General features: G+C 40.3%; 1 protein-coding gene across 1 annotated transcript; it reads left to right on the top strand.

The window, feature by feature from the left end:
* The first annotated feature begins 39688 nt into the window (after positions 1 to 39688).
* Positions 39689 to 108227, top strand: TMX4 (thioredoxin related transmembrane protein 4). The gene is made up of 8 exons (XM_043883467.1): positions 39689 to 40018; positions 53940 to 54055; positions 73360 to 73405; positions 75177 to 75305; positions 82726 to 82771; positions 89422 to 89523; positions 102156 to 102219; positions 103855 to 108227. The coding sequence occupies exons 1-8, from the start codon at positions 39840 to 39842 to the stop codon at positions 104217 to 104219; spliced, it is 1047 nt and encodes a 348-aa protein (XP_043739402.1). The 5' UTR covers positions 39689 to 39839; the 3' UTR covers positions 104220 to 108227.
* The last annotated feature ends 35952 nt before the right edge of the window (positions 108228 to 144179 follow it).

The following is a 144179-nucleotide window of genomic DNA, read 5'->3' as shown; positions in this document are numbered from 1 at the left end:
TATCATTTTTCCAATGGTCATGTATGGATGTGAGAGTTGGACTATAAAGAGAGCTGAGCGCCAAGGAATTGATGCTTTTGAACTGTGGTGTTGCAGAAGACTCTTGAAAGTTCCTCGGACTGCAAGGAGATCCAACCAGTCCGTGCTAAAGGAGATCAGTCCTGGGTGTTCATTGGAAGGACTGATGTTCAAGCTGAAACTCCAATACTTTGGCCACTTGATGCGAAGAGCTGACTCATTTGAAAAGACCTTGATGCTGGGAACGATTGAGGGCAGGAAAAGAAGGGAACGACAGAGGATGAGATGGTTGGATGGCATCACTGACTCAATGGACATGGATTTGGGTGGACTCCGGGAGTTGGAGATGGACAGGGAGGCCTGACGTGCTGTGGTTCATGGGGTAGCAAAGAGTTGGACATGACTGAGTGACTGAACAGACTGTACATTCTTTTGCATTCCCCCCCACGCCATTTATTCCCCCTCTGTTGTAGTTGTTGATTTTATTGGCACTATGAAATCCAATTAAGCTTTTAAGCTTTTTTTTTTTTTCCCATCAGTCACATTTTTTACATATTGTTGTTGTAAACCTCTGCCTCTACGTTGGGCTTTTGCAGTTCTGTGAAGTTTTCCTTTTCTTTTTTTTTTTCTTTTAACTTTAATTTTTTTAACCTATTATTATTTTTTCTACATTTATTCCTTTGCTTTTCCTACTCTTCTTTTCCCCTTGCAGTTAATTTTTAAAGGATATAAATCTTCTTTATCTACCTCTATTTAACTTTGCATATCTATTCTTTCTTTCATTTGTTTCCTTTCCTCTCAACATATTTGTTACTTTTATTTTCATTGCTTTATTACCCACTTGGCACCTTGCTTTAGTTTTCTTTTCCAGTTTGTACTTTATTTATTCTTGTTCTGGTTGGTATAATTTTTGCTCTCCTTTTTTTGCTGGGTCAATCTACTGTACTTTATTTTTGTTGGGCTGTTTTGATTTTGCTTATGGGTGTACATGTGTATGTGTATATTCGGTCACAATTTCTATTCTTGTTATAAACCTCTGCCTCTACATTGGGCTTTTGCAGATCTGTGGCATTTTCCTTTTTTTTTTTTTTCTCCATTTTTTCTTTTCTCCCTTTTATAATTTTAATTTTTAAAATTCTATTATTTTTCTACATTTATTCCTTTGCTTTTCCTACTGTTCTTTTCCCCTTACAGTTAATTTTTAGTGTATGTAAATCTTTTTTATCTAACTCTATTTAACTTTGCATATCTACTCTTTCTTTCTTTTCTTTTTTTCCTTTCCTCTCAACATATTTGTTAGTTTTGTTTTCAGTGCTTTATACCCCACTTGGTATTTTGCTTCATTTTTGCTTTCCCATTTGTGCTTTTAGTTAGTTTTGCTCTTAACTGGTAAATATAATTTTTTACTTCCTTTGTTTGCTGAGTCAATCTACTGTACTTTGTTTTTGTTGGGCTGTTTTTACCTTGCTCATTGGTGTATGTGCATTTGTGTATATTCCGTTATTTTAATTATTATTTGCCTGATTTTGTAACTGCTGTTTGTCTGGGGTTCATCTTTGATTATTTGCTTTAATCTCACTTAATGCCATAACAAACCACTTGTAGCATCTTTGTTCTTGACCAGAGATCAGGCTCTGAGCCTTTGGAGTGGAAGCACTGACTCCAAGACCCTAGACGACCAGAGAACTAACCCTAGAGTGTATCAAATAGTGAGAACTCACACAGAGGAAACCACTTGAATACAAAACCCAGCATCACCCAACCACCAGTAGTACCCTGTGCAGGATGCCTCACCTAAACAACAAACAAAACAAAAATACCAGTCCAGTCATCAGCAGACAGGATTACCACCTCACTCAGCCTTGCCCATCTGAGGAAAAGCAAACAAACAAAAACTCAGCACAAATCTTATCCTATACAAAGTTTACCGCAAACCACTGCACCAACCTTAGGAAGGCAGAAACCAAAAGGAAGAAAGAATTCAACCTTCTTCAAGGAGAGAATTCAACTTTCCTTGAAGCCTGGGAAAAGGAGACCTCAAACACAATAAGTTAAACAAAAAAATTAAAAGGCAGAGGAGGAGCCAAGATGGCAGAGGAGTAGGATGGGGAGACCACTTTCTCTCCTACAAATTCATCAAAAGAATAACTGAACACAGAGCAAACTTCGCAAAACAACTTCTGATCGCTAGCTGAGGTCATCAGGTGCCCAGAAAAGCAGCCCATTGTCTTCGAAAGGAGGTAGGACAAAATATAAAAGATAAAAAGTGAGACAAAAGAGCTAAGGACGGAGATCCGTCCCGGGAACTCTTAGGCGGCATTGCTTGGGGTAGGGTCCGGGCCCGAGTGCCCTGAGGACAATCGGAGGGAGCTTCTGTGAGTTGCCAACTTGAACTGTGGGAGACCAAAAGAGAGAGAGTAAATTAACCGCCCGAACACACTGCCGGCCGTTCGCAGAACAAAGAGACCGAGAAAGTCCAGAGAAGAGCTCGCAGGCTGCGGACCGGCCCAGCCCCGCCGGAGGCAGGAGGCAGGGGGGAGGGGAAGGTCGCGGAGAGACACAGGGAGCAGGCACCCGACCGGCGCAGGCGGGGACTGGGGCTGGGGACGCGGAGGGTGGAAGGCGCGCGCACCCGACTGGCGCCAGCAGAAACTGAGACTGGGTCCGCGGAAGGGAGTGAGTGCGCCACACCTGGGTAGAGTGCGCCCACCAAGCCCCTCGCTGCCTGGACCGCTCTGACGGGGAAGGCGCGGAGAGCAGGCGCAGCTTTTCGTTCCGCGCTTTTGTGGAACCCCCGAGGGCTGGAACCGCGCACAGCGCGGGGCGCGCTCCATATAGGAACAGCCGGGAGCCTGAGCAGCACAGACGGAGAAAGCGGCGTCGGCCCCTCCCGGCAGCCCCAGCCCACCCCCGCGGCGCAAGCCCGTCCTCACAGCGCCAGCCCCTCCCTGCAGCGCCAGCCCATCCCCGCAGAGCGACAGAACTAGCTACCTGAATAAGAGTCCACTTCCGCCCGCCTGTGTCAGGGCGGAAATGAGGCTCTGAAGAGACCGGCAAACAGAAGCCAAATAAACAAAGGGAACCGCTTCAGAAAGGACTGGTGCAACAGATTAAAATCCCTCTAGGAAACACTGACTACACCGGAGGGGCCTGTAGATATCGAGAAGCGTAAGCTGGAACGAGGAGCTATCTGAGACTGAGCCAAACCCACACTGACTGCAACAGCTCCAGAGAAACTCCTAGATATATTTTTACTTTTTTCTCTTTTTTTTTTCTTTTTTTTCTTTTTTATTTTTTCTCTTTTATTTTCCTTTAAAATCCCCTATTACTCCCCCATTACTCCTTAACTTTCATTTCCATAGACTGTTACGATTTTTTAATTAGGGGGAAAAAAAAAATTTTTTTTCTTTTTTTTTTTTTTCTTTTTCTTTTTTTTTTCTTTTTTTTCTTTCCTTTTTCTCTTCTATTTTCTATTTTTCTTTTTCTCTTATTTATTTTAAAGTCCTCTAGTACTCCTCTACTACTCCTTAATTTTCATTTTCAATACACTATAACCTTACAAAAAAAAAAAAAAGAAGAAGCCCTATTTTTAAACCGAAGATTATTCTCTCCCAATCTTGACTCTCTGTTTTCTACCTCAGAACACCTCTATTTCCTCCTTTCCCCTTCTCTTCCCAATCCAATTCTGTGAATCTTTGTAGGTGACTGGGCTACGGAGAACACTCTGGGAACAGACAGCTGCATAGATCTGTCTCTCTCCTCTTGAGTCCCCCTTTTTCTCCTCCTGCTCATCTCTATCTCCCTCCTCCCTCTCCTCTTCTTCATGTAACTCTGTGAACCTCTCTGGGTGTCCCTAACGGGGGAGAATCTTTTCGCCATTAACCTAGAAGTTTTCTTATCAGGGCTGTATAGTTGGAGAAGTCCTGAGACTACAGGAAGAATAAAACTGAAATCCAGAGGCAGGAGACTTAAGCCCAAAACCTGAGAACACCAGAAAACTCCTGACTACATGGAACTTTAAGTAATAAGTGACTGTCCAAAAGCCTTCATACCTACACTGAAACCAACCACCACCCAAGAGCCAATAAGTTTTAGAGCAAGACATACCACGCAAATTCTCCAGCAACGCAGGAACATAGCCCTGAACATCAACATACAGGCTGCCCAAGGTCACACCTAACACATAGACCCATCTCAAAACTCATTACTGGGCACTCCATTGCTCTCCAAAAAGAAGAAATCAAGTTCCATGCACCAGAACACTGACGCACGCTTCCCTAACCAGGAAATCTTGACAAGCCAATCGTCTAACCCCACCCACTGGGTTAATCCTCCACAACAAAAAGGAACCACAGACCTCCAGAATACAGAAAGCCCACTCCAGATACAGCAATCTAAACAAGATGAAAAGGCAAAGAAATACCCAACAGGTAAAGGAACATGAAAAATGCCCACCAAGTCAAACAAAAGAGGAGGAGATAGGGAATCTACCTGAAAAAGAATTTAGAATAATGATAATAAAAATGATCCAAAATCTTGAAAAATTAAAAGGCAGAGAAATACTACACAAATGAAGAAACAAACTAAAAACATAGAAGTCCAAATAAATGAAGAGGAAACAGGCAAACTACCTGGAAAAGGACTCAGAATAAGGACAGTAAAGACGATCAAAAACCTTGAAAACAAAATGGAGAAAATGCAAGAATCAAATAACAAAGACCTAGAATAATTAAGGAATAAACATACAAGCAACACAATTACTAAAATTAAAAATAATCTAGGAGGAATCAATAGCAGAATATCTGAAGCAGAAGAATGAATCAGTGAGATGGAAGATAAAATGGTGGAAATGACTTCTGAAGACCAGAATAAAGTAAAAAGAATGAAAAGAACTGAGGATAGTCTCAGTGACCTCTGGGAAAATATCAAGCACACCAACATTCAAATTATAGGGCTTCTCTTGTGGCTCAGATGGTAAAAAGAAATCTACCTGTAATGCAGGAAACCTGGGTTCGATCCCTGGGTTGGGAAGTTCCCCTGGATAAGGGAAAGGCTACCCACTCTGGTATTCTGGCCTAGAGAATTACATGGACTGTATAGTCCATGGGGTCGCAAAGAGGCAGACACTACTGAGCGACTTTCACTTCCGTTTCATTTTCAGAAGAAGAAAAGAAAAATAAAGGGTATGAGAAAATTTTTGAAGAGATTATAGCTGAAAATTTTCCCAGCATGGAACAGGAAATAGTCAATCAAGTCCAAGAGGCACAGAGTCCCATACAGGATAAACCCAAGGAGAAACACACCAAGACAGATACTAGTCAAACTAACAAGGACTAGACACAAAGAAAGAATATTAAAAGCAACAAGGGAGAAACAACATGTAGCATTCAAGGGAAACCCCATATGTTTAACAGCTGATCTTTCAGGCAGAAACTCTGCAGGCCAGAAGGGAATGGTAGGATATAATTAAAATACTGAAAGGGAAAAACCTGCAACCAATATTACTGTACCTGGAAAGGACCTCATTCAAAATTGATGGAGAAATAGAAAGCTATTCAGACAAGCAAAAATTAAGAGAATTCAGTACCACCAAAATGGCTTTACAACAAATGTTAAAGGGACTTATATAGTCAAGAAATACAACAGAAGAAAAACGATCTTCAAAATCAACCCCAAACAATTAAGAAACTGGCAATAGGAACATGTATATCAATCATTACTTTAAATGTAAATGGATTAAATGGTCCAACCAAAAGACACAGACTGGCTGAATTGATGCAAAAACAAGACCCTTATGTATGCTATCTACAAGAAACCCACTTCAGACCTAAAGACACATAGACTGAAACTGAAAGGATGGAAAGATATATTCCATGCAAACAGGAAGCAAAAGAAAGCTGGTGTATCAATCTTCATATCAGACAAAATAGACCTTAAAATAAAGAATATTACAAGAGATAAGGAAGGACACTACATGAAGATCAAGGGATCAATCAAAGAGGAAGACACAACAATTGTCAATATCTATGCACCCAACATAGGATCACCTCACTACATAAGACAAACACTAACAGACATAAAAGGAGAAACTGACAGTAACACAATAATAGTAGGAGACTTTAACACCCACTCACACCAATGGACAGATCATCAAAACAGAAAATTAAAAAGGAAACACAAGTCTTAAATGATACATTAGATGAGATGGATCTCATTTATATCTTCAGAACCTTCCATCCAAATGCAGAAGAATACACCTTCTTCTCAAGTGAATTCTCCAGGACAGACAATATCTTGGGTCACAAATCAAACCTCAGTAACTTTAAGAAAATTGAAATCATATCAAGCATCTTCTCTGACAACAGTGATCTGAGACTGGATAGCAATTACTTGAAAAAACCTGTAAGAATCACAAACACATGGAGATTAAACAATGCATTTCTAAGTAACCAACAGGTTACTGAAGAAGTCAAAAGGAAAATCAAAAATTTATAGAAACAAATGACAACAAAAACACTACAACTCAAAACCTATGGGATGCAGCAAAAGCAGTTCCAGGAGGGAAGTTTATAGCAATACAATCCTACCTCAAGAAACAAGAAAAACATCAGATAGACAACCTAACTTTACACCTAAAACAATTGTAAAAAGAACAAAAACCCCCAAAAGTAGTAGAAGGAAAGAAATCATAAAGATCCACGCAAAAATAATGAAAAAGAAATGAAAGAAACAATAGTAAAGATTAATAAAACTAAAAGCTGGTTCTTTGAGAAGATAAACAAAACTGACAAACCTATAGCCAGACTTATCAAGAAAAAAATAAGAGAAGAATCAAATCAACAAAATTAGAAATGAAAAGGGAGAGGTTACAACAGGCAATGCAGAAATACAAAGAATTATAAGAGACTATTATGAACAACTATATGGCAATTAAATAGATAACCTGAAAGAAATGGACAGATTCTTAGAAAAGTTCAATCTTCTAAGACTGAACCAAGATCAAATAGAAATTATGAACCCTCCCCCCCAAAAAAAAATCAGAAAGAGAGAGAAATTAAGGAATCAATCCCATTCACCATTGTAACAAAAAGAATTAAATATTTAGCAATAAACTTACCTGAAGAGACAAAAGAACTGTACAAAGAAAATTATAAGACACTAACGAAAGAAATAAAAAATGACATAAACAGATGGAGAGATATTCCATATTCCTGGGTAGGAAGAATCAATATTGTGAAAATGATTATACTACCAAATGCAATCTACAGATTCAATGTGATCCCTATCAAATTGCCAATGGCATTTTTCACAGAATTAGAACAAAAAATTTCACAATTCTTTTGGAAACACAAAGACCCTGAATAGCCAAAGCAGTCTTGAGAAAGATGAATGAAGCTGGAGCAATGAACCTTCCTGACTTCAGACTATATTACAAAGCTACAGTCATCAAAACAGTATAGTACTGGAACAAAAACAGAAATATAGAACAATGGAACAAAATAGAAAGTCCAGAAATAAACCAATGCACCTATGGGTACCTTATTTATTACAAAGGAGGCAAGAATATGCAATGGGGCAAAAAAGGCCTCTTCAGTAAATTGTGATGGGAAAACTGGACAGGTACAAGTAAAAGAATGAAGTTAGAACACTTCCTAACACCATACAAAAGATAAACTCAAAATGGATTAAAGACATAAATGTAAGACCAGAAACTGTAAAGCTCTTAAAGGAAAACATAGGCAGAACATTCAATGACATAAATCAAAGCAAGATACTCTATGAACCACCTCCCAGAGTAACGGAAATAAAAACAAAAGTAAACAAGTGGGAGCTGGTTAAACATAAAGCTTTTGTACAGCAAAGGAAACTGCAAGCAAGGTGAAAAGACAACCCACAGAAGGGGAGAAAATAATGCCAAATAAAACAACTGACAAAGAATTAATTTCCAAAATATACAAGCACCTCATACAACTCAATACCAGAAAAACAAACAACCCAGACAAAAAATGGAAAAAACAGCTAACCGACATTTTTTCAAAGACATACAGATGGCCAACAAACACAGGAAAATATGTTCAACATCACTCATTATTCACTCCAGTTCAGTTCAGTCGCTCAGTCGTGTCCGACTCTTTGCGATCCCATGAATTGCAGCACGCCAGGCCTACCTGTCCATCACAAACTCCCGGAGTTTACTCAAACTCATGTCCATCGAGTCGGTGATGCCATCCAGCCATCTCATCCTCTGTCGTCCCCCTCTCCTCCTGCCCCCAATCCCTCCCAGCATCAGGGTCTTTTCCAATGAGTCAACACTTCCCATGCGGTGGCCAAAGTTTTGGAGTTTCAGCTTCAACAGCAGTCCTTCCAATGAACACCCAGGGCTGATCTCCTTTAGGATGGACTGGTTGGATGTCCTTGCAGTCCAAGGGACTCTCAAGAGTCTTCTCCAACACCATAGTTCAAAAGCATCAATTTTTCGGTGCTCAGCTTTCTTCACAGTCCAACTCTCACATCCATACATGACCACTGGAAAAACCATAGCCTTGACCAGACAGACCGTTGTTGGCAAAGTAATGTCTCTGCTTTTTAATATGCTATCAAGTTGGTCATAGCTTTCCTTAGAGAAATGCAAATCAAAACTACAATGAGACATTACTTCACACCAGTCAGAAGGTCATCATCAAAAAGTCTACAAACAATAAATGCTGGAGAGGTTGTGGAGAAAAAGGAATACTCTTGCATTGCTGGTGGGAATGTAAATTGATACAGCCGCTATGGAAGACTGTATGGAGATTCCTTGAAAAACTAGGAATAAAACCACCATATGACCCAGCAATCCCACTCCTAGGCGTATACCCTGAGGAAATCAAAATTGAAAATGACACATGTATCCCATTGTTCATTGCAGCACTCTTTGCAATAGCTAGAACATGGAAGCAACCTAGATGTCCATTGACAGATGAATGGATAAAGAAGTTGTGGTACATATACATGATGGAACATTACTCAGCCATGAAAAGGAATGCATTTGAGTCAGTTCTAATGAGGTGGGTGAGCTTAGAACCTATTATACAAGGTGAAGTAAGTCAGAAAGGGAAAGATAAATATCATATTCTAATGCATATATTTGGAATCTAGAAAAATGGTACTGAAAAATTTATTTACATGGAAGTAATGGAGAAACTAAACAAAGTCTCCTGGTGAAAGTGAAAGAGGAGAGTGAAAAAGTTGGCTTAAAGCTCAACATTCAGAAAACTAAGATCATGGCATCTGGTCCCATCACTTCATGGCAGATAGATGGGGAAACAGTGGAAACAGTGTCAGAGTTTATTTTCTTGGTCTCTAAAATCACTGCAGATGGTGATTGCAGCCATGAAATTAAAAGACGCTTACTCCTTGGAAGGAAAATTATGACCAACCTACACAGCATATTAAAAAGCAGAGACATTACTTTGCCAACAAAGGTCCGTCTGGTTAAGGCTATGGTTTTTCCAGTGGTCATGTATGGATGTGAGAGTTGAACTGTGAAGAAAGTTGAGCACCAAAAATTTGATGCTTTTGAACTGTGGTGTTGGAGAAGACTCTTGAGAGTCCCTTGGCCTGCAAGGACATCCAACCAGTCCATCCTAAAGGAAATCAGTCCTGGGTGTTCATTGGAAGGACTGCTGTTGAAGCTAAAACTCCAAAACTTTGGCCACCTCATGGGAAGAGTTGACTCATTGGAAACGACCCTGATGCTGGGAGGGATTGGGGGCAGGAGGAGAAGGGGACGACAGAGGATGAGATGACTGGATGGCATCACCAACTCGATGGACATGAGTTTGAGTAAACTCCGGGAGTTGGTGGTGGACAGAGAGGTCTGGCATGCTGCAAATTCATGGGATCGCAAAGAGTCAGACACGACTGAGCAACTGAAGTGAACTGAACTGACTGAATGGAGAAACAGATATAGAGAATAGACTATGGACATGGGGAGAGGGTGAGATGTATGGAAAGAGTAATATGGAAACTTTTGGAAACATAGAAATCTATTTTACATTATGTAAAATAGATAGCCAACAGAAATTTGCCATATGGCTCAGGAAACTCAAACAGGGGTGGTACGGTATCAACCTAGGGGGTGGGATGGGGAAGGAGATGGGAGGGAGGTTCAAAAGGGAGGGGATATATGTATAAATATGGCTGATTCATGTTGAGGATTGACAGAAAACAACAAAATTCTGTAAAGCAATTATCCTTCAATAAAAAATTAATTAATTAAAATTTAAAAAAAACTCAACATTCAAAGCCTAAGATCATGGCATGCAGTCCGATTACTTCATGGCATATAGATGGGGAAACAGTGAAAGACATTAGTTTCTTGGGCTCCAAAATCCCTGAGGATGGTAACTGCAGCTATGAAATTAAAAAATGCTTGCTCCTTGGAAGAAAAGCTATAACAAACCTAGGAATGAAAGTGACTAAGTCATGTCCGACTATTTGCAACCTCATGGACTATACAGTCCATGGAATTCTCCAGGCCAAAATACTGGAGTGGGTAGCCTTTCCTTTCTCCAGGGGATCTTCCAAACCCAGGGATTGAACCCAGGTCTCCCACATTGCAGGTGGATTCATTACCAGCTGAGCCACCAGGGAAGCCTGATGACAAACTTAAACAGTTTATTAAAAAGCAGAGACATTACTTTGCCAACAAAGGTCCATCTAGTCAAAGCTATGGTTTTTCCAGTTTTTCCAGGAGTCATGTATGGATGTGAGAACTGAACCTCAGAAAGATAAGCACTGAAGAATTAATGCTTTTGAACTGTGGTGTTGGAGAAAAGTCTTGAGAGTCCCTTGAACTGCAAGATGAAACCCAGTCAATCCTAAAGGAAATCAACCCTGAATATTATAGTAAGGACTGTTGCTGAAGCTGAAGCTCCAATACTTTGGCCACCTTATGTGAAGAGTCGACTCATTGGAAAAGACCCTGATGCTGGGAAAGATAGAAGGAAGGAGATGGGGACAACAGATTACAAGATGGTTGGATGGCAACATTGACTCAATAGACATGAGTTTGAGCTATCTTTGGGAGATGGCGAAGGACAGTGAAGCCTGGCATTCTTCAATCCATGGGGTTGCAAAGAGTCAGTCATGCCTGAGTGACTGAAAAATAACGACAACCCATTAAACAATAACTCCCTTCCTTCCTCCTCTGTTTCTGGTAACTTCTAATCATTTTTGTCCTTATGAATTTTCCCATGTAGATATTTCATAAAAGTGAAATTTTTCAATATTTGTCTTTTTATGTCTGAGATATTTCACTTGTGTATCCATGCTCAGTTGTTCAATCACACCTGACTCTTTGCAACACCATTTACTGTACCTTGCCAGGCTCTACTGTCCCTGGGATTTTCCAGCCAAGAATACTGGAATGGGTTGCCATTTCCTTCTCCTGGATATCTTCCCGACACAGGGATCCAACCTCTGTCTCTTGCATCTCTTGCATTGGCAGACAGATTTTTTTTTTTTTTTTACCACTGAGCCACTCGGGACGTTTATTGCTTTTCAAGTTCACAGAACTGCATTCCTTTTGGGCTGGAGAATATCCTATTGTATGTAAATGCCATCTTTTGATTATCTATTCATCTGTTGATGGACAATTGGGTTGCTTCTATCTGTTGATTATTTGAATAATGTTTTTGTGATAATTTGCATAAATACCTATTTTATCCCTGTTTTAAAATCGTTTGAGTATATACCTATGACTGTAATTGAGTCATCTGATAACTTTGTATTTAACTTACTGAGAAACCACCCAACTGTTTCTCAAAGCAACTGCATTATTTTACATTCTCAACCACAATGTACATGTGTTCCAATTTCTTGGAGATTGCATTTGTATTTATTTCATGTAATTATTTAAATTGAGATAAAATACATAGAACATAAAAGTCATCATTTAAAAATTTTAAGTATGCAGTCCTGTGCATTAACTAGAGAATTTTCATCTTGCAAAACTGAAACTATGCAGCCTTAAACAATAACCTCTTTTTTCATTCTTCCCCTAGCATGGACAATTGCCATGCTATTTTCTTACTATGAATTTTTCTGCTCTAGGTACCTCATATAACTAGAATCATACCAATTTGCCATTTTGTGACTAGATTATTATCACTCACACTCACCTAGAGCCAGCCATGCTGGAATGTTAAGTCAAGTGGGCCTTAGGAAGCATCACTATGAACAAAGCTAGTAGAGGTGATGGAATTCCAGTTGAGTTATTTCAAAACCTAAAAGATGATGCTGTGAAAGTGCTGCACTCAATATATCAGCAAATTTGGAAAACTCAGCAGTGGCCACAGGACTGGAAAAGGTCAGTTTTCATTCCAGTCCCAAAGAAAGGCAATGCCAAGGAATGCTCAAACTACAGCACAATTGCACTCATCTCACACGCTAGTAAAGTAATGCTTAAAATTCTCCAAGCCAGGCTTCAGCAATATGTGAACCGTGAACTTCCAGATATTCAAGCTGGTTTTAGAAAAGGCAGAGGAACCAGAGATCAAATTGCCAGTATCTGCTGGATCATCAAAAAAACAACAGAGTTCCAGAAAAACATCTATTTCTGCTTTATTGACTACGCCAAAGCCTTTGACTGTGGACCACAAAAAACTGTGGAAAATTTTGAAAGAGATGGGAACACCAGACCACCTGACCTGCCTCCTGAGAAATCTGTATGCAGGTCAGGAAGCAACAGTTAGAACTGGACATGGAACAACAGACTGGTTCCAAATAGAAAAAGGAGTACATCAAGGCGGTATATTGTCACCCTGTTTCTTTAACTTATATGCAGAGTACATCATGAGAAACGCTGGGCTGGAGGAAGCACAAGCTGGAATCAAGATTGCAGGGAGAAATATCAATAATCTCAGATATGCAGATGACACCACCCTTATGGCAGAAAGTGAAGAAGCCTCTTGATGAAAGTGAGAGAGGAGAGTGAAAAAGTTGGCTTAAAGCTTAACATTCAGAAAACTAAGATCATGGCCTCCGGTCCTATCACTTCATGGCAAATAGATGGGGAAGCAGTGGAAACAGTGGCTGACATTTTTCTGGGCTCCAAATTCACTGCAGATGGTGATTGCAGCCATGAAATTAAAAGATGCTTACTCCTTGGAAGGAAAGTTATGACCAACCTAGATAGCATATTAAAAAGCAGAGACATTACTTTGCCAACAAAGGCCCATCTAGTCAAGGCTATGGTTTTTCCAGTAGTCATGTATGGATGTGAGAGTTGGACTATAAAGAAAACTGCGTGCCGAAGAATTGATGCTTTTGAACTGTGGTGTTGGAGAAGACTCTTGAGAGTCCCTTGGCCTGCAAGGAGATCCAACCAGTCCATCCTAAAGGAGATCAGTCCTGGGTGTTCATTGGAAGGACTGATGTTCAAGCTGAAACTCCAATACTTTGGTCACCTGATACGAACAGCTGACTCATTGGAAAAGACCTTGATGCTGGTAAAGATTGAAGGCAGGAAGAGAAGGGGATGATAGAGGAGGAGATAGTTGGATGGCATCACCGACTCAATGGACATGGGTTTGGGTGGACTCTGGCAGTTGGTGATGGACAGGGAGGCCTGGTGTGCTGCGGTTCATGGGGTTGCAAAGAGTCTGAGATGACTGAGTGACTGAACTGAACTATTTCACTTAGCATAATATCCTCAAGCTTCACCCATGCTGCATCTTGTGTCAGAATTTCCTTATCATTTAAGGCTGAATAATGTTTCATTATACTTACACAACATACTTATGTTTATCCATTTATCCAGTTGAGGGACATTTGGGTTGTTGCCACCTCTTGGCTATTGTGAATAGTGATGCTATGAACATGAGTGTACAAATATTTTTTTTAAGACCTTGCTTTCAGTTATTTGGATATAGAGCTGGAAGTGAAATTACTGGATCATATGGTAATTCTATTTTTAGTACTTTGTTGTTGTTCAGTTGCTAAGTCTTGTCTGACTCTTTGTGACCCCATGGACTGCAGCTTGCAAGGTTCCTCTATCCTCCATTATCTCCCAGAATTTGCTCATATTCATGTCCACTGAGTTGGTGATGCTATCTAGTCATCTCACCTTCAGTCGATCCCTTCTCCTGCCTTCAATCTTTCCCAGCATCAGAGTCCTTTCCAAAGAGCTGGCTCTTCACATCAGACGGCCAAAATATTGGAGCTTTAGCTTCAGGATCAGTCTTTTCAATGAATATTCTGGGTTGATTTCCTTTAGGATTGACTAGTTTGATCTCCTTGAGGTCCAAGGGACTCTCAAGAGTCTCCTCCAGCAGCACCATTTGAAAGCATCAATTCCTTGGCGCTCAGCCTCCTTTATGGTGCAACGCTCACATTCGTACATGACTACTTGAAAAACCCTAGCTTTGACTATATGGACCTCTGTCAGCCAAGTCTCTGCTTTTTAATATGCTGTCTAGGTTTGTCATAGCTTTTCTCCCAAGGAGCAAGTGTCTTTTAATTTCATGACTTCAGTCACTGCAGTGATTTTGGAGCCCAAGAAAATAAAATCTGTCACTATTTCCACTTTCCCCCCATCTATTTGCCATGAAATAATGGGACCAGATGTCATGATCTTCGGTTTTGAATGTTGAGTTTTAAGCTAGCCTTTTCACTCTCCTCTTTCCCCCTCATCAAGATGCTCTTAGGTTCCTCTTTAGTTTTTTGAGGGGCTACCATACTTTTCTTCCACAGCATCTTCATCTTTCACATTCCCACAAATAGTGCATAAAGGTTCCCATTTTCCCACATCTTTTCACCACTAGTTATTTTGTTTTCTTTGACAGTAGCCCATCCTAAAGGAATGAGATGCTATCTCCTTATAGTTTTGATTTGCATTCCCCTAATGATTAATGATCACTTCATGACAAATAGATGGGGAAACAATGGAAACAGTGACAGACTTTATTTTGGGGCCTCCAAAATTACTGCAGATGGTGATTGCAGCCATGAAATTAAAAGACGCTTGCTCCTTGGAGGAAAAGCTATGACCAACTTAGACAGCATATTAAAAAGCAGAGACATTACTTTGCCAACAAAGGTCCATCTAGCCAAAGCTCTGGTTTTTCCAGTAGTTATGTATGGATGTGAGAGTTGGGCTATAAAGAAAGCTGAGCACCAAAGAATTGATGCTTTTGAACTGTGGTGTCCAAGAATATCTTGGGATTCCTTTGGACTGCAAAGAGATTCAACCAGTCCATCCTAAAGGAAACCAGTCCTGAATATTCACTGGAAGGACTGATGCTGAAGCTGAAACTCCAATACTTTGGTCACCTGATGCAAAGAACTGACTCCCTGGAAAAGACCCTGATGCTGGGAAAGATTGAAGGCAAGAAGAGAAGGGGATGACAAAGGACGAGATGGTTGGATGGCATCACTGACTCGATGGACATGAGTTTGATCAAGCTCTAGGAGTTGATGATGGACAGGGAGGCCTGGCATGCTGCAGTCCATGGGGTCGCAAAGAGTCAGACAGACTGAGTGGCTTAACTAAACTGAACTGAACGATTAATGATGTCAAGCATCTTTTCTGTGCTTATTGTTCGCTTGTATATCTTCATTGCACAGATGTCTATTAAAGTTCATTTTTCAGTCGGGTTGTTTTTTTTGTCATTAAGTTGTAAGCATTGTTTATATATGTTTGATATTAACCCCTTACCAAATATATGACTTGTAAATATTTTCTCCCATCCTATTGGTTATCTTTTCTCTCTATTGATTGTGTCCTTTGTGGACAAATTTTAAATTTTGATGTAGTCCAATTTATCTGTTTTTTCTGTTGTTGACTACGCTTTTGGTATCATATTCAAGATATTATTGCCAAATCCACTATCATGAAGCTGCCTCTGTATTCTTTTAAGGCTTTAATAGTTTCATCCCTATGTTTAGTTCTTTTTAATTTGTTTTGAATTAAAAAACAGTGTAAGGTAAGAGTCCAAGTTCATTCCCCTGCATATTATGTATCCAGTTTTCCCAATGTCATTTGTTGAAAAGATTTTCTTTTTCCTATTGAACGGGCTTTGTCTTACTGTTGCATTTAAATCTTTTAAAAATATCATTTCCTCTTCATCTTTTCTCACTGTTCTTCTGCTAAATTAGTCTTGAAACATAGCTATATGACTTGGGCTACCTCAAATGTTTAGAAAGAAATGCTATGTGTATATATAAATGGTATTTTAGAGACAGAGAGATTGAACTTCTCAGCATTCTCAGTCGGTTCAATTCAGTCGCTCAGTCGTGTCCAACTCTTTGCGATCCCATGAATCGCAGCACGCCAGGCCTCCCTGTCCGTCGCCAACTCCCAGAGTCCACACAAACCCACGTCCATAGAGTCGATGATGCCATCCAGCCATCCCATCCTCCTTCCTCCCCTTCTTCTCCTGCCCTCAATCTTTCCCAGCCTCAGGTTCTTTTCCAATGAGTCAGCTCTTTGCGTCAGGTGGCCAAAGTATTGGAGCTTCAGCTTCAGCATCATTCCTTCCAATGAACACCCAGGACTGATCTCCTTTAGGATGGACTGGTTGGATCTCCTTGCAGTCCAAGGGACTCTCAAGAGTCTTCTCCAACAACACAGTTCAAAATCCTCAATTCTTCAGTGCTCGGCTTTCTTTATAGTCCAACTCTCACATCCATACATGACTACTGGAAAAAGCATAGCCTTGACTAGATGGATCTTTGTTGACAAAGTCATGTCTCTGCTTTTTAATATGCTGTGTAGGTTGGTCATAACTTTCCTCCCAAGGAGCAAGCGTCTTTTAATTTCATGGCTGCAGTCACCGTCTGCAGTGATTTTCAAGCCCAGAAAAATAACGTCAGCCACTATTTCTACTGTTTCCCCTCTAATGGGATGAAATCTATTTTAGAGAAACAAGAAGAATGTGTATTCAGTCAGCTATTTCAAAATAGCTTGAAAATATAGCAAAGTATTTATGAACTGTTAAGAATTCTTATTTTTAAATGATTTTACTATTTTAAAATAAATCATAGCAGACATTTCTCCTTCTTCCAAGAAAACTAAGTTAATGGATAGACAAATCATTGAAAGAATTAGATCAAAGGCCTACAGAAAAATTCGAAAGAGATATTCATTTTCATTATTCATAGATTATTTTTTATAGAACACAGCTAGGCTCTGACAATGTATAGATTTTGGGCATAATTATGATGGTAAAGCTGTAGGGTTTTTTGATATAATTAAATAATATTTCTCTCACAAAACATTGAATTTCATATCTTATCTGACTTGATATAGGAGAATTGAGAATAGATATCTCCAAAAAATATAACCTGTGATGAAATATATAATTTGTAGCCAGGCAGGCCATCTAAAGTTCTGATTCCTCCAGACACTTGAGGATTTTGATAAAATATTACACCACAGGACTTGGGCTACAGCATCCCAAGAGGCAGCTGAAAGAGCCAAATGATGCTACCTGGCAGTGAAGGGGATTGAAGTCCATTTGATGAGAAATTTTTCCAGTGCAAAAGAGGAGATATGTGACACCTAGACAAAACATTCCCTGTTTTTCCTGCTTGTGAAGAACTGATCTGGTGCAATGATACTCTTTTCTGTTATTCAGGATATCTGTGCCAGGTGGATACATCTGATGATGACCATGACTCCATACCTCCTGACTCTGTACTGCCTCAGACTTTCATGCACCCTGCACATTAAGCATCATTACTTTCATTCCAGCCTCAGGCTCTGTTTTCTAGGGATCTGGGCTGAAACAGTTGTCATTGACTTCCCCATTTTACAGATGGGAAGAATATTAGTGAAACCTGTAGAAGCTGAGTAACTTTGAAGTCACATAAATAAGAAGTGGCCCAAATTCTAGGTCTGTAACATATTACATCTGCATCTAAGATAAAAAAGTTTTGCCTTGCTAAGGCAATAAAGTGACAAGGACAGGGCTAGTACAACATCCTGAAACCTCACCATTACTTAAGAAAGCACAATAAAATACAATGGTCACCCCTAAAAATCGAAATGTCATTAATTCACCAGAGCACCCGTAAAATCCACTAATATAGTTTAAGATGAAAAAATAGGCTATTATTAGGCAAAGCTTCAAATCCAAACACAAGGATCTGTACTGTTCTTAGCCAAAAGAGTTTAATCTTGTTACACTTTCTTTCTCATTCTCAAATTTTCCTGTGCCAAATATTCCATTACCAGAATTAAATTAGTGATGTTTAAATATAACATAGAAATATTTTCCATAAGTACAGACAAAATAAAGATCCAGAAATATCATATTCTCATGGTTATAAACTGGATGTTTCTAATTTACTATTTTTGCTATTTGTATTCATATGATCATTTAATAGGTAATACATTTATATGGACAAAAAAGATATTCAGTTTAAAACCTCCATCTCACCCCATTCCCAGCTATTCAACTTTTTAAAGACACAGTACTGTATCCTTTAGGAAGAAAGAGTTAAATCAGTTGCCTGAGATCTGCTCATGCCTTTACAGAGGATTTACCCCCATTGGAAATGCAGGTAAGGGACCTCCTTTCCTGGACCTTCAGGTAAGCAGAGTTACTGATTCCTATTGGAAGGTAGAGGCACTGTTTCTTAAAGGCCCTAGGGGGATGGTCCTGGCTAAGGAAAGTCTATAGTAGGTGTAACCCAGCTTCATAGAGGTGGGCATTTAGGGAGGTTGTCAGGTAGGCTATATCTCGGTATAAAATGGAGATGCTTTCTAATTAAATGCTCCCACTGTGGGAGAGGATCCCACAGTGAGAATGAAGCGCCAGCTGATGCGGGGTAAAAGGAGAGGCTCCGTAACTTCATAGACCTCTATCTGCTTCATCTCAGCATTTTGGTTGTATAGGCCCTTGACGTACTTAACAAAGCTCAGGACTGGGAAATAACTCTTTGATTCATGGGAATATATGAACTATTTCAACTTCTAGAGAACTTCTCTGAACATAGATAAATACATACTAATATCATTTTTCTAATATTTTTATACACATGGTAGTATGTTATGCATACTCTTCTGTAGCTTGACTTTTTTCTTATTAACTTGAAAATCTAAGAAAAAAGCAAAGCAAAAAAATGGGGGGTAGGTGATCATTTTTAATACCATCCAAAGTATTTATTTGTTGTGTAGCTTTAATATTTTATGTGTTAATCTAATTTCGGGGAGTGGGGAACAGAATACAAACAAATGGCATTAACAGCAAAGTACTTTCATACATAGTGTGATGTAGAAACAGGTACTTTCGTGTATTGCTTATGGGAGCATAAAATTGAAACTATCTCTTTGAAAGACCATTGGGCCATGGCTGTTAAAAATACAAATGCATATATCCTTAAGTCAGCAATTCTGTTTCTAGGAAACTCTTCTATAGATAGACTTGCACTCAGGCAATACATTGGATGTAAAAGATTATTCATTGCAACAATGTTAGGAGGGTAAAGTCTAGAAATAAACTAAATGTCATCAACAGAAAACTGAAACTATACATAAATACTGAAGTGGTAAAAAATCAAGGAACTCTTGATTGTTCCTATATACTAATATATCACTATCTATAACTAGGCAAATTGTAACTACACACTATTCATTAACAGCTAGAAAATCATTGGTGAAAATATATTCAGTTTTTTATGAGTGCATGAACATGCTTGTGTATTTTTCCAACATGGAATACTACTGTGGTATTTTATAACCTACCTAATGTATTGATTTTCCAACATGATCAACATTGTCATATGTTAAACATACTCAAGAATATGAAAACTTCCAATACTTCAGGTACAGTAATATATGCATATATAAAAGTATACAGGGACTTCCCTGGAGGTCCAGGGGTTAAGATTCTGCATTTCCAATGCAGGAGAACGAGTTTGATTCCTGGTCAGGGAATTAAGATCCTGCATGCCACATGGCATGGCCTAAAAATAAACAAACAAATAAATAAAACAAAAACAACAACAACAACAAAAATGCCAAGAAAAAATAAAGGGGGCAGAAAATGCAAGTAGATACTTAAATAAACATTAAACATTACATATATATATATATATATACATATATATATATAAAAGCACACAAAACAGAAGTGTATAGCCCAATGAATTACCACAAAATGAACAAACTCACTTTACAAACCCTGTGGCAATCTCTACATCCTCTCTCCTGACTTGCTTATGAATTCACAGTTAGTCATTTTGGTATAAAATCCCATCTTAACAAATAGAAGTGTTTGTACATATTACAAATTTTGTATTTTAAGTGTTGCAAAATATTTCCCATCTGCAATATAGGGTCAGGAATAACTTTCTGATAACAAACTAACTGAAAATTACTTCACTGTGTCCTTACTAAAACATCAGCTGCTCACTTACAAATCTGAGCTTGTGAAGGGTTTATAATGTAATATGTGTGAGGTTGAAACTATTCTATAAATGCACATGGCTCAATGTGACAATGGCCTCTAATAAATTAAAGCCACAAACTGTTTCTAAGTGTCTTTCAGATGGTTGACAACAGGCTATATGCTACACCTACTGATTTTAGTATTTAGTACAGTTTAAACAAGAACATGTTGTTGATGGACAGGGAGGCCTGGTGTGCTCCGATTCATGGGATTACAAAGAGTCAGACATGACTGAGTGACTGAACTGAACTGAACTGACTGAAACAAGAACATGCCCTTCATGGAACACAGTCTTGTCATGGCAGAGGGGCTTGCATAACTCAATGAAACTATGAGCCATGCCTTGCAGAGTCACCCAGACAGATAGGTCATAGTTAAGAATTCTGACAAAATTTGGTCTACTGGGGGAGGGAATGGAAAATCTCTCCAGCATTCTTGCCTTGAGAACCCCATGAAAGTATGACAAGGCAAAAATATATGGCACCAGAAGATCTGCCTTCCAGGTCCAAAAGTGTCTAATATGCTACTGAGGAAGAGCTGAGGGCAACTACTAATAGCTCCAGAAAAATGAAGCAGCTGGGTCAAAGTTGAAACAATGCTGAGTTGTGGATGTCTCTGGTGGTGAAAATAAAGTCTGATGCTATAAAGAACAGTATTTTGCAGGAACCTGGAATGTTAGCTCCATGAATCAAGGTAAGTTGAACATGGTCAAGCAGGAGATGACAAGAATGAACATCAACATCATAGGAATAAGTGAACTAAAATGGACAGGAATGGGATAATTTAATTCAGAGGACCATTATATCTACTATTGTGGGCAAGAATCCTTAGGAAGAAATGGAGAAGCTCTTATAGTCAACAAAAGAGTTTGAAATGCACTACTTAAGTGCAATTTCAAAAATGACAGAATGATTGCAGTTTGTTTCCAAGGCAAGCCATTCAACATCACAATAATCCAGGTCTGTACCCCAACCACTGATGCTGAAGAAGCTGAAGTTGAATGGTTCTATGAAGACCTACAAGATCTTCTAGAACTAACAACAAAAACAGATGTCCTTTTCATCATAGGAAACTGGAATGGAAAAGCAGGAAGTCAAGGAATACCTAGAGTGACAGGCAGGTTTGGCCTTAGAGTACAAAACGACTCAGGGCAAAGAGTTTTGTCATGAGAATATATGGGTCACAGCAAACACCCTTTTTCAACAGCACCAGAGACTACTGTACACATGAACACCACCAAATGGTCAGTATTAAAATCAGATTGATTATATTCTTTGTAGCTGAAGATGAAGAAGCTCATACAGTCAGCAAAATCAAGACATGGCGCTGACTGTGGCTCAGAGCATGAACTCCTTATTGCAAAATTCAGGCTTAAGTTGAAGAAAGTAGGCAAAATCACTAGGCCATTCAGGTATGACCTAGATAAAATCCCTTATGATTATAGGGTAGAGGTGACAAATAGATTTAAAATATTTGACCTGATAGAGTACTTGAAGAAATATGAACAGAGGTTCATAACATTATACAGAAGTCAGTGATGAAAACCATGCCAATGAAAAACAAATGCAAGTGGTGGTCTGAGGAGGCTTTACACATAGCTGAGGAAAGAAGAGAAGCAAAAAGCAAGGGAGAAAGGGAAAGATATACCCAAATGAATGCAGAGTTCCAGAGATAGCAGGGAGAGATAAGAAGGTCTTCTTAAACAAACAGTGCAAAGAAATAGAGGAAAATAATAGAATGGGAAAAGCTAGAGATTGCTTCAAGAAAATTGGAGATACCAAGGGAACATTTCATGCAAAGATGAGCATGATAGAGGACAGAAACTGTAAGGACCTAACAGAAGCAGAGAGATTAAAAAGAGGTGTCAAGAATACACACACACACACAAAGCAATACGAAAAAGATCTTACTGACCCAGATAATCATGATGGTGTGATCACTCACTTAAAGCCTGGCATCCTGGAGTCTGAAGTCAAGAGGGCCTTAGGAAGCAGTAATAGCTCCAAGCCTAATGGAGATGATGTAATTCCAGCTGAGCTCTTTCACATCCTAAAAGATGATGCTGTTAAGGTTTTGCACTCAATATTCCAGTAAATTTGGAGAACTCAGAAGTGGCCACAGGACTGGAAATGTTCAGTTTTCATTCCAGTACCAAAGACAGGCAATGCCAAAGAATGTTCAAACTACCTGTATAGTTGCTCTCATTTTGCATGCTAGTAAGGTTATGCTCAAAATCCTTCAAGCTAGGCTTCAGCACTACATGAGCTGAAACTTCCAGATGTTCAAGTTGGACTTTAGAAAAGGCAGAGGAACCAGAAATCAAATTGCCAACATTTGTTGGATAATAGAGAAAGCAAGGGAATTCCAGAAACACATCAACTTCTGCTTCATTGACTACACTAAAGCCTTTGATTGTGTGGATCACAATAAACTGTGGAAAATTATTAAAGACATGGGAATGACAGACCAACTTACCTGTCTCCTGAGAAATCTGTATGTGGGACAAGAAACAATAGTGATAACCTTACATGAAACAATGGACTGGTTCAAAATTGGGAAAGAAATATGACAAGGCTATATATTGTCACCCTGTTTATTAAGCTTATATTCAGTGTCCATTATGACAAATGATGGCCTGGCTGAATCATCAACTGAAATCAACACTGCCAGGAGAAAGATCAATAACCTCAGATATGCAGATGATACCACTCTAATAGCAGAAAGTGAAGATGAACTAAAGAACCTTTTGATGAGAGTGAAAGAGGAGAGTGAAAAAGCTGGCTTAAAACAACATTCAAAAAACAAAGATCATGGCATCCAGTCCCATCATTTCATGGCAAATAGATGAGGAAAATGTGGAAGCAGTAGAGATTATTTTCTTGGGCTCCAAAATCACTGTGGACAGTGACTGCAACCATGAAATTAAAAGACGCTTGCTCTTTGGAAGAAAAACTATGACAAACCTAGATAGAATATTAAAAAGCAGAGATATCACTTTCCTTACAAAGTTACAAAGTCAAAGCTATGGTTTTTCCAGTTGGAGAAGGCAATGGCACCCCACTCCAGTACTCTTGCCTGGGAAATCCCATGGACGGAGGAGCCTGGTGGGCTGCAGTCCATGGGGTCGCAAAGAGTCGGACACGACTGAGCGACTTCACTTTCACTGTTCACTTTCGTGCGTTGGAGAAGGAAATGGCAGCCCACTCCAGTGTTCTTGCCTGGAGAATCCCAGGGATGGGGGAGCCTGGTGGGCTGCCATTTGTGGGGTCGCACAGAGTTGGACACGACTGAAGCGACTTAGCAGCAGCATGGTTTTTCCAGTAGTCATGTATGGATGTGAGAGTTGGACCATAAAGGAGGCTGAGTGCCAAAGAATTGATGCCTTCGAATTATAGTGCTGGAGAAAACTCTTGAGAGTCCCTTGGACTACAGGGAGATCAAACCAGTCAATCCTAAAGGAAACCAACCCTGAATATTCATTGAAAAGACTGATGCTGAAGCTGCAGCTCCAATATTTTGGCCACCTTATGCAAAGAACTGACTCATTGGAAAAGACCCTGATACTGGAAAAGATTGAGGGCAAGAGGAGAAGTGGATGACAGAAGATGAGATGATTGGATGGCATCACGGACTCAGTGGACAAGAGTTTGAGCAAACTCTGGGAGATGGTGAAGGACAGGGAAGACTAGGGCGCTGCAGTCCATGGAGTCAGTCACAAGGAGTCAGACAGGACCTGGCCTCTGATCAACAACAACAACAGACAGGACATATGTAAGTCACTCAAAGGTGGTGATTAAAAAAAAATATTAGAAAGGTATTTAAATACTAAATGATACTTTAAAAACCAGTATATTTTGTAAAAAATTTATTTCTTGGAAACAGTATTCCATAGAAAACTGATAGGTGTACCACTGAAAGAAAACAAATCAAACATTGGAAATTTTTTCTTAGAAAATTTCAAAAATGTAAATGAAAATTATTACATATGTACATATAGTTGCTCTTGTTAGCAGATTGCCATTGACTTATTTATAAATGGCAGGTCTCTCAATACATATCAGGAAGCCCACAGTTTATCACTGACTATTTTTCTCCCCCTTTTTTGCTGCTGTGAAGTCAGCCATGTCTCCTCCAGTCTCACTTTCTTTCTCATCTTTGACTGAATCTGTAACTGTAGGGGCCCTTGTTGAAGGAAGAGAGGAATAGGAGGCATAAATAAAAGATAGCTCTCCTGAAGGATGAAAGGTTGCTTTCACATTCACATGTCAGTTAATACAATGCAGCATGATAATTTTTGAGGAAAAATATTCTGTGATATTTTTAAAAGGTGAAGAACACATATTTGATAAAATTCAGCTTCTATTTCTTTTAGTTTTCTTTTAAATTTATTTTTTAATTGAAAGATAATTGCTTTACAGAACTTTGTGGTTTTCTGTCATACATCAAAAAGAATCAGCCATAGGTACACCCACGTCCCCTCCCTCTGGAACATACCTCCAATCTCCCTCCCCATTCCACCCTTTTAGATTGCCACAGAAACCCTGTTTGAGACCCCTAAGTCATACAGTAAATTCCCATATTTTACATATGGTATTGTGTATTTCCATGTTACTCCCTCAATACATCTCACCCTCGCTTTCCTCCCCTCCCCCTGTGTCCATTAGTCTGTTCTCTATGTCTGTTTCTCCATTGCTGCCCTGAAATAAATTCATCAGTACCATCTTTTTAGATTTTATATATATGCATAAATATACAATATTTATATTTCTCTTTCTGACTTACTTCACTCTGTATAATAGGCTCTAGATTCATCCACTTCATTAGAACTGACTCAACTGTGTCCCTTTCTATGGCTGACTAGTATTCCATTGTGTATATGTACCACAGCTTCATTATCCATTCATCTGTTGATGGACATCTAGGTTGCTTCCATGTTCTAGCTATTGTGAATATTGCTGCAATGAACATCGTGGTACATGTATCTTTTTTCAGTTTTGGTTTCCTGAGGGTATATGCCAAGGAATGGGATTGCTGGGTCAGTGAAGTGAAAGTGAAATTTGCTCAGTCGTGACTATTTGCGACCCCATGGATTATACAGTCCATGGAATTTTCCAGCCCAGATTACTGGAGTGGGTTGCCTTTCCCTTCTCCAGGGGATCTTTGCAACCCAGGGGTCGAATCCAGCTCTCGCACATTGCAGGTGGATTCTTTACCATCTGAGCCATAAGGGAAGCCCAAGAATACTGGAGTGGGTAGGCTATCCCTTCACCAACTGATCTTACTGACCCAGGAATCAAACTGGGGTCTCCTGCATTGCAGGCAGATTCTTTACCAACTGAGCTATCAGGAAAGCTGCTGGGTCAGATGGTGGTTTTATTCCTAGATTTTTAAGGAATCTCCATACCATCTTCTATAGTGACTGTATCAGTTTACATTCCCACCAGCAATGCAAGAAGATTCTCTTTTCTCCACACCCTCTCCAGCATATATTGTGTGTAGACTTTTTGATGATGGCCATTCTAACTGGTGTGAGGTGGTATCTCATTGAAGTTTTGATTTGTATTCCTCTAATAATGAGGGATGTTGAGCATCTTTCCATGTGTTTCTTAGCCATCTGTATGTCTTCTTTGGAGAAATGTCTTTTTAGGTCTTCACCCCACTGTTTGATTGGGCTATTTGTTTCTCTGGTATTGAGTTGTATGAGCTGCTTGTATATTTTGGAAATTAATTCTTTGTCAGTTGTTTCATTTGCAATTATTTTCTCCCGTTCTGAGAGTTGTCTTTTCACCTTGTTTGTAGTTTCCTTTGCTGTGCAAAGCTTTTAAGTTTAATTAGTTCCTTTTTTTTTTTTTTTAATTTCCATTTCTCTAGGAGGTGGGTCATAGAAGATTTTGCTATGATTTATGACATTGAGTATTCTGCTTATGTTTTCCTCTAAGAGTTTAATAGTTTCTGGTCTTAAACTTAGATCTTTAATCCATTTTGAGTTTATCTTTGTGTGTCATTAGGAAGTGTCCTAATTTTATTATTTTTCATGTAGTTGTCCAGTTTTCCCAGTACAACTTATTGCTGAAGCTATCTTTGCCCCATTGTATATTCTTGCGTCCTTTGTCAAAAATAAGGTACCCATAGGCTTATGGGTTTATTTCTGGGTTTTCTATCTTGTTCCATTGGTCTATATTTCTGTTTTTGTGCCAGTACCACACTGTCTTGATGACTGTAGCTTTGTAGTATAGTCTGAAGTCAGGAAGGTTGATTCCTCCAGCTCCATTCTTCTTTCTCAAGACTGCTTTGGCTATTTGGGGACTTTTGTGTTTCCATATGAATAGCGATATTTTTTACTAATTCTGTGAAAAATGTCATTCATAGTTTGATAGGGATTGCATTGAATTTGGAGATTGCTTTTGATAGTATAATCATTTTCACAGTATTGATTCTTCCTATCCAGGAACATGGAATATCTCTCCGTTTATGTCATTTTTATTTTTTTCATCAGTGTCTTACAATTTTCTGTTTGCAGGGCTTTTCTGTCCTTAGGTAGGTTTATTCCTAGATATTTTACTCTTTTTGTTGCAATGGTAAATGGGATTGATTAGTTAATTTCTCTTTCTGATTTTTCATTGTTAGTATATAGGAATGCAACTGATTTCTGTGTATTGGTCTTGTATCCTGTGAACTTTGTTGAATTCACTGACTAGCTCTAGTAATTTTCTGATAATTTCTTTTGGGTTTTCTATGTATAGTATCATGCCATGTGTAAACATTGAGCATTTTACTGCTTCTTTCTCAATCTGGATTCCTTTTATTTCTTTTTCTTCTCTAATTGCCATAAGTAGGACTTCCAAAACTATGTTGAATAATAGTGGTGAAAATGGACACTCTTGTCTTATTCCTGATCTTAGAGGAAGTGCTTTCAGTTTTTCACCATTGAGAATAATGTTTGCTGTAGGCTTATCATATATGGTCTTTACTATGTTGAGGTAGGTTCCTTCTATGCCTATTTTTTGAAGTGTTTTTATCATAAATTGGTGCTGAATTTTGTCAAAGGCATTTTCTGCATCTATTGAGATGATCACTTGGTTTTTATCTTTCAATTTGTTAGTATGGTGTATCATATTGATCTATTTGCATATATTGAAGAATTCTTGCATCCCTGGAATAAACCCAACTTGATCATGGTGTATGAGCTTTTGAATGTGTCGTTGAATTCTGTTTGCTAGAATTTTGTTGAAGATTTTTGCATCTATGTTCATCAATGATATTGGTCTGTAATTTCTTCTGTGTTTGTTGTTTTTGTCTAGTTTTGGTATCAGGGTGATTGTGGCCTCAGAATGATATTGGAAGTGTTCCTTCCTCTGAAATTTTTTGGAAGAATTAAATAAAAATAGGCATTAGCTCTTCTCTAAAAGTTTGATCTAATATCCCTGTGAAGCCATCTGGCCCTGGGCTTCTATTTTTTGGGAGATATTTGATCACAGCTTTGATTTCACTGTTTGTAATTGGGTTGTTCATAATTTCTATTTCTTCCTGGTTCAGTCTTGGGAGTTTGAACTTTTCTAAGAGTCTGTCTGTTTCCTCTAGGTTGTCCATTTTATTAGCATATAATATTCTTTTATGGACCTTTGTAATTCTGTGTTGTGTGACTTCTTTTTCATTTCTAATTTTGTTGATCTTATCCCCTCCCCCTTATTTATGATGAGTCTGCTAGTGGTTTTTCAATTTTGTTCATCTTCTCAAAGAAACTGCTTTTAGTTTTATTAATATTTGCTACTGTTTACTTCATTTCTTTTTCAATTATTTCTGCTCTGATCATTATGATTTCTTTCCTTCTGCTGACTTTGGGTTTTTTTTTTTTTTTTTTTTGTCCTTTTTCCAGCTATGTAGACTTAGGTTGTCTATTCCATGTTTTTCTTATTTCTTGAGGTATGATTGTATCACTATAAACTTCCCTCTTAGAACTGCTTTTGCTGAATGCCATAGGTTTTGGGTCATCGTGTTTTTGTTGTCATTTGTTTCTAGGAATCTTTTGATTTCCCTTTTATTTCTTCAGTAATATCTTTGTTATTTAGTAATGTATTGTTTAATTTTCATGAGTTTGAGTTTTTTGCATTTTTTTTTTTCCTGTAGTTGATATCTAGTCTCATATTATTGTGGTCGGAGAAGATACTTGATACAATTTCAATTTTCTTAAACTTACTGAGGCTTGATTTATGACTCAAGATGTGGTCTATCCTGGACAATGTTCCATGTGCACTTGAGAATAAAGCGTATTCTTCTGCATTTGGATGGAAAGTCCTGAAGATATTGACTAGGTCCATTTTGTTTAATGTTTCATTTAATGTTTGTGCTTCCTTATTGATTCTCTGTGTTGATGATCTGTCCATTAGTGTAAGTGGGATATTAAAGTCTTCTACTATTATTGTGTCACTGTCAATTTTCCCTCTTATGCCTGTTAGTGTTTGCCTTGTGTATTGAGGTGCTCCTACGTTGGGTCCATAAATATTTTCAATTGTTATATCCCTTCTTGGACTGATCCTTTGATCGTTATGTAGTGTCTTTCTTTGCCTCTTTTAATATTCATTGTTTTAAAGTCTATTTTATCTGAAATAAGGATTGCCACACCAGCTTTCTTTTAGTTTCCACTCTCATGGAATAACTTTTTCCATCCTCTTACTTTCAGTCTGTATTTGTCTCTAGGTCTGAAGTGGGTCTCTTGTAAGCAGCCTATATATGGGTCTTGTTTCTGTATCCACTCAGTCAGTCTGTATCTTTTGGTTGATGCATTTAATTCATTTACATTTAAGGTACTTATTGATACATATGTTCTTATTGGCATTATCTTGATTGTTTTGGTTTGTTTTTGTAGGTCTTTCCTTTGTCTTGTGTTTACTGGCTATATAATTCCCTTTAATATATGTTGCAAGGCTGGTTTGGAGTGCTAAATTCTCTTAATTTCTGCTTATCTATAAAACTTTTGATTTCTCCATCAATTTTGAATGAGATCTTTACTGGGTATAGTAATCTTGGTTTTAGATTTTTTAATTTCAGTTCTTTAAATATATCCTGCCATTCCTTTCTGGCCTGCAGAGTTTCTGCTGAAAGATTCACTGTTAATCATATGGGTTTTCCCTTGTATATTACTTGTTGCTTTTCCCTTGCTGCTTTTAATATTCTTTCTTTGTGTTTAATCCTTGTTAGTTTGATTAATATGTATCTTGGCATGTTTCTCCTTGGGTTTATCCTGTAAGGGACTCTCTGCATTTCCTGGACTTGATTGACTATTTCATTTCCCACTTTGGGGAAGTTTTCAACTATAATTTCTTCAAAAATTTTCTCAGTGCCTTTTAAAAAATTCATCCTCTGGGACCCCTATAACTCTAATGTTGGTGTGTTCAATATGGTCCCAAAGGTCTCTGAGACTATCCTCAACTCTTTTCATTCGTTTCTCTTTATTCTGTTCTTCAGCAGTTACTTCCACCATTCTATCTTCCAGCTCAAGTATCTGTTCCTCTGCCTCAGTTAATCTGCTATTGGTTCCTTCTAGAGTATTTTTAATTTCAGTAATTGTGCTATTATTCACTATTTCCTTATTCTTTATTTTTTCTATGTCCTTGGTGATTGCATTAGCTGTGTTCAATGTTTCTTGTATTCTCTCTATTCTATTTTTAAGTCTTTGGAATATCTTTACTATCATTATTCTGAGTTCTCTTTCAGGTAGATTGCTTATTTCCTCTTTGTTTATTTGGTCTTGTGAGTTTCCACCTTGCTTTTTCATTTGTGCTATGTTTCTCTGTCTTTTCATCATTTCTTTTCTAACCTGTTCCACTTGAGGTCTCCTTTTCCCAGGCTTTAAGATTGTACTCCTTCTACCTTTTGGCTTTTGTCCTTGGAGGGAAAGGTTGGTTGAGTTCTGTTCAGTTCATTGCTTATTGGTGTCTGACTCTTTGTGACCCCATGGACTGCAGCGCATCAGGCTTCCCTGTCCATCACCAACTCCCAGAGTTTGCTCAAACTCATGTCCATCAAGTCAGTGATGCCATCCAACCATCTCATCCTCTGTCGTCCCCTTCTTTTCCAGCCTTTGACCTTTCCCAGCATCAGGGTCTTTTCTAATGAGTCACTTCTTCACATGTGGTGGTGAAAATATTGGAGCTTCAGCATCAGCATTAGCCCTTCCAATGAATATTCAGGATTGATTTCCTTTAGGATTGACTGGTTGGATCTTCTTGCAGTCCAAGAGACTCTCAAGAGCCTTCTCCAACACCACAGTTCAAAAGCATCAGTTCTCTGGCACTCAGCTTTCTTTATAATCTAACTCTCACATCTATACATGGCCACTGGAAAAACCACAGCTTTGACTAGACTGGACCTTTGCTGGCAAAGTAATGTCTCTGCTTTTTAATATGCTATCTAGGTTAGTCATAGCTTTTCTTTCAAGGAGCAAGTGTCTTTTAATTTCATGACTGCAGTTACTGTCTGCAGTGATTTTGGAGCCCCCCCCCCCCAAATAAAGTCTGTCACTGTTTCCATTATTTCCCCATCTACTTGCCATGAAGTGATGGGACCAGATGCCAAGATATTAGCTTTCTGATGTTGAGTTTGAAGCCAAATTTTTCACTCACCTCTTTCACTTTCATCAAGAGGCTCTTTAGTTTTTCTTTGCTTTCTGCCATAAGGGTGGTGCCATCTGCATATCTGAGGATATATTTCTCCTGGCAATCTTGATTCCAGCTTGTGCTTCTTCCAACCCAGCGTTTCTCATGATGTACTCTGCATATAAGTTAAATAAGCAGGGTGACAATATACAGCCTTGACATACTCCTTTTCCTATCTGGAACCAGTCTATTGTTCCATGTCCAATTCTAACTGTTGCTTCTTGACCTGCATACAGGTTTCTCAAGAGGCAGGTCACGTGGTCTGGTATTCCCATCTCTTTCAGAATTTTCCACAGTTTATTGTAATCCACACAGTCGAAGGCTTTGGCATAGTCAATAAAGCAGAAATAGATGTTTTTCTGGAACTCTCTTGCTTTTTTGATGATCCAACAGATGTTGGCAATTTGATCTCTGGTTCCTCTGCCTTTTCTAAAACCAGCTTGAACATCTGGAAGTTCACGGTTCACGTATTGCTATTAGAGACTATCTAACATCTAAGAGTCGGACACGAGTGAGCGACTTCCCTTTCCCTTTAATATGACACATAATATCTAAACTTGATTCATGACAGTTTTGCTTTTCCTTTTCATGTACAATTTGCCAGGTTTGTAGCACACAATTGCTTTGAATAAAATTTATGCCCCTCTCTTTTCCAGTTTCCACTTAACCCTACTTTAAAACTGACGTGCTTGCCAGGTTCCCAAATATCATGTAATCAGAGAATATAGTCAAACAGTGAGGGGACAAGTAGCTATAGAAAGGAAGTTATTGTATTTAGAGCTCACAGAAGACTTTTTATAATTTTAGGGTGGCTGGTCTTAATCATAGCAGTTTGGACTCCAAAGGAAATCACAGGGAATCATCAAATAAATTGCATTTGCAGCTATAAAATGTCCTTTTTCTGACCTGCAGTATGTATCTACAGTTTTTCATATTCTTCTGGCATTTGGATTTCTTCTCTGTATTTATATTCTTTTCTATTTTCCTTATTGGGCTATATATCTTTTTCTTAATTATTAGTAGAATTTCTTGAATTTCAGGGATACCAAAACTTTGTGTGTTGTAAATATTTCAGGTCATTTTACAGTTTGGCTTTACTTAAAGTTGTCTAACTGGGTAGTAATTTACCAGAATTCCTTTATGGGTTCAGTGTTTCTTTTGTTACTCAGGAAGGCTTTCCCCATCAGATGATCATAAAAGTATCACCCCAAAACTTTTCCAAGAGCATTTATTATATTATGCTTTTTTACTAGAGGATCTGAAAATTATTTTGGTATATAGATTGAGTCAGAGGTATTTATTTTTTTCTCGAAGGAGAGGAAATTGCCCTAACCCTATTGTGGATTCATCCAATTGCTCCCACAGATTTGAAATGCCATTTCTGGACATTATTAGTGTGCATCAATATTCAAGCTCTCACGCAAGACCACCTTGTATAAGTGCATGCTGACATGCTTCAGTCGTGTCTGACTCTATGTGACCCTAGGGACTGTAGCCCGCAAGGCTCCTCTGTCCATGGGATTCCCCAGGCAAGAATACTGGAGTGGGTTACCATGCCCTCCTCCAGGGCATCTTCCTGACCCAGGGATCGAACTTGTAATCTCTTACATGTCTTGCATTGGCAGGTAGGTTCTTAACCACTAGCACCACCTGGGAAGCCCATCCTACAAGTGAGGCAGTTGTAATTAATTCTGGCCAGTGACTCATGAGCTGAACCAGGATGTGCTACTTCTGGACTAAGGAAGCCAGAAGCTCCTTGCAGCCTTTTTCTTTCCCTTTTCCCTGCTGTAGTAACAGAGAAGGCCTTGCATTGAGATGGCAGAGCTGTAAGAATGAAGCAGCCTGGCTTGTCTAGAGCCTGCGTCATGTTCAGTTTCCCCAGAGTCTCTTAGACAGAAGTGGACTTTACATGACATAGAAAGGAGCTTTCTAAATCAAACCTCTGAAATTTGAGAGGCTTGCTATGTGTAAATGCAACCTAAGTCTACCTTATCCTGTCAACTATACAACTTTTAACATATATAAATATCAATATACATATAGTTTTGTTTCTTGAGTCTTTACTCTGATCCATTTATCTGTTTGCTTCTTCTTATACCAATACCTCCCTGCTTTACTGTAACTTTATAGCAGATTTAATACTCAGGCAAGACCTACATCACTGTTTTTCAAAAAATTCTGTTAGCTTGACTTAAGCATTAGTTTTTTAAGATAAATTTCTAGAACGCTTTGTAAAAGAACTTGGTTGCATTTTGAATCCTATTGTGTTGGATTTATAGATTAATTTGGGAAAATTGACACCATCATACAAAATCCCCTAGCTTTCTTCACATGTCTTGCATGTTTCTCTCCTTCTTTCTTTAGGTAGTTTTATAGATTTTCTTGATGAGATGTTTGTCCATATTACATTTTAAAACTAGCTCTTACTGGCATAGAAGAAGAGAACTGATCTGTGTCTATTTCTGTTGTATGCAGCTTTCTCTGAACTCACTTACTAGTTCTGAAAAAAAATTAACTGATTTCCCCAAGAGGTCATCCAGGAGTTGCTGTTTCTTAGAGGCCTATCAAGGCTCCTTAGGGATTCATTTCTAGTCACTAGCTTGGGACAACTCAGTTTATTTGAATCACATATGGCTTCTTCTACCATCTGTTCTAGTAAGTGTCCTATTTAATAATTCTCCCTCTTGTTCCTATAAGGCATTTAGCAAATCTGTTTGTGTAATTAAATTCCTGTGATATTATACTTTATGGACTAATTTTTACAGCACTATGTAGCTTATTTAATATTTCCATACCAGTTCCCCCATCCTCTTAGGAAAACCATTGTGCATTACTTCTATGCCCTATTATTACAGAGTTTACAATCTGAATACAATCTCCTCAACCCTTTTTGATTATCTTCATAATATTAAGCCCTATATTATCAATTTTACCTTTTACCAAGGTCTTTGTTCATTACCATGTATTTAAACTTTCTACCATTGGACTATTTGTTAACTCACTTTCTTTTCCTATTAGGAACCATGTGTTTTTGTATAACCATAACTGCCTCATAGTGTCATAATTGAAAACTACCCTAGGGACAAAAACTCTTTTTCCCATTACCATGTACCAATCTTCTATAAACTGTGATCCCATACTTTAAATGCAAAGAAAGATTGAACACTGGCATTTTATTTATCTCATTTAATCTTAAAGCCACCATCTGCAGTAGGCTCTATTATTAGTGAAGTGAAGTCGCTCAGTCGTGTCCAACTCTTTGCGACCCGATGGACTGCAGCCTCCCAGGCTCCTCCGTCCATGGGATTTTCCAGGCAAGAGTACTGGAGTGGGTTGCCATTTCCTTCTGCAAGGCTCTATTATTACCTGCATTTAAACAGAAAATTGGTGTTAAATGATTTTAGCCCTAAGTCACAAAGGTAAGAAGTGTCAGGTCAGTGCCATCCCTCATCTATGCCACCCCACCACATTCACTTGCCCACACATTCTTGCTAGACACTTTCCTAATTACTCTAGCCTGAAGGCCATTTGTGTTAGAAATAAAGAAGAGCTTCAGCCATGATACTCTCTTTCACTTTGCAAATTTTCCAGCCTACACAAAGGTAGAGAGAATAGCAAAAATGAACTTAGATTCAGCTTTGATTGATGTGGTGCCACTTTTGTTTGACGCATCTTCCTTCCAACCCCCCAAATTTTATTTCTGGAGTATTTTAAAGTGAATTCTAGACATCATATCATTTCACTGATAAATAATTTACTATCTGTAACTAATAAAGACTTTATAAAATATAGTCATATTATTAATAATATGATAATAGTCACACTATTATCACACCCAACAAAATTAATAGTAATTTCCTAATATCAGATCCTATTTTTAAGAAAAAAAAAATTTGCCAATCATATACATATACAAAAGAAAGAAAGTGAAGTCACTCACTCATGTCTGACTCTTTATGACACCATGGACTATAGCCTGCCAGGCTCCACCTATGGACTTCCCAGCAAGAATACTGGAGTGGGTTCCATTTCGTTATCCAGAGGATCTTCCCAACCCAGGGACTGAACTGGGTCTCCTGCGCTGCAGGCAGACTCTTTACCGTCTGAGACACCAGTGAATCCCCTTATATATATAAAGTACACTGAAAAGAATGATAGAATTTCTGTGTATGCTATTTCTTTATAAAAACAAAATATTTTCCACTGAGTTTATAGGATTCATCTGCATAAAATAGCTGATTTTTGGTAACATTTATTTCAAGGATTTCACCCAAATTTACAATGGTTTGTAAATTTGGGTCCTATATTTTGAGGATAAGTACTGATTCCACATAGAATTGAGCAACTACAATTAACACCTAATTCAGGTATGATCTCTTGACTTCCTACTTTTGCATTCCAGTTCCCTATAATGAAAAAGACATCATTTCTTTGGTATTAGTTGTAGAAGGTCTTGTAGGTCTTCACAGAACCATCCAATTTCAGCTTCAGCATTACTTGTCAAGGCGTAGACTTGGATTACTGTGATATTGAATTGTTTGCCTTGGAAATGAACAGAGATCATTCTGTCATTTTTAAGATTGCATCCAAGTACTGCATTTTCGATGCTTTTGTTGACTATGAGAGCTACTCCATTTCTTCTAAGGGATTCTTGCCCACTGTAGTAGATATAATGGTCATCTAAATTAAATTCACCCATTCCAGTCCATTTTAGTTCACTGATTCCTAAAATGTTGATGTTCACTCTTGCCATCTCCTGTTTGACCACTTTTAATTTACCTTGATCCATGAACCTAACATTCCAGGTTCCTATGCAATATTGCTCTTTACAGCATCGGACTTTACTTCCATCACCAGTCACATCCACAACTGTGTGTTCTTTCCACTTCGGCTCTGTCTCTTCATTCTTTCTGGAGTTATTCCTCCACCCTTCTCCAGTAGCATATTGGCACTTGCTGACTTGGGGAGTTCATCTTTCAGTGTCCTATCTTTTTGCCTTTTCATACAGTTCATGGGGTTCTCAAGGCAAGAATACTGAAGTGGTTTTCATACAGTTCATGGGGTTCTCAAGGCAAGAATACTGAAGTGGTTTGCCATTCCCTTCTCCAGTGGACCACATTTTGTCAGAACTCTCCACCATAACCCATCTGTCTTGGGTGGCCCTAGGCAGAATGACTCATCGTTTCACTGAGTTAGAGAAGGTTGTGATCCATATGATCAGTTTGGTTAGTTTTCTATGATTGTGGTTTTCAGTCTGTCTGCCCTCTAATGAATAAGGCTAAGAGGCTTATGGAAGCTTCCTAATGAGAGAGACTGACTATGGAGAAAACTGGGTCTTGTTCTGATGGGCAGGGCAATGTTCAGTAAATCTTTGATCCAAATTTCTTTGATGGGTGGGGCTGTTTCCTCCCTGTTCGTTGGCCTGAGGCCAAATAACCCAGATAACCACAATGGTGTGATCACTTACCTAAACCCAGACATCCTGGAGTCTGAAGTCAAGTGGGCCTTAGGAAGCATCACTAGGAACAAAGCTAGTGAAGGTGATGGAATTCCAGCTGAGCTCTTTGAAATCCTAAAAGATGATGCTCTGAAAGTGGTGCACTCAATATGTCAGCAAGTTTGGAAAACTCAGCAGTGGCTACAGGACTGGAAAGTGTCAGTTTTTATTCCAATCCCAAAGAAGGGCAATGCCAAAGAATGTTCAAAGTACTACACAATTGCACTCTCCTTGAAGAAGAAAAGTTAAAATTTTACATAACGTCCTGCTGCTTCTGCCTCTATAACTCAGACTGCTCCTTGCAAAGTCTGGATCATGTAGGTGTCAGAAAATGGGGATTCACAATACTAGGAACTAGAGCTTATTTCACTCACCCTTGTCATGCTCTTTGCAATCACCCAGCCCCTGCAGACCCACAAGCCCGCTTAATTATGCCTATCCGTGTGTAAAAACTCTCTAACTCCTTTGTTTGGGGCTCAGAGCTTGGAGTGGTAACTCCTCTGGGCCCGCCAGCATAATAAATCTGAGTTCTCCAACTCTCTGAGTGTGGTGCTTGGTTTCTCAAGTACTAGTTTCTGCAACAATCTCACATGATAGCAAAGTAATGCTCAAAATTCTCCAAGTGAGGCTTCAAAAGTCTGAATCAAAAATTTCCAGATGTTCAAGCTGGATTTAGAGAAAGCAGAGGAACGAGAGATCAAATTGCCAACATCCATTGGATCATTGAAAACACAAGAGAGTTCCAGGAAAACATCTACTTCTGCTTTATTGACTACGCCAAAGCTTTTTACCATGTGGATCACAACAAACTATGGAAAATTCTTCAAAAGATGGGAATACTAGACAGCCTGCCTCCTGAAAAATCTGTATGCAGGTTAAGAAGCAACAGTTAGAACCAGACGTAGAACACTGGACTGGTTCCAAATTGAGAAAGAAGTACATCAAAGCTGTATTGTTGCTATAAGGTGAGTGCAGAGATAAAAAGAGAGAGCCGGGCAGTCAGGCAAGAAAGGGAAATTTATTAGAGGGAAATAGAGGGTGACTGGCTCTTAAGGAGAACCAGTGTTCTCCCTTTCTGATGGAGTCCTTATACCCCACCAATGAAAAATTCTCTGAAGGGATGGTCACATAGCCCGAGGTCTGGAATCTGGTGCTCTCGCAGCTTTGAGAACTTAGGCACCAGTGAGATAACATGATACCATTTGGGCAATTTGGTCAGTCTCACAGAACACTGTGATTTATTGTTTGTTTGCGAGGTTGACATAAAGAGCCATATTATCAATGAGACCCCACGTGGGCCCTTTCAGCCACCCTGCTTATTTAACTTATATGCAGAGTACATCATGAAAAATGCTGGGCTGGATGCAGCACAAGCTGGAATCAAGATTGCCGGGAGAAATATCAATAATCTCAAATATGCAGATGACACCACCCTTATGGCAGAAAGTGAAGAGGAACTGAAGAGCATCTTGATGAAAAGTGAAAGAGGAGAGTGAAAAATCTGGCTTAAAACTCAACATTCAAAAAATGAAGAGTGTGGCATCTGCTCCCATCACTTCATGGAAAATAGATGGGGAAACAACAGAAACAGTGACAGACTTTATTTCTTGGGCTCCAAAATCACTGTAGATGGTGACTGCAGCCATGAAATTAAAAGATGCTTGCTCCTTGGAAGAAAAGCTATGACCAACATAGACAGCATAATAAAAAAAAAAAAAAAAAAAGAGAGACATTACTTTACCAACAAAGGTCCATCTAGTGAAAGCTTTGGTTTTTCTACTAGTCATGTATGGATGTGAGAGCCGGACTATAAATAAAGCTAAGCACTGAAGAATGGATGCTTTTGAATTAAGTTTTTGGAGAAGACTGTTGATAGTCCCTGTAAGGAGATCAAGCCAGTCCATCCTGAAGGAAATCAGTCCTGAATATTCATTGGAAGGACTGATGCTGAAGCTGAAGCTCCAGTACTTTGGCCACCTAATGTGAAGAATTCAGTCATCGGAAAAGATTCTGATGCTGGGAAAGACTGAAGGCAGGAGAAGGGGATGACAGGGAATGAGATGGTTGTATGGCATCACTGACTCGATAGACATGAGTTTGAGCAAGTTCCAGGAATTGGTGATGGACAGGGAAGCCTGATGTGCTGCAGTCCATTGGGTTGCAAAGAGTCAGACACAACTGAACAAGTCAGCGGAACTGAACTAAGGTATGATTGTCTCTGCAGGCAAAATTCACCTTTCTCTTTCTCACCTGTAAGTACAGATTGGATATTGATCTCATGTTCCTTGCAATACTCTTAGTTGTATAGTTGTCCTTAAGCCCAGGACAGAAATTACTGTTTTTTTCATGATAAGTGGACCACACTATGCTTTACATATGTAATAAATTCTTTTAAACCACACCTTTTAAAAGCACCTCTAATGGTAATTGTCATACATTCTTGGGTGTGGTAATCTCAAGGTACAGATGCATCAAACGTGTATCTGGAAAGAGATTTGGAAATAATTTAAGGTTACTTTCATTTTCAATCTGACAAATGTGTAGCCAAGAGGAACTCGAGGTCCATTTTATTGCAACCGGCACTATTCCTATAAACTGATTCATTTTATCTGTTAGTATCCATGCTTTAAACAATTTATTTTTTGTGAAATTAAATTCATTTTTGTAAAAATTAAAACTGCACGGTCTGGTTTCATTATTTACTATTAGTCAGTGCTACTTCATTATACACATGCAAACAGGGCTTAAAGTTTCCTCTCCTTTTCAGTAAGGGAAGCCCAACGCATCCCTTCTTTTTTCTTTACAGTAAAACAGTTTACTTGCAGTCCACTGTTGCTATTTTGCTATCATTGAATAGAGGATGCATAGTTTAATTACTGGCCACTTTTCTCTTTAGAAAGAAACCACATGTGCCAACCCGTTACTTGGCACTAGCCAGTCAGGCTCTAATTATGCAACATTAGGTCACTGCTTATCTTTAACACTGCCGCCCGGAAGGAAGGACGGCCGTTGCCAAGGCAGCCAACGCCCCGGGCAACGGCGAGTCTAGGCGGAAGGGGGCGTGGCCTCGGTGGCCCAGACCTGTAAGAGGCGGGCCGCCGCCGGCGCAGCGGGCGGGGCAGGTCTGCGGGCCAGGCGGGCCTCTCCGCGCACCACCTGGGAAGGCCAGGTCGGCCGGCCCGCCGCGTCCTTCTCCTTAGCCCCGGGAGGAGCCCGGCTCCGCGTCCCGGTATGGCGGGCGGGCGCCGCGGCCCGCTGTTCGCGGCGCTCCTGGCCGCCTGGGTCGTGGCGGTGGCGGAGGCGGAGGCCGACCAGGAGCAGGCCGCGCGGCCGCCGGAGCGGAGCCTGGTGCGGCCCATGACCGCTTCAAACTGGACGCTGGTGATGGAGGGCGAGTGGATGCTGAAATTGTGAGTGTGCCTGCCCGCCCCACGCCGCACGGTCCTTGCAGGCGCCGCTCCGCGCCAGCGCCGCCCTAGTCTCAGGCCCGCGCAGCTAGGGACTTGCGTGGCCTGGCTGAGCCCAACCTCCCCGCCATGCAGGCGTGTTTGGCCTGCCCCAAGTCACCCTGCCTGGCTTCTCCGCTGCTTTGGGAAGAAGTGTTTTAGGAATGGGGTGGGTAAGCCGTTTACCCATGGGGTGAAGGGGAACAGTAATCCTAAGGGATTAGATTTAGGTCCTACCTGAATTGTCTAGTGGTTTTCCTACTTTTTGCAATTTAAATCTGAATTTGGCAATAAGGAGTTCATGGTCTGAACCACAGTCAGCTCCCAGTCTTGTTTTGGCTGACTGTATAGAGCTTCTCTATCTTTGGCTGCAAAGAATATAAGCAATCTGATTTCTGTGTTGACCATCTGGTGATGTCCATGTGTAGCGTCTTCTCTTGTGTTGTTGGAAGAAGGTGTTTGCTATGACCAGTGTGTTCTCTTGGCAAAACTCTATTAGCCTTTGCCCTGCTCCATTCTGTACTCCAAGGCTAAATTTGCCTGTTACTCCATGTATTTCTTGACTTCATACTTTTGCATTCCAGTCCCCTGTAATGAAAAGGACATCTTTTTTGGGTGTTAGTTTTAGAAGGTCTGGTAGGTCTTCATAGAACCATTAAACTTCAGCTTCAGCATTACTTGTTGGGGCATAGACTTGGATTACTGTGATATTGAATGGTTTGCCTTGGAAACAAACAGATCATTCTGTCATTTTTGAGATTGCATCCAAGTACTGCATTTTGGACTCTTTTGTTGAATATGAGGGCTACTCCAGTTCTTCTAAGGGATTCTTGCCCACAGTACCTGAAGAACTATGGATGGAGGTTTGTGACATTATACAGGAGGCAGTGATCAAGACCATCCCCAAGAAAAAGAAAAGTAAAATGGGTGTCTGAGGAGGCCTTACAAATAGCTGTGAAAAGAAGAGAAGTGAAAGACAAAGGAGAAAAGAAAAGACACACCCCTTTGAATGCAGAGTTCCAAAGAATAGCAAGGAGAGATAAGAAAGCATTCCTCAGTGATCAGTGCAAAGAAAGAGGAAAACAATAGGATGGGAATGACTAAAGATCTCTTCAAGAAAATTAGAGATACCAAGGAAATTTTTCATGCACAAATGGGCACAATAAAGGACAGAAACGGTATGGACCTAACAGAAAATATTAAAAAGAGGTGGGAAAAATACACAGAAGAGCTATACAAAAAAGATCTTCATGGCCCGGATAACCACAATGGTGTGATCATGCATTTAAAACCAGACATCCTGGAATGCGAAGTCAAGAGGGTCTTCATCACTATGAACAAAGCTAGTGGAGGTGATGGAATTCCAGTTGAGCTGTTTCAAATCCTAAAAGATGATGCTGTGAAAGTGCTGCACTCATTATGCCAGCAAACTTGGAAAACTAAGCAGTGGCCACTGGACTGGAAAAGGTCAGTTTTCATTCCAATACTAAAGAAAGGCAATGCCAAAGAATGCTCAAACTACTGCATAATTGCACTCTTCTCACAGGCTAGTAAAGTAATGCTGCAAATTCTCCAAGCCAGGCTTCAACAGTACATGAATTGTGAACTTCCAGATGGTCAAGCTGGATTTAGAAAAGACAGAGGAACCAAAGATCAAGTTGCCAACATCTGTTGGTTCATCAAAGCAAGAGAGTTCCAGAAATATATCTAATTCTGCTTTATTGACTATGCCAAAGCCTTTGACTATGTGGATTACAGCAAACTGTGGAAAATTCTTAAAGAGATGGGAATACCAGACCACTTTACCTGCCTCCTGAGAAATCTGTATGCAGGTCAAGAAGCAACAGATAGAACTGACATGGAGAATGTTTGGGCTCTGATTCAAGATGACACTTGTAAGCAGAAGTAAGCTATATAGATACTTGAGATCTTTTTAGAAGTTCTCTTCCCATCAAGTTCACTTCAGAATAGGTCAATACAAAGTGAGGCTTTTCCTTTAAAATCCTTTAAAGGAAAGAGGATTTAAACCATTATGTATATCCAAATTCAAGAATCTATGTGCTCATCCTGAAAAAAATTTGGCTCTTTGTGATACTCCTTTGACAAAATTCAATACTTTAAAAAATAAAATTTATCTTCAGTACTATTATAGACCTACTATAAATTTCTAGGAATTTTTTCAAATATCCAATAAGTTATCACTTTGTTTAGATGAACTGGTCATAATAAATGGAGATTGTTAAGTATCCACCGGTGATATTTTTAATTTCTCTAAATAAGCAAATTAGGAAGCTTTCTGATAATGTTGGGTTGGTGAAAAAGCTTGTTCAGAATGGTCCAACCCAGTATTAAAATTTTAACATTACTTTAAATGACAGTTCTTCATTTGTTCATTTGTTTATATGCCACCTCTCCTCTGGGAATTTTTTCTTTTCTGTCCCAATTCATACTAAGCTCCTATAACACAATTCCTGGTTAGATCAGTGTCAATAATTTATTTTTAAGGACTTAGCAGTGTTTGTTTTCTCCAAGACCCAAAAAACCCCTATTGTAAAATTTATTTTGTTGTGTTTTGTCTTTCAAACACTCAATTTTTTGTATCCTTGCTGTTGAATTTTCAATTTTTAAAAAAGCACTTCTCTGTTAAAGAAAAATATCAACTAAAACTATATTTGTAGTAATTTACCATTTCTGTTCTGTAACCTTTTTTAAAACCTGAAAAATTCTCCCATTAACATTAACATTTTCTTTAATGCTGTGGACTTTTTGTACATTCAGTTTTTCTGTTTGTATTTGCTTTCATATTCTTTTATACATTTTACTCGTGTTTCTGCCGTGTCTCTATGATTGGCTTGCTGTGTTTTCTTCCTCTTAACCTCTTTTGAAAAGTTTGTTCTTTCCTGGGTTAGGGAAGATTATCTAATCTTTAAATGGGCTTCTGATGTTTTCTTTTCTCTATTCCCATTGTCTGAGGAGGCCTTACAAATAGCTATGAAAGGAGGAGAAGCTAAAAGCAAAGGAGAAAAGGAAAGATATTCCCATTTGAATGCAGAGTTCCAAAAAAATAGCCAGGAGAGATAAGAAAGCCTTCCTCAGTGATCAGTGCAAATAAATAGAGGAAAACAACAGAAAGGGAAAGACTACAGATCTCTTTAAGAAAATTAGAGATACCAAGGGAACATTTCATGCAAAAATGGGCTCAATAAAGGACAGAAATGGTATGGACCTAACGGAAGCAGAAGATATTAAGAAGAGTTGGCAAGAATACATAGAAGAACTGTACAAAAAAAGATCTTCATGACCCAGATAATCACAGTGGTGTGATCACTCACCTAGAACCAGACATCCTGGAATGTGAAGTCAAGTGGGCCTTAGAAAGCATCATTACAACAAAACTAGTGGATGTGATGGAATTCCAGCTGAGCTATTTCAAATCCTGAAAGATGATGCTGTGAAAGTGCTGCACTCAATATGCCAGCAAATTTGGAAGACTCAAGCAGTGGCCTTAGGACTGGAAAAGGTCCGTTTTCATTCCAATCCCTAAGAAAGGCAATCCAAAAGAATGCTCAAAGTACCACACAAGTGCACTTATCTCACATGCTAGTAAAGTAATGCTGAAAATTCTCCAAGCCAGGCTTCAGCAATACGTGAGCCGAGAACTTCAAGATGTTCAAGCCTTTTAGAAAAGGCAGAGGAACCAGAGATCAAATTGCCAATATCTGCTGGATCATCGAAAAAGCAAGAGAGTTCCAGAAAAACATCTATTTCTGCTTTATTGACTATGCCAAAGCCGTTGACTGTGTGGATCACAATAAATTGTGGAAAATTCTGAAGGAAATGGGAATATCAGACCACCTGACCTGCCTCTTGAGAAACCTGTATGCAGGTCAGGAAGCAGCAGTTAGAACTGGACATGGAACAACAGACTGGTTCCAAATAGGAAAAGGAGTACGTCAAGGCTGTATATTGTCACCCTGCTTATTTAACTTATATGCAGAGTACATCATGAGAAACGCTGGGCTGGAAGAAGCACAAGCTGGAATCAAGATTGCCAAGAGAAATATCAATAACCTCAGATATGCAGATGACACCACCCTTATGGCAGAGAGTGAAGAGGAACTAAAAAGCCTCTTGATGAAAGTGAAGGAGGAGAGTGAAAAAGTTGGCTTAAAGCTCAACATTCAGAAAACTAAGATCATGGCATTTGGTCCCATCACTTCATGGGAAATAGATGGGGAGACAGTGGAAACAGTGTCAGACTTTATTTTTGGGGGCTCCGAAATCACTGCAGATAGTGATTGCAGCCATGAAATTAAAAGAGGCTTACTCCTTGGAAGGAAAGTTATGACCAACCTAGATAGCATATTAGAAAGCAGAGACATTACTTTGCCAACAAAGGTCCCTCTGGTCAAGGCTATGGTTTATCCAGTAGTCATGTATGGATGTGAGAGTTGGACTGTGAAGAAAGCTGAGCACCGAAAATTTGATGCTTTTGAACTGTGGTGTTGGAGAAGACTCTTGAGAGTCCCTTGGACTGCAAGGAGATCCAACCAGTCCATCCTAAAGGAGATCAGTCCTGGGTGTTCATTGGAAGGACTGATGCTGAAGCTGAAACTCCAGTGCTTTGGCCACCTCATGGGAAGAGTTGACTCATTGGAAAAGACCCTGTTGCTGGGAGGGATTGGGTGTAGGAGGAGAAGGGGACGACAGAGGATGAGATGGCTGGATGACGTCACCGACTCGATGGGCATGAGTTTGAGTAAACTCCAGGAGTTTGTGATGGACAGGGACGCCTGGCATGCTGCGATTCATGGGGTTGCAAAGAGTCGGACACGACTGAGTGACTGAACTGAACTGAACTGATTGTTTCATACTATTATTCATTCAATTGCCTTGTAACCTTTTGCTGTTTTAAACACTTGCTTGGCCCCATTCATATAAGTTCTTGAGAATACTGCTTTTGTTCTTTTGAAGTATGAAAGTATGCAATATAATACAATTTTGTATACTGTTCTGGTGGCTTTTTCCCCAAAGACATCAATAGACATTCATAAAGCCTAATTTTGGCCGATATACTTTAAACAGATATCCAGAGGAAAAATAAGTCTTTGGGTTAAATTAATTTATGACCATGTTTCAGAATGGACACTAGTGAGTCTGGTGGTGGAGGAAACCCTCCTTTATTTCCCTAGGATCTCTTGGATTTACTGTTGTTTCTCTAGTACCCTTCTTATACTTGGACAGAACATCAGTGCCTTAACTTACCCATGTTAGATAGTTATAATTTCTTGCAGTTTCATCGATTATCATGATTTGTTGATTGAATGTATAAGAGATAGTCATTAGATGCTTGTTATGTGTCAGATTCAAAGCTGGGGACTTGAGAACATGAAGATGAACGAATTACATGTCTCAATTTCAGGAGACTGGCAGTCTGCTGTGTGTAAAGGAGATAAGTAGCATAGGTAGTACTTGTTTAGCAAATATTTAATGGGTGCTTCCTTTCTGCTGAGTGTTCCTCAGCAGTTCTCACCAGATACTGTTGGCTTTTGGCTTGCACAGCTGTTTGATATGTGAGGATGGCTCACACACTGCAAAACCTTTGGTACCCCTGGTATCCCATGACATCCTAGCAGTCATGTGACATCAACAAAGTTTTAGTCCATCCCCTATACAGCCTTCTAAATGCTTCTGATTAGAAACCACTTCCCTGGGTACTGTTACAGATAAACATGCATCATCGTCATCATTTTAATCACAGTAAACAGTTACATTGCTCACATCACAGGTTCAGAATGCCCTGTCTCAGAATTTGAGCGTTACAGCAATCTGGTGTAGAATCATTATTCTCATTCTCATTAACTAGAGGAAATTAAAACTGGGAAGGTTAAAGCTTTAAGCTGTATCTTTAATAAATAGTGGGTATGGCCAAGACTAGAATGCTGGCCCGAGCTTTGCAATCCCCGGTACAAGCTGAGGAGAGTAGCTATGCCGTGGGGAAACCTGGAGGAAGGCACAGAGCCTGGCTGACTTGTACTTAGGCTCTCAGTACCTGACCCATGTAAGGGGAAGCCTTTTCCCTAAAGGATTCAGATGCCTGCCTATGGATTTACCATCTCTCTAAATTCTGCAGATGAAGAAAGAACATTGCTTTGAGCTCATTTCTGACACCTCACCATTCAGACAGGTGCCTGCCTTCCCTGTATCCCAACCAACAGGAAGCTTCTTTCTCACTGTGCCTTGTTTGTATCTATCATGGCCTTATTTCACAATTCATAAATTTACGTGTTTTTGTACTTGATTTTTGTCTTATTCCTCCTGTGGATGATAAGCTTTAAGTAGAGGAACAAAGTTTTTCTTCTTCCTGTTTATCTACAAAACCTTAATAACTGTCAAATTCTAGGTGTTCAGTAAATACTTTTGACTCAATGAATGAACAAATAATATATTTTAATATTTAATCTTTAATCAAGAGCTAGTGTATCACTGAAGGAACAGTGGTTTCCTGGTATCCTTGGGTACCGAGGATACTCACTGTCATCTCCCCTTTGTTGATTGATATAATACATACTTGTTGTGACCTGGAGTGTGCCAGGCTCTGTTCGAGGTTACAAGCAAGGCACCAGTTGTTGCCTTCGTGGAGTATTAATTCTAGTGAAATTATTAAATTTCTCTAGCAGGTGTCATGGTTTTCACAGAACTGTCAATTTTTATTTTTCCTCTACATTTTATGATAGCATGTCTTAGAAATTATCTTCTAAGAAAGAGAATTGAGCATAATACTTGCAACTCTTGGCTATTAAGAGTTTATCCAGATTTTCCAGAAAGAAGGATAACACTTGTAGTTAAGGCATTATTTGTTGACATTGTGATTTGGCTTTATATAGTAAGTCATAGAAAGATGAACCTAGTGTACTGATGTTGTCTTCATTGTTACAGATTCTTCTGAGTTTGTTGGTCAGAGTAAGTTCTAAGTGAAAATTAATTGTATCTATCATGGTTCATCTCATGTCTGCAAGGATCAGAAACGAGAGTGTACTGGGAAACACTGGTAAAGTTTTAAGTCAAGACAAAAGAAAAATTGACCATTATTGGGGAATAAAAATTATTTTTCATGAAATTTTATTCCTAAAAAATATATCAAATTCTTTCTCTTGAAATGTTTAGTATGCTTAATGAAATCTCATACAAAGTTCAGTGAGTTCATGCTGTCAGAGGCTCAAGGGCCTTCAACCACCTTACATGTAGCAGATGTACACGTATGATTTGTACGTGAATACCAGTGTAGAGAACAAAAGCTTGCTATTGAATTCTGTTCCCCAGTAATGGTTAAAAACATTAGACTGACACCTAAGTTCATGGATTTAGCAATATTTTGCTTTCTGGAATATATAATACTTCAAATGTCTTTATGAAGTGTACTAATTTTACATACCACTGTCACCTTCAAAAAGTTTAAAAATACTCTTACAGTTTCCATGACTATAAAGGTACTAATTCCTCTTGGAAATTTTTAAATCAAAGAAAGATTAATTTATATGTAAAAGACAAAATTAGAGCAGGTCAACTCTATTATAGTTCTTAGAAGACTACCACTATGAGCTGTTTTTTAATATAAATGTGTTCAGTCCATTGTAATTAGTCTTATTCATGTATATGTACTTAAACAAATTACATTTACCTATGCAAAATGAGGGAGATGGAGGGAGGGTGGGAAGGAGGAAGAGACACAGAAGAGAGGAGGGGAGAAGAAGGAGAGGGAGAGAAAGAGAAACATCATTAGGATCATGTGCTTTTCCTTCTTTGTATTCATTTGGGCCCTGGAGGAATTTTACTTATAGTTCCGTTCAGTCACTTGGTCATGTCCGACTCTTTGTGACACCATGGACTGCAGCACGCCAGGTTTCCCTGTCCATCACCAACTCCCGGAGCTTGCTCAAACTCAAGTCCATGGAGTTGGTGATGCCATCAAACCATCTCATCCTCTGTCATCCCCTTCTTCTCCCACTTTCAATCTTTCCCAGAATCAGGGTCTTTTCCAATAAGTCAGCTCTTCACATCAGGTGGCCAAAGTAATGGAGTTTTAGCTTCAGCATCAGTGCTTCCAATGAATGTTCAGGACTGATTTCCTTTAGGATTGACTGGTGGGATCTCCTTGGAGTCCTAGGGACTCTCAAGGGTCTTCTCCAACACCACTGTTCAAAAGCATCGATTCTTCAGTGCTCAGCTTTCTTTATGGTCCAGCTCTCACATTCATACATGACTACTGGAAAAACCGTAGCTTTGACTAGACGCATCTTTGTTGGCAAAGTAATCTATCTGCTTTTTAACATGCTGTCTAGGTTGGTCATAGCTTTTCTTCCAAGGAGCAAGCCTCTTAATTTCATGGCTGAAGTCACCATCTGCAGTGATTTTAGAGCCCAAGAAAATAAAATCTTATAGAATCTTATAGTTGATTCTAAACTCAACATTCAGAAAGCTAAGATGATGGCATTGGACCCCGTCACTCCGTGGCAAATAGAAGAGGGAAAAGAGGAAACAGTGACAGATTTTATTTTCCTGGGCTCTAAAATCACTACAGATGGTGACTGCAGCCATGAAATTAGAAGACTCTTGGCTATGACAAACCTAGACAGCGTCTTAAAAAGCAGAGACATCACTCTGACAACAAAGGTCTGTATAATCAAAGTCATGGTTTTTCCAGTAGTCATGTATGAATTTTGGAGTTGGACCATCAAGAAGGCTGAGCACCAAAGGATTGGTGCTTTCAAATTGTGCTAGAGGAGACTCTTGAGAGTCCCTTTGACTGCAAGGACATGAAAACAGTCAATCCTAAAGGAAATCAGTCCTGAGTATTCATTGGAAGGACTGATGCTGACGCTGAAGCTCCAATACTTTGGCCACCTGATGTGAAGAACTGACTCACTGGAAAAGACCCTAATGCTGGGGAAGACTGAGGGCAGGAGGAGAAGGGGAAGACAGAGGATGAAATGGTTGGATGGCATCATGGACTCAGTGGTCATGAGTTTGAGCAAACTCTGGGAGATCGTGAAGGACAGGGAAGCTTGGAGTACTGTAGACCCCACTGTGGTCCTTGAGGTGGCAAAGAGTTGGACACAACTTAGCAACTGAACAATGAACAACAGATTCTAAATGGGATCATTTAGATACAAAACAACATTAGTAACTTTAAAAGTTGCAACAACAGTAGACCAGTTCCCTCATGTAAGACTCAGGGCTGGTTTATCTCCATTAGCAATGAATGCACTAGGTTAATGGATGACCTTGGTACATTCCAGCACAACAAACTGATTAAATCTAAGAAATAATAGCATTAAAGTGCCACAAACCACTGGGTAGCAGCTACAAAGAAAATGGAGGATCTAAAATTATCTCAATGGTATTTGTATATTTGAGGGTCAGTTTCACCCAAATCCTGGTTTGTAAAATAATTTATCTGGAGATTAGGCACTAGGATTTTGTTAGATGATGAAATTTGTATCATTTAATGATTACTGATATAGCAAAGGTGTCCATGAGTTGTATGCAAAAACAGGTCTAGGGAAATAAAGCAAAAAAAAAAAAATCTAGAGTTCATTAAATTTTACTTCAGAATTTCATATATAATGTGTATATATATAAATGCATATGCTTAGTTGCTTAGTCATGTCCAACTCTGTGACCCTATGGACTGTAGCCTGCCAGACTCCTCTGTCAATGGAGTTTCTCAAGCAAGAGCAGTGGACTGGGTAGCCATTCCCTTCTCCAAGGGATCTTCCTGACCCAGGGATCAAACCTGGGTCACCTGCATTGCAGGCAGATTCTTTACTGTCTGAGCCACCAGGTATGTCTTATTCCTACTGTCTGTGTGTCTGTCTCTGTGTTGGATCTTATTTTCCTTGAACACTTTTATCACGGGAATACCTCCATCTGGGTTCTTGCTCTGTGTGGTCTTAGTTCAGCAAGTCAATCTAAGAAATAGCTTCAGCAAGTCTCTCTGAATCTGTCTTGTGGCCTTACAGCAGTGAGGTTGTAAAGTTCAGTGATTTCAGTCACTCAGTCGTGTCTGACTCTGTGACCTCATGGACTGCAACATGCCAGGCTTCTGTGTCCATCAACAACTCCTGGAGCTTGCTCAAACTCATGTATATCGAATCAGTGATGCCATCCAACTGTCTCATCCTCTGTCATCCCCTTCTCCTCCTGCCTTCAAACTTTACTAGGATCAGGGTGTTTTCCAATGAGTCAGGTCTTCACATCAGGTGGCCAAAGTATTGGAGTTTCAGCTTCAGCACCAGTTCTTCCAATGAATATTCAGGACTGATTTCCTTTAGGATGGACTGGTTTGATCTTGCAGTCCAAGGGACTCTCAAGAGTCTTCTCCAACACCACAGTTCAAAAGCATCAATTCTTTGGCCCTCAGCTGCCTTTATAGTCCAACTCTCATATCCATACATGACTACTGGAAAAACCATAGCCTTGACCAGACGGACCTTTGTCGGCAAAGTGATGTCTCTGCTTTTTAATATGCTGTCTAGGTTGGTCATAGCTTTTCTTCCATGGAGTAAGCATCTTTTAATTTCATGGCTGCAGCCACCATCTACAGTGATTTTGGAGCCCCCTAAAATAAAGTCTCTCACTGTTTCCATTGTTTCCCCATCCACTTGCCATGAAGTGATGAGACCAGATGACATGATCTTAGTTTATTGAACATTGAGTTTTAAGCCAGCTTTTTCCCTCGTCTCTTTCACTTTTATCAAGAGGCCCTTTAGTTCTTTGCTTTCTGCCATAAGAGTGGTATATTATCTGTGTATCTTAGGTTATTGATATTTCTCCTGGCAATCTTGATTCCAACTTGTGCTTCATCCAGCCTGGCAGTTCTCATGATGTGCATATCAGTTAAACAAGCAGGGTGACAATATACAGGCTTAACGTACTCCTTTTCCAATTTGGAACCAGTCTGTTGTTCCATGTCCAGTTCTAACGGTTGCTTCTTGACCTCCATACAGATTTCTCAGGAGGCAAGTAAGGTGGTCTGGTATTCCCATCTTTTGAAGAATTTTCCATAGTTTGTTGTGATCTACACAGTCAAAGGCTTTGGTATAATCAATAAAGCAGATGTAGATGTTTTTCTGGAACTCTCTTGCTTTTTCTATGATCCAGCGAATGTTGGCAATTTGATCTCTGCTTCCTCTGCCTTTTCTAAATTCAGCTTGAACATCTGGAAGTTCACAATTCATGTACTGTTGAAGCCTGGCTTGGAGAATTTGCAGCATTACTTTGTGTGAGATGAGTGCAATTGTGCAGTAGTTTGAGCATTCTTTGGCATTGCCTTTTTTTGGGATTGGAATGAAAACTGACCTTTTCCAGTCCAGTGGCCACTGCTTAGTTTTCCAAGTTGGCCAGCATATTGAGTGCAGCACTTTCACAGCATCATCTTTTAGGATTTGAAATAGCTCAACTGGAATTCCATCACCTCCACTAACTGTTCATCGTGATGCTTCCTAAGTCCCAGTTGACTTCGTATTCTAGAATGTCTGGCTCTAGGTGAGTGATCACACTATCATGGTTATCTGGGTCATGAAGATCTTTTTTGTACAGTTCTTCTGTGTATTCTTGCCACCTCTTCTTAATATCTTCTGTTTCTGTTAGGTCCATACCATTTCTGTCTTTTATTGTGCTCATTTTTGCATGAAATGTTCTGTTGGTGTCTCTGATTTTCTTGAAGAAATCTGTAGTCTTTCCCATTCTATTGTTTTTCTCTTTCTCCTTCTATTTAAGTTTCAGATGAGCTAGCTAATGCACCATAAAAATGTCTCTGAAACCAAACCGTTTATTACAGATATCATTTCCTCAAATGATATTCTTAATATGTGTCTGCTTTACATGCATCATGTAATCTCTCAATAACCTTCTAAGGTAGCTGCTCTTACTATCTCATTTAACATTTGAGAAAGCTGAGGCACGGAAGGATTATTAACTTGCTCAAAGTCACATGGTTAATTTGTAGTTGGTCTTTCTGATTCCTCCAGCAGAATTCTTATCCAATATATTGAAATGCCTCTTGAAATTGACTTAATAATAAAATGTTCCTCTTCACCCTAGAGTTTACCAATTGTTTACCCCAGTCTAGTCTGCCATTTGGATATTTAGAAAATATGTAGAAAATACCAAATTTTCTCAGATGAAGAATATAACTTTCTTTAAAATTGGCTCATTTACTTATTCTGTAAACATTTATTGAGTACTTCCTGTATACCAGGATGTATTTTGCCTTGGAAATATAAAGATAAAAGTGCTTATAGAAAAATCGACGTTCAAAGATGTCATGTCAGCAGATTGTTCTTGGACTATGTTCTCTGGTCCCTGTCGCCTGGACATGAGGGCTTGGACAATGAGCTGTAATAGCATGATTAGTGACTTTTTAGAATTATCTTGGACTTGACTATACTAGTCTTTTTTTAAAGATGGAACTAGACAGGGCTGGCCTTCTACCTCTTTTCTTTGCTTCCATCTTATTCTTCCCTGGTCCATTATCCACAGCACTGCTGGGTGAGTTTTACAAGATGTAAATCTGATCATAATTCTCTTACCTCCTTAGGGCTAACCAGAGAGCTTCAAATAGAGTGCTGACCCCTTACACAATTCTTAAATGCTCATTACTCTGCACCTTCACATATATTGTTTTCTCTGCTTAGATGAGGATATTCCTGCCCACTCTGGCTGTTAACTCCTACTTTAGCACAGATGTTCTTTTTCTTTGGGCTCTTCTGAGATCACCCAGCTTCTGAGGGTCTCTACAGCATCTTTTCTGTACCCACATTTGCCTCTTGGATTCTAATTACCTCTTTGGGCTGTAAAATCCATAAGGAGAGGAGATGCATTAGTCTTGTCCAGAGTTGTAGCCTCAGCTTCTAAGGTGATGCTCAGTTCATGTTTATTGAATGAAAAAAATAAATGTAAATAGCAGAGTTCTAATTAAAGACACATGTTTTTCTATCTCTTTAGTGTCAGAGTTGGTTCAGCTATAGCTTCTACTTTCTTTCTCAAAATGCTTTTCAGAACTGCCACAGAGCTTTGGAAGTGACTCACATTCTGGGGACCCACTAGCAACAAATCTTATGGTCTTTGCTCATCACATTTATAGCTTTGATGAATTTGAAACTGGTTTGGCTAGTTTACGGGTTCAGTTCAGTTCAGTTCAGTCACTCAGTCGTGTCTGACTCTTTGCGACCCCATGAATTGCAGCACACCAGGCCTCCCTGTCCATCACAAACTCCTGGAGTCTACCCAAACTCATGTCCGTTGAGTCAGTGATGCCATCCAGCCAACTCATCCTCTGTCGTCCCCTTCTCCTCCTACACCCAATCCCTCCCAGCATCAGGATCTTTTCCAATGAGTCAGCTCTTCGCATGAGGTGGCCAAAGTATTGGAGTTTCAGCTTCAGCATCAGTCCTTCCAATAAACACCCAGGACTGATCTCCTTTAGGATGGACTGGCTGGATCTCCTTGCAGTCCAAGGCCCTTGTGAAAATTATCCTTCTTTAGTAGCACTTGCAAAATAGTGTTCACCCTCAAATATCAGAAAGTATCTGTAAAGTGATAAAATTTGGGTTGATTATCACAATAACATTGAAATAAAGTATTTTAAGTCTATAGTAATTGTGAAAAATCTTAAACTTGGTGAATTTTTCCCTAGGAAGTTGATATTCATAACATTAAATTCTGGGGGGGAAATATACTTCTGTATCAAGTAACTTTGAAAAAATTTGCCTTTGTGCCTCCTTTTAGTTAAGAATTTATTTTGTCAGTTTAAATACTCTATTTCTCTATTTTGTTTTATTGATGTTTTTATGTGTATTGAATAGCTGTTATTCTTTTATAGTTATGCCCCTTGGTGTCCCTCCTGTCAGCAGACTGATTCAGAATGGGAGACATTTGCAAAGAATGGTGAAATACTTCAGATCAGTGTCGGGAAGGTAGATGTCATTCAAGAACCAGGTACTGTAAATGTTGAACATTAAATACAAAAGTTTGTTGCTTTTAATTTGAATTTTTTCACACATGCAGAAAAGTTGAAAGACTAGAATATTGATTACCATAAACTGACTACCTAAAATCAGCAAACAATATTTTAGCATATATGTATCTGTTTGTGTATTCATATTTACACATACAGATGTGTGTATATGTTTTTATGATTTTTTTGCTAAGTCATTTGAATATAAGTTGCAAACATCGTGAGACTTCACCCTTCATTACTTCAGCATATTAATGTGTCTTTAATTATTTTCCATGTCGTTTTATAGTTTTTTAAACCAGGATCCAATCAAGGTTCACCAGTTACATTTCATTGTTAAGTGTTTTTAGTCTCTATCAATCTAGACTACTCCGTTTTTTCCATGCTGTTGTTATTCTGGAGAGAACAAGCTAGGGATTTTCCGAGATGTTTCTTTATGGTGACATTTAACTTGCTCTTATATTTTCTGCATTTTCTGTAAACTTGAACTTTTGTCTGAAGGGATGATTTGAGTTAAACACTTATGGAGGAGTGATGCTGTGACTTTATATTGTATCCCATCAGAAGACATGTACTGTCACTATTAGTGGTGCTGAGTTTGAGCACTTGGTTAAGGTTATGATACTACACATTTCAATTATAAAGAAAAGGCCACACTTTATAGCTGGCAGGTAATCTATGGGGCAATACTTTGGGGTTTTAAGATCTGTGATGATCTTACCTGAACAAGATATTTTATTAAGAGTTCCAGAATGGTGAATTTCTAATTCTTTCACCATCTACATTTATTAGTTGTTAATGATGAAAATTAAGTAATAATGAAATAATGAATGAATAATGAAAATGAATACTAATGAAAAAATTATAATGATACAGGTTTTCAAAAGAGGGAGATAGAGACTTGAATTCTGAAAAAATACAATAAATTTGTGTTTCTAGTTTAAAAATAACTGTGTAATATATGTAAATTGAGAAAAGTTGGGTTTTTATTATTTAAATCTCAAACTTGACAATTTTCAAACTGTATAAGTAATTTTTTCCTATCTACATTTAATTTCTACCTGTTGCATGCTTTCATAGGAAAGAAAAAGATAGTAGATGTGGAAATGTAGCTATTCCTTCTCTGTAATAGCTGTGAGTCCAACAATCACAAAATAATGAATTACCAGTTACATGGACAACAAAATGAATGGTGTCAGTTAATATCTATGTGCTGACAAACCCATGGAGAGAGGGTTCTGCTACAAGCTGTGAATCCTTAAGCCTCTGCCTTTTTAAGCATTTAAACCAAAACCAGTAATGGCTGTCTGCTATTTAGAGATGGACAGTTACCATTATTGGGCTCCCCTGGTGTCGCTGACAGTAAATAATCTGCCTGCAAGGCAGGAGACCCGGGTTTGATCCCTGGACCAGGAAGATCCCCTGGAGAACGGAATGGCTACTCACTCCAGTATTCTTGTCTGGAGAATTCCATGGATAAATTAGCTTGGCAGGCTACGGGTTTGCAAACAGTCAGCCACAACTGAGGGACTAACAGTTATCATTATTAGTTGATGATTTGGACTATTATATGGGCTTCCCTGATAGCTCAGTTGATAAAGAATCCCCCAGTTCCATTCCTAGGTCAGGAAGATCCGCTGGAGAAGGAAAAGGCCATCTGCTCCAGTTTTCTTGGGCTTCCCTTGTGACTCAGCTGGTAAAGAATCAGCCTGCAATGAGGGAGACCTGGGTTTGATCCCTCAGTTGGGAAGGTACCCTGGAGAAGGGAAAGGCTACCCACGTCAGTATTCTGGCCTGTAGAATTCCATGGACTGTGTAGTCCATGGGTTCGCAAAGAGTTGGACATGACTTTCACTTTTGACTTTCTGCTATTTTAATGAGTTTTTATATTTGGAGATCAAATCGTTACAGTTACATATCTGCTGTAAACTTGTTTGTGTGTTTTTAAAAGTTTGAGTCCAGTGAAGTCAGGTGTCAGCCTTGTTAACCAGACATGTTCTATGATGAGTTTTTTTAGAAATGAAGCATCTGGCCTATTCTCATTTCAGCCTTTTGGGTTACCTGCCGGAAATTCACAGCATAGTTTAAATTAAACAAATTAAACAACTTTGTGATGAAGTCATAGATCTAAAACCTAACTATTAATAAATATAGTCTTTCCTTCTAAAATGTAGACTTATAGCTATTTTTCACTTGTGAATGGATTAAATGTATAATGAAATAAGAGAAATTGACTATGACAAAAATATTTTAAAAGCAAATTCATCATTGACTCATAGTATTAATATAAATATGATACATGTTCAAAGAAGGAAAAAAGTCACTGGCTTAGTGTTCCATGAAAATAGGAAAGAAATAAAGACCAAAAAAATCAAAATGTGGTTGTTTTATGTCTTAGTTTTTTTAAAGTAGAAACTCTAGAATTTTTTTAAATGGTAGCTACTGAAAACCTGTAACTGATTAAAAAAAAAAAAAAAACTAGGATACAAAATTCACACACATGACTATGTGGCCTAGAGAATATTTCACTTTAGATTATATTATTTTATGCTTATAATTGTACTTTAAATTACAAATGTAATGCTTTCAAATACTATTTTAATAGAGTTTAGAAATAATGTGTTTCTTCAACAAATTTTTGAGTTGGTATCATGCACCAGGCCCTGTTCTGTATACCAGTGATAAGATCAATGATGCAGGTAAATAAAGATGCAAATGAATAAGAAGGGAAAAATGTGGTTCTGCATTGAATTTACATTCTAGTGAAGGGGATAAACAGTCACAAAAGTAAAATGGGAAATAATGTCTGGTGGTGGTAAGGGCTGTAATGAAAAAGAAAGCAAGGTAAAAATGTAAAAAATGGCGGGAGCCACTGTTTTAATAGGATGTCCGGGGAAGGACTTTTAAATTGTAGGTCTTGACAAATTAAGGAAATGAATTTCAATGAGGTTTAGGAGAGGATCTTTCCAGGTGGAGCAAACAGTATGTGCAGGTAGGGGCATTTGGCTTATTTGAGAAAAAATATTGCCAGTGGGGTCCTTGAGACAAATGGTACTGAAGAGGTAGCTAGAGACCAGATCATGTAGGCTCTTGTTGGTCATGGCAAAGTGTTTAGGTTTTATACCAAGTATGATAGAAAGGAAGCTAAGTGGAAGGTTTTTAGTGGGGAAGTTACATGATTTGATTCATGTTTTAAAAGTATTCATTTGACAGACCCATCACAAGCAAGGAAATCGAAACTGTAATAAAAAATCTACCAGCAAACAAAAGCCCAGGACCAGATGGCTTCACAGCTGAATTCTACCAAAAATTTAGAGAAGAGCTAACACCTATCTTACTCAAACTCTTCCAGAAAATTGCAGAGGAAGGTAAACTTCCAAACTCATTCTATGAGGCCACCATCACCCTAATTCCAAAACCAGACAAAGATGCCACAAAAAAAGAAAACTACAGGCCAATATCACTGATGAACATAGATGCAAAAATCCTTAACAAAATTCTAGCAAACAGAATCCAACAACATATTAAAAAAATCATACACCACGACCAAGTGGGCTTTATCCCAGGAATGCAAGGATTCTTTAATATCCGCAAATCAATCAATGTAATACACCACATTAACAAATTGAAAGATAAAAACCATATGATTATCTCAATAGATGCAGAGAAAGCCTTTGACAAAATTCAACACCCATTTATGATTAAAACTCTCCAGAAAGCAGGAATAGAAGGAACATACCTCAACATAATAAAGGCTATATATGACAAACCCACAGCAAGCATCACCCTCAATGGTGAAAAATTGAAAGCATTTCCCCTGAAATCAGGAACAAGACAAGGGTGTCCACTCTCACCACTACTATTCAACATAGTGTTGGAAGTTTTGGCCACAGCAATCAGAGCCGAAAAAGAAGTAAAAGGAATCCAGATAGGAAAAGAAGTGAAACTCTCACTGTTTGCAGACGACATGATCCTCCACATAGAAAACCCTAAAGACTCTTCCAGAAAATTACTAGAGCTAATCAATGAATATAGTAAAGTTGCAGGATATAAAATTAACACACAAAAATCCCTTGCATTCCTATACACTAACAATGAAAAAACAGAAAGAGAAATTAAGGAAACAATACCATTCACCATTGCAACAAAAAGAATAAAATACTTAGGAGTATATCTACCTAAAGAAACAAAAGACCTATACATAGAAAACTATAAAACACTGATGAAAGAAATCAAAGAGGACACAAACAGATGGAGAAACATACCATGCTCATGGATTGGAAGAATCAATATTGTCAAAATGGCTGTACTACCCAAAGCAATCTATAGATTCAATGCAATCCCTATCAAGCTACCAACGGTATTTTTCACAGAACTAGAACAAATAATTTCACAATTTGTATGGAAATACAAAAAACCTCGAATAGCCAAAGTAATCTTGAGAAAGAAGAATGGAACTGGAGGAATCAACCTGCCTGACTTCAGACTATACTACAAAGCCACAGTCATCAAGACAGTATGGTACTGGCACAAAGACAGAAATATAGACCAATGGAACAGAATAGAAAGCCCAGAGATAAATCCACATACCTATGGATACCTTATCTTTGACAAAGGAGGCAAGGATACACAATGGAAAAAAGACAACCTCTTTAACAAGTGGTGCTGGGAAAACTGGTCAACCACTTGTAAAAGAATGAAACTAGAACACTTTCTAACACCATACACAAAAATAAACTCAAAATGGATTAAAGATCTAAATGTAAGACCAGAAACTATAAAACTCCTAGAGGAGAACATAGGCAAAACCCTCTCCGACATAAATCACAGCAGGATCCTCTATGACCCACCTCCCAAAATATTGGAAATAAAGGCAAAAATAAACAAATGGGACCTAATGAAACTTAAAAGCTTTTGCAGAACAAAGAAAACTATAAGCAAGGTGAAAAGACAGCCCTCAGAATGGGAGAAAATAATAGCAAACGAAGCAACAGACAAAGGATTAATCTCGAAAATATACAAGCAACTCCTGCAGCTCAATTCCAGAAAAATAAATGACCCTATCAAAAAATGGGCCAAAGAACTAAACAGACATTTCTCCAAAGAAGACATACAGATGGCTAACAAACACATGAAAAGATGCTCGACATCACTCATTATCAGAGAAATGCAAATCAAAACCACAACGAGGTACCATTACACGCCAGTCAGGATGGCTGCTATCCAAAAGTCTACAAGCAATAAATGCTGGAGAGGGTGTGGAGAAAAGGGAACCCTCTTACACTGTTGGTGGGAATGCAAACTAGTACAGCCACTATGAAGAACAGTGTGGAGATTTCTTAAAAAACTGGAAATAGAACTGCCATATGACCCAGCAATACCACTCCTGGGCATACACACTGAGGAAACCAGATCTGAAAGAGACACGTGCACCCCAATGTTCATCGCAGCACTGTTTATAATAGCCAGGACATGGAAGCAACCTAGATGCCCATCAGCAGATGAATGGATAAAGAAGCTGTGGTACATATACACCATGGAATATTACTCAGCCGTTAAAAAGAATTCATTTGAACCAGTTCTAATGAGATGGATGAAACTGGAGCCCATTATACAGAGTGAAGTAAGCCAGAAAGATAAAGAACATTACAGCATACTAACACATATATATGGAATTTAGAAAGATGGTAACGACAACCCTATATGCAAAACAGAAAAAGAGACACAGATGTACAGAACAGACTTTTGAACTCTGTGGGAGAAGGTGAGGGTGGGATGTTTTGAAAGAACAGCGTGTATATTATCTATGGTGAAACAGGTCACCAGCCCAGGTGGGATGCATGAGACAAGTGCTCGGGCCTGGTGCACTGGGAAGACCCAGAGGAATCGGGTGGAGAGGGAGATGGGAGGGGGGATCGGGATGGGGAATACATGTAAATCTATTGCTGATTCATGTCAATGTATGACAAAACCCACTGAAAAAATAAATAAATAAATTAAAAAAAAATAAAAGTATTCATTTGGCTGCTATGCAAAATTTGTCTGTAGGAGGTCGGAAGTATAAGCCAGAAGAAAAGTTCAGAGGTCAGTTCAGTAGCCTAGAGCGGAGGGATGAGGGCTTGGATGAAAGTAGCGGTGTCACGTGGGTGGATTGAAGATACGCATTTGGCTGGAATACCCAGAAGGGTTTCCTGATAGATGGATTGCAGCACTTGTGAAAAGAGTGAAGATGGAAGAGACTAAAAGAGGATCAGGTTTGGAACAGGGTTTAGCTTTGAGATGTTTCGTAGAAATCCAAATAGAGATGAGCTAGGGAAAGACATTTAAGAATTATCAGGTAGATGGTATTTTAAGCAAAGGGACAAACTGAGATTACCTAGGGAATGTGTGCTTCCCTGGTGGCTCAGTAATAAAGAAGGAAACTCGAGTTTGATCCCTGGGTCGGGAAGATCCCCTGGAGAAGGAAATGGCAACCCACTCCAGTATTCTTGCCTGGGAAATCCCATGAACATAGGGATCGCAAAGAGTTGGACACGACTGAGTGACTAGACACCAACACCAGGGAATATGTGCAGAGAAGTGTTTTCAGAATTGAGAATTGGGGCACTCCACCATTTAGAAGCTGAAAAGGAGAAGCTAGTGAGGTAGGAAGGAGATGGAGAAGTAGGCAGTCCTGGAAGCCGAATGAAGAGAGAGTGTCTTATGTGGTACTGACTCATGGGCAAACCTCCGGGACATCTTGTCTGTATTCTTGGAAGCAAGTATTTGCTTTATTTTTACAAAATCTTACCTCCTGATAAGCAGTGGGAAACCATCACAATGATATTATTTTTCCCACAGTTGAGATGTTCACTGGATATTTCTGTGTACAGTTGAAGGTTTGGATGCAAATCTGCATTACTGTAACTTTCATCAGGTTTGCCATGTGCAGGAATGCTAGTAAGGGATAATTTCATTCTTTTTTAAAAAGAAGGGAAAGCAAGAATTTTTGAAGTGTTCGTGCATACTCTTTAGTTATGCCTGTAACTCAACTGTTGGTGTTTCTAATAAGATATTTTTTTAGGTAGTTTAAGTAGAAAGTAAGATTTCAGGATTATAAAGACTGGGGATTATAAACACATTGCATTTTTACATCTGAGATGTAGAAGTCAAAGAGAGCACAGGCCTTACATTACATATGCTGCCTGTTTAATGCTATGTAGATCAGGTGATGTTTCAGTTGAGTTGACTTCAGAAAATTAAATTTAATGACTGTCTACTTGAACCTTCTGTTCTATGTGGATGAGCTTAGTTGTCCAAGACAGAAAACAGCAGCTGCTCAGAAAACATCCATGGCTGTTGCACTAGATTAGAGATAAAACCATGGCCAAAAGTAAGCATTGTCCTCAAAGTCACTAATTTATTATAGAAACTAGTTTAGTTTACTGCACTTCAGTTAGTGTTGACATTTTAGTTTTATAATAATAAAACTTAGTTACTTATATTCCATTATATTGACAACTTCATTTCAGTTTTGAAGGTAAGATTAGTTTTACTTTTTAAAATTTTTTCCTTCTACTTCTGTCTTTGGTGATAATAACTAACATTTAGTAAGCATTTACTGCAGCCTGTAATTGTGTTGAGCAACTTACATAAGTTTTAGCATCATTACAATCCTAGGAAGAACAAACTCTTTTTATATTACTCAGAAACAGGCTCAGCGAGATTAATTAACAAAAGCTAATATCTGTCCCAATCTGATCACATGGACAACAGCCTTCTCTAACTCAGTGAAACTATGAGCTATGCCTTGTAGGGACACTCAAGAAGAATGGTCACGGTGGAGAGTTCTGGCAAAACGTGATCCACTGGGGAAGGGAATGGCAAACTACTTCAATAATCTTGCCTTCAGAACCCCATGAACAGTATGAAAAGGCAAAAAAATAGGACACTGAAAGATAAACTCCCCAGGTTGTTAGGTGCCCAATATGCTACTGGAGATCGGTGGAGAAATAACTCCAGAAAGAATGAAGAGATGGAGCCAAAGCAAAAACAATACCCAGTTGTGGATATGACTGGTGATGGAAGTAACGTCCAATGCTGTAAAGAGCAATATTGCATAGGAACCTGGAATGTTAGGCCCATGAATCAAGGCAAATTGGAAGTGGTCAAACAAGAGATGGCAAGAGTGAAAATCAACATTTTAGGAATCAGCGAACTAAAATGGACCAGAATGGGTGAATTTAATTCAGATGACTGTTACATCTACTACTGTGGGCAAGAATAATTTAGAAGAAATGGAGGAGCCCTCATAATCAACAAAAGAGTCCAAAATGAAGTACTTGGATACAATCTCAGAAACAACAGAATGATCTCTGTTCATTTCCAAAACAAACCATTCAGTATCACAGTAATCCAAGTCTGTTCCCTGACTAGTAATGCTGAAGAAGCTGAAGTTGAACGGTTCTCTGAAGACCTACAAGACCTTCTAGAACTAGCACCCAGAAAAGATGTCCTTTTCATTATACAGGACTGGAATACAAAAGTAGGAAGTCAAGAAATACCAGGAGTAACAGGAAAATTTGGCCTTGGAATATAGAATGAAGCAGGGCAAAGGCTAATAGAGTTTTGCCAAGAGAATGCACTGGTCATAGCAAACACCCTTTTCCAATAACACAAGAGATGACTCTACACATGGACATCAACAGATGGTCAATACTGAAATTAGATAGATTATATTCTTTGCAGCCAAAGATGGAGAAGCTCTATACAGTCAGCAAAAACAAGACCAGAAGCTGACTGTGGCTCAAATCATGAACTCTTTATTGCCAAATTCAGACTTAAATTGAAGAAAGTAGGGAAAACCACTAGACCGTTCAGGTATGACTTAAATCAAATCCCTTATGATTATACACTGGAAGTGACAAATAGATTGAAGGGATTAGATCTGATAAACAGAGTGCCTGAAGAACTATGGATGGAACATTGTGACATTGTACAGGAGACAGTGATCAAGCCCATCCCCAAGGAAAAGAAATGCAAAAGGCAAAATAGTTATTTGAGGAGGCCTTACAAATAGCTGTGAAAAGAAGAAAAGCAAAAGGCAAATGAGACAAGGAAAGATATACCCATTAGAATTCAAAGTTCCAAAGAATAGCAAGGAGAGATAAGAAAGCCTTCCTCAGTGATCAGTGCAAAGAAATAGAGGAACACAATAGAAAGGGAAAGACTACAGATCTCTTCAAGAAAATTAGAGATACCAATGCAAAGATGGACACAATAAAGGACAGAAATTGTATGGACCTAACAGAAGCAGAAGATATTGAGAAGATGTGGAAAGAATACACAGAAGAACTATACAAAAAGATCTTCATGATGCAGATAATCATGATAGTGTGATCACTCACCTAGAGCCAGACATCCTGGAATGAGAAGTCAAGTGGGCCTTGGGAAGCATCACTACGAACAAAGCTAGTGGATGTGATGGAATTCCAGTTGAGCTATTTCAAATCCCAAAAGATGATGCTGTGAAAGTGATGTACTCAATATGCCTGCAAACTTGGAAAACTCAGCAGTGGCCACTGGACTGGAAAAGGTCTGTTTTCATTCCAATCCCAAAGAAAGGCAATGCCAAAGAATGCTGAAATTACCACACAATTGCACTCATCTCACAGGCTAGCAAAGTAATGCTCAAAATTCTCCAAGCCAGGCTTCAACAGTACATGAACTGTGAAATTCCAGATGTTCAAGCTGGATTTAGAAAAGGCAGAGGAACCAGAGATGAAAATGCCAGCATCAGTTGGGTCATTGAAAAAACGAGAGAGTTCCAGAAAAACACCTGTTTCTGCTTTATTGGCTATGCCAAAGCCTTTGACTGTGTAGATCATAACAAACTGTGGAAAATTCTGAAAGAGATGGGCATACCAGGCCACCTAACCTGCCTTCTGAGAAATCTGTATGCAGGTCGAGAAGCAACAGTTAGAACTGGACATGGAACAACAGACTGGTTCCAAATCAGGAAAGGAGTACGTTAAGGTTGTCTGTTGTCACCCTGCTTATTTAACTTATATGCAGATTACATCGTGAGAAATGCTGGACTGGATGAAGCACAAACTGGAATCAAGATTGCCGGGAGAAATGTCAATAACCTCAGATATGCAGATGGCACCACCCTTATGGCAGAAAGTGAATAAGAACTAAAGAGCCTCTTGACAAAAGTGAAAGAGCAGAGTGAGAAAGGCTTAAAAGTCAACTTTCAGGAAACTAAGGTCATAGCCTCTGGTCCTTTCACTTCATGGCACATAGATGGCAATGGAAATATTGACAGACTTTATTTCTTGGGCTCCAAAATCACTGCAGATGGTGACTGCAGCCATGAACTTAAAAGACACCTGCTCCTTGGAAGAAAAGTTATGACCAACCTAGACAGCATATTAAAAAGTAGAGACATTACTTTGCCAACAAAGGTCCATCTAGTCAAAGCTGTGGTTTTCCAGTGGTCATGTATGGATGTGAGAGTTGGACTATAAAGAAAGCTAAGTGCCAGAGAATTGATACTTTTGAACTGTGGTGTTGGAGAAGACTCTTGAGAGTCACTTGGACTGCAAAGAGATCCAGCCAGTCCATCCTAAAGGAAATTAGTCCTGAATATTCATTGGAAAGACTGATGCTGAAGCTGAAACTTCATTACTTTGGCCACCTGATGTGAAGAACTGACTCATTAGAAAAGACCCTGATGCTGGGAAAGATTGAAGGTGGGAGGAGAAGGGGATGACAGAGAATGAGATGGTTGGATGGCATCACCGACTTAATGGGCATGAGTTTGAGTAAACTCCAGGAGTTGGTGATGGACAGGGAGGCCTGGCATGCTGCAGTTCATGGGGAAGCAAAGAGTCAGACATGACTGAGTGATTGAACTAAAACTAAATAGCTATCCCTGTTTTCTTCATATTGAAATTAGGTAATTTCTGTTGTGTCTTTACATATGAAGTTCCCTGCTGTGTTTTTTACTTCCCTAATCTTTAATTCCTCTTTTTCTTTTGCTCTATGTGTTTAAGATAAGGTTGCTAATAAGAATTAATTGCTTAATATTCATTTTAAAGTAGAAGTTATCTTTAAAGTATAAAACGTATGTCTAAGTTTTGGGACACCTTGTGGTCAGACTTTATCTCTTTAAGTATTTAAGAGGTGCGTTTGTTTCTTCCATACTTTTCTGAAGATTGTTTCAGTGAACCATTATGCACACTTGAAATGAGCTGCTTCCCTGTTATAATTCTTTAAAATCCATACTTGTTTTTTTTTTTCATTTATTTTTATTAGTTGGAGGCTAATTACTTTACAATATTGTAGTGGGTTTTGCCATACATTGACATGAATCAGCCATGGATTTACATGTGTTCCCCATCCCAATCCCCCCTCCCACCTCCCTCTCTACCCGATCCCTCTGGGTCTTCCCAGTGCACCAGGCCCGAGCACTTGTCTCATGCATCCAGCCTGGGCTGGTGATCTGTTTCACCCTAGATAATATACATGTTTTGATGCTGTTCTCTCGAAACATTCCACCCTCACCTTCTCCCACAGAGTCCAAAATTCTGTTCTGTACATCTGTGTCTCTTTTTCTGTTTTGCATATAGGGTTATCGTTACCATCTTTCTAAATTCCATATATATGCGTTAGTATACTGTATTGGTCTTTATCTTTCTGGCTTACTTCACTCTGTATAATGGGCTCCAGTTTCATCCATCTCATTAGAACTGATTCAAATGAATTCTTTTTAATGGCTGAGTAATAGTCCATGGTGTATATGTACCACATCTTCCTTATCCATTGGTTTTAAATCCTAAAGCCACAACCTGACAGGGTGCTTCTCTATTCCAGAGTGGTTATGGTTTAACTTTTCAGGTGATGAAAGTCTCCCTTAATGTTTCATAATACAGTATTAATAAATAGAAGACATTCATGTCAAAACTGTAAATTTTTTATAATCTTTAATCTAGCCATCTTGGGAACAAGTGTGCTGTTGTACCATCTAATCTGAATGAGAAAGATGCAGAAATCTCAGAGACCATCTATCACTGTGTTTCTTTTTTCTTATTTTCTCTGTACTCTTTGATTTCAATGAGTGCATTTATTTATAAAGTTTTAAGTTATGTTATTCAAAATAATACACAATGTCCAAAGCACTCAACTAAATTAGTGTTTGTATATCCTCTTATTTTATTCTAACTTTGAATTAAAGATTTAAATAAAGAAAATAATAGCAGTCATTTAGTATTATTATATGGGTTTCCCTGGTGACTCAGTAGTAAAGAATCCTCCTGTAGTGCAGGAGCCAAAGGAGACCCGGGTTTGATCCCTGGGTCAGGAAGCGACTTAGCAGCAGCAGCATATATAAGACCACTTAATATTACAATACTGCAAGATAAAAATTCTGATGCCCATTTATAATAAGACAACTAAGGCCTAGTGTCTTTAAATTAACTGTCTCATATTAAAAACTAATAAGAGGCAGAAGTGGAGTTTAGCCCAAGGTAAGTCACAAGCTGCTTGTGAATTTGGAAATTCATGTTATATAATTTAATATGTTTTATGAACTACTTTTAAGATTTGGTATAATTTAATGTGTTTTATGAACTACTTTTAAGGTTTATATATTTTTTATTTATTGCCATGGCCAATGATGACCAAGAGCACACGCTGCTGCTGCTAAGTCGCTTCAGTCGTGTCCGACACGGCGACCCCATAGATGGCAGCCCACCAGGCTCCCCCGTCCCTGGGATTCTCCAGGCAGGAACACTGGAGTGGGTTGCTGTTTCCTTCTCCAATGCATGAAAGTGAAAAGTGAAAGTGAAGTTGCTCAGTTGTGTCCAACTCTTCGCAACCCCAGGGACTGCAGCCTACCAGGCTCCTCTGTCCATGGGATTTTCCAGGCAAGAGTACTGGAGTGGGGTGCAGTTGCCTTCTCTGAAGAGCACATGAAGGATTTTAAAAAACAAGTTAAAAATATCTCTTTCAGTAATACCTAACATTTTTTAGACATTCTATTTATTCTATAAAAATCTAAATAGAAATGAGGTAGTGATGGGATGCTATTTGTTCATTGTGTTTTAAAAGGCCATATATGAACAAAGCATAATTCCTTAATACAGTAATTCCTTAGGAAAATTTGGATGGGTGTAAGAATCTCTAGCTAGGAGAAAAATGAGATATGAAACTGCAATAATTATTTGAAGCTTAAAGCATGTAATGATTTAGAATTACCAATGCTCTTTCCCCTAGTAATTTAGAGTTGGAAGGTTATTAAGAGATATCCTGGTTCCCCTCCTGGGCTGGATTTCCAAACAGTATTTGAGGTGAACATGCTTGTTACAGTCCTCAGTGGACTTCTCAGGTCACCTGAGGTTTTGTAAGTGCCAGTACAACCTTTATTTTTTTCCAGATATGTCATGAGAAGTGTTTGTAGTAAATGTTTCTTTTTGTAAATTGATTTTTATTACCTTCAGAATATTTTCTTTTAAATGCCATAGGGATGTTTTAGAATCTACATAGTTTTATATCAGAAAAAAATTTGGGAAGACTCACTATTAATTAATAAATTAGTTACTGAATATGGTTTAGTTGCTCAGTCATGTCTGACTCTTGTGACCCCATGGACTGTAGCCTGCCGTGCTCCTCTGTCCATGGGATTTTCCAGGCCAGAATAGTGGAGTGGATTGCCATTCCCTTCTCCAGGGGATCTTCCCGACCCAGGAATTGAACCCAGGTCTCCTGCATTGCAGGCAGATTCTTTACCGACTGAGCTATGAGGGAAGCCGTGTACTGAATATAGCTTTAACTAATAGAATGGGTATAAGCAAATTTCCTATTTTATTAAAAGTAAAGCTGCAGTGTTTCATATTGCAAGTGAGACCAGAGAGATGTAAAATTTGAGCCACTTTATTTGAATAGATACTTGATTTTGTCCAGCTAGTTCTTCAATGGGAAAAGCATAAGTGATGAGAGCTGGTCAGGGGCCTCCTTCAGCATTGCTTCACTTTTGCCAGAACCAGACTTACTCACTGTTTGTGCACACATGAGTTTTGTTTACTTCTAAACATTTAAAGAGCATTCTGCTCATTACTTCTAGTGTCATTCAGGTTTTTGTTGCATGCCTCTTTTCTTGATCCCATTGATCTCTGTTTATAGTCATAGTTGTGATTATTTGATTGTTTTTCCTTCTGCCGTTGGACTGTATGCTCTGTGAATGCAAAGCTTGGACGTGGTTTTGCTTATCTGTATCTTGAATAGTTATCATAGTTCCCAGAACAAAGAAGGTGCTTGGCAAATATTTGCCGAGTGACTAAGGGTTTTCTTTGTCTTTGTCTTTACATGTATCTGGCATAACAATTGATGTGTAAGTTGTGTTCAGTAAAGGTTTACTGAGACAAATTGAAAAAAAAAAAATCTGTTTAATGTACAGAGACAAAACATAGCTCAAACAAAACCTTGTGCACACCAGGATCCAGAGACCCCACAGAGACTGAGCCAGACCTGCTTTTGGTGTGTGAGTGTCTCTTGCAGACGCATGGGTCATCTGTAGCCTGCCACAGGGACAGGGTCTCTGACTGCAGCAGACTTGGGTCATGCAGCCTGTGGCATAAGCTGTCTTGGAGGAGGTCATTATTAGCTCAATCATAGAGCCACCAAGCAGATGGCCCATAGACTGTAGAGCAATTACACCAAGGAAATTCTCAGACTGTTAAGAAAGTTCTAGGGCCCACAGCAGATTTCCCAACCTGGGGGTCTGGCAAAGGGGCTGAGAACCCCCAGGGATTTGACTTTGGAGGCCAGTGGGATTTGATTCAGAACTTCGACAGGACTGGGGAAACAGGCTCTTGGAGGGCACAAACAAAACCTTCTGTGTGCCAGGACCCAGGGGAAAGGAGCAGTGTCCCCACAGGAGACTGAGCCAGACTTGCCTGTGAGTGTCCAGGAGTCTCCAGTGGAGGTGGGGGTCGACAGTGGCCTGCTGCAGGGTCAGGGGCACTGCATACAACAGTTTCTGCACAAATCCTTTGAAGGAGGTTACCATTATCTTCATTGCCCTTGCCATAGTTTGGCCCAAGCCAAACAACCAGGAGGGAACACAGCCCATCAAAAGAAAATTGGATTAAAGGTTTACTGAGCATGGCACTGCCCATCAGAACATGACCCAGTTTCCCCCACAGCCAGTCCCTCTCATCGGGAAGCTTCCATGAGCCTCTTATCCTTATCCACCAGAAGGCAGACAGAATGAAAACCACAATAACAGAAAACTAACCAAACTGATCACATGGACCACAGCCTTGTCAACTCAATGAAACTATGAGTCATGCCATGTAGGACCACCCAGTACGGACGGGTCGTGGTGGAGAGTTCTGACAAAACATGGTCCACTGGAGAAGGGAATGGCAAACCACTTCAGTATTCTTGCCTTGAGAATCCCAAGAACAGTATGAAAAGGCAAGAAGACATGACACTGAAAGATGAACTCCCCTGGTCAGCAAGTGCCAATATGCTACTGGAGAATGGTGGAGAAATAACTCTAGAAGGAATGAAGAGCTGGAATCAAAGTGAAAAGAACACCCAGTTGTGGATGTGACTGGTGATGGAAATAAAGTCTGATGCTGTAAAGAGCAATATTGCATAGGACCTGGAATGTTAGGTCCATGGATCAAGGTAATTTGAAGTGGTCAAACAGGAGATGGCAAGAGTGAGCATTGACATTTTAGGAATCAGTGAACTAAAACAGACTAGAATGGGTAAATTTAATTCAGATGACCATTATATCTATACTGTGGGCAAGAATCCTTTAGAAGAAATGGAGTAGTCCTCATAGTCAACAAAGAGTCCTAAATGTAGTGCTTGGGTGCAATCTCGAAACTGGCAGAATGATCTCTATTCGTTTCCAAGGCAAACTATTCAGTATCACAGTAATCCAGGTCTATGCCCCAACCACTAATGCTGAAGAAGCTGAAGTTGATCGGTTCTATGAGAACTTACAAGACCTTTTAGAACTAACACCAAAAAACATGCCCTTTTCATCATAGGGGACTGGAATGCAAAAGTAGGAAGTCAAGCAATACCTGGAGTAACTGGCAAGTTTGACCTTGGAGTACAGAATGAAGCAGGGCAAAGAATAACAGAATTGTGCCAAGAGAATACATTGTTCATAGCAAACCCCATCTTCCAATAACACAAGAGATGACTCTACACATGGACATCACCAGATGGTCAATACTGAAATCAGCTTGGTTACATTCTTTGTAGCCGAAGATGGAGAAGCTCTATAGTCAGCAAAAATAAGACTGGGAGCTGACTGTGGCTCAGATCATGAACTCCTTAGTATGAAAGGAAAAGTAGCTCAGTTGTGTCCGACTCTCTGCAACCCCATGGACTATACAGTCCATGAAATTCTCCAGGGCAGAATACTGGAGTGGGTAGCCTTTCCCTTCTCCAGGGGATTTTCCCAACCCAGGGATCGAACCCAGGTCTCCCGGGTGGAGTCTTTACCAGCTGAGTTATCAGGGAAGCCCCCTTATTGCAAAATTCAGACTTAAATTGAAGAAAGTGGGGAAAACCACTAGACCATTCAGGTATGACCTAAATCAAATCCTTTAAGATTATACAGTGGAAGTGAGAAGTAGATTCAAGGGACTAGATTTGATAGCCAGAATGCCTGAAGAACTATGTATGGAGGTTTGTGACACTGTACAGGAGGCAGTGATCAAGACCACCCCAAGAAAAAGAAATGCAAAAAGGCAAAATGATTATGTGAGGAGGCCTTACAATTAGCTGAGAAAAGAAGAGAAGTGAAAGGCAAAGGAGACAAGGAAAGATATACCCATTTGAATGCAGAGTTCCAGAAATAGCAAGGAGAGATAAGAAAGCCTTCCTAAGTGATCAATGCAAAGAAATAGAGTAAAACAATAGAATGGGAAAGACTAGAGATCTCTTCAAGAAGATTAAACATACCAAGGGAACGTTTCATGCAAAGATGGGCTCAATAAAGGACAGAAATGGTATGGACCTAACAGAAGCAGAAGATATTAAGAAGAGATGGCAAGAATACCCAGAAGAACTATACAAAAAAGATCTTCATGACCCAGATAACCATGATGGTGTGATCACTCACCTAGAGTCAGACATCCTGAAATAGGAAGTCAAGTAGGCCTTAGGAAGCATCACTATGAACAAAGCTAGTGGAGGTGATGGAATTCCAGCAGAGCTATTTCAGATCCTAAAAGATGATGCTGTGAAAGTGCTGCACTCAATATACCAGCAAACTTGGAAAACTCAGCAGTGGCCACAGGACTGGAAAAGGTTAGTTTTCATTCCAATCCCAAAGAAAGACAATGCCAAGGAATGTTCAAACTACCACACAATTGCGCTCATCTCACATGCTAGCAAAGTAATGCTCAAAATTCTCTAAGTGAGGTCAACAGTATGTGAAGTGAGAACTTGCTGGTGTTCAAGCTGGATTGATAAATGGCAGAGGAACCAGAGATCAAATTGCCAACATCTGCAGGATCATCGAAAAAGCAAGAGAGGTCCAGAAAAACACCTGCTTCTGCTTTATTGACTATGCCAAAGCCTTTGACTATGTGGATCACAGCAAACTGTGGAAAATTCTTAAAGAGATGGGAATACCAGACCACCTTACCTGCCTTCTGAGAAATCTGTATGCAGGTCAAGAAGCAACAATGAGAACTTGACATGGAACAACAGACTGGTTCCAAATCGGGAAAGGAGTACGTTAAGGCTGTATATTGTCATCCTGCTTCTTTAACTTCTATGCAGAGTACATTGTGCAAACTGCTGGGCTTGATGAAGCACAAACTGGAAATTAGATTGCCGGTAGAAACATCAATAACCTCAGATATACAAATGACACCGCCCTTAAGGCAGAAAGCAAAGAGAAACTATAGAGCCTCTTGACAAAAGTGAAAGAGAAGAGTGAAAAAGCTGGCTTAAAACAACATTCAAAAAATGAAGATCATGGCATCTGATCCCTTCACTTCATGGCAAGTAGATGGGGAAACGATGGAAACAGTGACAGAATTTATTTTCTTGGGCTCCAAAATCACTGCAGATGGTGACTGCAGCCATGAAATTAAAAGACACTTTTTCCTTGGAAGAAAAGCTATGACCAACCTAGACAGCATATTAAAAAGCAGAGACATTACTTTGCCGATAAAGGTCCATCTAGTCAAAGCTGTGGTTTTTGCAGTAGTCATGAATGGATGTGAGAATTGGACCATAAAGAAAGCTGAGTGCCAGGAACTGATACTTTTGAACTGTGGTGTTGGAAAAGACTCTTGAGAGTCCCTTGGACTGCAAGGATATCCAACCAGTCAATCCTGAAAGAAATTAGTCCTGAATATTCATTGGAAGGACTGATTCTGAAGCTGAAACTGCAATACTTTGGCCACCTGATGTGAAGAACTGACTCATTGGATGCTGGGAAAGATTGAAGACAGGAGGAGAAGGGACGACAGAGGATGAGATGGTTGAATGGCATCACTGACTCAATGGACATGAGTTTGAGCAAGCTCCAGAAGTTGGTGATGGACAGGGCAGTCTGGAATGCTGCAGTCCATGTGATCACGAAGAGTCAGACACAACTGAGCAACTGAGCTGAACTGAGCTGAATTGTACATGGAATTTCTTGACTGTACTTGCAAAGTTTATGAATGTGCAAAGATTATATATGATTTTATTATGTCATATTCATTGTTATTTTTAAATATATGGCTGATTTAATAATATGTATAATTTATTGAATAATTTAATTATATATAAGTGATCTAAGATATATATATATATATATATATTATATATAAGTGATCTAAGATAACTTCAGAACAGTTCTGTTAGGATTTTATATCCCCATTTCATATATGAGGTAACTGATAATCAGAAAGATTAAGTCACTTATCTAAGGACACAACGTTAGTAAGTGGAGAATTGAGTTGTTTAACCCAGGTTGTGTGTCTTTACAACCTATCCTTTCAGCCACCATACAGTCCTTAGCATCATATAAGCCGGAAAACTCCAGTTTAACACATCGAAGATAAGCAAGTTTTATGTCAGTGACTGGAAAGCATTGGGTAAATAAAGATGGTTAAAATTTTATTTTAAAAAATAGTAAATGTGATTCAGTAATGGGAGGGATTTTACTTATGTGGTTGCAATGACAAGATCAAGGCTGCTTGCCCTTACAGCCTGAGTTAGATGCTTGGGTTAGTCTGAGTTTGGCTTATAACTTTTTTGTCTCTGCTTCTTGTAGGTTTGAGTGGCCGCTTCTTTGTCACCACCCTCCCAGCATTTTTCCAGTAAGTTCAAATAATTTTCTGGTCTTGTAATGATTAGAAACTAGTAGGTGTGTGTGTAAAAAGTGTGTCCCGGGATTCTTTAGTTGTTGTCCATAACCTTCATTTATTCAGCTTAGCATGTGAAGGGAGAAAGACTGGCCTCCACTGAACGATAGTGATCAGAAGAGAGGGGTGCCCAGGTGCTACAGAGAGTCTAATTTCAGGCAGCAGATAGGTGAGGAGGCCAAAGAGGGTTTTTCTGATGATATGAAAGGTGGGATGATTCTTAATAGATAACAGGAGTATGTGAAGCAGGTAAGGTAGACAAGATCTTTCCAAATAGAGGATGTATCATGGAAAAGCCTCGGAGAAAAGGAGATGCCTTCTGAGAACTATAGCTAGTTCTCTGTGGCTGGCCTGAGAGGTACAGTTGGATCATCCCAGGTGATGGTGCTAGAGAGATTCAGGTAGTGAGGGGGAAGGAGACAGGCAGGGATGGTTTCCAGAGATGCTGAGGAGGTGGGATCATTGGTGACTGATTAGCCGTAAGAAAGGGAGAGCCTCTGGTGACTTACTGACAGGCCTGTTTAACTAGCAAAGCTATTGAGAAGTTGCTGGAATAAAGTGCAGTTTGGAAGATAGAGACCAGAATGGAAAAGATAGTGTGAGGGGTTTATGCTAATTCCAAATGAGAAGTTTAGGTGGTAGTTTAATTTCAGGATCATAAGAAAGGTCTAGACTGGAGGTACATACCAGGGATTAGATTACAGTTGAAATATATACGATGAGAGAATAGACGCGGTGGGAAAAGAAGCACGCTGAGGATCAGTGACCCCCGTTAGGACATCTGCGAAGGAGCACAGGGCACATGGAACTGAGAAGGACTGGAGACCTCCTGTCAGGATAGCCCCGGGAAAGGGGGGAGGAAGGGACAGTGTCCCAGACACACACAGGGGAAATGGCAGAAGAGGCTCCGGGGACACCGCACTGAAGAGTCCTCGGAGGCCCCAGTATGAGCAGTTTCCACGCATTCATGGAACCAGGACCCCTGCTGGCAGGAGCGGTGAATGAGTTAATATGAGGAGAAAGTGTAGACTCCTCCCTTAGGAAACTTAGCTAGACAGAAGGTGAGAGGGAGGGAAGACCGAAGGCATTTGCTGTTTAGTCGCTAAGTCGTGTCCGACTCTTTTGCAACCCCATGGACTATAGCCTGCCAGCCTCCTCTGTCCATGGAATTCTCCAGGTAAGAACACTAGGGTGGGTTGCCGTTTCCTTCTCCAGGGGATCTTCCCAGCCCAGGGATCAAATCCAGGTCTCCTGCCTTGGCAGGCGGATTCTTTACCACTGAGCCACCAGGGAGACCCGGTTTTCAGGAGAGGGACTTGGATGATATCAATTTGGAAATGTGCATAGAGTTTTTTAAAACTTGATAACAACTGCAGTTTTGCTGACGTAAGAGGAAAATTGAAATAATTTGTAGCAAAAATAATAAAAAGTAACTTGACAGATTAGCCACTGCCAAGGACTTTGCTTACAGTCGCAAATTGTGCAGTGATTAAATAGAATGTTTAATTCTCTCTGCTTTGGAATTTCTCATTTGTAATAAGTATTTGTGTATGCTTTCTTATTTATGTCTTAACTATAATATTTCTTTTTTTTCATTTTGAGTGAAGTTAAAATTCAGAGTGGAGTTCACATGTAAAACCAGTACTTATTTTCGTTATTATTCCTGTTTATTATCTGTAACACTTGTTATTTTAATTGGTTTATTTTTTGTTTTTATAATTTATAGTGCAAAAGATGGGATATTCCGCCGTTACCGTGGCCCAGGAGTCTATGAAGACCTGCAGAACTATATCTTAGAGAAGAAGTGGCAATCTGTTGAGCCTCTGACTGGCTGGAAATCCCCAGCTTCTCTAACGTAACTTGTTTTTTTAATGACAGAGTGTTACTAATAGAACAGATAGTTTCAACTTAACAACCCATAGACCTTGAAAGTCTACATTTCTTTTCATATTCACTTCTGATTTCCCAGATGACACATGCCCCTGCTTGGCCCATGTTGTGTTTCTGGCTTTGTGACCCTGTGTGTTTCAGCTGGTTGTTAAGATGCTAGGGTTTAGTATCCAGATTCAGGTGGGTTACAGAGAGCTCTCCTCCAGCTTTTGCACCGTCACCTCTTTTCTCTTTACTAAATATGGTATTGAACACCATTTACCATACCGCCTTCCTTATAAATTATTGAGAAGGTAGAGGAGAACCTTTGTCTTGAATTTAGAGTTCATGAAGGAATTGCTAAAGTATCTGTCTGTGTGGAGAGTAAGACCTATGGTGTCTTTGGCTGCTTAACAGAACACTGCTGGGGTAACCTTGGCCATGATGGTAAATTGTAGAATGCTTGGTGAGGCAGATAAGGTCAAGCAATAATACCTTGTTCACAGTTTTCATTTGGAATGAACTGTGGTATTTGTAGTTGATTTTATGTTGATATATATATGCATAAGGAATATCCCTGCTGAAATAGGATCAAATCATGTTACATTTTAGGAATAAGTGATCTGATAGCATCTATAGGAAATACATGGCTTATTCTAAAAGCAGCTCACCTCTGATGTTTCATTCTACAAATTTTCATTCTTTAAAATCAGTGAACATTGATTTTATGCAGATACTATTCTCGGTGCTAGATGTTCAGCAGTCAACATGATAAATGTGACCCCTGTGGTCTCCTAGGGTGACTTACAGTAAGACAGATGATGAAAAAATTAGGGATGTAAAGAATCACAAAACAAAACAGAAAACAAACCCTTACTAAGTCAGGGCTTGACTGGGAGTGCGGGCCTCTGTTAGATGGGTACTAGGAGAGCTGGCTCTGAGGGGTCACTGCAGATGGGGTCTGCAGGACCGCAGGGCCTGGCCGGGCGAGGAGCAGGTGAGGACTGTTCCAGGAACGGAGGTAGCATTCGTACACGCCCCACAGTGGAAAGAGCTCGGTGTATTGAGGAAGAGTCAGGTGGCCAGGGTTAGGCACAGCGAAAGAGAAGGGGGAGCAGTGTAAACAGAGGGCAAAGAGGGCAGGAGGCAGACGGTCAGGCCTCCTCAGGCTGGTGAGGAGCTGGGGTGTGAGCAGCGCAGGCGGCGACCAGAGGCTCAAGGGGACTGTGTGGAGCGGCCTCGCCCAGGGATGGTGGTATGGACCAGCCTGATGGCAGTGGGGATGCAGAGCATGGGTGGACTTAAAATACGTTTAAACCTCAGTCCCGCATGCTGGAAGCCAGCTTGTGCCGATGGCAGGGCCCTGCCACTCTGTGTCCCACCCTTGGCTCCCCTGCGGGGTCATCGTGAGACCAGCTCACCTAAATTTTGAGGGAAATTTTGAGTTGCTGTATTTTGCAGAACTTGCTGAAAAGCAGCCATGGCGGCACAAGGTGTTTGGACAGGAATCTGGGTCTTCAGCCGAAAAGTGTAGCATGGCAGCCCAGCTGTTACCTGGAGGTGTCACTGGATGATGTACAGGTTTCATACCGCGGGAGGTTGGAAAGTGAGCTGGAAAAGGGACTGATCCACAGGATTTTTGAGACTTTATGAATTCTGAGGATGCAAAGGACTTAGAATTAATTCTTAAACTTGCAGGTGATCCCTTGCAAAATGTATGTTTTTAAGGCACTCCTTTTAAAATGTTTGTCTTTTAACTTATCTTGGGAGTGATGTATTGAATTTGGAAATTGTAGCTACTAGTGGATGTGTGGAAATTTTAGAAATTCATCCATTTGCATTTTTTCCTTATTACACTAGTATTTTAAGGCAGCATGTTATTTTGCTTGTAATATGTATAAATCATAATGAAAATCATAATGGTATGAGCCACTTTGTTCCAAATTTTTGTACAAGAACTCAAATTTTTTTTCACTTTTTATTACAGAAACTTTCAAATATACATAAAAATACAGAAAATAGTACAGTAAACCCCCATGTACGTATCACACACCTATAATGACCATCAAATTATAGCTTGTTTTATCAGTTGTTTTGAAACAAATACCAAGTGTGTCATTTTATTGTATTTTGGTATGTGTCTATAAAAGGTAAGAACACTTTTAAAAATCGTAAATATAATACCCTATTATTATGCAGTCTGACCCTACCCACGCCAATGGAATGAGGGCGCAAAACCTAGTTGAAGTGCCCTGTGCCCCTCTGGGTTGCAGGCGGAAGGGTGTGGCCTCTCTGGTGCAGTGGGCGTGGCCTCTCGTGCAGTGGGCGTGGCTTTTCTCCATCAGTCCTTCCTGTGATTGTTGGTGATGACAACAAAGATTAGAGGTTGCTTTAAGCTGCTCTGAGTGAGTGGGTTATAATAGACATTAATACGAGACTGAAATAGGATTCTAGCTTCTTCCTCAGGGACACGGTTGAAGGCAGTAATGCAGGTTGACCTCGTCCTATCGCAGTGAGAGTGGCTTTGCGTTCTGCCTGCCGAGCAGGGCCACCACTGGTGTCCGTGCAGAGTGGGTGCTGAGTTTAACAGTGGCAGTACTCTGCTACACAGCACTGGTGGCACCTAGGAGAGCTCCCTCAGGCATTAGGGGAGCCTCTTAATGGAGGCCCTGTTGCAACTTTGCTTCAGGTGCTGAAATGAGAGAGATTCCCCACAGAACAGTTGCTGCCGTTTCTGCAAAACCGAGACACCAGGAGCAAGCCCCGCACCCGTGTGTGTGTCATTCTCTGACGGAAAGGCACACATTTAGCAAGGAAGCTGTGCATTTCTTTTTCCAGTGCCGAGAATCCAGTAACATACTGGGCCTCCTTCTTAGTCATGGAGGCTGAAGAGACAGCGACTTTTCTCGGATGGAGGGATTAAGTGTCTTTAGTCCTCACTCTGACTGTGTTCAGGGGTCAGCTTCCCTTGCTCAGGGCTTGGTACCTGTGGTTTGGCCTGGAGACCTCTGACAGCTGCTTGTCAGAGCGCCTTTAAGGCTCTTCTGCATTTTCACTCCGCACCCAGAGCCTTCCTGTGCTGCTCCGGGGCCCTCCCAGCGTCCCTGCTGCTCTGAACCCTTGGATCCAGTGTCTCCCCACCACCCCGCTTCGTGATGCCCTGCTAAGGTGAGCGCTGTGAGCAGAGAAGCGGAGAGGGACCCAGGGCACTCTCACTTAACAGCTGCTGCGCGCTCAGGCCCACAGGCGGACTCTGGGTTTTTAGTCTTGCTGAGGCGGAAACGGTTCACACTGGAACAGCCCCACTGTCAGCAGTGGCACTGCCGTTGTTATAACAAACTAGACTTCCCTGCCCTTGCCCTTATCTGCTCCCACCTCCCGCCGCAGCCTCACATCCCAGCCGCTGGGACGTTCATCAGTAAGCTGGGGGTGTGGAGTGTTGACTCTTGCACCTGACCTGCCGGCTGGGCGAGAGTCTGCCCTGCTGGACCCGCAGAACACAGGACTAGTTAAAGGCGTGAATCTTACATAATTCTAGTTGACATACCCTTGTGGTGTGGTTTTGAAATGCCTAACTATTGTAAAGATATTTGTTTGACATGGGCCAGAAAGATGGGCATGACTAATGCTTGGGCTTTTATTTGAAACTTTTACATTTGTAGTTTGGAAAATGGAATAAATTTCCGGTTGAAAAAAAAAAATGGTATAGGGATATGTTTGAACTGAGTATCATTAGTGTTTCATAATGATGTCAGTTTCTTCTCTGAGGGAAATTTACTTAAGGCCAGTTTTAGACCCTGTAGGCCAAACTAGAGCTGTCTCTGCTCCCTCCACAAACTAATCAGCTTTATTTCTTAGTCATGGATTCCAGGTCTTGGGCCTTCTTATTCACTTATACAATATTAGTGTGATCGCTTTGAGAACTGGGCAGAAAATATACCCTATTGTGGACCTGATTTCCCAGAAATCATACAGTGTGGCTTACATCTGTGATGTTTGATTCTTCTTAAGGAGGCGTGAGTATCAAGAGCACTAAGTTTTCTAGTGAAAACTGACAGTGTTGCACTTTCTTCACATTTTCAGAAAACTGTAAAGTCAGCTTATTGACTCGCAAAAATTGCACCTTTCTGAATTTGAAATGGTGTGCGTGTGTGCGCATGCTAAGTCACTTCAGTCATGTCCCAGTCTTTGCAACCCTATGGACTGTAGCCCACCAGGCTCCTCTGTCTATGGGATTCTCCAGGGAAGAATACTGGAGTAGGTTGCTGTGCTTTCCTCCAGGGGATCTTCTCAACCCAGGGATCAAACCCGTGTCCCTTATGTCTCCTGCTTGGCAGGCAGGTTCTTTGTTACTAGCACCACCTGGGAAGCCTTTTGAAATGGTAAGAATTGCCGTTATGATGATTGAGAGCAGTGATTTGCATCCTCACTTGCCCAGGGGAATCACCTGTGGACTTTTGAAAACTACCCACACATGGCTACTGTCCCAGAGACTGCGCTGGTACTGGGCAAGCAGCCTCAGGTGTTTCTGTGAAAGTCACTCAGTCGTATCTGACACTTTGTGACCCCATGGGCTGTAGCCTGCCAGGTTCCTCCGTCCCTGGAATTCTCTAGGCCAGAATACTGGAGTGGGTAAGCTGCTCCCTTCTCCAGGGGATCTTCTCAACCCAGGGATAGAACCCAGGTCTGCATTGCAGGCAGATTCTTTACCATCTGAGCCACCAGGGAAGCCCCAGGTGTTTCTGAGAAGCAGCCAAAGTTGGGAACCACTGAGCTACAGATTCAGAAGTGAAGTGAAATGAAAGTTTCTCAGTCGTGTCCAGCTCTTTGTGATTCCATGGACTGTACAGTCCATGGGGTTTTCCAGGCCAGAATACTGGAGTGGGTATCCTTTCCCTTCTCCAGGAACCAGTGAAGTTGTTCAGTCGGGTCTGACTCTTTGTGATCCCATGGACTATAGCCTACCAGGCTCTTTCATCCATGGAATCCCCTTCTCCAGGGGATCTTCCCAAACCAGGGATCGAACCCAGGTCTCCTGCATTGCAGGCAGATTCTTTTTTTTTTTTTTTTCAGGCAGATTCTTTACCAGCTGAACAAGCTCCTGCTAATAAAATTACAGTTTTACTGTTAACAAATGACTGCTGAACAGGCCTTTAAAGTTTTTAAAGTTAAGTGCCATACAACTTCAGATGCCTTCTGAATACTGAATATAAGTACAGTTTTACAGTTAAGTGTTATAGGAACTGTGTGGATTGACTGCGTGAGAGTAACCTGATGCAGACCAGGGCCTTTGACATTATGGATGTAAAGCTCTTAGAAGATTGTGGAGTAATGGGGTATTCACATGGTGCCAACATTTCAGCCCACAAATGACCTAGCCATTATCAAGGAAAAACCACCTTTCCAGTGGAGAGGTCTGTCTCAATCACTAGTTAACCAAGTGACTTAGCATCACTGAGAGCCCACTTACAGCAGGCTTTTTAGTCTCTATATGGAGATGAGGTCATAGTCCTCACCTTCCCAGATCTTTCCTGAAGACTGAAATTCAGTACTAATCATGGCCCCAAATAAAAAACACTTGGTAAGTGTTAGGCTTCTTTTATGGCTTTTATTTCCCTGTGTATCATAATTATAGCTAAGAAGAAAAAGATTGAAATCAATGTCTGTTAATAAATGTTGAATTACACTGAGACAGGACTGAATTTAAAGATAGGAAGGAGCAACTGTTTGAAGCTTTAGGAGCCCTAAAGAAAGGAGTATACCTAGGGAAATTAAAGTATTCTGAAACTTGAGTAGTTAACTCAATAAAAATAATTTTGTAATAAAGTTCAAGAAAGCAGTCTCTTTGATCATGTATGTAGTGATTGCTAATGGGAATCCAACACCACTATCAGTTGATACTTTTAAATGAAATTTGGATTTGTATATGGTATAAATGTAGCTGTAAAATGTTTTAATAGTTTCCCTATTTAAAAATAAAATAGGTTTTAAAGGTAGACTCTACTAAGGTGAAGGAGAGGTAAGATTCATACGCAATCAGACATACACTGCAAACATGCACACACACACACACAACTCAACTCCTGGGTTTTTGGTTTGAGAACTTGATGATCTTGGTACCAGTTACTGGTTTGAGCAAGAGAAAATCAAGGGTTCAGCACTGGACATATTAAGTTTGAGATGCAGACTTCTTTATAGAGCTTCCGGGTTGGATGCATGGGGATTGGTCCACACAAAAGGCATATAGATGGTATTTTAAGTTTTAGAAGGAAGGGGGGTCACCTGGAGAGAGAAAAAGAAAAGTGCTTGGGACTGAGTCACAAGACACTCCAAAGTTAAGAAGCTGGGTAGAGAAGGAGTCAGCAAAAGGAAATTGAAAATGAGTGCCAGGGAGGCAGGAGGGCAGGCAGGGGTGTGCGATTTCCTAAAAGGCAAGTAGAAAGTGCACGAAGGAGAGAGTAGTCCCTTGTGTCTCAGGTCTATGAGGGGTTAGGGGAGGTGAAGTCTGAGACGAGGACACTGAATGAAGCACTGCGATGCCATTTTGGCCTTAACAGGGAGTCAAGGAGTGCAGCAGGGAGGACAAAAGCCGGATTTGAGTGGATTAAAGGTAAGGTGAGGAGGAAGGAGCAGCAAGTGTAGGCTCCTCTTTGGAGTTTGGGAAGCTGAGTTGGAGGGCCTTCTGCGATCCAGTGATGTTCTTTTCAAAAGATGAGTGAGAGTAGAACGTGTTTTCATGCAGTGAAATGATCCATCAGAGAAGGAGAAATTGCTGATGCAGGAAATGGGATGATGGGAAAAAACCAAGTCATTAGCAACAGGGAGGGGATGGGATCCAAGGCACAAGTGGAGAGTTTGGACTGTGGTTGGGGGGGTAGTTTCCTCCATTGGAACAGAAGAAGCTGGCTGCGGGGGTACACCAGGCTACATGTGCTGCTGGGATGGTGAGAGAGGCCACCTGAGAGCCGCTGGTTGCACAGTGACAGATGAGGGCAAGGGGTGGAGAGGGTGTGTACAGTTTGAAGGGAGAGAAAGGATATGAGCTCTCATCTCAGGTACGAGCCTAGAGGATTGCAGCCGGACGGCGCCCTCTCAGGTGCTTGTGACTGTGAGGGCAGAGCGTGTGACTTTCCCCCAGAGACATGCAGCTGCTCAGTGTTAGGGATGTTGCCAGGCATGCAGCATGCAGCGAGAAAGGACCAGCGGACTTGACTGCGTTTACTCCTGACTAATCCAGAACACGGCCCTGGGGTCTAAGCTCTGTCAGAAGGGAAGAGAATCCAGGAGAGAGGATGATGTATTGCACAAAGTGGAGGAGTAGTCCTTGTGACTTGAGGTTTTTGTTTGTTTGTTTGTTTTTATGCTATCCATCACCAGTGATTCTCCTTGCCTTTATTTTTTTTTAGGATGTCTGGAATGGCTGGTCTTTTTAGCATCTCTGGCAAGATATGGGTGAGTAAATAAGGCCCTTTATGATTATGTCAGCAGAGGGGTTTTTAAGAGTGAGAAGGTAGTTTCTAAATAATAGGAAAATGAATACTTATAAATGGTTTTATAATTTCACTTTTCTTCTTAAGCCACACAACTACTCTTACCTGGAGTCGTAGTGGGAATGTGTCTTTGTGTAGAAGGACTTAAAATTGGACAGGGACCAAAAGACCAAACTCATATTTTCATAGATCAGTAGTGAATCCCTTTGTCAAAGCTGAAAGGGCTTCTGTGGTTTCACTTCCTCTTATTTCTTGTTGTCATAACCTCCCTACAGATCAAAGATCTGTTAGGGACCAGCAGACTTCAGCGTGTGGGCAGGCTGGGCTGCCTGTTTTGTTTAATAATGTCTTGTTGGAACACAGTCACATTCACTTATTACCTATTTTCTGTGACTGCTTTCATACTACAGTGATAGAGATGAGTTGTTGTGACAGAGATCATATAGCCCACAAGCCTAAATATTCATGATGTCGCCCTTTAAGGAAAAATTTGCAAGCCCCTTTTGTGTGGCTCAGACAATGGCATGTCTGACTGTTTGTGACCCCATGTACTGTAGTCCACCAGACTTCTCTTTCCATGGGATTCTTCCAGCAAGAATACTAGAGTGGGGTTCCATCACCTTCTCCAGGGGATCTTCCTGACCCAGGGATCAAACCCATGTCTCACGTCTCCTGCATTGGCAGGCAGGTTCTTTACCACTAGCGCCACCTGGGAAGCTGCTATGTGTGATTGTATCATTTCACTGAGTCCTAGTAACTTAGAACTGTTATTTAGGTTAAAATGCTGAACTTTTACATAATATTGAATGTGTCTTGTAACCTTTCCTCATCTCTACATGTCGGGTGATCTAAATCCTGCCAGATTTGACAAAATTGCCAGGGAATTAAGTATATATTTCTAAAGTATTTCAAAAGATCTTTAGATGTGATTACCTTCCTGTATTTGTCTTTTCTAAGTTATGATTATACATCATTTGTCATATTTGGAACTTAATATTCAAGGAAATGTTAACAAGACGTGGAAAGAATACACAGAAGAACTATACAAAAAAGATCTTACTGACCCAGATAACCATGACAGTGTGATCACTCACCTAGAGCCAGACATCTTGGATTGCAAAGTCAAGTGGACCTTAGGAAGCATCACTGCGAACAAAACTAGTGGAGGTGATGGAATTCCAGCTGAGCTATTTCAAATCCTAAAAGATGGTGCTGTGAAAGTGCTGCACTCAATATGCCGGCAAATTTGGAAAACTCAGCGGTGGCCACAAGACTGGAAAAGGGCAGTTTTCATTCCAATCCCAAAAAAAGGCAATGCCAAAGAATGTTCAAACTATTGCACAATTGCACTCATTTCACATGCTAGCAAAGTAATGCTCAAAATTCTCCAAGCCAGGCTTCAACAGTCCATGAACCGAGAATTTCCAGATGTTCAAGCTGGATTTAGAAAAGACAGAAGAACCAGAGATCAAATTGCCAACATCCGTTGTGTCATAGAAAAAGTGAGGGAGTTCTAGAAAAACATCTACTTCTGCTTCACTGACTACGCTAAAGCCTTGAACTGTGTGATCACAGCAAACTGGGGAAAATTCTTATAGAGATGGGAATACCAAATCACCTTACCTGCCTCCTAAGAAATCTGTATGTAAGTCAAGAGGCAACAGTTAAATCCAGACATGGAACAACAGAGTGGTTCCAAACTGGGAAAGGAGTACATCAAGGCTGTATATTGTCACCGTGCTTCTTTAATTTATATGCAGAGTATATCATGCGAAATGCTGGGCTGGATGAACACAAGCTAGAATCAAGATTGCTGGGATAAATATCAATAACCTCAAGATATGCAGATGATGCCACCCATTTAGCAGAAAGCAAAGAGGAACTAAAGAGCCTCTTGATGAAGGAGAAAGAGAGTGAAAAAGCTGGTTTAACACTTAATATTCAAAAAATGAAGATCATGGCATCTGGTCCCATCACTTCATGGCAAATAGACAGGGAAACAATCAAAACAAGTACAAAATCACTGCAGATGGTGACTGCAGCCACAAAATTAAAAGATGCTTGCTCCTTGAAGGAAAAGCTGTGACCAACCTAGACAGCATATTAAAAAGGAGAGACATTACTTTGCCAACAAAGAGCTGTCTAGTCAAGGCTATGGTTTTTCCATACAAAGTCGTGTATAGATGTGAGAGTTGGACTATAAAGAAAGCTGAGTGCTCAGGAATTGATGCTTTTGAGCTGTGATGTTGGAGAAGACTCTTGAGAGTCCCTTGGACTGCAAGGAGATCCAAATAGTCCGTCCTAAAGGAGATCAGTCCTGAATGTTCATTAGAAGAACTCATGCTGAAGGTGAATATCCAATACTTTGGCCACCTGATGCGAAGGGCCGATTCATTAGAAAAGACCCTGATGCTGGGAAGGTTTGAAAGCATGAGGAGAAGTGGATGACAGGGGATGAGATGGTTGGATGGCTTCACAAACTCAATGGACATGAGTTTGAGCAAGCTCTAGAACTTGGTTAAAGACACAGAAGCCTGGTGTGCTACAGTCCATGGGGTCGCAGAGAGTCGGACATGACTGAACGACTGAACAACAACAGTTCATGGAGCTCATTGAAAACTCTGCTTTTTGTTCATATTGGTATATGCTGGGAGAAATTTGAAAAGAAATATTTTGCCTCTCAGTTTTCCAGTTGTATTATAATTTTTGCTTTTTGAGATATACCTACTTTAGGTTTTTTTTTTTCTTTAGCAACAGAAAATAAATTGGTGATTTGAACTTAATCTTTTTTGTTTAAATTCTGTTAATTGTCTTTTTTTGACATTTGTATATCGTATTAAAAAATAACTAGCATTTTTCCTCTTGTCATATAGTTTGAGTTTCATTTGGTTTTCTTCTGATATTTTCTTTTATTGGTGAGAAGTTTATTCAAAGGTTCAGAATTTTGAATTGCAAACCAGGAACTAAGAGTAAGGATTCAGCCTGTTGCAATATTTGACACTAAATATATTTAGGAGTCATATATTTTGATAGTTATCTGAAAACCTTATAGCCATATACTGTCTAAACCAACAGGATAATTGTAATAGGTGTCAGGAATCTTCAAAAGCTTAGTATAGAATCTGTTACAACTGCAGGTCAGGAGAGAATTTGTTCTGAGGGTTAAGAAGAGATTGTGAAAGTTGCTCAGTTGTGTCTGACTCTTTGTGACCTCATAGACTATACAGTCTGTGGAATTCTCCAGACCAAAATGCTGGAGTGGGTAGCCTTTCCCTTCTCCAGGGGATCTTCCCAACCAAGGGATGGAACCCAGGTCTCCAGCATTGCAGGCGGATTCTTTACCAGCTGAGCAACATGGGAAACCCAAGAATACTGGAACCTCTTCTCCAGCGGATCTTCCCGACCCAGGAATCAAGCCGAGGTCTCCTGCATTGCAGGAGGATTCTTTACCGAGTGAGCTATCAGGGAAGCCTTAAGAAGAGATTAGATGGAAATTAATTGTGACCCTCACACATTTTTATAAAGTAGTTTTCTTTTCAAAGACAGTACAGGGAAAATAAATAATTGTTCAAACCTCTTATAGCTTGACTAATAACAAGGAGTTGCCATTTTTCATTATGTCATGCAAATGATTTCAGTGTGTGGCATTTGGAGCACATCAAGGCCAGGAGTTGCTGTTTTATCTCTGTAGGCACAGGGCACAGGCTTGTTTAGCGTGGATGGATTCTGTGTGAATGCACTGGACTGCAGAGACAAGGCCGTTTAAGAACAGAACATGATCCATCTCTGAATAACCAATAATATGTTCTTATTAGTGATTGAGAAGTACAGTATGTATGTATATATACATATATGTATATACATATATATATATATATTTGGACTTTCCAGACTTTTTTTAAAAGAACTAAAAGTTTAATTTTATAAGAAATTGTAAAATTTGACACATAGCAATTGCATTTATATTCTATAAGGTCATTTTGTCTAATATTAATACTGTAATTTTTTCTTTCTGGTTAGCGCCTACCTGGAATTATTTTTTTCAATTTTCAACCTTTTTGTTATGTTTTGAGCAAATCTTATAAAATGCTCCACCTCTGAACCTTGGACACCTTATCCTGGATCCATTCCTCAAATCCATCTGACCACTGGTTAGAATGTCCCCCTTTTTTTCAGCTGTAAACAGTGTCTTCATCTCATCCTCTCATTCTAATCTGTTTATAGCTAAAAATTAGCTCTAATTCAGTCACCTATTACAAAAATATAATATTATAAGGTATTGGGCCCAGCAGGTGACATTTGCATGCATTTTAAGGAAATAATATGATGCTTCCTTGTAATGAGCACATATAATATTGAACTTGGGTCAGTATTTTCCACAAGTGAAAAGTTACTTTGCCTGGCAAAGAAACAAACACAGAAATCTAAAATTGAAATAGGTCGGGTTTAATCAGTTATTACTTGGAAACATGTTTACAGAAAACTTCATGTGCCTAGTACAGGAACCCTAATAGTCTTAAAGGTACTCTGAAACTATTGTGGACTCAGACAAAGTAAACTATAAAGATTTGTGGCTACAGTTTTGAAAACACAACTTGATTAATGAGGCTTTAGTAGTTTTTTAGTAATCACCTAGAAAGACCACAAGATGGCAGAGTTTCTCTAAGAAGCTCAAGCAAATCCCTTAAAGAGTACACCGGTACAAGAAAATTGAAGTGGAATCTCTAAGAGGATGTTTCTGAATGCACTGAGAATATGACTCAATGCAGTGATTCAAAGGCACATCGTTTACTGAATTCTAGAAAATAACTGAGAAAATTTCTTAAGCATTTCTTAAATCACGTGTTTTGCAAAAGGGCTTAAGACACTGTCCAGATGGACTTATAACTGGATGTGTTATTCATTCCAACTATATGGGCAGATAATAATAAAGCAAGTTACAGAATTCATATGTCCATGGGTCAGCACAGATGCACCCTGGCTTTCTATGTCTTCTAATTCCTTGGCTCATTTCAGAGTTTAATTTTGATGATGACATTGAATAATCAAGATAAGCATAAATAAGCTATGTTCAATATGCCAAATTTCCTATAGAACTGTACAATGCATCTTAAAACTTCCACTGAACAGAGTTTGAGCAAAACAACCTTTTATATCCTAAATATCTCTTTTGCCTACTTGGGCTAGAGAGTACTAGATTATTCTTAGATAGTTGCCCTGGTTGAAGATAGGGCAATGACCAGTGCCATCAACAGAAGACAGATGACAGTTTTATAAGTCAGGAGTTGTGTGCATTCCTGTGAATAGTTTAAAGATTTGCTAGTGTATTTTATTTATCCAATAACTATTTATTGAACACTTTGATTACATGTGTCAGTATTTAAAAACTTGAGGAGTCTTCAGATGTGTATCTACTGCTGAGTGCACAATCAGAGAGAAGAGACCTCAGACGGCTCTAGATCAGCTAGCAGTCTGGTTTGTTCATTCTAAGTTAAGCCAGGATCAGATATATTATCTAATTGTATTGACACTTATAAACTGAGAAGCCAGTGGGAGATACTTGAGTAACTTTGATTTTGGGAAATATTTAAATAGAATCTTGGGCTAGTTTTCGTTAACCTCATCAGTGCTGGGCAAGTCATTCAGTCATTACTTCTGTTTGCAGGTGGCATTTAGTTTGGAGCCATTTCATCCTGTGCCCAGTAATTCTGTAGATAACCTATCTATAGACATAAAAATATCACAAAACTATTGGCTTTTTAGTGAATTTTTTTGAAGCTAAAAGGGCCTAAAATAGATGATCACAAAGCCAGCATGAGGCAACATAGCTCCTTCAAGTCCATGTCTAAATGGGCTTTGATTCCACACTAGCGGGTTCATATCTGTAATTCCTGTATGATTTTGCATGTGGTACTTCTGGCTCAGATTGTATCTCCTTACTCACTTTTACTGTTTAAGTGAAGAATAGAGTCCCGGGGATAGTAAACAAGAAGGGATGTGCACTTTCTTCAAAGACTGATGAAATCTTATTTGCTCATCATGAATTAACTGAAAAATGTCTTATATTATTACATTTAGGTTTTATGGTGATTAGGAAATTTATAAAGGAGGGCTGGGTGTCGAGCAATAAGAATATGACTAGAAAAAGGAAGTATGGAAACATTTAAATGGTTGATGTTCCGTAAGCAGTAATTTAGTTCTACTTAAAAATTGATAAAGGCCCAATTTTTAAAAAAAAAACTTTAATTTTTTATGGATATCATATTATGAGTATTAAGGTATATAAGTTATTAGGGGATAGTGACCAAAAAAAAAATCTCATGATGGAAGGATAAATAATCCTACCAGAGTTCTGTTTGGTCATTAGCTTCAAGGAAGTATAATTCTTACTAGATACGACCTTGATTTTTACTCTCAGATTCTCAGTGTTATAAAATCTGACTTGCTCTTGAAAAATAATATAGATGCATAATCCCCTGGATGATCTTTGTGGGAGCTCATATAAATAGAATTGTAGACTTGAGTAAAGTGGTAAAGAGGGAGATTCAAACATTTTTAGTTCTCTTTATAAATATGTGTTTTTTTTTTTAAACTTTTTTCTTCTCATTACAGCATCTTCACAACTATTTCACAGTGACCCTTGGAGTTCCTGCTTGGTGTTCTTACTTCTTTTTTGTGATAGCCACCTTGATTTTTGGCCTTTTCATGGGTCTGGTAAGAGATAATGTGAATCTCTTTTCTTTCTTTAAAGCCAGTTGGCTTCATGCAAAACCATAAAGCAGCCAAGAAAGAAAAAGCACATAAACAAACATCATTTTGTGTATAATCTAAATAGCTAAATAACATTTGCTTGTATGATACTACTTTCAATGGAAATTTGAGATATAATGGAAAATTCATTAAGTTATTATCCCCCAACCCCCCCTCTTAAATATTCTGAAGATACGTGCCACCCAAAATATAGGCAGTGTTGAAGAGAGAAATAGAGACTTAATTTGATAAGTTACTTTCCAAGACAACTGAGTCAGCTGTGAATTCATACATTGCTTACTTGATTAGAACACTGTTGTGATAAGGCCAAAGCTGTGAATTTGTTCCTTGGGTGAGCAAATTGATTTTTCCTGTTTGTGTCCTCAAATTGAAAATCTAAATGTGACCAGCTTCTTATACATATACTCCAGTTTTCCCAAGGTAGATTTTGTAAGATAATGTGGATTAAAAAAAAAAAAATCAGAGTCATTATTATGTGAAAAAATGAGGAGCAAACCACATCACTATGTTTTCTTTGGATTTGAAAATCCCTATCCATTAGGTATCTGTGTACTTTTTTTGCAGAGTTTTAGATACGGCTTGGAATAATTTTATACTTTATATTTAATTATATGGACAACTGTAAATGTTTGGGTGTGTTTTTCTCTTGGTTATATATTTTTGAAATCTTTTTCTTTACCTACTTGATCAATTTGAGCTTTTAAACTCAAGAAGTTCATAAAAGTTATTATACTATATACCAATCACATAGCTCTTAAACACTATATTATAGATAGGAATTGATGACTAAGAATTTATAGAAAAAGGACAACCCTTTAGGTAAGATTGTCTTTTTTTTTCCATTTATTTTTATTAGTTGGAGGCTAATTACTTTACAATATTGTAGTGGTTTTTGTCATACGTTGACATGAATCAGTCATGGATTTACATGAGTTCCCTATCCTGAACCCCTCTCCCACCTCCCTCCCCATCCCATCCCTCTGGGTCATCCCAGTGCACCAGCCCCGAGCACTTGTCTCATGCATCCAACCTGGATTGGTGATCTTTCACACTTGATAATATACATGTTTCGATGCTGTTCTCTCAGATCATCCCACCCTCGCCTTCTCCCATAGAGTCCAAAAGTCTGTTCTATACATCTGTGTCTCTTTTTCTGTTTTGCATATAGGGTCATCATTACCATCTTTCTAAATTCCATGTATATGCATTATTATACTGTATTGGTCTTTATCTTTCTGGCTTACTTCACTCTGTGTAATGGACTCTGTATAATCCATGTATAATGGACTCTGTATAATGAATCTCATTAGAACTGATTAAAATGTATTATTTTTAATGGCTGAGTAATATTCCATTGTGTATATGTACCACAGCTTTCTTATCCATTGATCTGCTGATGGGCATCAAGGTTGCTTCCATGTCCTGGCTATTGTAAACAGTGCTGTGATGAACATTGGGGTACACGTGTCTCTTTCAATTCTGGTTTCCTCGGTGCGTATGCCCAGGAGTGGGATTGCTGGGTCATATGGCAGTTCTATTTCCAGTTTTTTAAGGAATCTCCACACTGTTCTACATAGTGGCTGTACTAGTTTGCATTCCCACCAACAGTGTAAGAGGGTTCCCTTTTCTCCACACCCTCTCCAGCATTTATTGCTTGTAGACTTTTGGATAGCAGCCATCCTGACTGGCATGTAATGGTACCTTATTGAGGTTTTGATTTGCATTTCTTTGGTAATGAGTGGTGTTGAGCATCTTTACATGTGTTTGTTAGCCATCTGTATGTCTTCTTTGGAGAAATGTCTGTTTAGATCTTTGGCCCATTTTTTGATTGGGTCATTTATTTTTCTGGAATTGAGCTGCAGGAGTTGCTTGTATATTTTCGAGATTAATCCTTTGTCTGTTTCTTCATTTGCTATTATTTTCTCCTATTCTGAAGGCTGTCTTTTCACCTTGCTTATAGTTTCCTTTGTTGTGCAAAAGCTTTTAAGTTTCATTAGGTCCCATTTGTTTATTTTTGCTTTTATTTCCAATATTCTGGGAGGTGGGTCATAGAGGATCTTGCTGTGATTTATGTCAGAGAATGTTTTGCCTGTTTTCCTCTAGGAGTTTTATAGTTTCTGGTCTTACATTTAGATCTTTAATCCATTTTGAGTTTATTTTTGTGTATGGTGTTAGGAAGTGTTCTAGTTTCATTCTTTTACAAGTGGTTGACTAGTTTTCCCAGCACCACTTGTTAAAGAGGTTGTCTTTTTTCCATTGTATATTCTTGCCTCCTTTGTTGAAAGTAAGGTGTCCATAGGTATGTGGATTTATCTCTGGGCTTTCTATTCTGTTCCATTGGTCTATATTTCTGTCTTTGTGCCACTACCATACTGTCTTGATGACTGTGGCTTTGTAGTAGAGTCTGAAGTCAGGCAGGTTGATTCCTCCAGTTCCATTCTTCTTTCTCAAAATTACTTTGATTATTCAAGGTTTTTTGTATTTCCATACAAATTGTGAAATTATTTGTTCTAGTTCTGTAATGACAACCATTGGTAGCTTGATAGGGATTGCATTGAATCTATAGATTGCTTTGGGTAGTATAGCCATTTTGACAATATTGATTCTTCCAATCCATGAACACGGTATGTTTCTCTATCTGTTTGTGTCCTCTTTGATTTCTTTCATCAGTGTTTTATAGTTTTCTATGTATAGGTCTTTTGTTTCTTTAGGTAGATATACTCCTAAGTATTTTATTCTTTTTGTTGCAATGGTGAATGGTATTGTTTCCTCTTTCTGTTTTCTCATTGTTAGCATATAGGAATGCAAGGGATTTCTGTGTGTTAATTTTATATCCTGCAACTTTACTATATTCATTGATTAGCTCTAGTAATTTTCTGATAGAGTCTTTAGGGTTTTCTATGTAGAGGATCATGTCATCTACAAACAGTGAGAGTTTCACTTCTTATTTTCCTATCTGGATTCCTTTTATTTCTTTTTCTGCTCTGATTGCTGTGGCCAGAACTTCCAAAACTATGTTGAACAGTAGTGGTGAGAGTGGGCACCCTTGTCTTGTTCCTGATTTTAGGGGAAACTCTTTCAATTTTTCACCATTGAGGATAATGTGTGCTGTGGGTTTGTCATATATAGCTTTTATTATGTTGAGGTATGTTCCTCAAAGGTTATAGTGAAATGAAAATGAAAATTAAGCAGTAATAGAGGAGTGAGAGAGGACTTTAAAAGAAAATAAAAGAAAAAAAATTGAAAAAAAGAAAAAAAAATAATTAAAAAATAATAAAAATATATGAAAATGAAAATTGAAGAGTAATAGAGGACTTTAAAAGAACATAAAAGAAAATGAAAATTAAGGAGTAGTAGAGGAGTAATAGGGAATTTTAAAAGAAAATAAAAGAAAACAAAAAGAAAAAAAATTTTTTTTAATTACAAAAAATAATAAAAATATATCTAGGAATTTCTCTGGAGCTGTTGCAGGCAGTGTGGGTTCGGTTCAGTTTCAGATAGCTCCTTGTTCCAGCTTACACTTCTGGATATCCATAGGCCCCTTGTGGTGTAGTCGGTGTTAACTACAGGCATTTTAATCTGTTGCCCCTGTCACTCCTGAAGCGGTTCCCTTTGTTTATTTGGCTTCTATTTGCCGGTCTCTTCAGTATCTAATTTCCGCCCTGACCCAAGAGGGCGGAGGTGGTCTCTTGTTTAGGTTCGCTTGTTCAGTTGTGCTGTGGGGAGGGAGGGACGCTGCAGACAAATGTCACTGGCCTGTGTGGGGAGGACCCACAGTGTTCCGGCCACACTGGGTTTGCCCCTCCTCGCTGGAGTGTGTGCTTTCCCCGTCTACACTGCTCAGGCTCCAGGCTGTTCTATAGGGAGCGGGCCCTGTGTTGCCTGCGGTTCCAGTTTTCCGGTACTCCACAAAAGCGCATACTCGGTTGGGCCTGCGTTTTGTGCCTTCCCCGGTCGGAGCAGCTCAGGCTGCCAGGAACTTGATGAGCGCACTCTCCCCGGGTGCAGTGCGCCTTATCCCCTCCGCGGTTCCAGCCTCAGTTTCCGCGTGAGCGCTGGTCAGGTGCACCTTGTGTCTGTTCTGGGAAGCTGGTCTCTAGCTGCGACCCTCTCTGTGGATGTCAACCATCCAGAATCTCAGGAATTCTCTGGTTAGAAACTGGAAGCCTGTTTGCAGTTTGGTAGGGGATGCCGTCTCTGGGGCCAAGTTTCCCCTTTCCCCTCCCCTCTGCCTCCTGCCTCCAGCGGGGGATGGGCTGGCCCGCCCGCCAGCTAGCTCTTCTCTGGAATTGCTCAGTCTTTCTTTTGTTCTGCGAACGGCTGGCAGTGTGTTCCGTTAGCACGCTTTTCGCAGGTTAATTTTCTCTCTCTCTTGCTATCCCACAGTTTAAGTTGCTATCTCACGTCAGCTCCCTCCGATTGCCCTCAGGGCATTCGGGCCCGGTCCTTACCCTAAGCAGTGCCGCCCGCTCCTCTCCGTTCAGCCCCCACTTGCTGGTGGCAGATGTGAGCGTCTGGGGGTACTTTTCTGCTGGAAGTTGCTTCTAGGCATGTAATATGTGGATTTTATTTATTTTTCCTCCCAGTTAGGTTGCCCTCCAAGACTCGAAAACTTCCCCCAGACCTGCCAGTGAGAGGGTTTCCTGGTGTTTGGAAACTTATGACTCCCTTTCCGGGACGGGTCTCCATCCCTAGCTCTTTTGTCACTCTTTTTATCTTTTATGTTTTGTCCTACCTCCTTTTGAAGACAATGGTCTGCTTTTCTGGGTGCCTGATGTCCTCTGCTAGCGATCAGAAGTTGTTTTGTGGAGTTTGCTCAGCGTTCAAATGTTCTTTCCATGAATTTGTAGGGGAGAAAGTGGTCTCCCTGTCCTATTCCTCTGCCATCTTAGCTCCTCCCCCCTAGGTAAGATTGTCTTAAAGTCTGTCCTTATATTTTGTAATGTATTTCAGGTCTTTTGCATAGTCTTTTAAAAAATAAACAGAAGGAAAATGTTAGCAGTCACCTTTATAGCAAGCCATAACTTGGTGCTACAAAGTCATATTCCAGGGTGCCAAGGAGGCTTGATTTTATTTTGCCATGAATATGCTTACCTTATATTATGGTTTGTATTTATCATTTGACTGCTGATGTTAACTTCATGGGTAGGGATAGAACTTAAGTAGTCCTGGGTAATTCAGTAGCCCTGGGTATGTTCCATTCTGCTCTATTAATCTTATTGCTAATGAATGTGTCCTTAGTCCTCTGCCCTAAAATGATTTGACTGTGGATATAACTTTGTGGATATCAATGTATTTCTCCCATCTGCTGTCTACTATGGAGCTGCATGAGTGTGTGGCTTCTGTAGGGGAAACAGTATGAGATCCTGGGTGATTCTGAGATGGAGTTATGCTGGATGTAGTTGAGTAAGGGCCTATTGGAAGTGAAAGTGAAGTCTCTCAGTGGTGTCCGACTCTTTGTGTCCCCAGGAACTGTAGCCTACCAGGTTACTCCATCCATGGGATTTTCCAGGCAAGAATACTGGAGTGGGTTGCCATTTCCTTCTCCAGGAGACCTTCCCGACCCAGGGATTGAACCTGGGTATCCCTCTTTATAGGCAGACGTTTTACCGTCTGAGCCACCAGGGAAGTCCAAACATTGAAAACTCTTCTCAGTATAAATAGTTTTAGAATTTTATTCTTGAGATTGACTTTAAGTTGAAAAAGTCAGGCCTGTCTGGGCCTAAGTTTATTTGGAAACTGAATCAAATTATCAGTGTAGGAAGGTTATTAGAGACTTGATCTGAAGAAGGGAGTTGATTCTAGACTATTCAAGTGACCAAGTGATACTGTTTCTTTAAAGAAGTTGGGAAGAGAACGTTATTTAAGGAAATAATAATTTCAAAGCAGTAATAGATTCATACGTTCTCTATTAATACATTTCCGTAAAACAGCAAGCATGTATCTCTGCTCAACGTGCATTTTCTGCACCTGTAATGTGTGTTGAAAGTGACAGAAGCTTTGCCTTCAGTGAGGTCTCAGGCTCACTAATCCCTGTCACCTTTGCATTTAACTGGGGACTGAAAGCAAGATATGGGGTGCTGTCATGAGAAGCTTGATCTCGGTGACCTCAGTGGGTCTCCTTCCTTCTGTGAGTCATCAGTTCAGTTCAGTTCAGTTGCTCAGTCATGTCCGACTCTTTGCAACCCCATGGACTGCAGAGCGCCAGGCCTCCCTGTCCATCACAAACTCCCAGAGTTTACTCAAACTCATGCCCATCAAGTCGGTGATCCATCCAACCATCTCATCCTCTGTCGTCCCCTTCTCCTCCTGCCTTCAATCTTTCCCAGCTTCAGGGGCTTTTCTAACGAGACAGTTCTTCACGTCAGATGGTGAAAGTATTGGAGTTTCAGCTTCAGCATCAGTCCTTCCAATGAACACCCAGGACTGATCTCCTTTAGGATGGACTGGTTGGATCTCCTTGCAGTCCAAGGGACTCTCAAGAGTCTTCTCCAACACCACACTTCAAAAGCATCAATTCTTCAGTGCTCAGTTTTCTTTATAGTCCAACTCTCACAGCCACACATGACCACTGGAAAAACCATAGCTTTGACTAGAAGGACCTTTATCCGCAAAGTAATGTCTCTGCTTTTTAATATGCTGTCTAGGTTGCTCATAGCTTTTTTTTCCAAGGAGCAAGCATCTTTTAATTTCATGGCTTCAGTTACCATCTGCAGTGATTTTGGAGCCCAAGAAAATAAACTTTGTCACCGTTTCCATTGTTTCTCCATCTATTTGCCATGAATTGATGGGACCGGATGCCATGATCTTTGTTTTTTGAATGTTGAGTTTCAAGCCAGCTTTTTCACTCTCTTCTTTCACTTTCATCAAAAGGCTCTTTAGTTTTTCTTTGTTTTCTGCTGTAAGGGTGGTGTCATCTGCATACCTGAGGTTATTGATATTTCTCCCAGCAATCCTGATTTCAGCTTGTGCTTCATCCAGCCCAACATTTTGTGATGTACTCTGCATGTAAATTAAATAAGCAGGGTGACAGTACACAGCCTTGACATACTCCTTTCCCAATTTGGAGCCAGTTTGTTGTTCCATGTCCAGTTCTAGCTGTTCTTTCTTGACCTGCGTACAGATTTCTCAGGAGGTAGTTCAGGTGGTCTGGTATTCCCATCTCTTTAAGAATTTTCCATAGTTTGTTGTGATCTACACAGTCAAAGGCTTTGACGTAATCAATAAAGGGGAAGTAGATATTTTTCTGGTATTCTCTTGCATTTTCAATGATCCAGTGGATGTCTGCAATTTGATCTCTGGTTCCTCTGCCTTTTCTAAATCCAGCTTGAACATCTGGAAGTTCACAGTTCATGTACTGTTGAAGGCTGGCTTGGAGAATTTTGAGCATTACTTTGCTAGTGTGTGAGATGAGTGCAATTGTCTGGTAGTTTGAACATTCTTTGACATTGCCTTTCTTTGAGATTGGAATGAAAACTGACCGTTTCCAGTCCTGTGGCCACTGCTGAGTTTTCCAAGTTTGCTGGCATATTGAGTGCAACACATTCACAGCATCTTTTAGGATTTGAAATAGCTCACCTGGAATTCCATCACCTTCACTAGCTATGTTTGTAGTGACGCTTCCTAAGGCCCTCTTGACTTCGCATTCTAGGATGTCTGGCTCTAGGTGAGTGATCACACTATTGTGGTTATCTGGGTCATTAAGATCTTTTTTGTATAGTTCTGTGTATTCTTGCCACCTCTTCTTAATTTCTTCTGCTTCTGTTAGGCCCATACCATTTCTGTTCTTTATTGTGCCAGTCTTTTGCATGAAATGTTAATATACTCATTGGCCAGGAAGGGCATGACATTTCCCATAGAGAAGTGATTTCCTGATCAAGTCTTTGTTTCCCATAAGCCTCACCATTACATCTTCCTTTTTTCCCATAATTTTAAAAGATGGGAAGTCAAAGCAAGACTGCTAGTTTGGTTTCTGTTTGCTGTCTTTATTGAGCCTAGTAATGGTTGAAATATTTTACCAAGTGTTATTTTTTTTGTTAATTAATTAATTAATTTTAATTGGAGGCTAATTATTTTACAGTATTATAGTGGTTTTTGACATACATTGACATGAATCAGCCATGGGTGTACATGTGTTCCCCATCCTGACCCTCCCTCCCACCTCCCTCCCCATCCCATCCCTCAGGGTCATCCCAGTGCACCAGCCCTGAACACCCTGTCTCATGCATCGAACTTGGACTGGCGATCTATTTCACATATGGTAATAAACACTCTTCAATGCTATTCTCTCAAATCATCCCACCCTCGCCTTCTCCCACAAAGTCCAAAAGTCTTTCTTTACATCTGTGTTTCTTTTGCTGTCTCACATATTGGGTCATCGTTACCATTTTTCTAAATTCCATATATATGTGTTAATATACTGTACTGGTATTTTTCTTTCTGACTTACTTCACTCTGTATAATAGGGTACAGTCTCATCCACCTCATTAGAACTGATTCAAATGCATTCTTTTTAATAGCTGAGTAATATTCCATTTTATATATGTACCCACAGCTTTCTTATCCATTCATCTGCCGATGGACATCTAGGTTGCATCCATGTCCTGGCTATTGTAAATAGTGCTGTGATGAAAATTGGGGTACATGTGTCTCTTTCAATTCTGGTTTCCTCAGTGTGTGTGCCCAGCAGTGGGATTGCTAGGTTGTGTGGCAGTTCTATTTCCAGTTTTTTTTAAGGAATTTCCACAGTTTTCTCCATAGTGGCTGTATTAGTTTGCATTGTTATTTTTCACATGTAATCCAAGGACTCAGTTTTAGAAATCAAGTATATATTTTGCATTTTAAACCAATATGGGAAAGACCCATAAGTGTACATCAGATTACTCTGGCCTCATCAATTTCTGACATCAGCAACTGTGCTTTGAAGGATGGAAAACAGCAAAGCTGTGGACAGGCAGAAAAGCCATGGAATATACAGGCAGCAAAGTTTTCCTCTCTTATCTGGTCTCCATTTCAGTTGGTGTAGATACTGTCTGAATTTTGCAACTTGGGTGAACCATCTTTCTATTGGGTTGGCCAGTAGTTCATTTGGGTTTTCCCCAAGATCTTGTGGGAAAACTCGAATGAACTTTTTTGGTCAACCCAGTATATGCTGCTGACCGCTTCCCAGTGCAGAGCTTCCACAGAGAGGGTCTCCAGTATCAGGAAGTGTAGCTCTCACTCGCCATGAAAGATGGAAAATCTGTCTGCTCTCCTCTTTTAGATGCCTGGCTCTCCTCTTTTAGATGCCTGGTCTGCTAAGCTGAAACCTGAAAATCTAACTGTTGGAGGGAAGAGGGAGAGGAGGGTACCATTCCTGTATAGGCCCTGTTTGTAAACAGTGCCATGGTTAGTGGCTCAGAAAGTGGCCCATCATGAGAGAGTGGTTCTTTAGACTGGAAAATAGATCCTGAACTGATGGAATGAGAGGATTTTCCTCCCAGTTTCTGGGAAGGATGACAGTGTAATGGAGTTATGTAGTGTTAGAGACATGAAACAGCCCTTAGTGGTAGACTGATTCCAGACTTGTCCTTTTGAGAGAATGCAAGTGAGAAAACAGTTAAGTGAGTTGCCTAGGGTTGAGGCTGGTGTCCCATAAGTCTCTTGTAGGCCCCCTTACTAGCACTCTAGATGGCCCAAGTGTCTCATGGGTGGGACTTACCCCCCTTCCAGGCTCTGTTGTAAATGCCCGTTATTTGTTATTGGCAAGTGTTTCTTCTTTCCTTTGCAATGTGACCAAACTGAAACTTTCCGCTTCAGTTGGTATTAAGAAAGGCAAAAGGAAAAAGAAAGTCAGAAAAAAGCATTGTGTGCAGTGAATAGCTCCTATAAGCATGTGCTGTCATTTGGCTTTCAGACTCTGTCTTTTCAGGTGGAAGTGTTCTCCTCTTTGTTGTTCACATTAGTTTAACAGCTTGGAGCTTGCTCATCTCCAACCCACGGTGCTTCGTGAATCCCACTGCCCTGCTACCTTGGTTTCCTCTGTCTGGCATTTAGGCATTTCTCTGGATCCAGGCTCTAATACTTTGGCCAGTTGATGCAAAGAGGTGACCAATTGGAAAAGACCCTGATGCTGGGAAAGATTGAGGGCAGGAGGAGAAGGGGATGACAGAGGATGCGATGGTTGGATGGCATCACCAACTCGATGGACATGAGTTTGAGTAAAACCCGGGAGATAGTGAAGGACAGGGAGGCCTGGCATGCTGTGGTCCATGGGGTCGCAGAGTCGGACATGAGTGAGCGACTGAACAGCAACTGGATCCAAGAGCCTCTGTGTGCAGCTTGGTGCTGCTTAGACGAGTCAGACCACTGGGGGTGCTCGTTCTCTCCCAACCATGTCCAGGGCCCCAAAGGCCACCTCTCTCAAGCAATCATTCTGGATCCTTCCCCACCCCCAGAACTGGTTATCGTCTCTGTATCTCTGAAGTATCTATCAAAGAGCTTTCTTCATTTTTTAATTAGTTCCCTGTTACATATTGCTTTACAATTTCCTTTTTTATCTTTTTTTGAACCCTTCACCCCAGATTTTAGCATGATATCTAAAATGTAATGAACCAAATATTAAGTAAAGTAATAAATGAATATGCAGGTGGTAATAGTCAAAGTGAGTTACTCATTTGATGTTTATAAAATTGAATCAAAAGGACCATGACTCTGGAGTTTTAAAATTTTTGAACCCCTTAAATTTATGAAGTATTGTTCCTGTTTTAAAGATTCGGCAGTTCACAGTGAAGGCGAAGCTCAGCAGTTAGTTCGGTACAGGAGGACCCGTGCAGCCCTGCTCAGCAGGCGGCTCCCTCCCGCGCTGGTCTCTGTGCTGCGCGGTATGGTGTGGAGGCCGTGCGGAGGGTGTAGGGAGCGAGGGACCCCGACTGCCTCAGCCCTGTTTCACACGTCGTCCCATCAGTTTCATCACTGCAGCCCACCGTCTGGGTGTGGAACATGAGCCAGAATGAGCCTTCCTCTAGGAAGCTTGTAGTTTATCAAGGGAAACAGCTTATTAGCAGTAAGTAGAAAGTGAGTCAACGCTGCTCTCAAGGTTGGAGGTGAGGCCAGTCAGTCACTCTTTAAAATAAGATCTAGTTCACATCATTGATGTGTTTTCTCACAGTTTGTCCCTCTAGTAATTTCTTCTTCTTCTTCTTATTATTATCGTCCCACTGCTTTTTTTTTTTTTAACTGGAGGCTAATTACTTTACACTATTGTGGTTTTTGCCATACATTCTCATGAATCAGCCATGGGTGTACATGTGTTCCCCATCCTGACCCTCTGTCCCACTTCCCTCCCCACCGCATCCCTCAGGGTCCTCCCAATGCACTTCTAGTAATTTCTTGCTGCACTCTTAGTAAAATTCTACACCCTGAAATACTCTTCCACATAATCAGGAGTTTCCCACTGGTAAGGGACAACCCATATACAGACTCGTTTTATTTATCATACTGTTGTTCAGTCATCAAGTCATGTCCGACTCTACACGACCCCATGGACCGCAGCATGCTAGGCTTCCCTGTCCCTTACCATCTCCCACAGTTTCCCAAGTTCATGTCCATTGATTCAGTGATGCTATCCAACCATCTCATTCTCGGCTGCCCTTTTCTCCTTCTGCCTTCAGTCTTTCCCAGCATCAGGGTCTTTTCCAATGAGTCAGCTGTTCGCATGGGGTGGCCAAAGTATTGGAGCTTCAGCTTCAGCATCAGTCCGTCCAAGGAGTGTTCAGGGTTGATTTCCTTTTAAGACTGACTGGTTTGATCTCCTTGCAGTCCAAGGGACTCTCATGAGTCTTCTCCAACACCACAGTTCAAAAGCATCAATTCTTCAGTGCTCTGCCTTCTTTACTGTCCAGCTTTCACATCAGTACATGACTACTGGAAAGACCATAGCCTTGAGTTTTTGGACCTTTGTTGGCAAAATGATGTCTGCTTTTTAACACAATTATCTAGGTTTGTCATAGCTTCCCTGCCAAGAAGCAGTCGTCTTCTGATTCCATGGCTGCAGTTACCGTCCTCAGTGATTTTAGAGCCAAGAAGAGGAAATGTGTCACTGCTTCCACCTTTTCCCCTTCTATTTGCCGTGTAGTAAAGGGGCCAGATGCCAGGTTGTCTGAATGTGGGGTTTTAAGCTGGCTCTTTCACTCTCCTCCTCCATCTTCCCTCATCAAGAGGCTCTTTAGTTCCTCTTTGCTTTCTGCCATTAGAGTGGTATCATTTGTCACAGTAGGGTTTTTTAAAGGATCACTTCAGACTTGGCTGATAGAGTCTGTTTTCTTATACTTGCTTATTAATTCATCTTTTTTAGTGGACTGTGTGTATACATTTGACTTTGTGACCTCTGAAATTAGTAGTATATTCCAACATTATATCCACATTTGAAAAATAGAAAATTCTTAATTATACCCTTGCCTTGTTTTTTGAGGACTTCTGACCAATTGCTCTGTATTTATCTATGAATATCTGGTTATAAAGCAAGGCCTAACTTTAAGGTTGTTTGGTAATGAATGTCCTAGTCACTCACTGTAAAATCACTGTTTTCCCTCCAGGTCTTGGTAGTAATATCAGAATGTTTGTACTTGCCACTTCCAAGAAATTTATCTGAACATTCTGGTAAGTATGACAAATTTATGAGATAGAGTATCTTTAGAAGTCTGTGGTATGCCTTTCTGTGCTCATAGTGAATTTCCCCGTGGTTTGCTGGTGACCAAACCATAACCACTACCAAATTCCTTGAAATGTGTTCTCTAGATAGATTTGAGCAAGCATTCCTTTATTTCCTCTCTTACATTGAGGGACATTTCATTTTGGCAGTTACTTTTTCCCTTGAATTGTATGCCCTTCATTAATCAGTTGACATGCTCTCCTTCATTCAAACTGGGCTGAGCACGGTGGGAGGGGAGCTGGCACTCACCAGTAATGGCCCTGAGCCCTTTAAGGCAGTCTTCCCGAACCCTTTCACTACTGCACACTGTTTCTGGGACCAAATGCCCCTGGGTTCCCATGCTTTTATTCCTGTTGTTTGCAGGAAGACTGTTTGTTTTCTGGGCCATACTTGGTCCTGTGGGATCTTAGTTTCCTGACCAGGATTGTACCTGCACTTCCTGAAGGGGAGGTGCAGAGTCCTAACCACTGGACCGCCAAGCAGGTCTCCTTGAAGACTCATGAGACTTTGTAATTGTTGAATTTTATGTGAGTTTAACTAAACGAGCTTATAATTCTTTTTTAATTCTTACAGTTTTTAAGGCTTTCAGACTTCCATGTGTAATTATAAACTATGTTATATTCCTTAGAATTCTTAAAAGTAACAGAATCCCAGTTTAAAGTAACCTACAGGAAAAAAGAAAAATCCATTAGTTTACAAAGCTGAAAAATCCAAGGATGTTCTGGTTTCATGCTTAGCCCAAAGATGATAGGTTTCTGTCTCTGTGAAGCTGATTCAGTGGCTTTCAACAGCCCCAACTCACATTTTATCAGTTTAACAATCCCTCTAGAAAGAGAGAAAACTTTTCCTCCTCACTCTGGCCAAAATTTCCTGGAAAGTACTCCAACTGGCTCTGCTTAAGTCAGAGTTTGAACCAATCACCATGACCAGTGAGTGTTTCACTGAGCATTCTACAAGGTACCTAACACAGAGCACAGAGGAACCTTTGCCCTCCATGCCCCTGGGCTGTGCCCAAGTCAGTTTGGTCAGTGAGTCTCCAGAGAGAGGTGGAGATGCCCTGGGTGGGGCTAGGATGCCATCCAGAGATCTGTCCTTTGTGGTAACATAGTTTCAAGATGGAGAAAGCCATCCTATGCCCCATTGTTTCATTTCACAGCTAAATGCAACAGACTACTGAATGACCTTTTTAAAATTGAAGTATAGTTAATGTCCAACGTTGTATTTGTTTCAGGTGTTCAATAGAGTTGATTGATTACTTTTATAGGCTATACCCCATTTTAAGTTATGATACTGGTTATATCCCTATGCTGAATATTACATCCTTGTATCTTGTAGATTTTATACCTAGTAGCTTGTACCTCTTTTCCCCTTCCCCTCTCTTGCCCCTCCGGTTGGTCTCTTGCCCCTCTGGTTGGTAACCACTAGTTTGTTGAGTCTGTACAAGCCACTGGTTTGTATGAGTCTGTTTCTGTTCTATAATATTCGTTTGTTGGTTTTATTTTTTTAGATTCTACATACTAGTGAAAGCATTTTGAATGCCCATTGTTTAATCAGAGAATGTTCCCCCTCTCTTTCTTCCACAGAGCAGAATCTCAGGTCAGAGAAGGTTCATATAACTGAACAGTTGCAGGATGTAGAGGAGGAAAAGGATGATTCAAATGAAGAAGAAAACAAGGACAACCTTGTAGATGACGAGGATGAGAAAGAGGACCTTGGTTACGAGGAGGAAGCAGAGGAAGAAGAGGAGGACGGCCCGGCTGCTGGTGTGGATGAGGAGAAGAATGATGCCCGGGACCCGGAGCCCCCGAGGGAGGCCCGGGAGGACGAGGGGCCTGGTGAGGTGGGAGATGACAGCCTGGAGCAGCCCTGCCCGGCTGCCACAGAGGCGGTGGGAGACTCGTTGAGACAGCGCAGAAGTCAGCATGCTGACAAGGGACCGTCGGCCTGAGGACAGTGTTTCAAGGAATACAAACCAAAAGAATATGTTAACTTCCCCTTTTGTCTGCAGTTTAAACCAAATTCTTATTTTCTTTTTGAATGAGCAAGCTTCTATTGAACAATAGTCTTTAGCCATTTAGTCTCATGGCATTAAGCCTCATGTATGTTAGGGAGAATCTTTCAGGCATGACAATCAGGATACAGAAAAAGAAACACGGTGCTAGGGTCTGTTTGGGGCCGGGGGTGAGCACACGTTTGTTTACTCCGGGCTACAGAGCTCTGACCAGAGAAGGCGGTCGCCAGTGTCAGGAGCACTGTTACGGGCACATCCAAGGCTGCAGGCCCTTTAAGTGAACGCAGGGCAAGCTGAGCACCCTCAGAGTGTAGCAGACATCTTGCTTCCTCTTGTTTGAGTGTTTATTTCTGTCAAACTGTGAGAAACATCAGGCACCATACACAGGGGTACTTTTTAGAGACAGAAGTTGAGAGGGCCTTGGAGATTATTGTAGAAAAAAGCTTGGAAATGTTCCTAACTCAGCCTCCCTTCTTGTGTTTTATTTCTTACCTTTAACATTTCCAGTTTTCCCACCATGGGCCTGTGGGCTCCCCACCCTCTGAACAATACTTCTTCAATGAGAGGACTCAGGCAGCAGTCAGCTCGATATCAGCTATATTTATTTTGCCTTAACGGTTTAGATAATCAAGCAGCACAGCCCATGAAGCCATGACTGCCAAGCATCTCAAACAAAATGTTGTAACCTTTGGAGATTCAAAAGGAAGTAGCAGTTTTACAGGAGAGATTTTGGTTGTTTTTAGCCAAAATGTAGTCTTTTTTAAATTTTTTTCAAAAAGCTCCTTTAGCAATATTCTTTTATTGAAGAATATTGAAGTCAGAAGTCTCCTACGTCTTGCCAGTGCAAGGTAATCTTATGATGAAAACTTGAATACTGTGTTGTTTTGTTTCCATTTCAAGGGGTTCCCTGACTCTTGAACCAGTTAAATAATAACTGAAGAAACATTTCTGGTTTTCCTTCACTGATATGCTTTTGCTGAAAGAACTAACGAAAGTGTATATCTGAAAATGAAAGGTTTGATTTCGTTTGCTTCTTCCTTAATCTTGTAAAGAATTTTATTCCTGTAAATCTCAATGCTTAGTCTGCTAAAAGTACCCAGGGGGCTCAATGTCCTTTAAAAAATCCACCCATCTATCTGATTTATGTCTTAGAATAAATTCAGAATATTAGATTCCAAGCTTATGAAAGGTGTCTAAAGTATATCATACATCCCTTGAGTCCAGATGGAATAAGTAGTACAGGTTTATGGAATTCAAAAAGCTTCTGTCATTTTTTTTCTTTTTAGTTTATTTTTTGTTGAAGGATAATTGCTTTATAGGATTTTGCTGTTTTCTGTCAAACCTCAACATGAATCAGCCACAGGTAAACACACATCCCCTCCCTCTTGAACCTCCCTCCCCATCCCACCCCCTAGGTTGATTCAGAGCCCCTGTTTGGGTTTCCTGAGCCATATAGCAAATTTCCCTTGGCTATCTCGTTTACATATGGTAATGTAAGTTTCCATGTTACTCTTCATCTTTAAGGAGAAATATGCAGTACACTCCTATCTGCTGTTTAGATAACCCTTACCTTGTATTAACTTTGAACATGGGCTCACTGGAGGAGGGGGAGGTTCTGAAACTCTGCCCTGATGTGGCTGAATGAGCCTATTGCAAGCCTCACACAAAGGGAGTTTTTATTCTGACAGAGTCCAGTTTTTAGAGTTGGTTATTTTTCATCTTTCCCACTTAGTCACCTGATAGTCTCATCCCCCAGTGTGATGACAGTAAGAGTTGCCGATAATTTTTCTCTTTAGACAGCAATACAACCTCAAGTTTGAGGCCATCACAGAACTGACAGGCTGGGAAAACCTTGACTTGTGCTCACCTCTTGCCCGACCGCCATCTAGGGCTCTGACACCTCCTGACCCGAAGCACCAGTACCAATGGTACCTCCAGGGAGGCAGCTCCATCTGCCTGACACCAGGAAGCCTTTCTGGAGCAGAGACAAGCTGAACCTGCCCTCCTGGCACTGGATTCTGTTTTCTTTTCTAATCAGCTGAAACAAAATTTTCAAAGATAATTCAAGTTCAACAGTATGGAATAAGAAAGTCTTCATAGTTTGGCTTTTCTGTATGATACTTACCCCCAAGCCCCCTCCCCCATATTGAAATAATTCTTTTTCTGTGAGTGAAGTATTTTACTAAAGGAGACAGAATGAAGAAATAAAATCTACTTTGGCTTTTTATAAATGTAAGGCCAATTTCCAGCTAGACTTCTGATAGTATTTAATTATATAATAAAACTGTATTTTCTTTCTCAGCAATACTTTAAAAAAAAAATAGAGGAAGAGGAGAAAACAGTTTGGAGATGTGGATTCATTAAAAGTTGAAGTATTTGCTATGGGGACTGTTTTTACAGGGTTTTTTTTTTTTTTTTTTTTTATTCTGGTGAAAGATGTACACAATAGAATTTAATTTCTTTCCACTTGCAACTTTTAGGCTCATTTTAAGTACTTTCTGAATATAAAACTAAAGGAAAATATCAACTCAAAATAATTTAAAATTAGATTAACCTTTCAATAAGATTTGATAGGTTTTTCCTGTAGGTAATATATTTAATCCAGAAGTCAAGTGCATAGAAATATGATTTTGACTCAAAAAATAAATTATCATACCTCCCTGTATTTCAGTATCAGTTACTTAGTTATAGAATATCAAAGTTAGGTGAATTAAACAAACTGTTCATTTGGGAATGGGGGCAGTGCCTTCTATGTGAGAAGTGAGAGCAGCATGCCTGTTCACTGGTTAGAGGGAAAGGGAAACCTCCAGTTATGTTTCCTTGATTTCTTCCTTTTATTATTTATCTCTTGGCGAACGACCCCAGCTTGCTTAGAGTTCTCATTCTGAAGCAACATGTAGGCAGTCTACTTCTTTCTTTCCCTTTAAACTGTAAGTGTGAATGGATGGGAAGCTGGTTCATTCAACTTGCATGGCTTGACACCCCTGAGCACACACCCACTGCTTTATCTTGGCACAAGATCCCAGTTAGCCACAAGCCTCTCTGACTGCAAGAAGAAATCCGAAATTACTACTGTGATAAAAAGCAAGAAGCTTTGGTCAGGCTGACACTGCCAGTGGAGAAAGCCAAATTTTGACTCTCTTAGGGCCCAAATCCTTGTTGATAGCTGTGGTATTTCTACATGATTTGGGTGTGTGTGATTTGCATAGATGATAGAAGTGTCTTTTAAGGCAAGTACTTGGCATGTGACTTTTTATTACCAAGTCCTTTAAGAGGGAAGCCTGATTTACAGAATGAGAAACATGAAAGAGTCCAAAGAAGGGTACAAATGATAAGGCATACCTGAGCTTTTAGCCTAAAACATTAAATTGGCATGAAGTAAGAAAAGGAAGGGGAGACTGGTGCTTTTGTTAATGTGTATCAGTAGTTTCCTTATGTCCTTTATCTCAGTGTTAAAGTGTTATTTCTGCCAGTATTATAAATGTGTGGTTCATCCATCCTTTCAAATAATAGCATTTGGGAAAATAGTGATGTAAATCTTCTGTGCCAATAGAAAAGTTCCTTCTTGTTCAGTATCTGTTTATATCAGTCTACATTATGATCCCCTTTAGAAGATTATAGCTTATTTTGAAAACCAAAAGTGGAGTCAAGTCAGATCAGTCTGGATGGGGCAGCTTTTTGAGCATCTTTCCTGAGCCAGGAGGTTTGCTTGAAAGGCCTTTGATAGTCTCAGATCAGGACACATGGCCTTCAGATGGCTTATTCTCAGTGAAACTTCGTGTGAACTGTGACACTGTACATATGTGACTCACAACTTTAACGTGTTTCAGTGTATTTTAATCATTTGTTACTAAGCAGTGCAAATGTAGCTTCTTCATGCAAATGTAGCTTTATACTAAAAATACTATTTATTTGTATTGCAATACATTATAAATTTGTTATTTATATTCTTGTAATTGTCTTAATTTTTTTAGCCTAGTGATACTTATTTTTCTCTTCATCTGTATTTTCCTCAAATGGCATCAGCAGCAACTGGAGTAGGAGATCAAGATATGAGCCTCAAGCAGTACATTGCCTGAATTACAGATCACCTTATCACAGAATTGTATGTGATCCTTGATGCTATTTGTTTTCATTTTATTGTAAATTTCCACTTGCATCAAAACCTAATGATGGTGATAACTAAGTAAAAAGAAAACAAAACAAAAGTTCTTTTTCATACAAGAAATTCACAGAAGTCATTTGCCTAGGCAGTGAAAAATATTACTTTGTTAAAAAGTAATTTTCATGAGTCCATCCTCCATCCTGTCTGTTCATTGTTCCTCTCTTCCTCCTCCTTGACTTGAATCCCGAACCCTTGCTTTAGTTTCTCTGACAGGTTCACAAAAACTCAGGAATGAGTGCAAAGATCCAAGGCTTCCTCCTCATCATAGTTGTGTTGCCTATGGAAACTTGCTGCCTTCAGGTCCCCTCTTTCCTGAGGCCTAGAAGTGGCCGGCGCTGGAGCAGATGGCATGGGATGCTGCTAACCCTGCAGGACACTGAGCTGACCTGGTCTCCTGGGACATACAGAGGACTGCACTGATCCTTCCTCGTCAGTATAGCAGTGGAAAAGCCCAAAGGACAAACTCCCTCAGAGACTGGGGTGAAATAGTGGAATTAGAGTTTTCACTTTTGAAAGATGTTAGGGACATGTGTGGGCTTTCCTGGTAGCTCAGCTGGTAAAGAGTCTGCCCGCAATGCAGGAGACCCCAGTTCAATTCCTGGGTCGGGAAGATCCCCTGGAGAAGGGATAGGCTACCCACTCAAGTATTCTTGGGCTTCCCTGGTGGCTCAGATGGTAAAGAATCCACTTGCAATGTGGGAGAACTGGATTCAATCCCTGGGTTGGGAAGGTGCTGCCCTGGAGGAGGGCATGGCAAACCACTCAGTATTCTTGCCTGGAGAATTCCATGGACAGAGGAGCCTGGCGGGCTGCAGTCCTTGGGGTCACAGAGAGCTGGACACGACTAAGCAACCAAGCACACAGGGATGTGTAGTAAGAACAAAATGATTAAATTTCCATGTGACCAAGTCCTTAGAGAAACTCACTCAGCATGCTAATGAAAGAACATCCACTCTGTGGTATCTTGACCTACTTGAACTTGGTCATGCATCCTTGGTGGGAGCAAAGCCTGCAGCTTTTGAAACCAACACTGAGATGCAGTCCCCTTCTTTGCTCCAATCTTGGGGGTTCTTTGAAACCTATTCCACTATAATAGGTTATGTCTTCTTAGGACATATGACCCTCTTGAGACTTAGAAAAGGATTAGGCAGTCTAGCCTGTGTTAGTTCAGATCAGTTCAGTTGCTTAGTCGTGTCCAACTCTTTGTGACCCCATGGACTGTAGCACGCCAGGCCTTCCTGTCCATCACTAACTCCCGGAGTCTACCCAACTCATGTCCATAGAATTGGTGATGCCATCCAACCATCTCATCCTCTGTTGTCCTCTTCTCCTCCTGCCCTCAATCTTTCCCAGCATCAGGGTCTTTTCCAATGAGTCAGCTCTTTGCATCAGGTGGCCAAAGTATTGGAGTTTCAGCTTCAGCATCCTTCCAATGAACACCCAGGACTGATTTCCTTTAGGATGGACTGGTTGGATCTCCTTGCAGTCCAAGGGACTGTCAAGAGTCTTCTCCAACACCACAGTTCAAAAGCATCAATTCTTCAGTGCTCAGCTTTCTTTATAGTCCAACTCTCACATCCATACATGACTACTGGAAAAACCACATGGAACAACAGATTGGTTCCAAATAGGAAAAGGAGTATGTCAAGGCTGTGTGTTGTCACCCTGCTTATTTAACTTATATGCAGAGTACATCATGAGAAACCCTGGGCTGAAAGAAGCACAAGCTGGAATCAAGATTGCCAGGAGAAATACCAATAACCTCAGATAGGCAGATGACACCACCCTTGTGGCAGAAAGTGAAGATTAACTAAAGAGCCTCTTGATGAAAATGAAAGAGGAGAGTGAAAATGTTTGCTTAAAGCTCAGCATTCACAAAACTAAGATCATGGTATCTGATCCCATCACTTCATGGCAAATAGATGGGGAAACAGTGGAAACAGTGGCTGACTTTATTTTGGGGGGCTCAAAAATCACTGCAGATGGTGACTGTAGCCATGAAATTCAAAGACACTTACTCCTTGGAGGGAAAGTTATGACCATCCTAGACAGCCTGTGTTAACAGACTCCCAAATCTCAGGGGCTTTCAGAACAAGGATAATTTTATTATTGTTTCTCTGAGTTCAGCCGTCCCAGACAGCAGAGGCTGTCATGCAGGTTTTCCTCTGCATGACTGCAGTCAAGGGAGACTCTGGGTGCTTAATGTGTGGCTTCTGGGGCAGCTGTGTTCACTCTGCCCCAATCACTGCAGAGGTGGGAGCACAAGGAGTGCTTCCAGGGGGTGTCAGAGCCTGGCTGAGTCCCTTCTGTGCACACGTCCTGGGAGAGTTCACGGCCGACCTGCAGTGGGGTTGGGCTGTGTTGTCTTGCCATGTGCTTAAGAAAAGTGAGGATTGCGAGCCAGCATCTCTGCCACAGTGACTTATCTTACCTATCTGTAACTCAAGTGCCTCACGAAAGGTAAGCTCCTGAGAAATGTTAGTAATATGAATGTCACGCCACTGGAGAGGGAAGAACACATGCGGACCCAGGGCTGGCTTCCTTCTGAACATTCCTATCATTGATCGTCAGGATACCAGAGTTTTCAGAATGTTAGAGGTATGTTCTCATGGAGTTCATGTTTGGAGAGATGGAAATCAATGAGTGCAATAAGAATGACAAATAAAAGAATTAAGAGATGCTATGTGAGTTTATAAGAAAGGAACCTGGTCTGGGTGGAGAGTTTGAATGGTATGTGTGACCAGGAGGGAAAGATTAGGAGTTTCTAAGACAGATACGGACTTGGAACCCCTCTGATGAACACAAGCAACTTTTAAGCTGCAAATATTGAAAAACAGTATTAGCATTTATCTCAGTGGGAGATTCTTAGTATTCAGAGTGGGTTCTGGACTTCATTTTTTCCTTTTTTTTTAGGAAATGAGAGAGGAAGTTTCTTGTTAACCCTTGCATGAGATTTTTCTCCCATTTCTATATCTTTGATATCTAATCAGTAATTTATAAATCTCCCTAAATGGGTTTCTAGTTAACAGATGTCTGATTAATCATGTTAACCTTAAAAATTATACTTTGGAAAATTTTATACCATCAGAATTCTTTGTGTTTTGTTGTCCCTGTTGGGACATATAATTCCTAAAATTATGATTAGTTACTTTGGTAGAGTTCAGAGGATAAAGCCCAAACTCAGAGGAACAACCTGCCAAGTTTACAAAATTACAGAGCTGATACTCTATGGAATTGTCCTTCAATCTCTAGATCTCTGTAAAATAAATTCTGAGCATGAGTCTTGATCTAATAAATAGCATTAGAAACCAGCAGGTTATGGATTAACCATTGACTTTTAACTGTTTTGACTAATAAAAATATTGTACAGGATATTCTAAGACTTTTCACATCCTTAACTCCTTCTTAGATGGGAAGCAGCTGTGGGCAAAGCTATAGCTATACTGTGGCATCAGATTTTTTGACCCTCCTTCAGAGCCTTTATTCCACTGACTCTGGAAAAGTGTCACCTCCTAACAGGGTCAAATTGTCCTATTAAATGGCACAAAATAAGGTGATTTTTTCTTCTATGCTTCTAAACACATATGAATAGTGTCGACATTTGTTTTAAAACTGCTACCTATTTTAATGCTATAGCAGAAAGCAACCTCCCTACCCACCTCCATCCTGTGAGTACAGCACAATCCTATTGACAGGTTAAAGTAATGACCTCAAGAAACAGTTAAGCCCATGACCGTCTATGAGCTTTCTCACGAGATGAACTGCCTCATTCATATTATGCAAACAACACAGTGATTCTGGGGCAAACCCACAACAGAAGTGTTAGCATACATTGTTCAAAAAAGGTTTAAATTTAAATTGTTGTCTTTTGCAGGTTAATGATGCAAATCTCCAAGGAACAGGAAGGGAAAAAAATCTCCAAGGAAGCGGTGAGTTTAGCATTTCTAAAACTTATTTGATAAACAACATTGACGGAACAGAAAACTTGAAAACTCTCCCACCACAAAAACTAGAAATCTTGGCTAAACTGTAGCTGACATCTAATTTTAAAGGCAAAGTTAGCCATTAGAGAAGGAAAAATTCACAGGGGTCAAAAATCATGAAGTAAATAAACATGACCTGGTACTAGGACCGGCCTAGTAGGGGTGGTGGTGTGGGGGTGATGTTAGTGTTGGAAGCTGCGGCCCTAGGTAACCGGATGGTGTGTGGATTTTTGACCACATAGCTATGGGATACAAAGTCTTGACTATACCAAGGTGGGAAGTTGGAACCAAAACGGTATAAAATTCCCAATTACATCCTCAATGAAACAAAAAAAATCTACTCACTAGCACATGGGGAAAGTTTATCTGTTTTGGCCTCATCTGTGTGTAGAAAACAGTAGTCTTCCTTGGGAAATCATAACCACAGGCCTGACTTTTATAAATTTAAGTTTGGATTTACATAAGCTTCATAGTCTCAAAAGGCTCCAAATCAAAAAATTTTCATAAATTTGGGGCAGGAGGGTATACTAGCAAAAGAGGACAAAACTAAATACTCTTGAAAACACTGTTGACCTGGCATAAAAATTCCATTGATAAAGCCCACTTAAAGATTAATTCACAATTCAAAATTACAAATTACATAGGGAGACTTTTTACCAGACACAACGATTAGATTTGCCCTAATCCCTGAGATAATATCAGATAAAAACTTTAAACTTTTAAGATATAAAAGAAGAGGGCACTTTTTCTACCCTTATAATAATATATTTTAGTTTCATCCATGCTGCAGCTATAAACAGTTCAATCCTTTTTATTGGTGTGTAGCATTTCATTTGATGAATACGCAACACATTATTCTTCTGTTAACAGACATGCAGAGTACTTCTAGTTTTTGGCTGGCCCATGTTATCTTCTGACTTTACTATTATAGTAATCTTTGGTAGAAATATTGGGATGAATACCAGAAATATATTCCTCAGGATTTTCCAAGGTTTGTTCTTATGTCTTAACCTGTCTTCTGAGAAATGTGTATGAGGATCAAGAAGCAACAGTTAGAACCTGGTATGGAACAACTGATTGGTTCAAGGTTGAGAAAGAAATACGACAGGGCTGTCTGCTGTCACCCTGTTTGTTTAAACTGTACGTTGAACACATCACAAGAACTGCTGGGCAGGATGACTTACAAGCCAAAAATCAAGATAGGCGGGAGAAACATCAACAACCTCAGATATGCAGATGACACCACCCCAATGGCAGAAAGCGAAGAGGAACTAAAGAACCTCTTGATGAGGGTGAAGGAGGAGAGTGAAAGAGCTGGCTTAAGACTAAATATTAAAGAAAACTAAGATCATGGCATCCGGCCCCATTACTACATGTTAAATAGAAAGGGAAAAGGTGGAAGTAGTGACAAATTTCCTCTTCTTGAGCTCTAAAATCACTGGGGATGGTGACTGCAGCCATGAAATCAGGAGACAATTGCTTCTTGGCAGGAAAGCAATGACAAACCTAGACAGTGTGTTGAAAAGCAGACACATTACTCTGCCGACAAAGGTCTGTATAGTCAAGGCTATGGTGTTCCCAGTGGTCACATACGGTTGTGATAGCCAGACCATAAAGAAGGCAGAACACCAAAGAATTGATGCCTTCGAACTGTGGTGCTAGAGAAGACCTGAAAGTCCCTTGAACAGCACGGAGATCAAACCAGTCAATGTTAAGCAAGATCAATCCTGAATATTCACTGGAAGGACTGACGCTGAAGCTGAAGCTCCAGTATTTTGGTCATCTGATGCGAACAAACGACTCACTGGAGAAGTCCCTGATGCTGGGAAAGATCAAGGGCAGGAGAAGGCGGCATCAGAGGATGAAATGGGTAGATGGCATCACCGATACAATGAACATGAACTTGGGCAAACTCCAGGGAGATGGTGAGAGACAGGGAGGCCTGGTGTGCTGCAGTCCATGGGATCGCAAAGAGTCAGACAGGACTGGGCAGCTGAATAACAACTATCTTTGATAGAAATATTGGAATGAATACCAGAAATATATTCCTCAGGATTTTCTAAGATTTGTTCTTATGTCACAAAAAGGCAATGTATTTTACCCCTGCAGGCAGCAGATACTGGAGCAGGTCTTCTGGGGTGAATCCCAGGTCCACCATCTGCCATGATTTGAACTTGAGCAAGTTATCTAACTTTTCTGTGCCTCATCTTTACAGTGGATATATTAAGGGACATTCACATCCATTAATGACAATCTAGACAATTCTAACCAATCCTCCTAATGAGGACAACTAGAAAAGCTGCTTTATATATACATATACATGTACATATACACACATGCATATGTATACATATGAAAGTGGTATTCCCAAAGACTGAGCATTAATCAATCTCACCTAGCCTCCATTTTCCTGTCACCTACCACCTCTCCTTTCTTACCCTTTCTAGAGAAAGACCCTTTCTCTGCAGAACCTTTCTGATAGAGATACCCCATATCAGCTCCTAAGTTTCTTTCACTGTACAATTAGGCCATGTACCCAGGAAAGTTGTAAATATCAAAGTGACATTGCCAGAATTTTGCTTGATTGTGAGGGGAAGTGGGAGAGAGGCCATGCAAGGACATGTGTCAAAAGAAACTGTGCTGATTACACTTTCCATCTGCTGCCCCCAACTTCCCTGGCTCATGCAAGGAAGATCAAGCCCCTGGCAGGGGTCTCTGTCAGGAGACATTGTCAAATTCAGCAGCTTCTGCCAGCATTCATCACTGGAGGCAGAAAATGGGAAAATTCACTAATGGAATTTCTAGAAGAGTATGAGACTGAGTGACGAATCCCCCTGCCTGCCCAGAGCATCTTAGGCCCTCGGCTTCAGTGCCTGCTCTTCAAAGAGGGAAATGTGATTCATCTGACAAACCTCCTCGGGGCAGAGGCCTCACCAGATGCCCCTCTCCTCCACGGCAGATGGGGACAGTGGGCACACCTGGCCTTCCAGGTCCCACTGCAGAGGCAGAGGTGAGCCCTGTGTGGACTCACCACTGCTGACTTCTTTCTGGTTTCCACCTGTTGTTGGAAAACTACTGCACTGGAAGCACATTAGTGCCCACCCTGTGAGAAGAGCTTTCTTTCAGGGTCTCTGACTGGGACTTGGGTCTTGTTTACACTTCCCTGAGAAATCTTCAATGAGAAGGAGTATCCCTGCTATAACTTCCAGTTCCCTAATTCTGCTCCAGGCCTCTGGCATGAGCCCCCCTGGGTGATCCTGAAAGCTGTAAATATGCATTCTTTATCCTCCTCAGCCTAGGTCTCCTTTACCAGTAGTGAGAATTCATGAGGCTTTTCAAGATTAAAACCCAGCAAATTTTTGCTCCCTCACTTAATTGTTCCAACCAGGAGGTTTGCCAAGCCTCCTTCCATCACCCTTGGCAGACAGACCACCTTGGGCATGCTTTCTGTCACATATGGGCACATCCTCTCAAAACCATTCTACATTAATTGCAGCTTGTATAGCTTCTGACTTCCTAAGTCAGCCATGGTGTCAGATGTTAGATGCTATAACATCTCACTATTCTGTGTCTGTGCATATTTGTATCATTTTAGTAGGATGGTCAAATTACAACTATGTTTTTTACTTGACCCTTCCCTGGCATGATATTTCCCACAGATTTCTCAGTGTTCTGGGGGCAATTATTTTGTTCTGATGGCTCAAAATTCTGAAGTCAACTTCCACAGCAGCAGCCAGAAGCCAGGTCACCCAGAATAAAGCCGTTCACCACCAGGGAAAATACTGCTTTTACCATCAGGCCCAATTCCCAGGCTTACAGAAAACATGTTTCCCTGCAGTTTCGGAGCTGTGTAAGGACAGGACACAGGACACACTGTGTGTGCGTACAGGACACTGCCATTCCATAAGAATGAGAAGGGCCTCCCTGGGGGCTCAGCAGGTAAAGAACGCACCTGCAATGCAGGGGACCTGGGCTTGGTCCCTGGATTGGGAAGGTCCCCTGGAGAAGGGAAAGGTTACCTACTCCAGTATTCTGGCCTGGAGAATCCCATGGTCTGTAAAGTCCATGGGTTCACAGAGTCGGACACGACTGAGTGACATTCAAGCACTCAAGCAAGCCTGCAGTTTCAGAGCTATATAAAGACACATCTTGGACACACGCTACCATTCCATGAGAAAAAAAGGTTAGGGGAGAGTGTTCTGTGAGTGTTAACTGCCTTACCTGTTGTTACCTTGATTTGGTGAAACTCTACTGTCAGATGACTTCCCACAAGTAGTGGCAAGCAGCCTGCTTCTTTCAGACTACTCAAATGCTTGACCATAGTAGTTGTTGTAATGAAGAGAAAAATGAAATAGAGTGTTTTTCTGGCAGGTTTGAGGAGGCAATTATCCGGCTTTCACAGGGGTAAAATTGCTTTTGCATCAGGCATCAATTCCCAGGTTCACAAAGATATGTTTCCCTACAGTTTCATAGTGGTATAAAGACACTCCTGGGACCCACCGTACCATTTCTTGAGAAAAGAAGTTGGGAGAGTGTTTTGTGAGTGTTGACTGCCATACCTATTTTTACTGTGATCAGGTGAAGTTGTACTGTCAGATGACATCCCAGAAAAAGTGGCAGACAGCCTGTTTCCTTCAGGAAACTCAAATACTTGACCATAGTTATTGTTTTAATGAATAGAAATTGTGTTTTTATGGCAGGTTTGAGGGTATGATTTTTCAGGTTTCACAGGGGAAAATTACCAATTTTGCCATCAGACCCCAATTCACAGGCTCACAAAAGTATGTCTCCCTGTAGTTTAAGAACTGTGTAAAGGTCCTCCTAGGACACACTGTACCAGTCCATGAGAGATTATGTCAGGATACTGTGTTTTGTGATTGTTGACTACCATACTTTGTTTACCTTGATAAGGTGAAACTGCAATGTCAGATAAATTTCCAGAAAGTAGTGGTAAGCAGCCTCTTTCTTTAGAAAAATGTTTAGAAAACTCAAATATTGACCAAAGTTGATGTTTTAATAAAGAGAAAAATGAAACAGTGTGTTTTCCTGGCAGGTTTGAGTCTGCAACCATCCAGCTTTCACAGGGCAAAAATACTGCTTGTTCCATCTGGCGCCAAATCCGAGGTTTACAAAAACATGGTTCCTTAGAGTTTCAGAGCTAAGTAAGTGCACACTTGGACACAATGTACTATTTCATGAGAGAAGATATCAAGGGAGAGTGTTCTGTGAGTGTTGACTGCCATACCTGTTGTTACCCTGATTAGGTGAAACTGTACTTTCAGATAACTTCCTGGCAAGAAGTTGCAAGCAGGCAGTTTCTTTCAGAAAGCATAAATACGTGACTAAAATGGTTGTAATAAAGAGAAAAATAAACCAGTATATTTTGGGAGCAGGTTTGAGGCTGCAACTAACCAACTTTCACAGGAGGAAAATATGCCTTTTAACATCATGCCCCTTTATCCAGGTTCACAAAAGCACATTTTTCCTGCAGTTTCAGAGCTGTGTAAAGACATTCCTGGGGCACACTGTACCAGTCCATGTGAATAGATGTGAGGGGAGTGTGTTTTGTAATCATTGACGACCATACATATTGTTACCCTGATAAGGTGAACATGGAGTGTCAGATGCCTTCCCAGAAAGGAGTGGCAAGCAGCTGTTTCAATCAGAAAACTCAAATACTTGACAAAAACTGTTGTTGAAAAGGAAGAGAACAATGAACCAGGATGTTTTTCTGATGGGCTTGAAGTGCCAACTATCCAGTTTTCACAGGAGGAGACTACTGCTTTACCATCAGGCCCCAGTTCCTAGATTCACAAAAACATGCTTCCCTGCAGTTGCAAAGCTGTTTAAATATACCCCTAGGACACGGTACCATTCCATGAGAAAAAATATCAAGTAATGAGAGGTTAACAGGCAGGAAGGCCAGGGGTCTCCAAACAGAGGAAATAGGCTCAAGCGTCAGACATTTTTTATGTCTCTCTTAAGCAGCAGGAGAAAACAAACTACAAGTGTTAAGATTTTTTCCCCTTCTCTATACAAATTTAAAAGCAGTTTTCTCTTAAAAATTCTGTATTGCCATGATGACACCTGGCTCCACCTGAACTTAACTTTTCTCAAACCTTGAGCTAACTAATGTGTTTTTCTTATGGCGATGTTTTCTTAAGCTATGCTAATGAACCCTGTGTTATTTACCCTAGACTCCATCTTCAGTTCTGCCTAAGACTCAGAACCAACTTGACAAACCAGTATGTTTTACTCATGCAAATGTTCTCTTAAGCTATGTTAATGAGACTGTATTTGCTTGGCAACCTGCCTTTCTTCAAGATTCATGTCAATCAGATTATGGCCCAGGACAACTCACTTTGTGCCAATGTCATCTCAAAATGCAGGTTGTGGGTGAGGGGCCTGGTGCCAGTCTCTGAGTTTTGAGACATTTCCTTTCTCTAATTAGCAGACTGCTAGTAGCTATGTAACATCCAGCTAAAGACTAGTAGGGGGGTACCCTTCTGGCATCTATGTCAGAAGCTTTATCTGTTTTATGCTTTAATAAAACTTTATTACACAAAAGCTCTGAGTGATCAGGCCTCGTCACTGGCCCCGGATTGAATTCTCCTCCTCTGGAGGCCAAGAATCCCAGCATCTTTCGTGGTTCAGCAACAACCTTTCAGTAAAAGTATTCTGCAAGTGCTGACTGCCATACCTGTTGTAACCCTAATTAGGTGTAATTGTATTGTCAGCTTACTTCCCAGTAGTAAGTGGCAAGCAGCCTCTAAAACTTGACTCCAGTTGTTGTAATGAAGATAAAAATGAACCAATGTGTTTTTCTGGTAGGCCTTAGGGTGCAATTATCTAGCTTCCAAAGCAGAAATACTAATTTTTCCATCAGGCCCCAATTCACAGGTTTGCAACAGCATGTTTACCTGCCATTTCAGAGCTGTGTAAAGATAATCCTAGGACATACTGTACCATTGCATGAGAAAAGAGATCGGGGGAGAGTGTTCTGTGTTTGACTGCCATACCTGTTGTTACCCTGATAAGGTGAAACTGTACTGTCAGATGACTCCCAACATGAAGTGACAAACAGCCTGTTTCTTTGAGAAAACTCAAATACATGACCAAAGTTGTTGCTTAATAAAGAGGAAGATGAACCAGTGTGTTTTTCTGGCTGGGTTAAAGCTGCAACTATCCAGGTTTAAAAGGGGGAAATAGTATTTTGGTATCAGGCCTCAATTACCTGTTTCACCAAAACTTGTTTCCCTGCAGTTTCCAAACTGTGTAAAGACACTCTTAGGAAATACTATGCCATTCCATGGGAAAATATATCAAGGGAGAGTGTTCTGAGAGTGTTGACTGCCATACCTGTTGTTACCTTGATTAGTTGAAACTGTACTGTAAGATGACTTTCCAACAACAAATGGCAAGCAACCTGTTTCTTTCAGACCACTCAAATAATAGACCAAAATTGTTGTTGTAATAAAGAGAAAAATGAACCTGAGTATTTTTTCTGGCAGATTTAAGGCTGCAACTATGCAGCTGTCACAAGAAGAAAATAGTGCTTCTGTCATCAGGCCCCAGTTCCCTGTTCACAAAACCGTGTTTCCCTGATGTTTCAGAGCTGAGTAAAGACACATCTAGGACACACTCTACCATTCCATGAGAAAAAACGGTCAGGTTAGAGTGTTCTGTGAGTGTTGACTGGCATAATTGTTGTTACCCTGATTAGGTGAAACTGTACTGTCAGATGGCTTGCCAGCGATAAGTGTCAAGCAGCCTGTTTCTTTCAGGAAACTCAAATGCTTGACCAAAGCTGTTGTTGTAATGAAGAGAAAAATGAACTAGTGTGTTTTCTGGCAGGTTTGAGGCTGCAGCTATCCAGATTACACAGGGGGAATTTTTGTGTAAAGACACTCTTAAAATACCCTGTACCATTCCATGAAAACTATGTCAGGGGAATGTGTTCTGTGAGTTTTGACTACAATATCTATTGTTACCTGATAAAGTGAAACTGTAATATAAGATGACTTTCCAGCAAGGAGTGACAAGCAGCTAGTTTCTTTCACAAAACTCAAATGCTTGACCAAAGTATTTGCTGTAATGAGAAAAAAATGAACCAGTATATTTTTCTGGCAGATTTGACACTGCAACTATCCTGCTTTCATGGGTGGAAAATACTGCTTTAACAATTAGGCCCAGGTCACAGGTTCATAAAAACATGCTTACCTGTAGTTTCAGAGATCTTAATGATACACCAAGTACACACTGTAAGAATCCATGAGAAAGAAGTCAGGGGAAAGTGTACCTGTGTACAGGTAACCCTTGTTACCCTGATTAGGTGAAACCGTCCTGTGAGAGGACTTCCTAGCAAGGGGCAAACATCCTGTTCCTATCAGAAAACTCAAATACTTGACCAAATTTTTGTTGTGGTGAACAGAAAACTCAGTGTATTTTTCTGGCTGGTTTGAGGCTGCAAGTATCCACTTTTCACAGGAGGAACGTACTGCTTTTACAATCTTCACACAGTTCCCAGATTCCCCAAAAAAGGTTTTCCTGCAGTCTCAGAGCTGTGTAAAGACACACCCATGACACATTGTACCATTCCATGAAAAAAGAGGTCAGGGGAGAGTGCTGTGTGAGGGCTGACTGCCATACCTGTTGTTATGCTAATTAGGTGAAACCATATTGTCAAGTGACTTCCCAGTAAGAGGTGGCAAGCAGTCTGTTTTTTCAGTAAAATCAAATACTTGAAAAAGTTGTTGTAATGAAGAGAAAAATGAATCAATGTATTTTTCTTGCAGGTTTTCACAGAAGGAAAATACTGCTTTTACCATCAGGCCCTAATTCCCAGGTTCAGAAAACCATGTTCCCCTGCAGTTTCAAGCTGTGTAAAGACGCACCTAGGATACATGGAATTGTACAATTCCGTGAGAAAATCAGTTACAGGAGTGTGTTCTGTAAGTGTTGACTCCCATAATTGTTACCCAGATAAGATGAAACTGTACTGTCAAATGACTTCCCAGCAAGAAGTGCCAAGTAAACAGTTTCTTTCAAAAAACTAAAAAACTCAAAACTTGACCAAAGTTCTTGCTGTAATGGAAAATCAATCAGGGTGTTTTTCTGACAGCTTTGAGGCTGCAACTCTCCAGCTTTCACAGGGGGATAATATTGCTTTACCATCAGGCCCCAATTTCCAGGTTCACAAAGACATTTCCCTGCAGTTTCAGAGCTGGGAAAACAACACCTGGAACACACAGTACCATTCCATGAGAAAAGAGGTCAAGGGAGAGTGTTTTGTAAGTGTTGACTACCACACCTGCAGCTACCCTAATTAAGTGAGACCTTACGGTCAGGTGACATCCCAGCAAGAATGGCACTCAGCCTCTTTCTTTCAGAAAACTCAAATACTTGTCTAAATTTGTTGTTGTAATTAAGAGAGAAATGAACCAGATTGTTTTTCTGGCAGACTTGAGGCTGCAACTATCTAGCTTTCACAGGGGGAACATACTGCTTTTGCCATGAGGCTCCAATTCCCAGGTTTAAAAAAAACATGTTTTCCTGCAATTTCAGAGCTGTGTAAATATACTCTTAGGATATACAGTACCATTCCATGAGAAAATAGATCAGGGGAAGGGTGTTTTTTGAGTATTGACTGTCATACTTGTTGTTACCCTGAATAAATGAAATGTAATTGTCATATGTCATCCCACAAGTAGTGGCATGCATCCTTGTTTCAGAAAACTCAAATACATGAAGAAAGTTTTTTTTGAAGAGAAAAATTAACATGGGTGTTTTTGCAGCAGGTTTGAGGACACACCTATAAAGCTTTCACAGGGGTAAATACTGTTTTTGCCATCATACCTCAATTCCAAGGTTCACAAAAGCAAATTTCCCTGCAGCATCAGAGTTGTATAAAGACATTCCTAGGACACACGGAGAAAAGTGATCAGGGGATAGTGTTCAACGAGTGTTGACTGCCATATCTATTGTTACCATGATTAGGTGAAAAGATACTGTCAGATGACTTCCCAGCAGAAGTGGCAGCTACCTGTTTGTTTTAGAAAACTCAAACACTTGACCAAAGTTGTCATTGTTATGAAAAGAAAAATGAACCAGAGTGTTTTTGTGGCAGGTTTGAGGCTGCAACTATCCAGGTTTCACAGGTGGAATATACTGCCTTTTCACTCAGGCCCCAATTCCGAGGTTCACAAAATCATGTTTCCCAGCAGTTTCAGAGGTGTGTAAAGACACTCCTGAGACACACAGCACCATTCCAGGAGCAGTGAGTAAGGGGAGAATGTTCTGTGAGTGTTGACTGCCATAACTGTTCTTACTTTGATCAGATGAAACTGTATTGTCAGATGACTTCCCAGCAAGAAGTGGCAAGCAGCCTGTTACTTTGAGAAAACTCAAATGCTTGACCAAAGTTGTTGCTGTAATAAAGAGAAAAATGAAATAGCATGTTTTCCTTGCAGGTTTGAGGAGACAATTTTCCAGCTTTTACAGGGGGAAAATACTTCTTTTGCCATCAGGCCTCAATTCCCAGGTTCACAAAAACATGCTTCGCTGGAGTTTCTGTGCCTTGTAAACACACCCATAAACACCCTGTACTATTGCATGAGAAAAGAGGTCAGGGGAGAGTCTTCTGTGAGTGTGACTGGCGTACCTATTGTTACCCCAATCACGTGAAACTGTCCTGTCAGATGAATTCCAAGCAAGATGTGGCATGCATTTTTCCTCCAGAAAACTCAGATATTTGACCAAATGTGTTGTTGAAGAGAAAAATGAAGCAGTGTGTCTTTCTGGCAGGTTTGAGGGTGCAACTATCCTGCTTACACAGGGGGGAATTATTGCTTTTGCCATCATGCCCAAGTTCCCAGGTTCAGGAAATCATCTTTATCGCAGTTTCAGAGGTTTGTAAAGACACTCCTAGGGCACACTGTACCATTCAGTGAGAAAAGAGGCCAGTCAAAAGTGTTCTGTGGGTACTGACTGCCGTACATGTTGTTACTCTGGTTAGGTGAAAGTGTACTGTCAGATGACACCCATCCCATCTAAAAGCCGCAAGTGGCCTGTTTCATTAAAAAAACTCAAATCCCTGACCAAGGTTGTGTTTGTCTTGAAGAGATTCTGGTTCATTTTCTTTTCATTACAACCACAGTTTTGTTAAAGCATTTGAGTTTTCTGAAAGAAACAGGCGTCTTACCACTTCTTGCTAGGAAAACATCTGACAGTATACTTTCACTTAATCAGGAAACAAGAGGTATGGCAGTCAACACTCAAAGAAAATCCTCCCCTGAACTTTTTTTTTTTTCATGGAATGGAACAATGTGTCCTAGGAGTCTCTTTACATAATCTTGAAAGTACAGGGAAACATGTTTAGTGAACCTGAAATTGGGGCCTGATGGCAAAAGAAGTATTTTCCTTCTGTGAAAGCTGGATATTTTCAGCTTGAAAGCTGGATATTTTCAGCTTTAAACCTGGAGGGAAAACACACTGGTTCATTTCTCTCTTCATTGCAATAACAGCTTTGGTCAGGTTTTGAGTTATCTGAAGGCAACAGGCTGGCTGCCACTTCTTACTGGGAAGTCATCTGACAGTACAGTTTCATCTAATCTAGAGGTATGGTAGTCAACACTCGCAGTACACTCTCCCCAGACTTCTTTTCTCATGAAATGGTACAGTGTGTCCTAGGTGTGTCTTTATGTAAATCTAAAGCAGCCAGGAAACATGATTTTGTGAATCTGGGAAATGGTCCCTTATGGTAAAAGCAGTATTTTCCACCTATAGAAGCTGGATAATTGCAGCTTCAAACCTGCCAGAAAAAAACACACTGGTTCATTTTTCTCTGCATTACAACATCTTTTGTCAACTTTTTGAGTTTTCTGGAAAAAACAGGCTGCTTGCCACTTCATGCTGGGAAGTCATCTGACACTACAGTTTCACCTAATCATGTTAACTAGAGGTATGTCAGTCAACATGCACAGAACACTCTCCCCTGACCTTTTTTCTCATATAGAGTGGTACAGTGTGTGCTAGGTATGTCTTTACACAACTCTGAAACAACCAAGAAACATGATTTTGTGAACCTGGGAATTGGGCCCTTATGGTAAAAGCAATATTTTCCACCTGTGGAAGCTGGATTATTGCAACCTCAAATCTGCAAGAAAAACACTTTACTCTTCATTACAACAGCTTTGATCAAGTATTTGAGCTTTCTGAAAGTAATGGGCTGCTTCCTTCTTCTGGCTGGGAAGTCTCATGAAATGGTAGAGTGTGCCCTAGAAGTGTCTTGCACAGCTCTGAAACTGAAGGGGGACATGCTTTTATGAACCTGTGAATTGTGGCTGGATGGCAAAAAAAAAAAAAAAAAAAAGTATTTCCCCCAGTGAAAGCTGGATAGTTGCAGTATTAAACTTGCCAGAAAAACACACTGGTTCATTTTTCTCTTCATGACAACAACAGCTTTGGTCATGATTTTGAGTTTTCTGAAATAAAAAGGATGTCTCTGACTTCTTGCTGGAAGTCACCTGACAGTACTGTTTCACCAGATGAGGGTAACAACAGTTATGGTGTCAAAACTCACAGAACACTCTCCTCTGACATTTTTTTCTCATGGAATGGTACAGCACGTCCTAGGTGTGTCTTTACACAACTTTGAAACAACCAGGAAACATGTTTTTGTGAACCTGGGAATTGGGCCCTTATGGTAAAACCAATGTTTTTCTTTTTTGGATCCTGGATAATTGCAGCTTCAAACCAGACAAAACCATGGTGATTCATTCTTCTCTTCATCACAACAACAGCTTTGGTCAAGGTTTTGGTTTTCTGAACACAACAGGTTGCTAGCCACTTCTTGCTGGGGAGTCATCTTACAGTACAGTTTCACCTAATCAGAGTTAAAAATGTTGTGGTAGTCAGAACATTCTCCCCTAACATATTTTCTCATGGAATGGTACAATGTGTCCAATGAGTGTCTTTACATAGCTCTGGAACTGCAGGGAAACATATAGTTTTGAACCTGGGAATTGGGACCTGGTGGCAAAAGATTTATTTTTCCCAGGTGAAAACTGGAGAATTGCAGCCTCATACTTGCCAGAAAAACAGTGTTTTTTTTTTTTTTTTTCTCTGCATTACAACAACAGCTGTAGTCACGATTTTGAAATAAAAAGGATGCTTCCTACATCTGGCTTAAAAGTGAAATTGACACTACAGTTTCACCTAATCAGGAACAACACATATGGGAGTCAAAACTCACAGAACACTCTCCCCTGACATTTTTTTTTTCTCATGGAATGGTCCACTGTGTCCCTGGTGTGTCTTTGTACAACCCTAAAACAGCCAGTAAACATGCTTTTGAGAACCTGTGAATAGGGCCCTTATGGTAAAAGCAATATTTTCCACCTGTGAAGCCTCAAACCTTCCAGAAAAACCCACTGCTTCAATTTCTCTTTATTATAACTACTCTAGTCGTGGTTTTGAGTTTTCTGAAAGAAACATGCTGCTTCCTACTTCTCTCTGGGAACACATCTGACACTACCACTTCACCTGATCAGGGTAACAGCAGGTATGGCAGGCAACATTCAAAGAATACTCTCCCCTGACCGCTTTTCTCATGGAATGGTACAGAGTTTCTTAGGTTTGCCATTACAAAGCTCTGGAAAGTCAGGAAAACATGTTTTGTGAACCTGAGAATGGTAGCTGGATGACAAAAAGTATTTCCAACTGTGAAAGGTGGATACTGGCAGCCTCAAACCTGTGAGACAAACACATGGGTTCTTTTTCTCTTAATTACAACAAAAATTTTGAACTAATTATTAGCTTTCTGTAAGAAACAGGTTGCTTGTCACATTTTGGTGAGAAAACATCTGACAGTACAGTTTCACCCAATCAGGGTAACGACAGGCATGGCTGTCCACTCGCGCAGAATAGTCTCCCAGACTTATTTTCTGAATAGTACAAGGCATTATGAACCTAGATGTTCAATGAGATGACTGCTAAGAAAGAGATCCTGAATGATTCTTTCTTCAGAAAAGTGAGTTGCTTGGGCAAAAATTGACTTCAGTGAACAGAGTCTTCACCCAGAGTGTTTTCCTAGATATTTTGAGTGTGAAACATTTTAGCTGACACAAGGCAAAAACACTGTTTTGGCAAGCAGACCCCAATTGACAGGTTCACACCCAGCACATTACCCTGCAGTGTCACAGCACTGAAAATACACACTTGGAAAAAGCTCGTCTCATCCATGGAGGAAATGGTGTGAACTGGTAGTTATTTGTGTGGTGAATGGCATGCCCATTAAAGACAGTAGGAACCTACATGTTTTATGAGATATGCTCCTAGTAGGAGATGCAAGCAAAGTGTTTCCTTCAGAAAAGTCATTTGATGCACCAAAAATGGATTGTAGTGAAGAGAGAATCAGCACCCAGGGTGTTTTCCTAGGTGGGTTTCAGAGTGAAATATTCTGACTTTTATAGGCTGAGAATGTTGGTCTTGCCAACAGGGGCGAATTGGCAGGTTGATACCCAGTGTATTTCCTGGCAGTGTCCCAGCACTGAAACTACATGTGCAGGACAAACGGATGCATTCCTCTAAGGAAGTGCTGAAAACTGTAGTTCTCTGTTAGTGAGGGGCACACTTAAGAGCTCAAGAGATGTGCTCTTAGTCAGGAGACCCAAGCCCAGAAGTCCCCTGCTTGCGCCAAGAATTAACTGTAGTGCAGAGAGAATCAGACCCCAGGGAGTTTTCTGAGGGAGGTTTGAGAGTGAAACATCCCAGCTTTGACATGGTGAGAACACTCTATTTTTCAAGAGAGCCCAATGAGAACGTTCAAACCCAGGATGCGTCCCTGCAGTGTTCCAGCACAATAATACACGCTTGAGAGGAACTGGTCTTTTCCGTGAAGGAAGTGGTGTGAGCCGGTAATTGACTGTTTGGCCAGTGCCCTACCCATATGATGCATTATGACCCTAAATGTTCTTTGAGATGAGCTCCAAGTAAGAAGCTCCAGACACAGTGTTTCCTTTAAAAAAGTGACTTTGTTGTACCAAGAATTAACTACAGAGAATAGAGAATCAGAATCTAGGAGGTTTTCCTAGCTGGGTTTGAGAGTGAAATTTTCTATCTTTCAGACGGTGTGAACTCTGTTTTTGTCAGAAGACCACATATTAGCATTTTTACACCCAGCATATTTCCCTGCACTGTCCCAGGAGAGAAAATACACCTGGGGACAAACATGTTTTCCATGAAGGAAGTGTTATGAACTGGTACTTTTCATTGTGGTGTCATACCCTTAAAATGCAGTAGGGATCAAGGAGCTCTAGGAGATGAGCCCTTAGGCATGAGATTCAAGCAGTGTTCCTTGCAGAGAACACCCCTGCTTGTGCCAAGCATTAACTACAGTGTGGAGAGACTCTGAGCCCAAGGAGACTTCCGAGGTGTGTTTGAGAGTGAGCCATGCTAGCTTTTCCTGAATGGGAGCACTTTTTGTACCTGCAGGCCCCAGTTGGCTGGTTCTCACCCAGCATATTTCCCTGCAGCGTCCCAGCACTGAAAGGACCCATGCGGGACAAACTGATGCTTCCCGTGAAGGAAGTGCTGTGAACTGGTAGTTCTCTGTTAGTGAGTGGCATCCCCAAATTCTAGGAGATGCTCTCTTAGGCAGGAGATCCGAGGGCAGTGTTTCTTTCAGAGAACTCCCCTGCTTGTGCCAAGAATTAGCTATAGCGTGGAGATAATCAGAACCCAAGGAGTTTTCCGAGGCGGGTTTGACAGGGAAACATTCTAGCTGACACATGGTGAGAACACTCTTAATGCCAGCGGACCCCAATAAGGTTCAAACCTAGCATGTTTCACTGCAGTGTTCCAGCACAAAAATGCACACTTGGAAAGAACTGGTCTTTTCTGTGAGTGAAGTGGTGTGAGCTGGTAATTCACTATGCGGCCAGTGGCCTACCCATATGACACCTTATGAACCTAAATGTTCTTCGAGATGAGCTCTCAGTAAGGAATTCCTGACACAATGTTTCCTTTAAAAAGTCATTTATGGACCCAGAATAAACTATAGTGAAGAGAAAATCAGAACCTAGGAGGTCTTCCTAGCTGTTTTTGAGAGTGAATTATTCTAGCTTTCAAACGGGGTGAACTGTGTTTTTGTCAGGACACCCCAAGTTAGCATTTAACACCTAGCACATTTTCTGTTTGTCCCAGGAGTGTAACTACACATGGGGGACAAACGGATGCTTTCCATGAAGAAAGTGTTGTGAACTGGTACTTCTCAAAGAATTCTAGGAGGTCCCCTCTTAGGCAAGAATCCAAGCACAGTGTTTCTTAGAGAAGTCCCCTGCTTGCACCAAGCATTAACAATAGTGTGGAGAGAATCAGAACCCAGGGAGTTTTCAGAGGTGTGCTTCAGAGTGAAACATGCTAGCTTTCACACGTTGAGAACAGCCATTTGGACCTCAGACCCAAATTCGCATTTTCACACCCCGCATATTTCTTGCAATGTCCCAGCACTGTAAATACATGCCAGGGACTAGCTGATGCTTTCGATGAAGGAAGTGCTGTGAAATGGTAGTTCTCTGTTGGTGGTGGCATTAAGAACCTAAGTGTTCTAAGAGATGCACTCTTAGGCAGAAGATCCAAGCATTGTGCTTCTTTCACAGAAGGCCCCTGCTTCCACTTAGTATTAATTATATTGCTGACAGAAGCATAACCCAAGGAGTTTTCTGAGGTGGATCTGTGTGTGAAACATTCTAGTTTTGACACAGTTCAGTTCTGTTCACTTGCTCAGTCGGGTCTGACTCTGCCACTCCAGGACTGCAGCACACCAGGCTTCCCTGTCCATCACCAGCGCCTGGAGCTTGCTCTAACTCATGTCCATCAAGTCAGTGATGCCATTCAACCATCTCATCCTCAGTCATCCCCTTCTCCTCCTGCCTTCAGTCTTTCCCAGCATCAGGGTCTTTTCCAGTGAGTTCTTTGCTTCAGGTGGCCCAAATATTGGAGTTTCAGCTTCAGCATCAGTTCTTCCAATGAATATTCAGGACTGATTGCTTGAGCACTGATGGGTTTGATCTCCCTGCAGTCCAAGGGACTCTCAAGTGTCTTCTTCAACACCACAGTTCAAAAGCATCAATTCTTTGACACTCAGCTTTCTTTATGGTTCAACTCTCACTCACATACATACATGACTACTGGAAAAAAACATAGCTTTGACTAGACAAAATTTTGTCAGCAAAGTAATGACTCCCCTTTTTAATATGCTGTCTAGGTTGGTCATAGCTTCTCTTCCAAGGAGCAAGCGTCTTTTAATGTCATGGATGCAGTCACCCCCTGCAGTGATTTTGGAGCCCAAAAAGATAAAGTCTGTCACTGTTTCCCCATCTATTTGCCATGAAGTGATGGAACCAGATGCCATGAACTTCATTTTTTGAATGTTGAGTTTTAAGCCAGCTTTTTCACTCTCCTTTTTCACTTTCATCAAGAGGCTCTTTAGTTCTTCTTCACTTTCTGCCAAAAGGGTGGTGTCATCTGCATATCTGAAGTTACTGATATTTCTCCTGGCAATCTTGATTCCAGTTTGTGCTTCATCCAGCCCAGCATTTCTCATGATGTACTCTGCATATAAGTTAAATAAGCAGGGTGACAATACACAGCCTTGATGTATTCCTTTCCCAATTTGGAACCTGTTTGTTATTCCCTGTCCAGTTCTAACTATTGCTTCTTGATCTGCACACAGATTTCTCAGGAGGCAGATCAGGTGACCTGGTATTCCCATCTCTTTCAGAATTTTCCACAGTTTGTTGTGATCCACACAGTCAAAGGCTTTTGCATAGTCAATAAAGCAGAAGTAGATGTTTTTCTGGAACTCTCTTTCTTTTCGATGATCCAATGGATGTTGGCAATTTGATTTCTGGTCCCTCTGTCTTTTCTAAATCCAGCTTGAACATTGGGAAGTTCACGGTTCATGTTCTTGAAACCTGGCTTGGAGAACTTTGAGAATTGCTTTGCTAGCCTGTGAGATGAATGCAATTCTGTGGTAGTTTGAATACTCTTTGGCGCTGCCTTTCTTTGGGATTGGAATGAAAACTGACCATTTCCAGTTCGGTGGCCATGGCTATGTTTTCCAAATTTCCATATTTCCAATATGCCATGACTGGCATATTGAGTGCAGCACTTTAACAGAATCATCTTTTAGGATTTGAGATAGCTCAACTGGAATTCCATCACCTCCACTAGCTTTATTCATAGTGATGCTTCCTATGGCCCACTAGACTTTGGATTCCAGGGTGTCTAGGTGAGTGATCACACAATTGTGATTACCTGCATCATGAAGATCTTTTCTGTATAGTTCTTCTGTGTGTTCTTGCAACCTCATCTTAATATTTTCTTCTTCTTTTAGGCCATACTGTTTCTGTCCTTTATTGTGCCCATCTTTGCATGAAATGATCCCTTGGTATCTCTAACTTTTCTAAAGAGACTTCTGGTCTTTCCCATTCTATTGTTTTCCTCTATTTCTTGCACTGATCACTGAAGAAGGCTTTCTTATCTCTCCTAGCTCTTATTTGGAGCCCTGCACTCAGATGGGTATATCTTTCCTTTTCTCCTTTCCTTTCCCGTCTCTTCTTTTTGTAAGGCCTCTATTTGTAAGGCCTCCTCATATAACCATTTTGCTCTTTTGCATCTCTTTTATTGGGGATGGTCTTGATCCCTGTCTCCTGTACAATGTCATGAACCTCTGTCCATAGTTCTTTAGGCACTCTGTCTATCTGATATAATCCCTGGAATCTATTTGTCACTTCCACTGTATAGTCATAAGGGGTTTGATTTAGGTCATACCTGAATGGTCTAGTGGTTTTGCCTACTTTCTTCAATTTAAGTCTGAATTTTGCAGCAAGGAGCTCATGATCTTATCCACAGTCAGCTCTCAGTCTTGTTGTGGCTATCTGTAGAGCGCTTCTCCTTCTTTGCCTGCAAAGAATATAATCAATCTGATTTTGGTATTGACCATCTGGTGATGTCCATGTGTAGTGTTCTCTTCTGTTGTTGGAAGAGGGTGTTTGCTATGACCAGTGCATTCCTTGGCAAATCTCTGTTAGCCTTTGCCCTGCTTCATTTTGCACTCAAAGGCCAAATTTGCCTGTTACTACAGGTATCTCTTGACTTCCCACTTTGCATTCCAGTCCCCTATGATGAAAAGGACATCTTTTTTGGGTGTTAGCTCTAGAAGGTCTTGTAAATCTTCATAGAACCATTGAACCTCAGCTTCCTCAGCATTACTGATTGGGGCATAGACTTGGATTACCCTGATATTGAATGGCTTGCCTTGGAAACAAGCAGAGATCATTCTGTTGTTTTTGAGATTACACCCAAGTACTGCATTTCAGGCTCTTTTGTTGACTGAGAGCTACTCCATGTCTTCTAAGGGATTTTGCCCACAGTAGTAGATATAATGATCACCTGAATTAAATTCGCCCATTCCAGTCCATTTTAGTTCACTGATTCTTAAAATGTCGATGTTCACTCTTGCCCTCTTCTATTTGACCACTTCCAATTTGCCTTGATTCATTGACCTAACATTCCAGGTTCCTATGCAAGATTTTTCTTTATAGCATCGGACTTTACTTCCATCACCAGTCACATCCACAACTGGGCCTTGTTTTCTTGCTGGGGTCCAGCCCCAGCAGGATCCTGGGGGTACCCTCAGGATGAATGGCGTCGGTGAGAGATAGAAGACACATGAGACCAGCCTTGATAGGGCCAAGTCTGTCTTTTATTTTTTGACAACAGTTTATATACCCTCACTCAGAATGTATCCAAGATACAAGATGCTTACTCATGTTTATACAGGGTTAGTTTACATTACATCAGTTTGTCCTTAAGGAAGAACAAGATGCTTTCTGCATTTTTTTTTCTATAACAAATCTTTACACATTATCTTTTGGCCTTAGGGCTTATTAACATTTTATGTAAGTCAGGTGAATATAAGCCTGTTTTCTGTTTCTGCGGTGATCTTAACAGAAGAGTTACAGTCTCATAGGGCAACAGTACAGCATGTCACAACATAGTAAAAATATGACCCTGTTAATACCAACATCAATTCTTCTGCAAAAGTTGTCAGTTAAATTTATCTAAAAGTTTTACCCCATACAGACTCTGCGGCTCTAATAAGGCAGCCTCTGCCTAGCACTCCTGGCTAATAATTAACAACTATTTCATTGTTACAACACTAGGGCTAAGCTCTTATTTTTCTAGATCTGTAACTATATTAACAATGGTTTCCATAGTACAGCCTTAGCACACTAAAAGCAAAAACATAGCAAGCAAATGTTAACCCAATAACCACTTTTATAACATTTTTTTCTTATATTTTCTAATAGGGCTCCTTCACCCCCCAAAGGTCTCTATATTGATTCTCTGTTTTGATGACCTGTCCATTGTTGTAAGTGGGGTTTTAAAGTCCCCTACTAGTATTGTGTTACTGTAGATTTCCCCTCTTATGCCTGTCAGTGTTGCCTTATGTATTGACGTGCTCCTATGTTGTGTGCATAAATATTTACAAATTCTTCTTGGACTGATTCCTTGATCATTATGTAGTGTCTTTCTTTGTCTCAAAATATTCTTTAAAGTCTATTTTGTCTGAAATAAGGATTGCCACTCTGTTTTTCTTTTGGTTTTCATTCACATGGAATATATTTCTCCATTCTTTTGCTTTCAGTCTGTATGTGTCTCTAGCTCTGAAGTGGGTGTCTAGTAGGCAGCATATATATGGGTCTTGTTTTTGTATCCATTCAGTCAGTCTCTATCTTTTCGTTGGTGCATTTAATCCATTTACATTTAAGGTAATGATTGATATATGTGTTCCTATTGGCATTTTCTTGATTGTTTTGGGTTTGTATTTATAGGTCTTTCCTTTCTCTTTTTTTCCCCCATTTTTTTTTTAAATTTTATTTTTTCTTTTTTTTTTTTCTTTTTTATTTATTTTTATTAGTTGGAGGCTAATTACTTTACAATATTGTAGTGGTTTTTGCCATACATTGACATGAATCAGCAATGGATTTACATGTATTCCCCATCCAGATCCTCCCTCCCACCTCCCTCCCCATCCGATCCCTCTGGGTCTTCCCAGTGCACCAGCCCTGAGCACTTGTCTTATGCATCCAACCTGGGCTGATGGTCTGTTCCACCATTGATAGTATACTTGTTTCAATGCTGTTCTCTCAGGACATCCCACCCTCGCCTTCTCACACAGAGTCCCAAAGTCTGTTCTGTACATCTGTGTCTCTTTTTCTGTTTTGCATATAAGGTTATCGTTACCATCTTTTAAAATTCCATATATATGTGTTAGTATCCTGTATTGGTCTTTATCTTTCTGGCTTACTTCAGTCTGTATAATGGGCTCCAGTTTCATCCATCTCATTAGAACTGATTCAAATGAATTCTTTTTAATAGCTGAGTAATATTCCATGGTGTATATGTACCACAGCTTTCTTATCCATTCGTCTGCTGATGGGCATCTAGGTTGCTTCCATGTCCTGCCTATTATAAACAGTGCTGCGATGAACATTGGGGTGCATGTGTCTCTTTCAGTTCTGGTTTCCTCGGTGTGTATGCCCAGAAGTGGGATTGCTGGGTCATATGGCAGTTCTAATTCCAGTTTTTTAAGGAACCTCCACACTGTTCTCCATAGTGGCTGTACTAGTTTGCATTCCCACCAACAGTGTAAGAGGGTTCCCTTTTCTCCACACCCTCTCCAGCATTTATTGCTTGTAGACTTTTGGAGAGCAGCCATCCTGACTGGCGTGTAATGGTACCTCATTGTGGTTTTGATTTGCATTTCTCTGATAATGAGTGATGTTGAGCATCTTTTCATGTGTTTGTTAGCCATCTGTATGTCTTCTTTGGAGAAATGTCTGTTTAGTTCTTTGGCCCATTTTTTGATTCAGTCATTTATTTTTCTGGAATTGAGCTTCAGGAGTTGCTTGTATATTTTCGAGATTAATCCTTTGTCTGTTGCTTCATTTGCTATTATTTTCTCCCATTCTGAAGGCTGTCTTTTCACCTTGCTTATAGGTTCCTTTGTTGTGCAAAAGCTTTTAAGGTTCATTAGGTCCCATTTGTTTATTTTTGCTTCTATTTCCAATATTCTGGGAGGTGGGTCATAGAGGATCCTGCTTTGATTTATGTTGGAGAGTGTTTTGCCTATGTTCTCCTCTAGGAGTTGTATAGTTTCTGGTCTTAGATTTAGATCTTTAATCCATTTTGAGTTTATTTTTGTGTATGGTGTTAGAAGGTGTTCTAGTTTCATTCTTTTACAAGTGGTTGACCAGTTTTCCCAGCACCACTTGTTAAAGAGGTTGTCTTTTTTCCATTGTATATCCTTGCATCCTTTGTCAAAGATAAGGTGTCCATAAGTACGTGGATTCATCTCTGGGCTTTCAATTCTGTTCCATTGGTCTATATTTCTGTCTTTGTGCCAGTACCATACTCTCTTGATGACTGTGGCTTTGTAGTATAGTCTGAAGTCAGGCAGGTTGATTCCTCCAGTTCCATTCTTCTTTCTCAAGATGCTTTGGCTCTTCGAGGTATTTGTATTTCCATACGAATCATGAAATTATTTGTTCTAGTTCTGTGAAAAATACCGTTGGTAGCTTGATAGGGATTGCATTGAATCTATAGATTGCTTTGGGTAGTATAGCCATTTTCACAATATTGAGTCTTCCAATCCATGAACACAGTATACTTCTCCATCTATTTGTGTCCTCTTTGATTTCTTTCATCAGTGTTTTATAGTTTTCTATATATAGGTCTTTCGTTTATTTAGGTAGATATACTCCTAAGTATTTTATTGTTTTGGTTGCAATGGTGAATGGTATTGTTTCCTTAATTTCTCTTTCTGTTTTCTCATTGTTAGCATATAGGAATGCAAGGGATTTCTGTGTGTTAATTTTATATCCTGCAACATTACTGTATTCATTGATTAGCTGTAGTAATTTTCTGGTGGAGTCTTTAGGGTTTTCTATGTAGAGGATCATGTCGTCTACAAACAGTGAGAGTTTTACTTCTTCTTTCCCTATCTGGATTCCTTTTATTTCTTTTTCTGCTCTGATTGCTGTGGCCAACACTTCCAACACTATGTTGAATAGTAGTGGTGAGAGTGGACACCCTTGTCTTTTTCCTGACTTTAAGGGAAATGCTTTCAATTTTTCACCATTGAGAATAATGTTTACTGTGGGTTTGTCATATATAGCTTTTATTATGTTGAGGTATGTTCCTTCTATGCCTGCTTTCTGGAGACGTTTTATCATAAATGACTGTTGAATTTTGTCAAAGGCTTTGTCTGCATCTATTGAGATAACCATATGGTTTTTATCTTTCAATTTGTTAATGTGGTGTATTACATTGATTGATTTGTGGATATTAAAGAATCCTTGCATTCCTGGGATAAAGCCCACTTGGTCATGATGTACGATCTTTTTAGTATGTTGTTGGATTCTGTTTGCTAGAATTTTGTTAAGGATTTTTGCATCTATGTTCATCAGTGATATTGGCCTGTAGTTTTCTTTTTCTTTCTTTTTTCTTTTTTTTTGTGGCATCCTTGTCTGGTTTTGGTATTAGGGTGATGGTGGCATCATAGAATGAGTTTGGAAGTTTACCTTCTTCTGCAATTTTCTGGAAGAGTTTGAGTAAGATAGGTGTTAGCTCTTCTCTAAATTTTTGGAATTCAGCTGTGAAGCCATCTGGTCCTGGGCTTTTGTTTGCTGGAAGATTTCTGATTACAGTTTCGATTTCCGTGCTTGTGATGGGTCTGTTACGATCTATTTCTTCCTGGTTCAGTTTTGGAAAGTTATACTTTTCTAAGAATTTGTCCATTTCTTCCAAGTTGTCCATTTTATTGGCATAGAGCTGCTGGTAGTAGTCTTTTATGATCCTTTGTATTTCAGAGTTGTCTGTTGTGATCTCTCCATTTTCATTTCTAATTTTGTTGATTTGGTTCTTCTCCCTTTGTTTCTTGATGAGTCTGGCTAGCGGTTTGTCAATTTCATTTACCTTTTCAAAAAACCAACTTTTAGCTTTGTTGATTTTTGCTATGGTCTCTTGTTTCTTTTACATTTATTTCTGCCCTAATTTTTAAGATTTCTTTCCTTCTGCTAACCCTGGGGTTCTTCATTTCTTCCTTCTCTAGTTGCTTTAGGTGTAGAGTTAGGTTATTTATTTGATTTTTTTCTTGTTTCTTGAGGTAAGCCTGTATTGCTATGAACCTTCCCCTTAGCACTGCTTTTACAGTGTCCCATAGGTTTTGGGTTGCTGTGTTTTTGTTTTCATTTTCATTCATTTCTATGCATATTTTGATTTCTTTTTTGATTTCTTCTATGATTTGTTGGTTATTCAGAAGCATGTTATTGAGCCTCCATATGTTTGAATTTTTAATAGTTTTTTTTTCCCTGTAATTGAGGTCTAATCTTACTGCATTGTGGTCAGAAAAGATGACTGGAATGACTTCAATTTTTTTGAATTTACCAAGGCTAGATTTATGGCCTAGGATGTGATCTATCCTGGAGAAGGTTCCATGTGCACTTGAGAAAAAGGTGAAATTGATTGTTTGGGGGTGAAATGTCCCATAGATATCAATTAGGACTAGCTGTACCATTGTGTCATTTAAAGTTTGTGTTTCCCTGTTAATTTTCTGTTTAGTTGATCTGTCCATGGGTGTGAGTAGGGTATTAAAGTCTCCCACTATTATTGTGTTATTGTTAATTTCCCCCTTCATTCTTGTTAGCATTTGCCTTACTTATTGCGGTGCTCCTATGTTGGGTGCATATATATTTATAATTGTTATATCTTCTTCTTGGATTGATCCTTTGATCATTATGTAGTGTCCTTCTTTGTCTCTTTTCACAGCCTTTATTTTGAAGTCACTTTATCTGATATAAGTATTGAGACTCCTGCTTTCTTTTGGTCTCCGTTTGCGTGAAGTATTTTTTTCCAGCCCTTCACTTTCAGTCTGTATGTGTCCCTTGCTTTGAGGTTGGTCTCTTGTAGACAGCATATATAGGGGTCTTGCTTTTGTATCCATTCAGCCATCTTTGTCTTTTGGTTGGGGCATTCAACCCACTTACATTTAAGGTAATTATTGATAAGAATGGTCCCGTTGCCATTTGGTTTGTTATTTTGGGTTCACGTTCATACAACCTTTCTGTGTTTCCTGTCTAGAGAAGACTGTTTAGCATTTGTTGAAGAGTTGGTTTGTTGGTGCTGAATTCTCTCAGTTTTTATTTGTCTGTAAAGCTTTTGATTTCTCCTTCATATTTGAATGAGATCCTTGCTGGGTACAGTAATCTAGGTTGTAGGTTATTCTCTTTCATCACTTTAAGTATGTCCTGCCATCCCCTTCTGGCCTGAAGAGTTTCTATTGTAAGATCAGCTGTTATCCTTATGGGAATCCCCTTGTGTGTTATTTGTTGTTTCTCCCTTGCTGCTTTTAATATTTGTTCTTTGTGTTTGATCTTTGTTAATTTGATTAATATGTGTCATGGGGTGTTTCACCTTGGGTTTATCCTGTTTAGGACTCTCTGGGTTTCTTGGACTTGGGTGGCTATTTCCTTCCTCATTTTGGGGAAGTATTCAGCTATCATCTCCTCGAGTATCTTCTCATGGCCTTTCTTTTTGTCTTCTTCTTCTGGGACTTCTATGATTCAAATGTTGGGGTGTTTCACATTGTCCCAGAGGTCCCTGAGGTTGTCCTCATTTCTTTTAGTTCTTTTTTCTTTTTTCCTCTCTGTTCCATTTATTTTCACCATTTTATCTTCTACCTCACTTGTCCTATCTTCTGCCTCCGTTATTCTACTGTTGGTTCCCTCCAGAGTGTTTTTTATCTCATTTATTGCATTATTCATTTTTAATTGACTCTTTTTTATTTCTTCTAGGTCCTTGTTAAACATTTCTTGCATCTTCTCAATCCTTGTCTCCAGGTTATTTATCTGTAACTCCATTTTGTTTTCAAGACTTTGGATCACTTTTATTATCATTATTCTAAATTCTTTTTCTGGTAGATTCCCTATCTCCTCCTCTTTTGTTTGGCTTGGTGGGCATTTTTCATGTTCCTTTACCTGATGGGTATTTCTCTGTCTTTTCATCTTATTCAGATTGCTGGGTTTGGGGTGGCCTTTCTGTATTCTGGTAGTCTGTGGTTCCTTTTTATTGTGGAGGTTTCTCTCAGTGGGTGGATCTGGATGTTTGGCTTGTCAAGGTTTGCTGGATAGAGAAGCTTGTGTTGGTGTTCTGGTGGGTGGAGCTGGATTTTTTTCTCTCTGGAGTGCAATGGAGTGTCCAGTAGTGAATTTTGAGATGGGTCTATGGGTTTGGTGTGACTTTGGGCAGCTTGTATATTGACGCTCATGGCTATGTTCCTTCATTGCTGGAGAATTTGCATGGTCTGTCTTGCTCTGGAAATAATGCCTCTTGGGTGGCAGTTGGTTTCAGTGTAGGTATGGAGGCTTTTGGATGATCTCTTATTAATTTTTGGGCTTAAGCCTCTTGCCTCTGGATTTCAGTCTTATTCTTTCGGTAGCCTCAAGACTTCTCCCTCCATACAGCACTGATAATAAAACTTCTAGGTTAATGGTGAAAGGATTCTCCACAGTGAGGGACACCCAGGGAGGTTCACAGAGTTACATGAAGAAGAGGAGAGGGAGGAAGGAGATAGAGATGAGCAGGAGGAGAAAAGGGGGGATTCAAGGGAGGAGAGACAGATCTAGGTTGTACTCTGTTCCCTAAGTGTTCTCCGCATCCCAGAACACCCACAGAGATTCACAGAATTGGACTGAGAAGAGAAGGGGGAGGGAGGAAATAGAGGTGATCTGGGGGAGAAAAAGGAGAGTCAAAAGGGGGAGAGAGTGATCAAACCAGTAATCACACTCCTGAGTAAAAATGGGTACTGAAGGTTGGATTCCTAAATGTCCAAAATTGATATCAAATACTGAAAAACAAAGAGTAAAAATCTAGAGTAGAGGTTAGACTCTTAAAAGTACAATAATAAAAAACCACAAAAACATAAAAAATTTAAGGAATATATATGAAGTTTGCTTTAAAAATAGGGTCCTTTTTTTTTTTTTTTTTTTTTGGCCAGGTTATAGTGGGGTTGTAAAAACGAAAATTAAGAAGTAATAGAGGAGTAATAGAGGACTTTTTAAAAAAAGAAAAAAAGAAGAAAGAGAAAAAAAAATTTTAATTAAAAAAAATAATAGTAAAAATATATCTAGGAATTTCTCTGGAGCTGTTGTGGGCAGTGTGGGTTCAGTTGAGTTTCAGATAGCTCCTTGTTCCAGCTTACACTTCTCGATATCTATAGGCCCCTTCCGGTAGTCGGTAGTCGGTGTTAACTACAGGGATTATAACCTGTTGCACCAGTCCCTTCTGAAGCAGTTCCCTTTGTTTATTTGGCTTCTGTTTGCCGGTCTCTTCAGTGTCTAATTTCCGCCCTGACACAGGCGGGCGGAGGTGGACTCTTGTTCAGGTTCGCTTGTTCAGTCGTGCTGCGGGGAGGGAGGGACGCTGCAGACAGATATCACTGGCCTGTGTGGGGAGCACGCGCAGTGTTCAGGCCACACTGGGTTTGCGCCCCCTTGCGGGTGTGTGTGCTTCCCCCGTCTACACTGCTCAGGCTCCAGGCTGCTCTACAGGGAGCGGGCCCTGAGTTGCATGCACTTCCCAGGCCTAAACCACTCAGATTCGGGTTTTTGGGTCCTCCACAAAGACGCAGACTTGGTTGGGCCTGCGTTTTGTGCCTTCCCCAGTCGGAGCAGCTCAGGCAGCCAGGAGCTTGACAAGAGCACTCTCCCCAGGTGCGGTGCGCCTTATCCCCTCTGCGGTCTCAGCCTCAGTTTCCGGGTGCGCTGGTCGGGTGCGCCTTGTGTCTGTTCAATGAAGCTGATTTCTGTCTGGACCCTCCCGGTGGGTGTCAACCATCCAGAATTTCAGGAAGTCTTTGGTTAGAGGCTGGAAACCTGTTTGCAGTTTGATAAGGGATGCCATCTCTGGGGCCGAGTTTGCCCCTTTCCTCTCCCCCCTGCCTCCTGCCTCTGGCAGGGGATGGTCCAGGCCGCAGCCGGCTAGCTCTTCTCTTGTATTCACTCAGTACTTCGTTCTGGGAATGGGCAGGTAGTGCCTAAGTTTAGGGCTTTTCCCAAGTTAATTCTCTCTTGCAATCCCACAGTTTAAGTTGCTATCTCACGTTAGCTCTCTCCAATTGCCCTCAGGGCATTTAGGCCCCGTCCTTACCCTAAGCAATGCCGCCCGCTCCTCTCCGTTCTGCCCCCACTTGCTGGTGGTGGATGCGAGTGTCTGGGGTAGTTTTCTGCTGGGAGTTGTTTTTAGGCATGTAGTCTGTGGGTTTTATTTATTTTCCCTCCCAGTTAGGTTGCCCTCTGGGATTCGAAAACTTCCCCCAGACCCGCCAGTGAGAGGGTTTCCTGGTGTTTGGAAACTTCCTCTATTAAGACTCCCTTCCCAGGATGGATCTCCGTCCCTAACTCTCTTGTTTCTCTTTTTATCTTATATTTTGTCCTACCTCCTTTCAAAGACAATAGTCTGCTTTTCTGGGTGTCTGACGTCCTCTGCTAGTGATCAGATTTTGTTTTGTGGAGTTTGCTCAGCGTTCAAGTCTTTCCTTCCTCTTGTGTTTACTGACTATGTAAGTCCTTTTAGTATTTGTTGTAAGGTTAATTTGGTGTGCTAAATTCTCTTAACTTTTTCTTGTCTGTAAAGCTTTTGATTTCTCCATCAATTTTGAATGAGATCTTTGCTGGGTATAGTAATCTTGGTTGTAGATTTCTTTTTCTTTCTGTTCTTTAAATATATCCTGCCATTCCCTTCTGGCCTACAGAGTTTCTGTTGAAAGATCTGCTGTTAATTGTATGGATTTTCCCTTGTATGTTACTTGCTGCCTTTCCCTTGCTGCTTTTAATATCCTTTCTTTGTGCTTAATCTCTGTTAGCTTGATTAATATGTGTCTTGATGTGTTTTTTTTTAAATTTTTTTCCATTTATTTTTATTAGTTGGAGGCTAATTACTTTACAATATTGTAGTAGATTTTTGTCATACATTGACATGAATCAGACATGGATTTACATTGACGTGTTTTTCCTTGGGTTTATCCTGTAAGGGACTCTGCATTTCTTGGGCTTGACTGACTGTTTTCTTTCCCATGCTGCGGGAGCTTTCAACTATAATTTCTTCAAAACTTTTCTCAGTGCCTTTCTTTTTTTCTTCTGCCTCTGGGACCCCAATAACTCAAATGTTGGTGCATTTAATATTGCCAAAGATTGTTTCTAAGGCTATCCTCAATTCTTTTCATTCTTTCCCCTTTATTCTGTTCTTCAGCACTTATTTCCACCATCCTATCTTCCAGCTCACTTATCTGTTCCTCTAACTCAGTTATTCTGCTATTGGTTCCTTCTAGAGTATTTTTAATTTCAGTAATTGTGTTATTCACCTCTGTTTGCTTATCCTTTATTTCTTCTATGTCCTTGGTGATTGTATTAACTCTGTTGTTTCTTCCATTTTTCTCCATTCTATTTTCAAGTCCATAGTTATCAGGCACTCTGTCTAGAAGATCTAATCCCTTGAATCTACTTGTCACTTCCACTGTATAGTTGTAAGGGATTTGATTTAGGTCATACCTGAATGGTCTATTGGTTTTCCCTACTTTCTTCAATTTAAGTCTGAATTGGCAGTTAGGAGTTCATGATCTGAGCCACAGTCAACTTCTGATGGTGTTTTTGCTGACTTTATAGAGCTTCTCCATCTTTGGCTGCAAAGAATATAATCAATCTGATTTCAGTGTTGACCATCTGGTGATGTTCATATGTAGAGTCTTCTCTTGTTGTTGAAAGAGTGTGTTTGCTATGACCATTGCATTCTCTTGGCAAAATTCTGTTAGCCTTTGCCCTGCTTCATGTTGTACTCCATGGCCAAATTTGCCTGTTACTCCAGGTATTTCTTGACTTCCTACTTTTGCATTCCAGTCCTCTATAATGAAAAGGACATCTTTTTAAGGTGTTAGTTCTAGAACGTCTTGTAGGTATTCATAGAACTGTTCAATTTCAGCTTCTTCAGCATTACTGGTTGGGGCATAGACTTGGATTACTGTGATATTGAATGGTTTGCCTTGGAAATGAACAGAGATCATTCTGTCTTTTTTGAGATTGCACCCAAGTACTGCATTTCAGACTCTTGTTGACTAGTGTGGCTACTCCATTTCTTGTAAGGGATTCCTGCTCAAAGTAGTAGATATAATGGTCATCTGAGTTAAATTCACCCATTCCAGTCCATTTTAGTTCGCTGATTCCTAAAATGTCGATGTTAACTCTTCACATCTCCTGTTTGACCACTTCCAATTTGCCTTGATTCATGAACCTAATATTCCAGGTTCCTATGCAATATTGCTCTTTACAGCATCAGACTTGACTTCCATCACCAGTCACATCCACAACTGGGTGTTGTTTTTGATTTGCCTCCATCTCTTCATTCTTTCTGGAGTTAGTTCTCCACTGATCTCCAGTAGCATGTTGGGCACCTACCGACCTGGGGAGTTCATCTTTCAGTGTCCTATCTTTTTGCCTTTTCATACTGTTCATGGGGTTCTCAAGGCAAGAATACTGAAGTGGTTTGCCATTCCCTTCTCAAGTGGACCATGTTTTGTCAGAACTCTCCACCGTGACCTGTCCATCTTAGGTGGCCCTACACAGCGTGGCTCAGTTTCATTGAGTTAGACAAGGCTGTGGTCTATGTGATCAGGATGATAAGTTTTCTGTGATTGTGGTTTTCAGTCTGTCTGCCCTCTGATGGAGAAGGATAAGAGGCTTTTGGAAGCTTCCTGATGGGAGAGACTGACTGAGGGGGAAACTAGGTCTTGTTCTGATGGGTGGGGCCACATTCAGTAAACCTTTAATCCAATTTTCAGTTGAAGGGCGGAGCTGTGTTCTCTCCCTGTTATTTGACCTGAGGCCAAACTCTGATGGAGGCAATGAAGACTTCCTTCAGAAGGTCCCATGTAGCACTGCTCCACTCAGTGCCCCCAACTCTGCAGAGGCCACCACTGACCCAAGCCTCCATCAGAGATTCCTGGACACCCAAGGACAAGTCTGGGTCACTCTCTTGTTGGGTCACTGCTCCTTTCTCCTGGGTCCTGTTTTGCACAAGGTTCTGTTTGTGCCCTTGCAGCATCTGTTTCCCCAGTCCTGTGTAAGTTCTGGTGGCTCTATGGTGAGTTAATAGCAACCTCCTGCAAGATGGCTTATGCCATACCCAAGTCTACTGCACCCAGAGCCTCTGACCCCAAAGCAGTCCACTACTGACCCCTACCTCCTCAGAAGACACCCAAACACCGTTCTGTCTCAGTCTCTGGGTCCTAGTGCACACAAGGTATGTTTGAGCCCTCTAAGCGTCTCTGGTGGATATGAGGTTTGATTCTAAACTCAATTTCACCCCTCCTACCTTCTTGCTGGGGCTTCTCCTTTGCCCTTGGATGTAGGATATCTCCTCAAAGTCTCTCAGCACCATGCAGTCACCGCTCTAGTGCCACACGGATGCCGCTCCAGTGCCTACCATCTTGCTGGGACCTCTCTGCCCTTGGACGTGGGGTATCACCTCACAGTCGCTCCAGCAAGGAAAAAAGGGAGAAGAAAAAGAAAAGATAGGGAAAAAAGAGGACGAGGGAGGGAAAAGAGAAATGGAGGGGATGGAAAAGAGGGT

The sequence above is a fragment of the Cervus elaphus genome, chromosome 23 (assembly GCF_910594005.1).
Source record: "Cervus elaphus chromosome 23, mCerEla1.1, whole genome shotgun sequence".
NCBI lineage: Eukaryota > Metazoa > Chordata > Mammalia > Artiodactyla > Cervidae > Cervus > Cervus elaphus.
This window is presented reverse-complemented; position numbering and strand designations above follow the sequence as displayed.

Coding starts and splice junctions, on each gene's coding strand:
- TMX4 (XM_043883467.1), top strand. CDS start 39,840: ATGGCGGGCGGGCGCCGCGGCCCGCTGTTCGCGGCGCTCCTGGCCGCC. Junction 40,019..53,939: donor GGCGAGTGGATGCTGAAATT/GTGAGTGTGCCT, acceptor ATTCTTTTATAG/TTATGCCCCTTGGTGTCCCT. Junction 102,220..103,854: donor AAATTTATCTGAACATTCTG/GTAAGTATGACA, acceptor TTTCTTCCACAG/AGCAGAATCTCAGGTCAGAG.